This window comes from Neovison vison, chromosome 2, assembly GCF_020171115.1.
Source record: "Neovison vison isolate M4711 chromosome 2, ASM_NN_V1, whole genome shotgun sequence".
In the NCBI taxonomy this organism is placed as follows: Eukaryota; Metazoa; Chordata; class Mammalia; order Carnivora; family Mustelidae; genus Neogale; species Neogale vison.
In genome coordinates this window covers 84,543,498-84,687,676 of record NC_058092.1, presented here as the reverse complement: position 1 = coordinate 84,687,676, position 144,179 = coordinate 84,543,498, and the positions used below count along the sequence as shown (strand labels likewise).

The window sequence follows — 144,179 nt, the reverse complement described above, 5'->3', positions numbered from 1 at the left end:
AATGTAAAACGTAAACATGTTTGTGGTTGGATTAATAGTTTCCTTTAGGGAGTCATCGCCAATGAAATGCAGGCACATTATTACATAATTTAGAAGAATATCTTGTGGGTTGGTTTATAAACATCACTACAGAACTGGACCAAAAAACCCATCCAGACTAAACTGTATGAAATTCAAATTCCCTGTGACTGGAAAATGCCTGATGTAGCTGGAAGGTAAAATTCTGAACTCCTAGCCTTAATTGAAATTGTGATAAAAATCGAAGAAATAGTGAGCCATCCATATTTTTATTCTAATTTCAGTTCAACAAGTATTGGATATATTCTGTGTTCCTGGCAGAACATCAATGCCAGAAATACAAGGATGAAAGACACATGTCCTTTCCTCAGGACGCACACAGTCTAAAGGGACACATACATACAATTGAGTGTATTGTGACTCTAACAAAACAAAAACAAAAACAAAAACAAAACCTGCATATAATAAGGACTCCTAGGCTATAGGGAAAGGAATTTCACCTGTTATTGCATTAGCCACATTTTTAGAACTAGAGGCTAATTATCAACTTAACTCTCATTTTTGCATTTAATAACCCCACCATTTTATTGACAATGACCTTAACATGAACTATTTTATTTTACTCTTCACAACAGTTCTTCTATCAAATTAGCAGGTAATGAAAAAACAGAAACATCTCTGTACCTCAGTTTTGGAAGTCATGTTTAAGAGCTATAAAGTCCATCTGTTGATCCTGAACATACATGGTGTTAACATAAGAAGGATTGTGAGCTCATGTTGAAGCCTAATGGGAAAGAAAGCCACAACTAATTGAAAATGTCTGTCGGGGCACTCAGGATAGGAAGTGGTGGCACAAGTCTTAGGTTTGCTAATCCTTTCTGTCCTTTTCTCAGCTGCTTTAAAAGTAAGATATCATCTCACACCAGTCAGAATGGCTACAATCAAGAAGACAATAAATAACAAGTGTAAGTGAGGATGTGGAGAAAACCGGACCTGTGTGCGCTATTGGCGAGAATACAAACTGGTGGAACCACTGTGGAAAACAGTGTGGAGTTTCCTCAAAAAATTAAAACTAGAAATATCATATGATCCATTAATTCCACTACTGGGTATTTACCCAAAGAAAATGAAAACACTAATTTGAAAAAGATATATGCACCCCTATGTTAATTGCAGCATTATTTACAATAGCCAAGATGGAAGCAACCCAAGTGTCCATTGACAGGTGATATACACACAACGGGATATTACTCAGCCATAAAAAATAATGAGATCTTGCCATGTGGGACAATGTAGATGGACCTAGAGGATATTATGTTAAGTTAAATAAGTCTGAGAAAAAACAAATACCATATGATTTCACTTATATGTGAAATCTGAAAAACAAAACAACTGCATATACAAAAAAAAAAAATCAGACCCATAAATACAAAGAACAAACTGCTGGTTGCCAGAGGGAAGAGGCATGGGGAAGGCGCAAAATGGGTGAAGGGGGTTGGGAGATAGAGGCTTCCAGTTGTGAATGAGAAAGTCACAAGGATGAAAGGTACAGCACAGGGAATACAGTCAATGATACGGTGTTTCATGGTGACAGATGGTAGCTACACTTGTGATAAGCATAGGATAACATAGAGACTTGTTGAATCACTGTGTTGTACCTGAAACTAATGTAACATTATGTGCCAATATATAGAAGACTAATAGTATTAATGGCCTCTTACTATGTACCTTTCAGCTGCATTCTGAACACTGAATATTAAGTGGTTTTATGTTTCTCCCAGCCAGATTATTTCAAGCCTTTACTCTAGTCCAGTATAAGTTCCAGGATTTTTTCCTTAGCTCCATCCTATCCACAGTGTTAGCCATTCAAAGTGAATGATCCATCTTTTAAACATTTTTAAAACATTTCACAGTAGTGAACCAAAGAACGCTCAATTAAAGTTTTATTTGTCTTTTCACTGATATCAATATAACTTTATTACCCATAATGTGTTTGTTCAGTCAGGGTTTTAATTCGCCTCTGGCTACTCTTTTGCTCTCACTTTGATCTTTGATCTGCTAAGTGGTTCCTACTTCTTTACCCATCAACACTAATGATTTCTCAAATATTTCCAACAGCACATTTTCCTGTTAATTTTTCTTTTAAAAAATCTGAACTTCGTAGAAGAAAATTCCAAACACATTTTAAAAATAAAAAATACCGACACTATTTTTGTTTTATGACATTCTCCTATATATACAGAGAGTAAGACCGAGAGGGAAGGAGGGAGGGAGAGCCAGGGAGGGAGGCTTTCTTTGCACACTAAACAAACTCAAATGTTCCATTTGGTTTCATCTCAGAAACCATCATTAAAATCAGAGAGGGAGACATCCAGACATTTCAACACAAGCCATCCCAAAAGGTGGTTATTATTTAGCTCATGAATATCTGGTTCGAGTTTAACTGACTGTTTGACCACTACTGAGAAAACATGCAAACCCAGAGCATTTAAGAAGTCCTGCAGAAGAACACATATGACACAGACAAGTTAAGTGTCCAGGGAGTAAAAAGTTATACATGGATTTTTGACGCTGCAGGGCTGGCACCGCTAACTCCGGCATTGCTCAAGGCTCAAGCATAATTCCATTCCAGAAACAATTCTTCAAGAAAATGGTTTTATGTAAAAGGTGAATGCTGCAATACTATTTATAATAGTAAGCCACTTAAAAACTATGTAAATGTCTAACAACAGATGGATGATAAACAACGGTAAGTCTAAATGACTGAATTTATGATAGTCATTAAAATGAATGTTTAGTACAAAAAATGTCTTTTTTAATATCAAGTAGAAAAAAAACGGGATACATGATTTTATATAGTATTATTATAACATGTAAAAAGGATTTTTCATTAAACAATGCAGGTGGATTATGCCAAATATTTTTTTTTTTAAGATTTTATTTATTTATTTGAGAGAGAGAGACAGTGAGAGAGAGCACGAGCGAGGAGAAGGTCAGAGAGCGAAGCAGACTCCCCATGGAGCTGGGAGCCTGATGCGGGACTCGATCCCGGGACTCCAGGATCACGCCCTGAGCCGAAGGCAGTCGTCCAACCAACTGAGCCACCCAGGCGTCCCAGATTATGCCAAATATTAATAATAGTTGTAACTATATGCATACATAAGTGTTCATTTTTTGATATTTTCTAAAATTTTCTCTAGGAAGGATGGATTGCTTTTTTAATGACAAAAATCCTTTTCCATAAAAAGTTTCTTTTTTCTTGGTTTAAAGATTTTATTTATTTATTTTTTAAAATTTTTATTTATTTATCTGAGAGAGAGCCTGTGCACCCACGGTGCTGGGAGGTGCAGAGAGAGAGGAAGAAATAGATACCCTCTGAGCAGGGAGCCCAGTTCCAGGACCGTAGGATCATGACCTGAGCTAAAGGCAGCTACTTAACTGACCAAGCCACCCAGGTGCCCCTAAAGATTTTTATTTATTTAATTTAGAGAGATCACGCGCAGATGAGTGGGGGAAGGAACAGAGGGAGAAGTAGAGACCCTCAAGTGGACTGCCCACTGAGTGCAGAGATGGAGGAGGGGCTCCCTCTCATAACCCTGAGATGGCAACCTGAGCTGAAACCAAGAGTAGGGTGCTTAACTGGCTGCACCCCCAGGTGCCCCTCCACAAAAACTTAAACTTCCATAATTTAAGAATAATTTCTTTGGTAAGAGCATGGATTAAATGATTTCAGTGCTGGAGAGTTAGTTGCACAATGAAATGTCAGTTGGTGAGTCATCACAGGGTGGGTTTTTCTTATGCTGGTTTCTAGGACTGAGATGAGGAGGGACAACATATCTAGTTACTGGCAAAACAGCCCCCAAAGAAATATCCCATTAAAGAGGGTTTCCAATGTTGGCTAATGGAATTTAGATAAAGGTAAAAAAATAAATAAAGAGGGCATCCAAAATGATTAAAATATTTATATGCAAAGATATTTAGTTAATCATTTGTATCAAAGAATAAAATAACAGTAATGTCAATGGAAGATACATGTATTTTTTACATTTTGCCACTATGAGATGCACTTCACCTTTCAAGGCCGCCTCCTCCAAGTTAGAGTGTTAGCAGGGGTGGCAAGGGACAGAATAAGGTATGCTTTCCTAAGTATGCTTATTTTTTTAAGGCTGTTTTATTGATGTAAAATTAACACACAATAAACGCCACGTATTTAACATGTATAATTTGATGAGTTTTGACATATGTATACACCCATGCAAAATTAATACAATCAAGGTAATGAACATTTTCATCGCTCACAAAGGTTTCCTTGTACCTTTTTATAAATCCTCTCTCTGGCCTTTCCTGATTGCTCCCATACAGTCTACCTGAATTAGTTTGTCACTAAAGAGTACACATTAATCTGTCACTAGAGATTGGTTTATAGATCTTAGAATTTGACAAAATTATATCGAGTACTCTATTTTTACATGCTTCATTCATTCAGCAAAATAACTAGGAGATTAATTCATACTGTGGAATATATAGTTCATTTTTATTGCTAAACAGTATTCCATTATATAAATTTTGCATAGACTAGTTATACTATATACAGGTATCAAATATAACTGTTCGCTTATCTGTTCACCTGTTTATGGGCATTTGATGTGTTCAGATTCTGGCAGTTAATCTTAAAGCTACTTTGAACAGCCCTATACAGGTATTTTTATGGACACAGACTTTTAGTTCTCTTGAGTAAATATCTAGCTGCAGAATGACTGGATCATAGAGGTATGTGCAACTTTTTAAGAAACTGCCAAACTGTTTTCAAAGTGGCTGTGTTATATTCTTTTCATATATATATATGTGTTCATTCGGATCTTTTTTTTTCTTTTAATTTTTATTTATTTATTTTTATTATGTTAGTCACAATAGAGTATATCATTAATTTTTGATGTAGTGTTCCATGATTCATTGTTTGCCTATAACACCCAGTGCTCCACACAATCCGTGTCCTTCTTAATACCCATATCCTTGCTAACCCATCCCCACTCCCCCCTCCCCTCTGAAACCCTCAGTTTGTTTCCCGGAGTCCATAGTCGTTCAAGTTTTGTCTCTCCCTCTGACTGCCCCCCCTCCTTCAAAATACCAATGCCATTTTTCAAAGTGCTGGAACAATCATTTGGATCTTAAATGACAACCTGCTAGGCTCAGCATTCTGACAAGTGAATAAGCAATTATAATGTCCATACAATCATAAAAACTCAAATATTTCTGTGAAATAATTCATACAAAAAGGAAAAAAAAAAGATGGCTTTCACCAAAATTGCTATTGTCATTGAATGGGCATATATATTTTTTTAAATTTGTGTAGCTGTTTTAATAGTTGAGTTACAGTTTATTCAGAAGGTAAACAAATATATTTATTCAGATTTTTGAATATTACATCTCTCATGTATAACTTCTTTCTTTATTTTGGCTATTAACTCCTTATTGAATATATCATTTGCAAATATCTTCTCCCACTCAGAAGTTATGTTGATTGTTCCCTTGGCTGTGCAGAAGCTTTTTATCTTGAGAAACAGTAGTTCATTTTTGCTTTTCTTTCCCTTGCCTTAAGAGACCTGTGTTGCAGGAAGTTACTGTGGCTGAGGTTGAAGAGGTTGCTGCCTGGGGTTCTCCTCTAGGATTTTGAAGGATTCCTCTCTCCCATTGAGGTATTTCATCCATTTTGGATTTTTTGTTACATGTGGTATAAGAGAATGGACCAGTGTCAACTTTCTGCATGTGACTGTCCAATTTTCCCAGCATCATTTATCAAAGACATTGCCTTTTTTTCCATTGGATATTCTTTCCTGCTTTATTTTTTTTTTATTATTTTTTTTGGTGCATAGTTTTCGGTATATATTTTGTGCTCCATATTTGTCATACTGTTCCTGATTAGCTACAGTTTTTGTTAAAATGCCATGTGTTAACTTTATTTTTCACTGCCAACTTAAAGCTCTTCTCAATAGATTATAGAGATAAATCTAGAATTTATTCACTTTATACTTCTTTTTTTTAAAAATTCAGGATGTTTCCATGTAAACTTAATTTTAGAAGAATATACAGGTAAAGACATAGTAAAGCAATGGGAATATTTTATAATAAGGAAAACATAATTTTTGTGTGGATAAAACATACCCATTTATGGAACTTCATATCAATCACTTAGACTATACCTACAGGTAAAATCACTTTAATTGCTTTGCTCGAGTTGATTGCTTGGTTGTTTCAAACTCCCTGGCAATTCAGTTAAATTGGTTGGACTGTTACATAAGATGAAACTGACAGGTTGTTTCACTGCTGACTCACCACGTCAATCAAGAATAGTTGAGTTGGTTGTATTTGGAGCCATAAGACAATCTGGGAATAAGCTGTCTTATGTTGGGTACTGTGGGTTCCGGAGGGCACCAACAAAACTCATTTGAATTATTTCTTTTTTTGCAATATTTTTATCAAAGGACTTTCAAGTTACAACAGTATTAAAGCTCCTTACATGTAAGGTGTCTTTGTTATTTGAGGGAAAACAGTAGTGATTACAAATCATCTGGGACATGCACTGTTTGCACAAAAGTATAAAGTGAGAAATCACAGGTAGAACTAGAGTGACCCCTGTTTGCCTGATAGAATACTCATATTCACTAGGTTAAATATACAATACCAAGAAACCGGTCTAGTATTTACCCAATGACCACTGCAAAGCTGACATAGAAACCTCAAATGATACTTAAGAAATAGATTAGTACATTTATGCTGGATTTACAAAGTGTATCACAGCACTTCTTGTCATTAAAATGTGACTAAGCATTACAGTAACAATAGGCCTTGCTTAAAACTTCTTCCTAATAGCAAGGTTTTTGAGGTTTCTGCTTAGAATGTTATTTTGTGGATTAAGAGACCTCAACAAAGATCAAGTTGGAAGAACATCACAGTTTCTCTGAAGTATTTGAAGAATCTGAAAGTGACATTGACACTTGCATATTCGTTCTTCTAATTGGATCTAGAGTCTGAGTCTGCATGTTTTCATGAAGAAAGAAACAATATAGGCTGAACTGAGCATTAGAAGGGAAATAATATGGTCTAAGATGGAAATTGGGGTAAAGGTAAGGTGATCTACAGTCTGAATGCAATGTCTCAAAGACACATCTTTTTAGAGGTAGAAAATACTTTAATAGTCAGTTAATACATTTTTTAATTTTGCAGATGTTCTAGGGAGTGAAGTGAATTCACATAGGACAAAGGCCCATCCACACAGGTCAACTGTTAGTTCTCAAAGTCTTAACTGGTAGATCACCAAATCTGTCCTCTCTGCCACACAGCAGGTTTTTAAAGTGAGACACATTCGCTATAGCTGACATCTAACATAGTGAGGTTGACATTCTCTCCCTTTTGCAAGGGACTTTACTAGCAGAGCTCCACTGCTCCCACCCCATAGATCTAATGAGTCAGGGAAATACAAAGTGGTTTGTGCTTATTAAAAATAAGAGGGGCACCTGGGTGGTTCAGTGTGTTGAGTGTCAGACTCTTGACGTCAGCTCAAGTCATGGTCTCAGGGTCGTGGGATTGAGCCCCGTATTGGGCTTCACACTTAGCATGGAGTCTGATTCTGCCTCTCCCTCTGCCTATCCTCCTCCTCTCTCTCTCTCTCTCAAATAAATAAGTAAATAAAATCTTTAAAAAAAAAAATAAGCAAAAGCCTGGAGCTTTTAAACAGGGAAGACAGTTTAGGGTAGTAGTTAAGAGCACAGAGCTTTGGTGTGAATCCATGAATTATCATGTGAGCTTATATGAGCTATTCGACTTCTCCAAGCCTTACTTTCTTATCTGTACAAATGTAGTGATTATTGTGGTCTCATAATATCACGTAAAGACTAATCACATGTAAAGTGTTAGACACAGAATCTATCAAAAAATATTCATTGTTATTATATAGTCAAATAGGATTTTTCATCCCAAACTCTATGCTTCTTTTCCTGGAAGAGCACCATGATCTGGTAGCGTTTTGTTTTACTCAAGATTCACAATGGGGGGGGGAATTGGTATTTTTATAACTTGCAAATTTATTGAGGTAACCATGTTTTCATGTATCAAATATAAATTATTATAAATAGATCATCTCAGAATCAATACCAAATCCTGAACCCAAGTTCCCTTTCAGATTCACCTGGGGGCACAGTTTTCTTAAAGGCTTAGAAACACAGCAGCAATGGAGCTGCAAAGCCAGGGTGCCAATGAGTATTTGGAATTGGTAAGGTAGTTTTTTGTACCTCCTCAACCCCCTCTCCACCCTTTTTTCCTTTCAAGCCAAGCTGAATTTGAAGGACTGGGATCCATGTGCCCAGCTTGATAACAGCTTCTGAAAGCTCAAAGTAGTCGTTAAGTCGGGGAAAATGAGGTAGTAAGAGGAAAGTGAGAATCATGGAATCAATTTAATGTCAAGTGTCTCTTTGCTCTTTATACTAGAATCGGAGAAAGGTATGTTGAAATAATAGATAAATAAATTATTTTCCTCTTATTTATTTTAAAAAGTTCTTTTGGTGAATGAATTATTAAGTTGATGAATGAAGGCAAGGAAAGTGGAACAGATTTATTCTTTTCTATAAGTTTTGTTTGGACATGTTGCAAAATGAATGGCTCTCAGCCTTCAGAAAGAGTGTTCTTCCCACACAGTGTGCCTCTTTTACTGCTCTGCCACATGTGACACCAAACACAATTAGCCTTTCAGTTGGGCTTTGCATTTTTCTGATCTTCTAACAACTGGGTGTCAGATATCTCAATGTATAACCACCCACTCACAACAAGATTATACATTAGATTCTTTGTTATCTACTTTTATGAAAGATTTCTGAAAGCTAAAAGGAATAAATTAACTTTACCAAATCTGTGATAAAGTTTCTTTTTCTGATTGTTAATAGTATTTCCATGACTGTACAGTTAACCCCCATCAAAGGCAAGATAGTTACACTATCCTAAAAGAAGGACCCTGAAAGTTACATGGCATACATTTGAGGGGGGCTACATAGTCATATTTGTTCTAGACTAAATATTAACAATAAATAGCAAGCTGTTAAATAGCAATTAGAGCAAATATTTCTTAATGTAATGTAAACATCAATCAAGAATGCAAAACCAAATGTAACACTTCTATTTAAATTTCTCAGATTTTAATGATCTTACACCTAAGTGTTTCCCCAGGTGGAGAGTATAGCATTATTCCTATGTTCATACTTTGTAGAAATGCGTGGTCTGGTGAATGCTTGTGAACAGAGATGATGTTTGTCTTTTTCACCATTAACTTCACAAATTGATACTCAAAAGATACTTGTTTATTACTGAGTGAAACAGCACATAAACAAACACGAAACACTGACACTCAGAAAAAGTTAGTAGATATGTCCAAGGTCACACAGATAAAAAATGATTGATTCAAATCCATGTCTTAACTTCAGAGATCTCACTCTTAACCAGTAATTAAGAAAGATTTGGTTCTGTTATTTGCATACCTAGAGGGTGAGGACGCCTGAGGTTTTGATCATATGCAGCCCACCAGGTGATCAGTACCTAATAATTGGTGATAAATGTGTTGGTAAATCAACTTTACATCTAGGTAGTACCAGGCCTTAGAGAGAAATATTACTGTAAGTTCAAGGAGAAAAATGAGTATTGGCATTTTTTTCTTGAGTTATGTAAATATGTAAGAACATTTTTGAGAATTTCTTTTTTTTTAAAGATTTTATTTATTTATTTGACAGACAGAGATCACAAGTAGGCAGAGAGGCAGGCAGAGAGAGGGGAGGAGGAGAAGCAGGCTCCCCGCTGAGCAGAGAGCCTGACATGTGGCTTGATCCCAAGACCCCGGGACCACCACCCGAGCGGAAGGCAGAGGCTTTAACCCACGGAGCCACCCAGGTGCTCTGTGAATTTCTTTATTATAAGGAAAACCTTAAAAATTTCCAGGGACTTTGTAGTTCAAGCTGACCCATGTGTTGAGACTAAATTTTCCTGCAAGACAGCAATGTAAAAAGTGAACACAGACAGACGGATGGATGGATGGGTGGGTGGGTAGATAGCTAGATACATAGACAGACATGCAATGGAATAATATTCAGCCTTACAAAAGAAGGATATCCTGCCATTTGTGACAACATGGATGAACCTGACAGAGAAAGAAAACTACTGCATGTACTCCACACTTACATGTGGAATCTTGGGAGGGGGAAAAAAAAAAAGGCCAAACCTTCAGAAATAGTAGAAAGGTTGCCAGGGGTGGGAGGTGGGGGAAATAGGGAGAGGTTCGTAAAAAGATACAAACTTTCAGTTCTAAGATGAATAAGGTCTGAGAATATAATGTATACATGCTGGTTAGTTGATAACATTGTGTTGTATACTTGAAATTTGCTAAGACAGAACTTAGACTTTCTTCACCAACAGGAAAAGGAAGTAATAACTGTGAAAGGGGATTCATGTGCTGGTAATTAACTCAGTGAAGGGAATCTTTCACGATGGATACATACATCAAGTCATCACATTGTGCACTTCAAATATCTAATAGTTTTGTCAATTATACCTCAATAAGATTTTTTAAAATAAATAAATAAATAAATAAATAAACTCAGCTATAAACTGCCATGGAAGGATAAAGGGAAAAGTGACTTGGAGATAATAGAATAATCAAAGTTTGGGTAATATTAAGGTCAGTCTTAAAGGATGAGTAGAAGTTTGAGAGGCAGGAGGAAGGAGCAAAAAACATGAGCAAAACTGTGGAGGCATGAACACATACTAAGTGTTTGGAGAGCGCCAGTGTGATTGGAACTTCGAGTGGGCGGGGAGAACAGCATGATAGATTATACAGACCAGCAGTCTTCACAGCCCCAGGCTTAGCTCCACCCCTAAGCCTGTAGGGCTCCACCCTCAGTGACAAATTTGCAAGAGCTAATCTGGCATGGGTCATCGTTTTAGTAACCAATTTCTAGATATTTAATTCCTAAATATAATCCTTTCTAAAATTACATGAGAATGTCTCTGTTTTCTAGAAGTCATGCCTTATTTTCTTTCCCTTCTTCCCTTTTACAACAGACTTTTTTTCCCCCCATTTTCTGAAAGAGGTCTTTCTCTTATGCAACTTGAATTTTACTGCGCCTAATTGCCCAGGGGTAAAAGATACTGGTCACTAAACAAAGAGACACTGTGTGTGTGTGTGTGTGTGTGTGTGTGTGTAATTGAAAATTCTGCTGGGAATTTGGGCTAGGGTAAGATTACTTAATTTTTACTTAATGACTTCATATTATCCATCTCAGAAGAAAAGAATGCATTGCTCCAGTGAGCAATGAATGTCTTTCACGAGCAAAGCTAAGAGACCATATAAGAAAGGTTGGAGGTTGTGATGGTTTTTTATCCAAATGAAAAAGTAGCAGCAGGCCTGATCCATTTATTTATGTATGTACCCATCTTCCCATGTATCTTTTATCTCTCCATGTGACTATTTCAAGATTCTGAAGGGAAATGATTGTCATGAAAATATGAATTTATATGTTTCTTTGAATTGAAAAATAAAGACAGACTTTGGGCTATATACCACGCATTTTCCACAAACTGAATAATCTAAGTCTATAAATCCAAAGCTTTGACAAAAAATATTTAAAATACATACTGATAAGAAATATACTTAAAATACCTAAGATTAGGAGCCCCTGGATGGCTCAGTCTGTTAAGCATCTGACTCTTGATTTCGGCTCAGGTCATGTTTTCAGGGTTGTGAGACTGAGCCCCTAAGCCTGTAGGGCTCCACCCTCAGTGAACCATGAGAGACTATGGACTTTGAAAAAAAAAAAAATCAGTGAAGAGTCTCCTGAAGATTCTCTCTCTCCTCTCCCTTACCCTCTTCCCGCCCCACTCCTTCTAACATAAATAAATACATTTTAAAACATACCCAATAGTAAGGCACTTTATCAAAACTTATTGTAATGGCAACAGTTTACTAAAATTAGCAATATTAGAATTTTCCCAAATGCTTGTTCTGTAGAACGAGTTGCCTCTATGTAAAAGAATAAAAGCAGCAGCAATTGTCATTAAATAAGTTTTGGTAAAATCTTTCTATACTTCCCAGAAGCCAAAAAGCAAAGACTGTATGGCAAACACACACACAGCAGTTAACTATGTCACCTAGAAAGAGAAACCCTGCCGCGAGAAGTGTGGTCAGCAGGCAGCCTCCAGCCTCCACAGACTGGGATCCACTGTGAGGTTCAAGGGGAGGTCATGCTTTCCCCAGGCTGCTCACAGCCAGTGACTGGGCCTGGTAGAGAGATGATAGCCAGGCCATTTCTGCCAATGCAGGACTCTTTTAATAGTCATCTATAGCTCCCTCCTGGCCCCAGGTCTTTCTCAGGGCTGTGCTACCTCCTGAAGCCTTTCCAGCTGAGATCCAGTTTCCTTTCTTTGCACCTCTTCTTTCCCAGGTTCAGATCTGCAGTGCAGGTGGAAGCCTTTCCTTTCTCTGCTCCTCTCTCCTCTGTCGCTTACAGGTATATCCTACCTGAATCTTTGACATTTTTAATTTTGTCTCCGACTCTGCCTTCTTATCAGACACTCTCTAATACTAGGGTATGACATCCTATCTGATTCTTTGCTTTCAAAAAAATTGAGAAGGATCTTATCAAATGGTCCGGTGCTAACTAATAAAGAAAAACAAATTTTGATAATAAACCAAGGAGTGGGCTAAATGGAGTAAGATAATCTCATTCCCTTGGGGACACCTGGGTGGCTCATCTGGTTAAGCCTTTGTTTGCCTTTGGCTCAGGTCATCATCCCAGGATCCTGGGATTGAGCCCCGTGTTGGGGTCTCTGCTCACTGAGGGGTCTGCTTCTCCCTCCCCCTAAGTGCTCTCTTTCTCTCTCTCTCTCTAACAAAATAAATAAATTTTTTTTTAAAAGGTGTAATCTCATTCCCTTTGTTTAAGATTGGTTCAGGAATTCAGGCCTAGACAAAATGTCATACAATAAAATTGTACAGGGATTGGTTCAAGATGGGTATAAACTCCAGTTTGGAGAAATGAGACACAAGGAAAAGTTTACTGGTTATTCTGGTAAAGAGTTTTTCTGTTCTTTTTTTTTTTTTTTTTTTTTAAGATTTATTAATTTATTTGAGAGAAAGGGAATGAAAGGGAGAGATAGCAAGTGGGGGAAGGGGCAAAGGGAGAGAGTGAATCTCAAGCAGGCTCCCCGCTGAGCATGGAGCCAGACCTGGGGCTGGACCCCAGGACCCTGAGATCACAACCTGAGCCAAAATCAGGAGTCGGACACTCAACGGACTGAGCCATCCAGGTTCCCCCAGAGTTTTCATATTCTTAGAAACAGAACCATTGGAAGACAGTTTCTAGCTTCCTGTGAATATTGTGTATGTGAATGCGAATCAAAAGCTGTCGTTTTCATGCTGGGAGGAAAGCAGGCAGAGGACAGGCCAACAAGACAAAGTTACAAGAGTCTACAGAGAGGCAGACGTGGAGAAGCCTGGTTAAGCTGATCTGCAACCACTTTCTCCCTGACCTCCTAGTTAAGTGAGGATGTATTTCCTCCTTGCTTAAACCTAGTAGAGTCAGTTTCCTACTTTTTATAGCCAAATGGATCCTACTTCTTGGCCAGTGTTAGCTTTCCATTCTTCTGCTTACATCGGCACCTGTCTGGCATCCAACATGGGCCAGTCCTCTCCCACATAGAATGGATTCTGTCCTTCTTACCTCAGCTGCTCTGCTGGAACTGGCACGCAGTTGTTCCTCAGCATGAAGCCTCTAGCTTCTAATACTTCCTCTGTGGAATGGGACCAATTTGGATGTGAATACAGCCTGAATCAAGTCCACATTGCTGGATTTTCTGCTGCCGAGTTCATTTCCAGAGCGACATCTCTGTCTGCAGCCTCTTTAACTTCCCCATCAGCCAATGCTGAGACTGATGCATGCATTAATTGAGATTTATTCATTAGTTATGTATGATGCCTGTCTCCTCATTAGACTTTTAGCTTACTGAGGGCAGGTCCAGTGTATTTTATTTACCATTATTGCTTACTACAGCACAGATGATGGTGTCTGGCACCTATTAGCAGTGGAATATTTATGGAATTAGTGAATTGCTGCACGAATGGATGCATATATGATGATATTTGAATGCAAAGTGTTTCAAAAGATTTTAGAATCTCAGGTTGTTCAAATAAACCACTTAAAAGCAATAATAATTCAATTTTAACATCAGTAATCATAATACTTCAAGTAGGAAGAGAAAATCTTTTATGTGTAATTATCAAATGCCTCATTTAACTAGCTCTGATTAGCTATTTAAATTGCATGTTCTGGGATGATTTCTCTTAAAATGAGACAGCATTGTTCTTCTGATCTCACCAAAAGATCACTTTAACTATCATGTTTTAGAAAAAAATACAACTTCTTCAATCTCCATGATTTTACAATAAGAGAAATATCAACAGGAACTGTGGAAGTCCCCACTTTCCTTTTCCGACATATGCAATTATAGCCTTAAAGAATTACACATGCTAATATGGTAGCAAGCACACACAAACAGTTGTCCCATTTTAAAGGATCTCATTGTTCAATAACCTTAAGAACATCAACATAAACACAATTTCAAACCTTGGGGAATAGTAATACATGAAGAAAGGGAGGAAGATAAGCATAGTATGCATGCAATTGGCTTCTAGCTCCAGTGATTTTTAATTCATATGTCTCCACCAATTACTCTATATATTCACACAGCACACAAGCATACACACACACACACACACACTCACGTACATAAATATGAACTTAAATATGTATGTCTATATTCACACATAGGCATCACATTCTGAATCTTTTCTACGGTAATATACCTTAGCAACTATGACCATTAGCTTGCCTTATATCAGGATATTTTAAATTCATGGATGGACTATAAGTTTTAAGTATTTGGGGGTAACTAGGGGGAAGCTGATATAAAATTTAATACTTTCTTTTTTTAAGAAGGTAGTCAACGTCAGCTGTGTATAATTTATTCTTGTACTTCCCAGCAATGTAGATCTTGGCAGATTAATTCCCCCTTTCCACAGATGGGGAATTGGGGCCTAGAATACTTAACTAGCAAGCTCAGAATTTTAAATGCTAAAATGCCTTTTTTTTCTTTTTTACAGTATGCTCAGAATTTAATTCTACCTCTACCGATCTAAGAGTTTATCTAAAGCCATTATTAAAAACACAAGAACATTATTTCTACATTTATAAGCTAGATGTCAGAATTGGGTTGCCAAAAAGAATATTTCTAGATAACCTTTATTTCTCTCTGAATTTAGGCTGCTCAAGGATCACATTGCTATAACCCTACATCTGGTTAAAAAACAAAAAGCTTGAAGTGGGGAACCTTTTCTTGATTAGTATAATAACTGTGGGTCTGTCAGCACCTAATAGTTGCATGTTTCTATTTTAGATTATGTAGCAGTGAAATTGATTTTCCCATTTAGGAAGAAGCCTATGCTGTAAGATCGACCGTTCTGGGAAAACAGTTATATCCTCCTAAGACCCTTTTATTTTTTATGCTTAACCTGTGGCCTGAATATATACCGACCTTTCTTTACATACATTATTTTATGCAATGTGATATTAATTAGGTATCATTATTAGTCTTTCCATAGAACAGGTAAAGGAAATTAAGTAATTTTCCTAAGGTCACAGAACTGGCAGAGGCAGACCAAAGTGTGACTTTAAGGCTCAAGTAAACAGAGGCTCTTATCTACATCATGTAATACATTCTCATGGTGTGTACCTTTCCAGTAATGATAGAACCTTGACAATTAAAAATGTGATCTTTGGGCTGGTCGCATCAACATCCCCCCTGAGCTTGTTAGAAATACAGACCCCCAAACTCCACTCAGACCCACTGACTCAGAATCTGCATGTTGACAAGATCACCAGGGGATTCTAATATACATTAAAGTTTGAGAAGCAGTGGTATAGGACACAAAGATGTTGAGAGGAGACTGGGTTATCTTTGTTCCATTATGTCCTAACTTGATCATAATGGATAAATTAATTTTTCTAAGATCCAGTCTGCTCCTGAACAATAGAGATCATAGTACCTCTGGAACTGAATTGGTAGGAATGAGAAAATGCAAGGAAATCATAACCAAGCTTGCCTGACACATAAAAGGGACTTAATAACTGGTAACTATTATTAAATATCTCTTAAAATTGCACTTAATTTATGTTTCTGATAGGTTTGGAATACTTGAAAAGATCATAGCTCTTCTTTTAAAATAATTAATCATATAGTGGGACAATATATTGGAATACCAATCAAAATACTTCCTTCTATTGTACTATTTAGAACCTTCTCATCTTCGAGAGGCACTGATGGCCACAAGAATGAGATTATATAGTTGGCTAGCAGAGAAAACTCTGAGTGCACAAGGTTGGGCCCTGAGGGGCTTAAGGCAGAAACAATAGACTTAAAGGAAGAGAATCAGATTGACCAAGTAAGGTGGAACACAGCATAGATTCCGGGCTTTTGTACTTCACCAACTAGTGAAAAAATTTTTTAAAAGATTTTATTTATTTATTTGACAGACAGAGATCACAAGTAGGCAGAGAGGCAGGCAGGGAGAGAGGAGGAAGCAGGCTCTCCGTGGAGCAGAGAGTCCGACGCGGGGCTCGATCCCAGGACCCTGGGATCATGACCTGAGCCAAAGGCAGAGGCTTTAACCCACTGAGCCTCCCACGCGTCCCAACTAATAAAATTTTTTAATTAAAAATAAGACAAAATGATGGTGCATTAGTCAGGGTTCTCCAGAGAAACAGAACCAATAGCATGTGTGTCTGTGTGTGTGTGTCTGTGTGTGTGTAGAGAAAGAGAAAGAGAGACAGATAGAAAGAGTGCGTGTTATTATAAGGAACTGCCTCATAAATTATGGAAGCTGACAAGTCCCAATCTGCAGTTGGCAAGCTGGAGACCCAGGAAGACCCAATGTTTCAGTTTGAATACAAAGGAATGAAAAAAGCCAATATCCTCATTTGGAGACAGTCAGGCAGCAGGAGTTCTTCCCTTAGTTTTGTTGTTCTATCTAGGCAGTCAACTGATTGGATGAGGACCAAGTTTCTTTAAAGAGGACAATCTGCTTAACTGTCTATGGATTTAAACGTTAATCTCATCAAAAATGCTTTCATGGAAACATCTAGAATAATGTTGGATCAACTATCTGGGCACCCTATAGTCCAGTCCAGCTGACAAAGAAATAAATGATTACAGACAGTTAAACTTTATTTTACCAAGTTAAGGATATTGTATTACCAATAACCGCATAAAAGAAGAGGCACATTTATGACTTTAACGAAGACACTGTTTCTAAACAATTCATAAACTGAACTCAGTTTGGCTGTATATAGACTACAGTGCATTGTCCTTAATTTTCTGATTTTAATGTGACCCAAAGAAAACTCTGCCAGGATGAAATGAGTCAGAAAATTATGGTTTGGAGACTATGGGGAAAGAGCCTTCAAGGGAGTAAAATATTAAGGGGGGATGCTGCTAAAATCCAGGAATGATGTGACAAAGACCTGATTTTCTGTTAATGAGAGTATGGAAGGAGTGAGGAAAATGTTAACCTTAAAAGTAAAACTGCCAGTATTTTATCAGAATTTAAAAAAAAAAGATTTATTCAGGAATGGCACAAAATTACACTCTGGGACAAGCAAGTTACAACAAAACCATAGGACAGTCGGAGAACAAAGGAAAGGAAAACTCCTTTAGAGGAAAAGGGGGAAGTTGGCAAGGCTGTTAAAAAGGAAAAGGCCATTGAAGTAGACTGGGAGTGCCAAGGATAGTGGCTTTTCATTGGGTAAGTTATAGCAGTCTCATTGTCTGGGCTGTTGCCTGGTTGAGAAGGGAAATCTTTTCTTCCTCTTGCTGGAACAGTAACATTGTCGTAGCTAAAGCACTTTCTATTTGCAAGGTAAGCTGCTTCCTATTGCGTCTGCAGTAGGAAGTTCTAGCCTCCAGACTTAACCTTAAATGAGGTTTCCTTTTATTAATTTTTACAAAATACAGAGGGCAAGCAACGAGGAGTCATTATGCTCCTTGGAGATGTTCTTTTCTCATATAAGAAAGGTTGATGGAGATATTATTAAGATCTGGTTGTCAAATGTCATGATTCTAGATGTCCAATTGAAGTACATCTGCCAGATGACAGAAATAAAACAGTATGTCAAAAGCTTAAGCTTTGGGGACCTGATGAATGATGGTGTTATGGGCAGAAAACTGTAGTCATACCATACCTTACAGGTGACTCTAGTCATTCTGCAGTGGTAAGAAATCCACAATTTGTTCCTTTATTTTCAGAAGAGAAACAAAATAGGGCTCAATCTTATCTTTAAAAAAGGCAAAACGGAGGCGCCTGGGTGGCTCAGAGGGTTAAGCCACTGCCTTCGGCTCAGCTCATGATCTCAGGGTCCTGGGATCGAGTCCCGCATCGGGCTCTCTGCTCAGCAGGGAGCCTGCTTCCCTCTCTCTCTCTCTGCCTGCCTCTCCGTCTACTTGTGATTTCTCTCTGTCAAATAAATAAATAAAATCTTTTAAAAAAAAAGGCAAAATAAAATAAAACAGCAAATAAGTCCTCTGCAAAATGTCTGTAGAGAGGAAATAAATAGACACAATACTACTGCTTTAGCTGTGAAACTTTTTTTTCAGATACTGTGTATTTGTGCAAGTTCCATTGGAGACATAATGAAGAAATTAGTTGCTTTTAGAACGGACAATCATCCATTCTCTGCCACAGGTTGCCAGAATAAAGCACAACACTGCTAAAGGGGGTGAAAATAGAATATGGTGGTGGAGTCCAGGAACAGACTTAGTAAGTGCAAGATCAGTTATAGACATCATCCCTTACAGTTAAATTAAAGGTGCCTAGCTGCCATTTTTTAGGGGCTAACTCGGTTTAAAAGACCTCATTGTCTCCATATGGTAGATTAATTTCATTATTCTTAAATTTCAAATCTTTATGAAATAGTGAGAACACTTGTCTTTCGTGAAGTTGGGTGGAACAGTCCTTCAGTACTCCACTCATGTAAGATGCTCGTGTATTTGAACATATTTGTAAAAGAATCACAGCTCGATATATTCTTCACATCAGTGTACTTCGATGGAATCTCAATGCCTATTTCAGCCTAGGAATATACTTTACACACTGGGCTCAATAAAACCTAATCTAAAGGTTGTATTTTCAATGTAGACGAGTACACTAATGACTCCAATTTCACACTCTTGTGCTATTTCTTAACCAATAGAATTATGATTGACTTCCTATGTAATTATATGTTCTGGGCTAATGGTTTATTTACACTTGTAATCTCTAATTCATGTTCTTTAAAGAGGTATTTTTACTTTAGTCTTTTCCCATTGAAGAATTTTAGGCATAAGAACAGAATATTGTTAATTATATAAAAGTATAGAATTTGAAAAATCATTTCTTCATTTTAAAATGAGAGTGTGGATGTAAGGTATTGTTTTATCTTCCCTGATACTCTGCTTGTGGTCTGAGTGAAAGCTGCCATCTTCCTTTGGTCATAACCTCCCTGCCTGTTGTAGTTTGTATAAAAGTGAGAAACTGACCTAGGCTGTATTGATTGTAGTATTTCCACTCCTAGCCACAAAAATTGGCCTGGGACAGAGCTAAAGGGGTAGGGGGGCATTGGCTGTATCCCAACCCAAGTTTTCCCTAGGAATTTTCAATTTAATTAAAACTGGAAGGGAAGAGCTCTTCCCTTCCCCATAGATAGTTAGGAACTTATGATCCAGAAGCTACTAACAGACATTTAATCTAGTCCAGGATCTCTCAACATCAGGAGTCTTGACATTTTGGGTCAGAAAATTTGTTGTGGAAGCTGTCTTGTTCATTGTAGAATGTTTAGTAGCATCCCTGACTTCTGCCAACTAGATGCCAGTAGTACCCTTCTCCCACACTATGGCATCCAAAAATATCTCTAGATATTACATAATATTGCATATTATATTATACCATAGTATATTATTGGATTCTGCTAAATAACCCCCAGTTGGGAACCACAGAATGAGCCTCTTGTAAATGTAGCAACAGGAGTAAACGAAGTCGACCCTTTCAAGAGAAACAAGAAATAAAGACAGAAAGAGAAATACACCTGTTCAGGACCAGTTATATCCAAATATACCATTTTTCTTTTTGGCTATATAAGTGCATCAATTCCCTGTGATCTAAAGTAGTTTGATTTTTTTTCTTTTGTCAAGTAGGATGATAAAAATTCTGAAACAATAGCAGGAAAAGACAAATTGAGGAACAGAGCCAAAGCACAATAAAAAAAGAAATCAGTCCATAATAGGGCTTGATCAAGGCACAGATTCAACTGAGTTTTGAAAAAAAGAGAATAACTTACAAACCTGTTTAAAGAAAAGAGAAGATAAAGAAATTGATTATGAAACAGATGGTCAATAGTATAAGTAGACTTATCTTCACTTCAGAGCCTCCTATCTTCAAGGTAGTCTTGGCATGAGAAAAAGAAAAAAGAAAAAAAGAAGAAGGGAAGGGAAGGGAAAGGACCCAGATTTTCACTTGTATCTTCTTGGGATTATACACATGTCCAGTGATGATTTCCTACTTGAAGTATGTGTTTGTGTGTGTGTGTGTAGTTCTCTAAAAATGGAGCATATATGTTTCCTATCCAATCAACTGCCAGTAATACAAAAAGAAAAGGAAAAATACAAACTGTGAACCCAACAAGTGGTATCTCCAAATCAGATCTTACACATGAGCCCACTGACTCAAAAACTCACATGAGTCATCCTCTATGGTGATGACTTTCACCCAAATACAACCTCATTTCCTGTAAATGCAGGAAATAAGTTTCTTTCTCCCTACAATTTCAGGTCAAAATGATAGATACAGCATTGATGCTTGTGCTCTGAAGAGCCAGTTGAGGTAAGAAGACTTTTAATTTCCCCCTAGGTAACTGGAATAAAACGGGTAGAGGGAGTGGAATCCTTAGGTGGGGGCGGGGGGAGAAAAAGAAAAAACAGTAATACCTGGCTACAAGCAATATTACAAGATGGACTTAAATTATATTCAAGACATACTAAGTCTATTACCAATGCTATATAACAGCTACAGCACATCCACTTAAAATACTTCTTTGTCTTTTTTTGAAAGATTATACGACTCAGAGAAAATGAACTGAAAGCAGGAAATCTGTGTTTTGGAAAGCAGTTATTGAAAGAAGACATGTGTTGAATGAAAAATGTATGTAAACTTCAGGGGAAATCCTTCTTTTAAGTAAAAATCAAATGAGTTATTTTGTTGTTGTTAAGAAGCTTTTTATGATGAGGTATCCAATAATCATATTTCCATATTAATAACAACCATCATAGAACACATCACAACAACCAACTCAAAAGCTATACCAGGTGTCCCACCTCGAGGATGACGACATAGAGAGTCCCAGGGACTTGTTCTCCAGTCGGAAAATTATAAGACAGCCTCTTTAGCAAGTAGTGTTGGGACAACTGGATAGCTTTATATAAAAGGATGAAATTGGGTCTTTCCTTCACATTATATGCAAAAAATAACTCAAAATGAATACCCAACTTTTGTAGCAACATGGACGGGACTGGAAGAGATTATGCTGAGTGAAATAAGTCAAGCAGAGAGAGTCAATTATCATATGGTTTCACTTATTTGTGGAGCATAACAAAAAACATGGAGGACAAGGGGAGTTAGAGAGAAGGGGGTTGGGGTAAATTGGAAGGGGAGGTGAATCATGAGAGACTATGGACTCTGAAAAACAATCTGAGGGGTTTGAAGTGGCGGGAGGGTGGGAGGTTGGGGTACCAGGTGGTGGGTATTATAGAGGGCACAGATTGCATGGAGCACTGGGTGTGGTGAAAAAATAATGAATACTGTTTTTCTGAAAATAAATAAATGAAAAAAAAAACAAAAACAAACAAAAAATGAATAAAAGACCTAAATCTAAAATTAAAACTCTTAGATGAAAACATAGAGGAAAATCTGCATAACCTCAGATTTGAAAACGGATTCCTAAAAATGACACCGAAAGCATAAGCAGCAGCAGAAAAAAACAGAAATGATCTTCATCAAAATTGAAAACTTCTTTGCTTCAAAGTGCATTATCAAGAAGTGAAAAGAAGTATCTGCAAATCATAATCTGATAAAGGACTTTTATCTAGAATATATAAATAACTATTTAACTCAATAATAAAAAGACAACCTCACTTTAAAAATTGGCAAAAGACCTGAATGGACATATCTACAAAGAATATATGCAGATAGCCAAAAAACACATGAAAAGATGCAAAAGGAAATACAAATCAAAGGTACAATGAGATATTACTGCACCCAATAGGGTGGCTACAATACGACAAAAACAAGGAAACAAATAAAACCAGAAACCAATAAGCATTCATGAGGATATGGAGACATCAGAACCCTCATCCACTGCTGGATGAAATGTAAAATGGTGTAGCCAGTTTGGAAAACAATCTGGGAACTCCTTATATGGTTAAGTATAGTTGTGCTATGACCCAGAAATCTTACGCCTATGTAAAGGCCCAAGAGAAATGAAAATATATGTTCTCACAAAAAATGTATACACCAATTTTATAGCATCATTATTCATAACAGTCAAAATTGAAAATAACCTAAATGTCTATCAATGAAAGAATAAACAAATATAATGGATAAACAAAATGTGGTATATCCATACAATGGAATATCTTCGGCCGTTTTAAAAAAAGAATAAAATACTGACAAATGCTACAATATTTGCTGAAGACATGTTGAGTGAAATAAGCCAATCATTAAAGATCACATATTATAGGATTCCACTTTTTTTTTTTTTTAAGATTTATTAATTTATTTATTTGACAGAGAGAGAGAGAGAGATCACAAGTAGGCAGAAAGGCAGGCAGAGAGGCAGGGGAAGCAGGCTCCCCACTGAGCAGAAGGCCTGATGTGGGCCTGGATTCCAGGATCCTGAGATCATGATCTGAGCCAAAGGCAGAGGCTCAACCCACTGAGCCACCCAGGCACCCCTAGGATTCCACTCTTATGAAATAATGAGACTAGGCAAATTTCTAGAGACAGAAAATAGATCAGTGTTTCCTTAGGCCTGGAGATACAGGAGGGGGTGGTGGTTAGAGTGATAGCCAAAATGTATAGGGTTTATTTATTATCTAGATGATAATCTAGAAGCAAAAATAAATAACTATAAACAAGAAATGTCTGCATAAATTACTACATATTCACACCATGGTATATTATAGACCCATTTAAGAAATGTATTAGAGCTATTCTTGACTTTGAACATTTCCACAAGGCATTGTTGAGTGACGAAATGAGAGGCAAAATAGTATGTATAATAGGGCTTCGTTTTTATAAAGCAAATTTTAAAACCGTGGGAGTGTGTGTGTGTGTGTGTATGTATGTACATGTAAGTCTGTATCAAATACTGTAAGAAGATATAAGGAAAGATACATAGTACTTAACAAAAGTTAACTGTGTGGGTACACATAGTATGTGTGTGGGATGGCAGTCATATGGACAGAAAGGAGGAGGGGGGGAGGCAAGACATGTAAAACTAAAGAGGAAAAAGAAAGGTACTGTACCTAAATATAAAGCATTATTTTAAAAAAATAAAGCATTTTTATGTGATTCCCACTTAAATAATTAATGGTCTTAATGGTTACCATTTATCTGGCAGGTATTCTTTCTTTCCCGTTTTATTGAGATATAATTGACATTTAACATTTCTAAGTTTAAGTTGTATAATAATGATTTGATCCATGTATTTACTACAGAATGATTACCACAGGAAGATTAGTTAACACTCATCACATAAACAACTTTTTTCCTTTGTGAAGAGAACATTTACAATCTATTCCCTTAGTAACTGACAAGTATATAATACAGTATTGTTAACACACAGTCATCATGTAGCACACTACATCCCTAGGACTTAAGTAATAACTAGAAGTTTGTAGCTTTTGACCACTGCACCTAATTCTCTCACCCTCTACTTCTGTGGGTAGGTGATCTATGTTTACTGTATCATTTTAACAACCTGTGAGTTAGAGATTACTATCTCCATTGTCTCCGGATAGGGAAAACACAGCTTGGAGTAGTAAAATAGATTGCATAACAATATGGTTGGGGCCATCCTAATAAAAAGGAAGGATTCTCATCCCAAATTTGTGTTAGATGCCAAGTGTAGTGATGCCAAAAATACCCTGAGAGGGTATGAAAAGGTTTATTACTACATAATGAGTCTTTCTGGGGAGAGCTGGGCTGGTCTCTCAGGCTGTTCTGAAAACAGATTGAGAGAACTGAAGAAGAATGGCTTGGGGTTTTTATGGTGGGTCAGGGGGTGGGTTCCTGCAGGCAGAGAGGGGGTCAGATGGTTTGAACCTCATGTCAATGCCAAAGGAGGGAGCATTTGGGCTTTCTTACAGCTTGACCAGATGTGGTAGGAGAGGAAGAGAGAAAGTGTGCTTAAAAGCTACCAGCAGCCTAACATCAAAAAATGGAGTCAGATTATCACAAATGGTTTAAAAATTATACATGCCAAGATTTATGAAAAATATTTAGCTTTACATCTGCATTTGTGTATCTATTTGTTTTGATTAAAACAGATGTCTAGGTTGTTTTTGTGACACTTATTTAAGGCTAATACCCAAATGATACTTAATGTCCTGCATGTAATATAATGTGCCAAATACCTCAAACTTTAAAGTCTTGAGAAAGATCTATTTCAAAAAATTAGCAAATATTAAATAACCAACATATGTAGTTTCTAAGTATAGCCATAAGTTAAATATGAAATCACTTTGTATGGCCACTATTACTTGATTACTAGGTTGCATAGGATTACTAATAACTCAAAGATTAAGGTCAATGTATCTTGGTAATTTTTTTCAATTACAAAAAACAATTACTTTACTCTTATCAAACCAACTTGTGAACAGTTATCATTAATGTTTAATAACAGTAAATTACTTTTTATATATTTACTTCAAGATCCTAATGTCATAGTGAGTAGTATTTTAGAGAAAATTGTGATGAAATAAAGGTAAATTCATAGTATGCTTGGTAACATGCTGAATCCTCATCAGAATCTGCTTCAGAGGCTGGAGCTACTGGTACAAAAAGAACACACCACAGCCAGTCATTTCATATTAAACTTTTTATTAAAAGTTTATGAGTCTTCATAATATATTTAAAATGACATGTTCCACAAACAAACATTTGGGCAAAAAATTTCTGTATGTACTTATTGGCACACAAATTTAAAATAACAACTAAGCTAAATATATAGATAGATAGATACAGAGGTCTATCTATTTATCTATCTATCTATCTATATATATATCTCCAAATTCATATCAATTATCTGGAATACCTGAGCTTCAAGCTGTTGGTTTTCCAGATAGTGTGAAACATTTTTCATCCACTTCATAAAGGACAAAACCCATCCAGAAAGAGTAACTTTGGTTAATAGATGCTGTCTCCCAAAGATCACACGGAGGTCCTCAGTGGGCTTCAGGTTTATCTTCAGAGGTTTCTTCCATGTGGAGGTCAGTCTGTGATGCAAGGAAGGATTCCCATGTAGCAAGGCACTGAATAATGGAAATACATCATGAGGAGATCAACAGTAGTTAACTTTCAGCGGTGAAAGGATTAATAAATCCTTATGTATTTGTTCCTAGAGCAGTCTTCCCTGCTCCTCTCTCCCATCTACAAGAATCCTTGTTGTTTTCAATCTCCCACCAGAATCCTTGTTGTTTTCTGCATATTTTAATTTATAATGAGGGATACTATTGATAATAAGAGGAATACAAAAGGTTAAAAAAATGAGTATGAATTAGTTTGCTAAAATAATCCCGTATTACCCCACTGTCAGGAAAGGAAACTGCTAAATTATGGAGGAAAAGATGGACCATTTGGATCTGAGGAGGCAGGCGTTAAGCATCTAGACAGGGGAGAGGGGATATAAGCATGCATCTATCAGATTTGAATCCTACTACAAGTTTGAGTTTGGGCAAGCTGATGAATCATTATTACAGTTTCTCCAGCTATAAAATTACATTAATGACAATACTGAACCACGAGGGCAACTGTAAAAAATCAAAGTTCCATAATCTGTATAAATCTCTATGCAAAATGCTTAGCACAAAGTAAGTGTTCAAAAAATTAGCAGTTACTGTATTATGATGGTCTCTGGGGACTAGGTGGTGAAACTTGGTCATTCATGTGCCACAGGAGATGAAAAAGGATCAGACGAGACTGAAGGTGGTGGGGGACACGCCAACAGGAATGTGGCCACCTTTGTGATATTGCCTAGTGCTGACCTGCCTAGGCCTAGTCTCAGTTATCTGTATGAAGTTTATCCATCCACAGCATAATTTTAATAGTTTGCACATATTTAGGGTTCTTCTAAAACCTACTTTAACATATATTCAGCATGAGCTAATATTGATTAGGAAAGAAATCATGGGGTTTTTTTGCAAATGTGGATAGATTGCTATATACAAATACATATATATCTTTTTTATATATAATACACTGAAGTTGGACTGATTAACACTGGTTTACTTGTCTAAACTACTTTCATATCACTTCTTTATCCTCTAATCCTTTTATAGCTTTAATATGTCCATATCTGACAAGTACTAAGTGACAACCAGCAATTTCCCAAACACAGCACAAATTCAAAATTTTAAACCTCCCAGGGGTACCTGGGTGGCTCAGTTGGTTAAGCCACTGCCTTCGGCTCAGGTCAATATCTCAGGGTCCTGGGATCAAGTCCCGCATCGGGCTCTCTGCTCAGCAGGAAGCCTGCTTCCCTCTCTCTCTCTGCCTGCCTCTCTGCCTACTTGTGATCTCTCTCTGTCAAATAAATAAATAAATAAAATCTTTAAAAAGGATTTTTTTAAACCTCCCAAATTATAAATGTGCTGTGTTCCAGAAAGTATGGACTTTTGGACTTATGTGTGTGTGCGTGCGTGTATGTGTATGCACACACATATACATATATGTGTGTATATACAACAGTTTTTCAAACTGAAGATTTAGAATATGGGAAACATTTTTCCAAACAAGGTTTTTATAAAGGGTATATGCAGTGATTTGATTCTGAGATAGTTTGAAGAGGAAATGAATAATAAGGCTAGAAAATTACATATTTGCATGAGAACAGTAGAAAATACTGTGGAAGACTTAATTGCCAAATTTAAAAAAAAACTGACTAAATTACTGGGTAAAATGTTGAGTATTTATTTTGTGATATATGTATTTTGAAAGTCAGGCTTGGGATAATATAGGTTTCATAAGAATAATTAAGTCTATCAAGACTTTAAGGGATATTTTTGATTTAAAAATTTTAGCATACTGGAAGCCAAGTATAAGCCATGAAGCATAATATCAGCTACTGTGATGAATCAGTTCTGGGATTTACCTTTATTCTTTAGTAAGTTACAAACTCTCTGATTTTCTACTTTGTGTGTACAATAATAATATCTACCTCATTGGGATGAAGAAATAACAAACTAAAATAGGGGGAAGAAAGGAGAGGTCAGGGAATAGAGAGAAAGCCAGGCAGCTATGACAGGGGCCACCTGGCAGGCAGAGGGACATCCTCTGGCATGGTACCGGAGAAGGAGGAGATGTCTTTACATCTAAATGCTTATACCCATGAGAAGGCATTAAAGATAAATACCTCACATTTGATCTCTCTTTCAACTTTCAGATCTATGTGTTTTATAAACACCCAAACTATACATAATTTGAAACGTAGGGGTTGACATAAAATATCTATTCACTCAACAAATATTTTTGAGTTCTTACTAATATCAGGCACTACGGTAGGTTCTGGGGCACAATCCTTGATCTCATAAAAATTGTGATTTAGCAAAGGGACATAAGTAAGCAAATATAATCTACTTCAGGGTCTATGAAGTTACAGGGTATGATGAAAGTAAATATCAGTGGGATCTAAATCAGACTAGAATGAGTTAATGCATGTTTCCTAGTAGGAGTAAGCCCGTAAACCTCTGTTCATGTCTGTAGAAGGGCAATGTAAGGAGTCCACTGGTTAAGTGCTTGGGCTTAGGACTTCTGTTGCTAGCCAACATGGTGTAGTAAGGCCTAGATTTATTCTTCTGCTAAAAAAATATAGATGATAGATAGATAGATAAAGAAAAAATATATGAAATGACAGTTTTTAAGACCCTGAACATCAGGCAACAAAGGACAGCGGTCCCTGAGAGACATGATAAAAACAACCTGAGCTCTATGATTACCCTACTGTTATGGGCAGAACTGTGTCCCCAAAATTCATTTGTTGAAGCACATTCCAAGATACTTCAAAATTCATCTGTCGAAAACAGGATCATAGGGGAAGAGAGAAAAAATAAAACAAGATGAAACAAGAGAGGGAGGAAAAGCACAAGAGACCTTTAATCACAGGAAACAAACTGCAGGTTGCTGGAGAGGAGGGGAGTGGAGGGATGGGGTAACTGGGTGATGGACATTAAGGAGGGCATGGAAGTCATGAACACTGGGTGTTACATAAGAATGATGAATCACTGACCTTTACCTGTGAAACCAGTAATACACTGTATGTTAAAAACTGAAGTTAAATTAAAAAAAATAAAATTAATACAATAAACATTCATTTGTTGAAGTACTTAAGGAATGTGGAAGTATTTGGACATAAGGCCTTTGAAGAGGTGATTCAGTTGAAATGAGGCTGTTAAGATGGGCCCTAATCCAAATTGAGTAGTATTCTTTTAAGAGGAAACTGGTTATACAAGAAGACAAGAGCAACGACAGCAGAGAGAAAAGACAATGTGGGGACACTGGGAGAAGGCTGCCATCTGCAAAGTCAAGACGAAAAGCCTCCGAAGAAACCAAGTCTGCCAACATCTTGATCTTGCACATTTAAACTCCAGAACTGCAAGAAAATAATTTTTTGTTGTTTAAGCCACTTAGTATTTTAAGCCACTTAGTACTGGTATTTTGTTATGGCAGTCTTAGCACACCAATACACCTATTTATTGCCTTAAGAGCATTTCCAGGCCATGGTGGAAGAAGCTGAACTTAGATGTAACCAGGCAGTTGAAGAGATGGAGTTGAAGAGATGGAGCTAAGAGTCTATGGAAAAGTAATGCAGGAGAGTTCGGAGAGCAGAGTACCAGAGGAGGAGAGCAGAGAGAGCACTCCGGAGATCTGTGGTGGGTCTCCCTTGGGTATTCAGTAGAGTCCTGATCAGTACAAACTACTTGAGGCCTGGGAAAAAAAGCCACCAGTAAGGAGTAGAGTGAACAGTGTCCATGTTCTCCCAAGGCCTGGAATAGTACAGGATCCCACTAAAAGAGACTGGAAAATCCCATAATTCATGAGATATCGGGTAGAATATAAAGAAGGGCCTTGCCTCAATATTGGGAAATAATTTGCCCTATCCTAAAAGATGCTCAAGTACCACCTAACAAATCTTAAAAGTAGGACCCTAAAGGATCAAATTCTGTCTAAGCAACTTAAAATTAAGTGCTATAGGAATAGAAAAATATTCAACATGCAACAAAATTCTTATCTGGCATCTAACTAAAATTACTAGTATAAAAAGAAAGAAGGAAACACAACCCATAATGAGGAGAAAAATCAATCAATTGAAATTTATATACAATGGAATATTACTCAGCCATAAAAAGTGAAATCCTGCCATTCACAACAATGTGGATATAGCTGGACTGTATAATGTTAAGTGAAATAAGTCAATCAGAGAAAGACAAATACCATGTGATTTCACCCATATGTTGAATTTAAGGAACAAAACAAAGGAACATTGAGGGGAGGGGGAAGAGACACAAACTGGAAAAGAGACTCTCAACTATAGAGAACAAACTGAAGGTTCCTAGAATGGGAAGGTGGAGGGGGGATGGGCTAGATGGGTAATGGGGTCTCAGGAGGCCCTTGTCATGAGCACTGGGTGTTGTCTATAAGTGATGAATTACTAAATTCTACACCAGAAACCACTATTACACTGCATGTCAACTAACTGAAATTTCAATAAAAATTTGGAAAAAAAAAATTCTGATCCAGAATTGACAAAGATGTTAGATTTAGCAGACAAGGACATTAAATGAGTTATTATAAAAGTGTCCTAGCTGTTCAAAGAGTTAAGTAGAGGTATGGAATAAATGAAGAATAGACACAAACTAGCCTTCCAGAGATGAAAATTACTATGTGTGAGATGAGAAAATATAATGAATGGAATTAATAATGCGTAAGACCAATGCAGAAGACAAAAGTTAGTGTAGGTGAAGGCACAGAAATGGAAAGCATCTGAAAGCAGACCCACAAAGAAAAAAGATCAATGAGAAGAAAGGAAAAGAGCATCAGTGAGCCAGAGGACAGCTTGCAGTAGGATTATATATATGTAATTAGCATTGCTGAGAAGGTGAGGTGCGCAAACACTTTTGAAATATAAATGGCCATTTTTTCCAAATTTGATAAAGTCAATAAACATCCACAAATTCCAGAAACACAATAAACTCTAAACATGAGAAACATGGGGAAGAATGCATCAAGCCAATTTCTAACCAAATTGCTCAAAACCAGTGATAAAGACAATCTTTAAAGACAGAGAAAAATGATGTTACATACAAAAGAAGGAAAAATAGGGTAAGTATTTCTCACCCAAGATAATGTAAGTAAGAAGACAGCAGAGTAATATTTTGAAGGTACTGAAAGAAAATATATTTTAAAAGATATAGGATTCTATGCCTAGTAAAAGTATCCTTCAAAAACAAAGATGGAATAAAGATATTTTCTGACATATAAAAGCTAAGAATTTGTCACCAACAGACCATACTACAAGAAATGTTTAAAAAAAATTTTTTATCAGGAAAAAAGAAAATGAGACCAGATAGAAATATGAATCCATTCAAAGGAATGAAGAATACAGAATGACAATTATAGGGAATAAGAAAAATATATTTCTTAAATTTATTTAAAATATAATTGACTACTTGATTATTAATAATAGTAACAAGACCTTGTGAGGCTTATAATACATGTACAAATAAAATATATGACAAAAAGAGCATAAAGGTCAGGAGAAAGAATATGAGAAATATGATTATAGGTTCTTAAATGATAGGTGAAGTGGTATAATATTACTTGAATATACTTGATGATAAGATTAAGCTATAAACAATAAACCTGAAAATAAGCACCAAAATATAAAAAGCATATCTAAAACACCAACAAAAGAGCTAAGATGAAATCATACAAAACTGTCTACTATCCAAAAGGAGGCATAGAGAAGAATATGGGAGCAAAGAGATGAAGCAAATAAAAAACAAAGAGCACAATAACGGACTCAGATCTAGCCATATCAATAATCAATTTCAGTGTCAATAAGCTAAAATATTCTAGTAAGACACAGACTGTCCTACTAAATAAAAAACAAGACCCACCAATATTCCACTTAGAAGAAAAATATACAAATACATTTAAATTAAAAGGGCAATATATATATATATATATATATATATATATATACATACTATGAAACACATGTCAAAAGAAAGCTAGAGAGGCTATATCAGATAAAATAGATTTTAGAACAAAGACTATTATCAGAGATAAAGGTTATTTCAAAAATGATAAACATCAATTTATCTAGGCATAATTTAAAATATTTATATCTATATAATGGCAGAGTTTTAAAATACATGAAACAAAAAACTGATAGAAATGTAAAGAGAAAGACAAATCCACAATTATAATTGATTTTGATACACCTTTCTCACAAGAACTGATAGAACATGTGGACTGAAAATCAGAAGTGATACAGAAAACTGGAACACTATTATCAATCAAGCTGACCTAACTGATACCTATAGAAAGGAAAATGCATATTTATTCTTGTGCTCATATGACATTTACCAAAACAGACCATATTCTAGGCTACAAAAGAAGTCTCAGTAAATTTAAAGAGTCAAGTCACATGAAGTTTGTTCCCTGGACATAATGGACTTAAATTAGAAATCAGCAATAGAGAAGGATCTGAAACATATCCAAATATCTGAAATCTAAACAGGAAACTTACATATATAATAACCTCTTTCAAAGAAGAATTCAGAAGGAAATATAGACAGAAAGTATTTTGAACTGAATGAAAATAAAAACACAGCATATAAAAAATTCTGTATGTCACTAAAGCAGTACATAGAAATTTATAGCACAAAATATCTATTAGAAAAGAAAGGTTCACAATGAGCACTAGGTGATGCAGGGAAGTGTTGAATCACTATATTGTACACCAGAAACTAGTATTACACTGTATGTTAACCAACTGGAATTAAAATAGAAGCTAAAAAAAAATAAATAAATAAAAGAAGAAAGGTCTTAAAAATAAATGATTTATTTCCACACTAAAAACTAATCAATAAACAAATGAACAAGTAAAACAAATTAAACCCAAACTAGGGAGAAAGAAGAAGGAAAGAAAAAGAGAGAAAGAAAGAGAGAAGATCAGAGTGTGATTTAATGAAAAAGTAAAAATAAAGAAATATCAATGAAACCAAATGTTGGCTCTTAGAGAAGATTAATAAAAGTGATAATAATTAACTGGACCTAAAAGAAGAGAGATGACACAAATTTCCAGCTGTTGGAATGAGAAAGGTGACATCACTCCAGATTCTACTTTAGAAAATAAAAGAATATTATGAAAAACTTGATACATATACACTAACAACTTAAATGGAATGGACCGATTCCCTGAAAGACACAAACTACACAAACTCACACCAGAAAAATAGATAACCCAATGAATTTGAATTTGTTGTTAAATATCTTCCCACAAAGAAAACTCTAGGCCCAATGGCCATCACTAGTGAATTTTATCAAACATTTAAGGAAGGAATCATTAATTCTACACAAACTCTACCAGAAAATTGAATACATAAAATGCTTTCCAATTTATTAAAACCAAAGATACTGTAAGAGAAGAAAATTACAATATCTCTCATAAACATAGAAAAATTCTAAACAAAACTTTGGCAAATACAGCAATCTATAGAAAAGAAAATTTATAGAAAAAGATTACTTTCTATAGAAAATCTATAGAAACAATTATACATCAGACTGTATGGTGACTAACATAATGAAAGAAAGAAAGGAAGGAAGAAAGAGAAAAAGAGAGAGAGAGAGAAAGGAAGAAAGAAAGAAAAGGAAGAATTATACATCAGGACCAAAAGGAGTTTATCCCAGGATTATAGGACTGGACTAACATTCAAATATTGATCAATATAATTAACTATTAAATGTAATATCATCTCAATCGACACAGAAAAGGCACTTGTCAAATTATAATGTCCATTTCTGATTTTAAAATTCTGTCAGCAAATTAGGAATTGAGAAGAATGTCCACAACCTGAGGAAGAACACCTGCAAAAACCTTAAACATCACAGGCAGACATGGATTAATATTAGTTGTCATTAGTATTTCGTTTCTTTTCAATACCAAGGGAAAAAAGAAAGTAAAACTCAGCTTTACATATACTCAAAAATCTCCTTCACCAAATTCTATGTCTAAACAGAGCAGGAAAACAGAAAAATACCAAAATACAAATCACTTTAAGTCGCTAGCTACAATATATGTAAAACAAGGGAAGTTGTTAATGGGGACCGGTGGCACAATAGAGGGCAGACCATATGCTGCCTCTGGGAAAATCCCTGTTTCCCTTGTGAACGTCATTTCTACTAGAGCCCTCTGGCCTCCTCTGCAAATCCATACACAATTCCACTATCTGGTAACCCTGCGGGGCAGCCCAAAGCAATTACTGCTTTCAGGAGATACCACATCTTTCTGATAACTCCTGCCAAACTATCATTTGAATAAACTTCTTAAGTCCTCAAGGTAAAATTCAAAATGTAATTCTGAGCAGTCTGCTCTATTTAGAATTCCTGTCAAATAAGTGATCCAAATTACACCAAAGACGGCATTAATTCTCCCATGAAGAAACTTCTTTTGTCCTATTCTGCTTCAACTATCCCAGTTTAATAAAAGTCTGAGGAAGATATTCAGTAGATATCCGCACTGATTAGTGTTATGAATTAACATTTTCATTTCTCAACTAAGTCCTAAATGGGACAGGGAAACTTAGTAAAAAAGACAAGTTAGCTACGGAACTCTCTCTTTACCATCTACCATACCACAGGACGAAAAACAATTTATGTATTTTGAAATATGAGTTCTAGAATGTTACTACATGTAGAAATAACACGACACAGCAATATGTATCAATGTGAGTCCTTGCTCAGGCATTGCAATGGCTTCCTTATTGCACATTACTTTCATATTACCACCTTACAACGATTGCTACATATCTTATTTCACAGATGAGAAAGCTGAGGCACAAAAGGTTAAGTACATCTGTGATATTACAAATCTGGTAAGTAATACAGCCAATACTTACTCATCAACAAATGGAAAGTAACTAATCTCCTGAATGACCACCAGGATACATTCAACACGTCACTGGGCCATCAAGATGATAGACCTTTCTTTTACCTAGTGGAAAAAGGGCAATTCTGGAAGGAGAGATGATTAAGAAAATGCATGAATGCAGGGGGCATTAAGCCAAAAAAATTTTAGGGAAGTGTGTATATGCAGGTGGATTGTGTAGAAATTGATTCCTGCCATACCTCTTGGAAATTCTTTATGTATTTCTAGGAGCACACAAACGCTTTGAAGAGGACCTAGTTAATACATGATAGGGATACATTAAGTGCTCAGTAAATGCAGATGATTAGAGAGAATGAATGTATTTGTATATGTATAACTACATATACAAATATGCTGGTTGTCACAAAAACTGCAGTTTTCAACCTGAATATTAATTAATTGACATCCTGGCTTCTATTGCTCTCTAAACTTGAACTAGGTAGGTCCTGATGCTACCAGACCTCTTGGAATTTTGATAGATTTTTTTCCCCCTAAGTAAATATGTCAACTGTCCCCTCTGCCAATATTTAATATTTCCCTGTGACCTGATATTTGTACATTTATCCAATTAATGTATGTTAATCTATTTTAAAATAATAAAAGATAATCCCTAAAACTCTTTAAAAAATCTCTTTTCTCTTTCTTGTTTTAAGCATGAAAAACCAAGCAAAGTCTCAAGAAATGGATTGTTTGTATCATGTAGTTAAGCACTTTAGTTCAGTATCTACTATGTCCAGGACTGTGATCATTGGAGAAGATTAAGAGTCATCAAAATGACAGCAACATAGTATTCCTATACACACTCACACACACACACACACCCCGATATGAGGAATTTGAGAGTCACAGTAGGGGGTTTGGGGGATAGAGAAGGAAAAAATGAAACAAGATGGGATCGGGAGGGAGACAAACCATAAGAGACCCTTAATTTCACAAAATAAACCGAGGGTTGCTGCGAGGAGGGGGGTAGGGAGAGGTTGGTTGGGTTATAGATGTCGGGGGGGGGATATGTGATATGGAGAGTGGTGTGAAGTGAGTAAGCCTGATGATGATTCACAGACCTGTACCTCTTGGGCAAATAATACATTATATGTTAATAAAAATAATTTTAAAAAATACTGAAGTTCTACTGCAAAAAAACAAAACAAACAAAACAAAAGCAACATAATCTCAAAACCTAGCCTGAGACTTGCTTACAATTCTAAATTGTGTTTTCTTAAAAAGATAGTTCTGCTATTTGGATTCTTATTGCTTTCTAGCAAGGAATTGATTTTTTCCACTTTTAAATCATTACAATTAGTGAAGCAAGCTAATATCTATCAAAATTGGAGTAACAATCAAAAATACCCAGCATCACTGTCGGCCTGACCTTTTAGCTGGACCCAGCAGCTCATTCTAGTTTAAGATTCTCATGTTATCGTCAGAGAATCAACAATAGGAATTCCACTGTGAGTTGAGTAGTGTGTCCTAATCTTCCACACATTATCATTTTATTTGATACAACAATACTTTGACAAAATCAAGGAATTGCTTCTTACAGTTAAGAAAACTGTACCTATGGATTTCAGTGCTTTTCTTCCCACTGCCTCTTGTGCCTCGCTGCAGAAAAAGCAAGCCAATAAATATGCTGTACAGGCTACTGGGCAGGATGGTGGGTGACCACAAAGTAAAGGTATCACACATCCTCATTAACTGAGCATGTCTTCCCGAGGTGGCCCCAGTTTGTAGCCACAGGCCCCAAAACTGTAGCTTCTCTTTGAAGGGCAGGACTGGAAAATGAAGCTGTACAGTGAGGAAGGTGAGCCAGAGCTGGGGGAACAGACCCAATACGTAAACAAAAGCCTTTTTTTCCTATACACATGCTTAAAAACTTCTCAAACACATGGACAGAAATAAGGAAATAGGAAATAAGTTTTAATTTCCAACACGGGGGTGAAAGTAAATCTGTATGCTACTTCAGCAAAGGTGTTGATGAGAATCTGCCATTATAAAAGAGAAATGTGGGGCCTGGGTAGCTCAGTGGGTTAAAGCCTCTGCCTTCGGCTCAGGTCATGATCCCAGGACCCTGGGATCGAGCCCCATGCTGGGCTCTATGCTCAGCGAGGAGCCTGCTTCCTCCGCCTTTCTCTCTGCCTGCCTCTCTGCCTACTTGTGATCTCTGCCTGTCAAGTAAATTAATAAAATCTTAAAAAAAAAAAAAAAAAGAAAAAGAAAAGAGAAATGTCTCTTCAGTTCTTGTAAATGTGTAATCATCCTACAAGTAGATGTGACCAAGTTTTCCAGAGAATGAATGATGACAAGAATGGTGTTTCTATAGATACAAGGTAGCTTCCAACGAAAGCTGGCATGTTTAAGAATCCGTATTTTCTCAGGCTCATGATGTATGAAGGGGTTCTGTCCTGCCGTGTGACTTCAAGCAAGTATCTTCACTGCTCTGGGCCTGTTTACTCCTTCATAAAATAAGGGGCTTGGACTGTATAAGTCCATTAATTGTAAGCCCAGAACTGAAAGTGAATGTTTCCAGGGGCTAATCGGAAGAAGTTGGGAAACGATAGCGCACATAATTTATAAAACTGTCTTGCTCTCCTTGGCTTGACACAGTGTGGAAATGCATCGAACATAAAATTTTACCTCTTTCCTCGGTATCTGATATTTACAAGATGATTTTCATTATGTTATATATATTATTTGTATATTAGTTTTATATATTTATATATTATTTCATCATATTCATTATGAATAATTTCCAAAGAGATCATTCATAAACTAATGAGAAATATTTTCAATGACAACTATTGCTGCTCTATTGGTAATCTACATTTATTGAAATCTATTTTCAATAAGGCCAAGCCAAGGATATTATGTATGTTTTAATCTATCTATCTATCTATCATAATCTATCAGCTTTGAAACATTTCCTATATGACAATTTCAGGCTCAAGTAGAGTAAGTCGTGGCTTAAGGAATAAGCTGCAGGAGACTCCTAGAAGGATGTTTATGACCATAAAAGCATTAAAATAATTTATTTTTAGTCACTTATAGGGAATACTAAATTTTGCTTCTAGGAATGTTCTTTCATTTTTCCTATTCCATTCCATATATGCATGGACACATACATACAGATATATTTTGATGCCCAAACAAATCTGTGATGGATATACTATTATTTTTAGCATTTTATAGAGGAGGACACTGATGCTCACTAAGATAAAGTCTTTGAGCTCTCTCAGCTCCATTAATTGTGCCTGTCCACAGCCATGCTCTTGACCAACATGCAATGTCAATATAAAGTTTGATGTCTCCACCAGTAATGCTACCACCTTGTTTGTGGAACAGCTAATAAAAAATTTAGTTTCACCCAAATTATCACATAAGTCAGAATAGTAAAATACTACTTATATATCTCTAAAATACTACTTATATATCTCTATGATAATAAAGTAACTGTAAATCTGCATAAAACAGTAACAATGAAACCTCTCATTAAGAAACGTGATAAAAGCCAAACTTTAACCATTGAAGTTTCCACATTAAGCCAAAAGTTGTTGTGCTTCTAGTTTTTTCCCACTAATCTAAAAATATCTTTTAGGCAGTACTCTGCCTAATTGCATGTCTTTTAATAAAGTGACAATGAAAAATATGACTGAAAGTCCTCTAAGTATTTTAATGCTATCTCAAATAACCTGGGGCACAAATAATATCACCTATATTTGAGGAAACATTGAAGCTCAAATCGGTCATCTCTGTACTAGGCCAATTTCACTGCGAAATAAATTACATTATAAAAATTGTAGATCATGCCTAAAATGAGGGTAATGGGATGTGTAATATTTCAGTAATTGGTTTTTACCAGCTAAACCTAAGATTCAGAACAGTACTGAAAACTTACAGGAACTGCGTATTTTAAATTGTGAATGTAATCAATCCAGAAAGAAATTAGAGATGATATTGCTAGAGGAAAGCAACTTCTATTATTTTGTAATAGCTTAAAGTTGCTCATTATATTTCATTTTTGGAAAAGTCTAAATTCAGCCTCTAAGAATCATCTGCCAATTTATAATTTTAGAACTATCAACAACTTTGAAATAACAGAATTTGCATATTTTTTCTAAAAATTACTTTTATATATCTCTCAAGAATATAAGTAATAAGCTTGATTTATAAATCTGCAAATACTTACAGTTAATGCAAAAGGACTCATTAGCTACAAACGCCATCTTGTGGTCCAAGTTTTTATTATTTTGTCCTATTAGTCTGGCTTCTCTAACTCAAGATCTGCTAAAGAAAGAAAGAGCCTAACATAACATTAAAAAAAAAAAATTATGCTGATAAAAATAAAAGAAAGAAGCTTGGATATAATTTATTCCCTTTCTCTCATTTTTACACATGGGAAAAGTGGGCTGCAAAAGGTCTGATAAATCAGAAATCTTTAGCAAAAGAATTAATACAAGAGCCAAAATTTGAAATTTAAATATTTTCAATTCATACTTTCCTATTCCTTATCATCAGTTTTTGACCAATAATATGCATTATGTCCAGTTTAGTTCCAGACATTTCAAACACCAAGTTTATCAGCACTTGTTTAACCATACCTTGAAAGTACAGCAAACTAAAAAGGAGCACATTTACCTTTGAATTACTGAAAATTTATCAAGGCATAGCTAAGATGTTTCAGTGCATTGTTTAATAAAGCATTTCACACATGTGTTCTAATTTTATTCTCCTAAAGATTTATGAGTTCAGTGCGTGGATAGTGGTGGGGAAGGGAGGATTATTAACATCTCTCCTGACAGATTAGAAAACTGGGTTTAGAGAAGACACAATTAAGATTTTACTGATACCCAACTTTATCCTGATACCCAACTTTAATTTTTTTCAATCACCTTCTTTCTTCAAGATGTTATATCATGCAGTGTGTACATGTGCATGTGTGTGTGTCTTAAATCCTCTCCTTTTCTTTACAGGAATTACATATTATTGGTCTGTAGACTAGGGTCTATCATTTACAAAGCACAATAAGATGAAAGTCCTTGATTCAGAAACTAGATGTTTTTAGAAATTATAAATATGTAATCTTCTATTCAAATCCTTGATTAGCTTAACAAGAGAAAAACTCGTCTAATCTAAAGGATGGGAAAGAGGCACAGATGGTCTGTGCTCCAGCATAAATGTCCATTTCACACCTAAACTTAACTTCATTTGTATATATAATTGAGAAATAATATCACAATATAAGAGATTAATGAGAATATTTTTAAGATAAGTTTTTAAGAAAGCAGAAGCCTGAAATACACAAAAACCTTCAAAACTTAAAGAAACCTAACAAAAGATGTCTATGGTTAGGTGAAAACCTGAGCTGTAGCTATGGCTTTTGAATGTACAATTCAGAACAGAAATTCTCACTTAATAAAACAACAGAATACAGCTGATTCTTGAACAGTACAGGTTTTAACTATATGAGTCTACTTATCTGCAGGTTTTTTACAGGACAGTACTGTAAATGTGTTTTCTCTTCCTCATGATTTTAATAGTATTTTTTTCTTTAGCTTACTTTAGCGTAAGAATACAGAATATATATATTCTGTATATATATTTATAATATATAAATATATATTATATGTTATATATATTCTGTATATATTATTCAGAATAATATATATGACTTATGTAACATGTGTTAATTAGATATTTTACTGGTAAGGCTTCTGGCCAACAGTTGGCTATTAGCAATTAAGTTTTGGGGAAGACAAAAGTTGTACACAGATTTTCAGCTGCATTAAGGATTGGCACCCGTCACCTTCTGTGTTGTTCAAGGATCAACAGTAGTTAGTTACATAATTACTTTAGAATTCTAAAAATGACAATTGATTTTAAGGTTTCTTTAGAAGTAAGTAAAAATTACACCCTGTTGCATTTAAACTTAATTCTATAATTGACTGAGTTTTTTTAATTGACTGTGTTTTATTTATTTTATATAATACTTGAATATTAAATAAAGTATAAACTTTTAAATGAGAAAGGGCACTATGTTAAGCCTAAGAGATGAGAGGACTCTTAGAAAATAGATGGGACTTCAGAGCAGTGCTTTTCAGACTATCAGTGGTGAAGAACACAACTCTTTCTTTCAATCCCCAGGCTCCATTGAGTGATCCTACTAAGCATGATTAGTCTGCAGTGACCGCCACATGAGTCACCGTATAAGCCAAATGATATTGGCCAATACTTAATTGGCCAGTACTTAATCAACATAACAAGTCTACTAATCAACTACCTGGATGTCAGGGTGATGTCTAAATGCTGTAGAAGCTTTTAATTGATTAGTTTCAACTTCTGATTGATCTTGTTATGAATCTTTTAAATAAACAACTTATGGACTGTGCATCAGTCCACACATTAAGTAGCGTTACTTTAGAGATCAACATAATTATCCCAGGTTTCCCAGGCTGTGTTCCATGACATGCTAATCCCTCAAGAAGAAATGCTGATCTAGTCAAGGAAATTGTATCTTCAGATTCAATGTAACCATTGAATTAACAATGTAACAATGTAACCATGTAAGCACATAAAGTATGCTAAGAACTTCTTTAGGAAATAAACCTGTTTAACTTCATTTAACCCAAACTTCTTTGACTACAGAACTTTTTCTTTCAAAAGTATCACTCATTGGGGCACCTGGATGACTCAGTGGGTTAAAGCCTCTGCCTTTGGCTCAGGTTATGGTCCCAGGGTTGTGGGATGGAGCCCCACACCGGGCTCTCTGCTCGGCTGGGACCCTGCTTCCCCCCCCCCCCGCTCTGCCTGCTGCTCTGCCTACTTGTGATCTCTGTCTGTCAAATAAATAAATTAAATCTTTTTTTTAAAATTATCACTCATTAACATTACAAAACACTAATTTTTTGTAAAATGCATTGAGAGACTCGTATACACAGAATTACTGATTTACATTACTCAACAATTGCTTAAAAACTCCCAGTGGCGAGGAATTTATTTCTTTACAATATAATTTAATATAATTTAGAAAATTGTAACACATGGGAAATAGTTTTGTGTGTGAGTTCAAATTATACAATTTCTAAGAGTTGGTTTTAGATATATTATCTGAAGCAACAATAAAACATGTAATCCTTCTTCCATGACTGCCATCCAAATACCTTTTTTCTTTTCTATTTTTTTGAATGAAGATGCATTTCTAAGACCATTATCACCATAACCTTATTCTGATTACATCTTAGTTTGTCAATGTTACTTTCAAAATGCATCATTAGGACTGAATTCAGTATTTTGAATAGCTAGTGAAAGATGTAGATAATTAGTTAGCTCTATTTTTTTAAGTCAGAAGTGTCTTCTAGCATAACAAGACCTTAATATGGTTCTCATAAAACTTAAATTTGGAAGAGAGCAAATTTCAGTGTGAACACCAAGATAAAGACTTAGTGAATTAAATGAGTTGTCTTCCACAAAATATACTATTATTTCACATGTTGAAGATGATTTTACTGTAAAATAATTTTGGCTTGAGTAGAAAGACTTCTTTGGAAAAAAACTAGTTAGAGGTAGATTTACAACTTGGAATATGAAAACAGGACCCTGTCATCAATGTAGGGGATAATATTTTGCAATAGTAGGGGAACATTCACCTGTATCATAAAAAACCTGTATCAAATTATTGAGGTATAAGTTCAAAAGGTAGTTGGTAACAACAGAGTAGTCTTTTAAGCCAAATAGAACTGACATTTACTCTAAGAGCTTACAGTTCAGACGGTTTTACCAGTAAAAGTTCTAATGAGCATTAAAAGTTTCACATTTCTGGGGTGCCTGGGTGGCTCAGTGGGTTAAGCCGCTGCCTTCGGCTCAGGTCATGATCTCAGGGTCATGGGATCGAGTCCCGCATCGGACTCTCTGCTCAGCAGGGAGCCTGCTTCCCGCTCTCTCTCTCTCTGCCTGCCTCTCCATCTACTTGTGATTTCTCTCTGTCAAATAAAAAAATAAAATCTTTAAAAAAAATAAAAGTTTCACATTTCTGTTAGTTCCCTAAGTCTTTTCTGAAGAATATCTGTTTATTCCATAAATGCTTCTGTGAGCAAATAATCTGAAACATTCAACAAAGGTGAACAGGTTTTTTTTACCAAAGAGTTTCTTGGAAATGTAAATGTGCTAAGGGGCATTGCCAACCTCCCCATAAAGTGACCCTGTATAACCTAGATGGAAGGCGCTCTGCTATTGATCTGTCATACTCAAAGATAGCCAAAGTAAAATCAATGGAAATCAATGACTGTTGATCAATTATCCCCCAAATATACAACAGTTAGAGACCCAAAGAACTATACACAGGGACTTCCTCTATTTGCAACGGTTGATTTAAAAAAGTTATTTACACACCGTCTTTAATGTAGTTTCCCCTCAGTTCAGATTCTCACCTCTTCACTTACCCAAGAATCCCAGTATAAACTGAGAAGGCAGCTTCTTGGCATCTGTGGAAGCTCATCTCCAGATATCCTTCCCCACAGACAACTAACAGACAACTGTAATAGCCTTCCATGAACATTCTAAGAGGTTTTCACAGATGATTTTAGTTCTGTAATCAGTGGTGAAGCCTCTCATCAAACAGGGAGAATACAAAGTTTTAAAATCTTAGGATAACATTGTTAATCATTTCTGTTCTCCTTGCTCTGATCATTTTTACTGTACACCTTTAGATTCCATTTAAAACAGGAACCGAGTGCTCACGAAAAAGTATTTTTTCCATGGCCTAGAGAGTAAAGATGAAGACAAGATGACTCATTAAATAATCAGTAGTGTTGGTCTCTACACTAAAAACACAAAGGGAAAGCTCCTAGGTATTCAATGGGTTGCCATTTAATGGCAGTAAGATGAAAACTTGGTGATTTTTTTTTTTTTTTGGTGTTTTCTTTTTGGTGAAGACGACCACCCCTAAATGAATTGGATGGTCCATAGAAAAGTGGTGTGATGTAGCCTGAATTAGCTAATCCAGAAATTCAGGCCTCCAGTGAGTGACTTTCAGTAAGTAAGAAAGTAGTTAATGTGGACACAAGAATGTAATGTATTGAAAATTTCAACTGGTATAAAAATGGTTAGGCTAATTAGAAATCTAAGCATCTTAGCCTCTCAAGCTGGTGTATTTGCTTTCCAGGACATCTAGTCTATGCACAGTGGGAATCTACTTAATCCTGGGGTCTATATAATGTAATTCTGAAACATTCTTCAAAGAGTTTCAAAGATGTAGACTCGTCTGAAGGGCTGCTTTAGCACCATCAAGAAATCTGTCTTCTTGGGTCCTAGGGATCAGGTCAGGTACCAACTTTAGTAAATGGTATGAGGCATGAATATATTTTTTTTAAAAATCCCCTGACATGGATTAAAAAATCTCTGTCTGAGATAACTGAATTATTCCCAGCTGTAGCCACCTTCTTTGTTCTTATGATTAGGGAGCTGAGATGAGACACATTAACTTTATTATTATTATTTTTTAAAGATTTTATGTTTATTTATTTGTCAGAGAGAGAGAGAGAGGGAGCATGCACAGGCAGGCAGAGAGGCAAGCAGAAGCAGAGGGAGAAGCAGGCTCCCTGACGAGCAAGGAGCCAAATGCGGGACTCGATCCCAGGACACTGGGATCATGACCCGAGCCGAAGGCAGCCGCTTAACTGACTGTGCCACTCAGGCGTCCCAAGACACAGTAACTTTAAAGAAAGTATCTGTTTACTTGGTTTCATCCTAAGAGACTGCCAATATAAAAAATAATTTTTAAATGGTTCAATATAGGCCACTTATTATGCCTCTGTCCCAACATGTCAAAGGAAATTTCAAAAACTACCTGTCATTCCTGGGGGTCAAAATGATATTAAATAACTCTATGGGAAGAGTCTCTGGCACTCCTACCCTTCTCTCTACAAGAAAGGCTATTCATGGGATGCTTGGGTGGCTCAGTTGGTTAAGCAGCTGCTTTCGGCTCAGGTCATGATCCCAGCGTCCTGGGATGGAATCCCACATCGGGCTCCTTGCTCCTCAGGGAGCCTGCTTCTTCCTCTGAATCTGCCTGCCACTCTGTCTGCTTGTGCTCTCTCACTCTCTCTCTCTGAAAAATAAATAAATAAAATCTTTAAAAAAAAAAAAGAAAGAAAGGCTATTCACAAAGACTTGAGCAGTTATTATGTGATTGTATATGGTATATATCAGAAATTACAGAGGTTAACTACCTTTAAAAGAGGTGTCATTGTTCCAGTATTCCCCAAAACTTTCTCTGAAACTAATTTTAGTATTTACCTAGGAAAGAAAAGCAGTCTGCATTTCTCCTGGGTGAGCAGAAGTCTGTTGATCTTCCTGACTAAGGCTTGGTAAGCACTGCTTTTGGGGCTGGTAAAGGAAGGGCTTTTGCATCTCTCACTGGAAAAGAGAATATACCCAGACTTCTCTTTTTGTGGAAATGGAGAGTTGTTGCTTTATTATCTCTTCAAATATACTGGATTTTTGTTAGCTTTTATTTATATTTGCTTTATAAATCTTTCAACTTATACTTTCATCCTCCTTGATGGAGAAAACAGGAATGAAATAGAATTGAAGTAGTTCTGTTTTTTCAGCTTCCATAACATGGTTTCCATTAAAGATTCACTTTACTAATTTTATTACAGCTTACTAATTCCTAGCTTTTTTGCATCCAAAGAGGCTCCTCAACACCTACTTCCACGTGACTTTGATACTCTTTGGAAGTCATTCACTTTTTTCCCCCAACCCTCACTTCTTCCTGAAATGTGCTTCCTGACACTGTTTCCTCTGTCTTCATCTTTGACTACATCCCTTTGTGTCTTTGTCTTTTATAGCCCATGGTCCACGGTATAATCATATCTGATCTTTTAACTGCTTCACTTTTACTTTTTAGAATTGTTCATTCCTCTTACATTCTCTTTTCCAGTCTGTGGCTTCATAATTACAACTAAACTTTCTATAACTTTTTAAAACCACCTTACTAAATCCTAGGGAATAGCCTGGGTTTCTTTCCTTTGCTCTTGCCTCCCAGAGTTTGAAAAGGGTACTTTCCCCCAGGTTTCTGTCCTGTTATAGAACAGTTCCTCTTTTCTGGATGAAATTAAGTCTAGGGAAGCTAATCCCCCTTAAGGCTTCTTTTAATTCATATAAATGAGCACAGAGGCCATCACTTATCTGATTCCCAATTCTTTTAAAAGAAGAATGAAATTTTGGACAAAAATCTAAATGCCACGCAGAATCCTCCTTATCTGGGCAGTTTTATAATCATTATCAAGACTAACCTCCTTGAGTCACAATGCTTGGGAGCTCTCTTTTCCTGGGCCAAGGTGTTTTAAATTTATAAAACTTACAACACATTCCAAGCTATGTAGTGAATTTAAAACAAACAGCTCTTTTACTAGAATTTATTTTACCATTCCCCAACAAAACAAGGAATACATTTTTAAATAACTACAACTATACTTGAACTTTTAGGATGTTCAATGCTCATTATTACTTTGTAGGACTACTATAACATACCTGTGTGTGTGCGCACGTGTGCACGTGTCTTTTTAAAATTTCTCTAATTCTTAAGTGGCCCATAAATAACTGGACTTGGATTTTAGGAAAACATTAGTTGTATCATTCATCGGGCTAGATGGTATACTCTTGCAATGATGTTTTTCTTCGTTTATTTTCCAGAAAATGTCCTATGCTATAATCATTTTTATTTCTAACACTTCCATGTTGACACATACATTTATATTATTCCATAGGGATAGAACCCTTTGATTAAATCTGTTCATTACAATTCAAGTAAATAAAACTAACTTAAATACTCTGCCATTAAAACAAAGTCATAATAAAAAACAAAAACAAAAACAAAAAAAAACCAAAACCAAAGTCATAGTAATCAAGTGAAAAATACATATACTTATTATTCTACCCCAGTAAACTCTAAGGTACTAATAGCAAGATTTAAAGTTTGAAGGTGGATGCTCTGAGTGCTTAGTACAGGATTTTGATGTTAACACAATCTTAAATGAATGATTTCACATGAGACACCTGACACTCTTAAATAAAACTGATAGAATTGAAATGATATGTCCTTTGACCTGGTTATTTCTTGAAATTCTTATTCAGAGAGTTTTAAAGTCTAATGTTCATAATTATTTGTAATAGTATTATCTGTGAGAGCAAAAAAATAACCTAAAGTTTCAACTATTAGTTGTTACCTTTGCTAACAGAAGTATACCATATCAATGTGATTGTATTATGTTAAGAGTCTATGTTACATAGAAAGTAAACAAATAAGAAATATGGATCCCAAAATAACACATATCCACTGTAATCATCGTGACATAAAATAAGTCATCATGTTTTTATGCTGACACATTCAGAAAGAGTCATGTTGAAATCTTAAAATATTTTGACCTGAAAAACAGCAAATTATTTTTCTATGTATTTAGACATGCCACTCTCTCCAGAAGAAAAGGTTACCGGTAGTCTTTATTTTTAATTTATATATCAGTTTACCTAGTTTTGTTGTCGTTCTGTTTGTTTTTAGTGTACATATATATTAATTTTATAACCACAAAAATAAGACTATGGAACAAGGACTTCCATACATTAATATTATAAAGTAAACTGTGCAAAGGAGTAAGTTGTATTACATTCACTTAAGTTTTATATTCACTTCACCATAAACTGCTTTATTTGGCAAATGTATGGTCCTTTCATTATGATATTAAACTTGAACTTTCAAAGAGTGTATTCTTTCAGTTTGCAATACCTACCAAGGACCACTCTCCACCACCACCACCATCATCATCATCATCATCATCATTACCATCAGCATAAACAACCACAGAAATAAACACTTCTGTGCCAACCAGAGAACAATTAGAAAGTGTCCATGCACTTAATCCAGCAGGTCATGTTTTATGGTTTTAGCATACCTCAGTATTTTATCAGGAAGTAACTTTCCTTGTTTTTTTGGTAACAATATACTTTGAAATTACCCATGTTCAACTGAGTTTTTTTTTTTTTTTTTAAAGATTTTATTTATTTATTTGAGAGAGAGACACAGTGAGAGAGAGCATGAGCGAGGAGAAGGTCAGAGAGCGAAGCAGACTCCCCATGGAGCTGGGAGCCTGATGTGGGACTCGATCCCGGGACTCCAGGATCACGCCCTGAGCCGAAGGCAGTCGTCCAACCAACTGAGCCACCCAGGCGTCCCCTGAGTTTTTTTTTTTTTTGCTTCATTTTTTAATTATGTTCAGGTGGCCAACACAGAGTACATCATTAGTTTTTGATGTAGTGTTCAACTGGAATTTTGTTATAAGGTTTTGTTAATTCTTGTTTTTAGAAATAAGAAATTTATTCTTAATTATTGTTCGTATAGGACAGAATGGAATGTCATTTTACTTATTTAGAGTTCACTTGGAGATACCTGTTTTATATTTGGTGTCAACCATCTCCAAGTAAATTCACACATCTAAGTACTACATTTCAATATGACAATAGCTGGCTTCTGATACAGACCCATGCCTCACATCTATAAGCTGATTTTCCTCTGTCACTTTGATATTTAAATTTTAAGTTAGAAACAAGCTGTGACCATTTCACTTCATAAAACAAGTCCAAAGGCAAATGTTTATACCCCAATTCATCTATCATACTAGAAACAAACCCCTTTGGGGATTTATATTTGCAAACGTTGATGGAAAAAAAAAAAAAGTGTTTCCATGAGAATGTGATTAAATTAAAAGAGGAAATGGAAAGATTCTGGAACAGTTCACTTCTCTGTATATCTAAGATATTCTGAAGTTAACAGATAACAGCAGACGGTTACTGTTTCAGGCCACACAGTCTATGTGCTAATTAGGAAGCCTTGATTATTTAAGGGCTCCAACTTCCTGATTATGCTTGGACTGATATGGCTAATCAGTTAAAAGTTATTCACTCAGAGGAAAAAAAAAAACAAATAATTGAAACTGTAGGGTTCTTTTGAATTTAAAGAAAAAGAATGATCCTTCAAAGTTACATGTGTAAGATGTAGTTCACTTGACACATTTTAGTAGCACTTAGAAATATAATTCATTTGGGGGAAAGAATTAAAAACATACTGATATAAACTTCTGTGAAGAACAAGAATGGCAATATGGCACAATGATGCTAATTTAACTGTTTCTAAGAAAACAGTATTTTATATAAACTGAATTCAGTCTATGAGAATGACAAAAATATGAATTTATATGACAGGTATAGTCAAAACCCAAATATTTCAGTTGGAGTTCAGTGGAATGGCTATGAACATTTTCCCTTAAAAAAAAATAAAGTCCAAACTTAGAAAAAAACTTTTGCAGATTCTATCATTTAAAGGAAAATACAGTCAGTACATTTGTCCTGTGATTTTTATAACCTAATATGCTTACATTTTATAATCATAATCACTTAGAGTATATTGCATTATTTTAATTTTCAAGGCATTTTCTTATAAATTATTTTGGTTGGTTGTCATAACAATTCTGTAACATCAGAATGGACAGTCCTAATGTAAAGAAAAGAGAAGGCTGTTTTTGTGGATTTAAATAGTTAAATGGTAAGAAAGTCTATGGTGGTCAATGTGCTTTATTCAACAAAATATTTTAAACCATTTCAAAATCTAAGACTTATGTGAGATCCCTTTGAGATACTTGAATTTACTTAAAGTTGTTAAAGTAGAATAAGAAGAAATTAAGGAGAAAGAGAAAATGGTCTTTTCAATCACTTGAGGCTCTAGGCCTCTGCCATGAAATCCCCGTGTCAGGTCCCATCTCTGTCTGGTGCGGCAACAGTTCCCTAACAATTAGGTCTCATCACGTCCAGTTGTGTTGCACTCTGACCCATAAAAGCCAGAGTGACCTTTCTAAAAGGCAAGTCTGATAGATCCTGTCATTTCTCCGCTGAAAAGTCTTCAGTGGCCTTACCTATTTTCCTCAGGATGAAAAATTAAAGACTTATATCATAAGGCCCTCTTCAGCCCAGTGGGGTTCAGGACACATGGCAGCAAAATATCGTACCTGACTGTATTGAATCCTTTAAGCTGAAGGAGCTGGAGAACTATGGCAGAGGCAGGAAAGTCACTTGGACCTTTCACAACCCTCACCCTGCGACACAGGTGATAAAACCCTCACATGAAAGGTGCTTTCCTTATATCCAGAGGAAAGAAACGTCCTTATTAAAGGGAAGGAACACAAAGAAGACACCTAACAAACAGGCCTTGTTAAGTTTTCCCTGGTTTATTATACATACCTCATAATCCTTAATCTACCATATTTCTACATGACTCTCCACCTTTCAACAAACCTCGCCTAAAATACTCAGGTCTGTTTCTTCCAGACTCTGTGTCCTTAGGAAGGCTTCCGTGTCTTAGGGAACTTACATTAAATCAATTTGTATTCTCTTCTCCTGTAAATTTATCTTTCTCCTTATAATTTTCAGACCTAGTCAGGAACCCTAAGAGGGTTCAGGAAAACTTTTTCCTTCCGTACAAAAACCTCGTTCTTCAACTGAACATAAAGCCTGCGCTTCACCAACCTCCAAAAAAAAAAAGAACCTCAGTTATCTGAACATGTTCTAGGATTTTCTGCATGTATCTTCTCTGACTGGAACCCTTTCTCACATCTTTGTCTGCCTACCTTGTTCATCATTCAGGTCTCAGCTTAAAAACGTCCTCTGCAGAACTTCCCGCATTCCTTCTAGATCAGGTTAGATGCCTTTGCGCTGCCTTTCTATGCTAGAATGTCTTATACTTTATTATAATCTTTTGTATTAATTGTCTGTTCCCTTGGTGACTGTGTCTCCATGAGAAAGGCACTGTGTCTGTCTTGCATACTGTCCCTCTAGGGCCCAGCACACTGTCTGCTGGAAGTAGGGGCTTAAGAAACTTGTGTTAAATGAAAATATCATTATTAGTTAGTTCATCTTTCAAAATATACAATATTTTATAGTATTAAACTGACACACACTATAGATGCTAAAGCATAAAATATTCTTAATGTACCAATTTCATATAGCTATTAATCCAGCCAGAGATAAGGTTAAAGATGTATGTTCAAAATGAACCTTCCAGGAAGAGTATGTTAGATTTTTTTTTTTTTTTTAATTAACAAGACAGGAAACAACATGTGTTGGAGGGGATGTGGAGAAAGGGAAACGCTCTTCCACTGTTGGTGGGAATGCAAGTTGGTGCAGCCTCTTTGGAGAACAGTGTGGAGATTCCTCAAGAAATTAAAAATAGAACTTCCCTATGACCCTGCCATTGCACTCCTGGGTATTTATCCCAAAGATACAGATATAGTGAAAAGAAGGGCCACCTGTACCCCAATGTTTATAGCAGCAATGGCCACGGTCGCCAAACTATGGAAAGAACCAAGATGCCCTTCAACGGATGAATGGATAAGGAAAATGTGGTCCATATACACTATGGAGTATTATGCCTCCATCAGAAAGGATGAATACCCAACTTTTGTAGCAACATGGACAGGACTGGAAGAGATTATGCTGAGTGAAATAAGTCAAGCAGAGAGAGTCAATTATACGGTTTCACTTATTTGTGGAGCATAACAAATAGCATGGAGGACATGGGGAGTTAGAGAGGAGAAGGGAGTTGGGGGAAATTGGAAGGGGAGGTGAATCATGAGAGACTATGGACTCTGAAAAACAATCTGAGGGGTTTGAAGTGGCGGGGGGGTGGGAGGTTGGGGTACCAGGTGGTGGGTATTATAGAGGGCACGGCTTGCATGGAGCACTGGGTGTGGTGAAAAAATAATGAATACTGTTATGCTGAAAATAAATAAATTTAATTTTAAAAAAGTGATAGTATAAATCATTTAAAATAAACTACCTTAGAGAACTGTTAGTTGTAAAAAAATAATTTTAAAAGAGTCACTTGAAAAGCAAAATGGTGCCTAGTTCCTATCTTGAAGTAAAAAAGAGACAGAAAGAGAGAGAGAGAGAGAGAAAAGCTGAACTAAACTAAACTGAACTAAAAAAAAAAAAAATAGAAGCACATGCTCTTTTGTTGAGGTGTTAAACAGCTACAGAGGTGAGATGGTATCAGCAGGGATACAAGATTTGATTTTCTGTTCCTTCAAACCTCTGGTCCCTTTCTCATGCTGCAAACCCTTCCTACCATAAAAGAGGGAGAAGAAGAGGAAATAAAATAGGAGAATCAGAAGGAAGCATCACCAAGTGGTTCTGAGAAACCCAAATCCTTCTCAAACAAGCAAATGTGGAGAAAACAAATAAAGCAAAGGGTATCTTATTTCTTTCCCACATCAAGGCTCCAATTAGGCACTCGGGGCATGCCGTGTAAGAAGGAAGACTTTCATCCTTCCTCCACATACACACATTTGTTTCAGTGGGTGGGTTCAGCATTACTCTGTTGGTACCGAGTCACCAAGGAGTCTTTTGCATGTGACCCTTGGTCCCTTAATAGACTCTGTCCACAAAGGACAGATCGAGAGTTAAAGAGAGGGTAACTTTCATAAAAGGAAGCAATATCATATATCCCTAATTACCTGTTCATAATAGTGGATATTCTCCTCAGCCGCCTCTGTAAACGCTGACTTGATATCATTTTGCATATTGTGTTTCCATCTTTCCCAGTCTGCTTTCAGAGCATTATTAGCGCATTCCACTTTATCTTCAAGTTTTCCGATCTCTTCTGTAAGCTGAATTAGATCACCACGAAAGATGCATCAGTCTACGGATTCTTGTTACTGAAATGAATTCATCAGATCCAAGCCAAAATCATTCTATCAAGACAGCTTAAGAATAATTCTTTGTTTGGAAAGTCACCGGCATTCACCCTCTGTACTAACCAGTTACAGAAGAAGAAGACTGAATTCAGCCAGCGATGCTGGGTAGAGTTCTAAGGTCTGCCACCAATTAGCATTTGACCTTGGCTAAGTCCCTCAAGCCTTGGGCTTGTTTTCACTATTTATAAAACAGAGGAAATTGAACATGTTACCTCAAAATTCTTTTGCACTAAGTCTCATTACCACTATTGTGTGTGGTGATCATATTTATGTTAAGAAGTATGGTGTCATTCGCCAGCTTCCCATTCCTGGTCCTCATTTTTCAGTTGTTTTTAGAAGGCTCAATTAACTGACATGGTATAACATCCACGAGGATTATGCAGTCCCACCTGGAGACCCAGGGGATTAAGCTGCCAAATATCATGGAGCTGGTAACAGAAGCAGGTTTGTATTCTCAAGATGCCTGCTAGTCCATGTACCATCAGACAGGCTTAGTGTGATATTTACCTCTCATCCACCAACTTCTGAGCATGTAATCCATCAATTTATTGTTTTATATTTGGTGTATTTACATATTAATACATATACTTATACATACTTTATTTTTTTTTTTTAAAGATTTTATTTATTTATTTGAGAGAGAGAGACAGTGAGGGAGAGCATGAGCGAGGAGAAGGTCAGAGAGCGAAGCAGACTCCCCATGGAGCTGGGAGCCCGATGTGGGACTCGATCCCGGGACTCCAGGATCACGCCCTGCGCCGAAGGCAGTCGTCCAACCAACTGCGCCACCCAGGCGTCCCACTTATACATACTTTATTTATGTGCCCTATTTATTTATATATTCAGCACATGTTAAGCGCCTTCTCTGTGCCAGGCATTCTTCTAGGACTTGGAGATTCAGCAGTGAAGGCAACAGACAAAAATCCCTGCTTGTACCAGAACTTATACTCAACCGCAGAGACAAACCAAAAGCAAGATAAATGAAACAGGAACTATCAATTGAGAATTAATGCTAAGCAGAAAGGTAGATACGAAATGGAGGAGCTCACATAAGATGACAGGGCAAGCCTCAGTGGGGGTGTGTCATTTGATTAAATATCTGGAGTCCGCGTGACGGGGAACCATGAGACTCTCAGGAGGAAAATCATTCCTGGCAGAGGAAACCCCAGGGCAATGGACTGGAAGTGGAAGCAGGCCTGGAAGGCCCAAGAAGAACACGGAGACTAGCATGGCTGTGGCATGTAGTGGAGTGAACAACAAAGGAAGGTTCTAGCCGATGAAGTCACAGAAGGAACGGGTGACCAGATCCTACGGAGCCACGCACTTGGTGGTAAAGTCGATGGATTTTATGCGGTTTGATCCCAAGGCCAGGAAACGTCAAGCAGAACTGATAACATCTCTCTCATATTTTCAAAGGGGCATCATACCTTACCACTGTGGTGTACTGAAAAGTATTTGAAAGAGGCCGTTACTTAAGAAGATCCCCATTTCGGAGACATTAAAATGTGAAAATGAGTCTTAGAATCAAAATACGTTATTTTGCTTCAAATGCTCATGTGAGTTATTACTCTTATTCTTTTCATTATCATCATTATTATTTTTGCTATGGAATTTTGCTTTTCTCTCCTTGTTTCATTGCAGCTATATTTGCTTTTATTTCCTAAGAATAGACATTTGGTATTATATAAAATCTTCCATTACCAATGGGAGATCTATGTTAATAGTAAGGTTAACTTACCTGTTTTTTGCGGGGGCAGGAGAAGGAGATATTTTTTTACTCGTTTTGTTTGTGAACTATCTCAGTGAGGCCACTTATTACTTTAGAGTATGTGTATTCTTTGGGGTGATTATTCTATTAAATCTTAGAGAATCTGTCTAAAGAGGTGTTAATGGGCTATATTAAAAGGATGTTCGATGGTGGGCTGTGGAAGCTAGGGGATAAGAGAAGAGTAAAATGGCTGAAAGTCCAAATATTTCAAACAGGATCTGGATCTGCTGGAAAAAGCTCAGGGGCAGGTTAGAGAACTTCACTCCTCTGGGTTGTTGGGTGAAATTGTGCTATTTTTCATAACCAGATGGAAATTACCAGCAAAATGCCTCTCCTATGTAGTAGAACCAGGAGGCGCCTACACCAGCGGTAAGCTCGCTATTACTCTCCTCTCCATAGCTTCTGCAGTCTAAAATTGCTATGCACTAGAATGAGATCACTGGCAGACCCTCTCCTAAAATAGGCTTTAGGAAATAGAGTATCTAAGTCATATATATTTTATCTTTCTCCCCTTCCTGACAGTTTAACATGACGTCCCTGCCATAAGGGGTTAACAGGAGTTTTCCCTTCATCAATCCACAACTCCCCTCACAGAAGCCCTTGGAACTGGTGGTCTGGCTGGTTGGCGCTTCTGCTCCAGCTGAGAGTTACAGGAGAGTCCTGTCCTGTTCTCTGACCTCACTCTCACCTACAGAAAGAAGGGGTATAGACTTATCACCATGGCACTGTGATTAAGGAGACTGATGCCGGGTTAGACTGACTTCAGTTTGAGTCCCACTTCTGTCTTTATAAACTATGTGGCATTGGGTAACACTAGCTGTTGAAGCCCTAGTTTCTTCAACTGTAAAATGGATATAAAAATAATAATACCTACACATAGGGATTTTATTTTATATTTTTTAAAGATTTTATTTATTTATTTGACAGAGAGAGAGAGAGATCACAAGTAGGCAGAGAGGCAGGCAGAGAGAGGGGGGAAGCAGGCTCCCTGCTTAGCAGAGAGCCCGATGCCAGGCTCGATCCCAGGACCCTGAGATCATGACCTAAGCCGAAGGCAGAGACTTAACCCACTGAGCCACCAGGTGCCCTGGGGACTTTAAATGCATAAAATAATAAACACTAATTCTTTCACAGTGCCTGGCAATTTGCCTATTAAATGTTATGTATTACCAGCACCACCTCCACCACTATGACCACTACCATCACCATCATAATCATCATCAACATCATCAACAGTGGGTGAAACTGAAATCGATTCCCTCTCCTTTTCCAGAATTTTGCTCTCTGGGAGTATTGCATTCCTGTGCCAGGGTCTTGGTCTTAAGTCAATTTCTAGTGCTATTTCTTTATCTGTTCTCACCAGGGTGGAAGATGATGCATATGCTTTAAATCTATATGATCAACTCTTGTCATTTTTTTGTAGCTCTACATGAGTAATTTTTCTTTCTTGGATGATTTCATGATGACTTCAGTTGGAAAAGGAGAAAAGAGACATTAGGTATTTCTCCACACTAAATCATCTTCCCATCATTTCAATTCTAGGAATCTCAAATTGATAATAAGCACAAAGCATCTGGTTCAAATGAAGAACGAGCTGGACTCTGTCTTTCCTAATAATTAACAAAAGCATAGTATGTCCTTTCCCTTAATTGACTTCAATTTTGGCAAGTTCTTTGGTATAAGGAACTGTGCATTTGGATGGTGCCATCCGGGCTTAGAACATATACACTCAACAAAAGATAACCAAAGTGGGAGAGTAAGATGTGCCAGAACCTGGCAGGCCAAGGAAGCCCTTCCAGCCACACAGCAGGTTTCAATAATTCTAAAAGCAGGAAATTCAATTCATATTCACTACTATATAATAGCACAGAAAAGACTGAATTAAAAAGGATTAAAGCTTGAATAATTGTTTTCACAAATCCTGGAAGTGATTTGGCCCTCTGTTAGTGGAAAAACAGAAGAAGCAAGCAACCCTTTTTGCCAGGAAAATGTTATAATACCAGAATAAACAGTACAAGATTGTAAGATAGTGGGAAAAAAATAAGATTTATATTTAACAGCAAAGCTAATGGGTAATTTCTAGCTTCAGTTATATTCAGCTAGAAATTAGCCACACAATTAAATGAAAACCATTAATAGCAGAGCTCAGGCAAACAAAACAAAGTCTTTGTCCAATAGTGACTCCCTACTATAGTACCAGTAACAGCAACTAGAATAATAACCATTTATTGCACTTCTGCCATGGGCCATTGCATTAAGCTATATACTTTACATATATTATTTCATTTAATCTGCATAATAATGTTGCAAATTTGGTATTATTATCTTCTTTTTACACGTTAGGAAACTGGGAGAAAAAAATGAAAGAGATCATACAGTTTTTTATAGCATTATGGAGATTCAAACTACAGTCTGCCTAAGTCAAAGCCCCTGTTTTTTTTTTGTTTTTTTTTTTTTCATATTAACAGCACCAAGCTAGCTTGCCTATGGCTTTCAATGTTGAAATGATTCAGCTTTAACTCATGGAGCTTGTAATCTATTAGAATATATGAAGGCAAAAATGCAATAAAAACCAAAGACTATAATACAAAGCAGAATGTGATATATATACCACAATTGAGGAAAAAATTAAGAGTGATCTAGGACAACACAGAACGGAGGATTGATTCTGAATGGAGCAGGGGACATTTTAACTGTCAATTCAGTAGGCAGAGACTGAAGAAGAAACACCTGAATGAAGGTAAGGTATCAACAAAACCACAAAGATGGCATGCTACCATGATAATGGAATGGATAAGAGGTAGGTTTGGAGTCTGGAGGTAGACAAGAAGAAACCAGAAACACTGCTGGATAGGCTAATTAAAGTTTCACTGCTTGAGGGTATAAATTATATTGAGCATGAAATGGATTCTTTGGGAAATGGCAAATCACTGAAAGTTTTTGACCAGGACAGAGCTGTATTTCTTAAGTAAGTGATGTACAGGGATGGTTAAAGGAAAAGGGAGGAGAGGAAAAAAGGAAACCAATTAACTGCATTGGCATCATGAAGAAACAATGGTAAGGAGGACCGGCTTCATCCTAGGCACTCACTCATCCAGTAGTACTCACTCAGCATCCATCTAGTCTGTATTAGGAACTAAGATAAAGGGCATCCCAGACTGCAGTGTAGGAAGACCCGGAGCTCACCTCCTCCATGGGCACACCAAATCTATATATATATACAGAGCAATTTTTCCTGAAGAACTGAGGGCTGATTGAACAGCCAGACAAAAATGCCACAAAAATAGAAAATTAGAGGCCAATATCCCTGATGAATATAGATGTAAAAAATCTCAACAAAGTGTTAGTAAAACAAATTCAAAAGTGCATTAAAAGGATCATATACCATGATACAGTGGGATTTATTTCAGGGATGCAAGAATGGTTCAATATCTACAAATCAATGTGGTACACCACATTAAAGAGACAAAAGATAAAAATCATATGATGATGATCTCAATAGATGCAGAAAAAGCACTTGACAGAAGTTGGCATCCACTTATAATAAAAACTCTCAACAAAGTATATATAGAAGTAGTGTACCTCAACATAATAAAGGCCGTATGTGACAAACCCACAGTTAATATAGTTAACACTATATTCAATGATGAAAAGCTGAAAGTTTTTACTTTAAGATCAGGAATAAGACAAAGCTTCCCACTATACAATTTTTATTCAGAATAGTAGTGGAAGTCTTAGCCACTGTAATTAGGATAGAAAAAGTAATAAAAACTATCTAAATTGGACATAAGTAAAACTCACTATTTGCAGATGACATGATACAATATATAGAAAATTCTAAGGATTCCACCAAAAAACTATTAGAACTAATAAATTCAGTAAAGTGTTAGGATACAAAATTAATATACAGAAATCAACTGTGTTTCTATATGCTAATAACAAACTATCAGAAAGGGAAATTTTTAAAATAATCCCATTTATAATTACATCAAAAGAATAAAATACCTAGGAATAAATTTAATTGAGGTGAAAGACCTGGACACTGAAAACTGTAAGTCACTTATAAAAGAAATAAACAAATAAATATAGGGATATTCCATGCTCATGGACTGGAAGAATTAATATTTATTAAAATGTCCATACCACCCAAGTCCATAAAATCCCCATCAAAATGCCAATGGCATTTTTCAAAGAACTAGAACAAATAGTCCTAAAATTTGTATTGAACCACAAAAGTCCCCAAATAGTCAAAGCAATCTTGAAGGAAAACAAACAAAGCCAGGGGTGTCATGCTCCCTGATATCAAACTATTCTACAAAACTACAGCAATCAAAACAGTATGATACTGGCAAAAAAAGAGACATAGATCAATGGAATAGAATCGAGAGCCCAGAAATAAACCTACACCTTAGATGGCCAATTAATATACAACAAAGGAGGCAAGAATATACAATGGGGAAAAGACAGTTTCTTTAATAAACAGTATGGAGGAAACTGGACAGCCACATGCAAAAGAATGACACTGGATGAATATCTTACACCACATACAAAAATAAATTCGAAATAGATTAAAGACTTGAATATAAACTTGAAACTATAAAAAACTCCTAGCATAAAATAGTAGGCAGCAAACTCTTTAACACTGATCTTAAAGATACTTTTTGAACCCGTTTCTTCAGGCAAGAGCAACAAATGCTAAAATGAACACATGGAACTCCATCAGACCAGAAGCTTCTGTACAGTGAAGGAAACAATCAATGAAACAAAAAGGCAACCTACTGAATGGGAGAAGGTATATGCAAATCATAGACCTATCAAGGGTTTAATACTCAAAATATATAAAGAGCATACACAATTTATCTTAAAAAAAACTGATTAAAAAATGGACAGAGGACTTGGATAGGTATTTTCCAAAAGAAGACGTATAGATGGCAACAGGCCCATGAGAAGATGCTCAACATTAGTGGTTACCAGGGAAATTCAAATTAAAACAAGAGGTATGACCTCTCTCATCTGTCAGAATAGCTATCACCAAAAAGATAAGAAATAACAAGTGCTGGCCAGGATGTGGAGGAAAGGGAACCCCTGAACACTGTTGGTGGGAATGTAAATTAGTGCACCCACTATGGATCCCTCAAAAAATTTTTAATTCCTCAAAAAATTAAGAATAGAACTACTGTATAATTCAGCAACTCCACCTCTGGGTATTTATCTGAAGAAAATGAAAATAATTCAAAGAGATATATGCACCCCTATGTTCAATTAATTACAGTAGCCAATAAATGGATGCAACCCAAGTGTCCACATATAGATGAATGGATAGAGAAGATGTGGTGTAGATATACAATGGACTATTATTCACCCACAAAAAAGAATGAAATCATGACATCTGTGACAAAATAGATGGACCTAGAAAGTGTTATGCTAAGTGAGATAAGTCAGAGAATGACAAATACTGATATGTGGAATCTGTAAAACAAGACAAAAAAACAGAAACAGATTGATAGAAATAGGAAACAAACTGTTGGTTGCCATGGGTGGAGGGGTGGAGGAGATGAGGGTTGGGTAAAATAGTGAAGATGAGCAGAATGTACAAACTTGCAGCTATAAAATAAATAAGTCATAAGGAATATTGTCAATAATATTGTGATAACTCTGTGTGGTAACAGATGGTACGTAACTAGATCTATCATGGGGCTTGCTTTGTGGTATATAAAAATACTGAATCACTATGATATACACCTGAAATAAAGAGGATATTGTATGAAGAGTCAAGAAACTGACCCTGCCCTGAGGGACTCATACCCAAAGGGAGGGATTAAACAATCAACCAGATAAAGAAATGCCAGATAAAGGCATTTCACGTAAAGCAAATAGCTGTTTACAGCCCTAGAAGCACGTTTACTTGGGAGCATCTGAAAAATTATAGGTGGTTTGTGAAAGTTGGTACCTAGAACGTGAGGAGGGGAATTTGAAAAGATGAGGAAAGGAGAGGCTGGCAGTTTTCAGGTCCTGATGGGTTTCCTTAATAGAAGACAAGTAAAATCACTGAAGGAGGCTGAGGAACCGAAAGGACCCAGGGACAGTAGTAACGATCAGATTCCTGATGCAGGGTCACTGAGAGGAGAAAACTTCAATGCTGGGAGACAGAATCAGTAGGGTTTACCAACTGACAATATGTGGGCATTGGGAGAAAAGTCCATTTTGCTGTGAAGATTAACTGGAAGAACAGGTGGGATAGGGGGAGATAGGAAATGAAAGCCTGAAAGTGACAGGTACAGTCTTATATAAAGAGAGGAACGTACACTTCTATGTAAACATTGAAAACCACTCCGTCGTATGTAGGGCGACAAGCAAATTTTAGATCACACTCAAGCTCTGAAACTCTGAAAGTGACTTTGCTGTAGTAATTTGGGTGGTTTGGGCAACCAGGGAGGTGATAGGGAAATGCTAATTATATGCAAACACAGATGAATCTTTTAAATAACAAAAAATGAGAGCTGTATGTTTCTGGAAAACACCCAAAGAAGTGCTCTGCATCTCAGTGCAGCTGATGCACATTGCCTAGCTTCTGGACAAGACAAGACTTCTCTTTATTACCAAGGTTTTTAGTGTGATATGTTAATGATGCTTAATTTGCCTTAGAATTCTTCTAGAACAGAAAACAGTGATGCGGTTCATTTGAAAACTATTAAAACACTTGTTCCAATAAAATGAGTGCCTAATCCTCCTCATTAAAATATATGAATATATAAGTCTGGTTCCATTCTTTGGCCATATCTCTTGATTCGATCAATTATTTTGTAGCACTATGCTTTCAAGGTCCTCACAAAACTGTAAAACATTTTACAAGTAATTCAAATGTCATTTACACTGAATATCCTCATTTCCAGAACATTTCTGTATGTCCAGGGATCTGCTGCAAGTGGGAAGCAGGACATGTACCTGGAGTGTGCCTGCCTCGGTGACAAGTTCTCCACATCCTAAGGACAAGATGCTTTTGTGACCCAGATTCCACATGTCCCGTCCACTGAGGCAGCTCCACTCTGCAGAAGTAACATTTACTTTTCTTCGTTGCCTTAGGGCATTAATACATTGGTTTGGGCTCCTCCTGTTTTCCCGAGTTTTAAAAATTTCACAATCACACACATGTAGAATAGGCCCCTTAATAGTCACGTTTCCTCCTCTGTAATATGAGGAGAAAGTCCCTACTTAATAGGATTCTTTGAATAATATGTTGGTAAAAACCCTGGAACTAAGCACTTAGTGCACGTTAGGGTTAGAGCGGCACCCCAAAGTGACCACGGAAGGACTGGTGTGTCAGAAATGTCCTGAGTCTGCCAGCTCACTCATCTGTACTATCTTAGAGAATCCTTCCTGAGAACCTGCATAAAAAAGGAAACAGCAGTCATAAAAGAAACAAAGAGACACTCTATCAATAGCTCAGAAAGCTTCCCCACAAGCCCCAATATACCCGAGAGTGTTGGTATCCAGACTGCACAATGCGGTCACGCCCAGACGTCTATGTAAAGCCATTCCATCAGGAACCCCTCCAAATCAGAAAAAGTCCAGGCATCACCTCCATTTTAAAGAATTAGGTTGCCATGTCATCTTAATAAAGTATCCCACTTTAACCAAGGAACGTTCATATCTTGTTAATCACGGGATGATAAAATCCTAAAGCAAAAAATGCAAATGGACCTTTTGCTCCCCTGACTCTGAAGGCACTTTAGAGTCTCCTCCTAGTAACTAACAACACCTGATCAGCAACTTAAGAAAACCGCCATATTTCCAAACATTTTCTTCCGCCTTTATTTTTTCTTATTTATCAGAAATTAGTTATTCCTAGAAAATACATTAGTTCAGTCAACAGCTACTTGTTGAATTCTAACTGTGCCAAGTGACATGCTAGCACTGGTGCCCCCATGTGAAATACTTTCCTTCTTTTCTCACTCACTTTTTGGCATACTGATTTCATAGAGACAGTTCTTTACCTAATGTCAGAAAACGCTCTCCATTCAGATACAATTTCATGATGAGATCAATATGGAATGTCTTATTCTATGTCTCTGAAATTGGGATTCTTATATACACATTAATACTCAGGGATGGCCTGAGTATTAAATATTTATAATTAATTAGTACTAATTATTGCCAATGTCATGAATAAATGTGGCATAATCTTTTATGATATTTTATGTGGATAGATATTTTATGGAGATCATATACAAATAGTTTTAAATTAATACAAACTTAAATCTATTATGGAGTAGTGATACTCAAATAAAACTTTAAAATGTCAGAGCTTAAAAAAATGTTCAGCTTCCACTGGCAATTAATGGGTCCTTCTCAGACGACTGGGGTATACTTTTCCAACTTTTCTATATCGAAGAAAGTAAACTCTTAGGGTAAAAATGTTTGAATTACACACTACATTAAAATATGTGTTAGAAGCAAATCTGCTTGACTGCTGAACTATATATTTAATAAATAATTAATATACTTTGGCATGGTAATTCTAGAGGAGTTAATTGCCATGATTACCAACAATTTTGTCAAAGTATCATTTATAAAAATTACAGACTGAGAAAGCAGTTCCTCACAGTCTATTTCTCTAGGAATAGCTGCCAGGCTGATGGGAGAAAATACCAGTCAAACTTTTTTCAATCACTGTGGTCTATCCCTGCTAAACAGCAGTCTAGGGGGCATTTCACTGACCTCTCCAAAAATTACCCTAGCTGACTAGTCAATCATCCATCTTTCATTGCTTATCTCTTACATTATAATCTAGAACTAGTGGCAAGTAAACGCACCTTTCCCTCACCCTGTCTTGTCTCCATTTGCAAGCACAGTAGTAAGACCATACAGGCAGCACAATTAAAATCGAAGAGTCTCTCCAGTATCATGACTAAGTCCCTAACCTAACACTGAAACAGCTTCTTGGGGTCTGCTCCAAAAGCATTATTGGAAGAATTTTTTCTTCATTAACACGTAAGGGCAATATCACAAAACTCAGTCCAAAGTGGAACAATTTTTGAGGTTAGAAAGACTTGATACGGGGCACCTGGGTGGCTCAGTGGGTTAAGCCTCTGCTTTCGCTCAGGTCATGATCTCAGGGTCCTGGGATAGAGCCCCGCATCGGGCTCTCTGCTCAGCGGGGAGCCTGCTTCCCCCTCTCTCTCTGCCTACTTGTGATCTTTCTCTCTGTCAAATAAATAAAAATAAAATCTTTAAAAAAAAAAAGACTTGATACAAAAACTGATACTCCCTCCATAAGCAATAGTAATGACAAGTCATTCTTTTTCTTTCCCCAGTTTCACTGAGATGTAATTGACAAATGAAATTGTATATGTTTGAAGTGTACAAGATAATGACGAATCATTCTTACTTAGAAATAGAGATATAAAAGTCCTAAAACACTGACCAAACCAAACCCCCACCGATGGTAAAGTTGAATTTACCTGGGATCCAATGATGGTTAAAGTGAGAAAACCTCTTAGTGTAAATTACCACATTAAGTGCATAATGGAGAAAAATCATACACTTACACGAGTAGATGCAGACAACTATTTAATAAAATTCACCACCCACTTATGAATCAACTTCCTATCGCAGAGAATAGGAACTGTCTAAATCTGATTAAAAATGGGGGGGTAGCAATCATCAGTACTAACAAAAAAAAATCTTAAAAGCATTTATGGCAGAATCAGGAATAATAGAATAATTTCCCATCAGTAATAACATTATAATGCATTTTTTAGCCAGCTCAGTAAGAAATGAAATAAAAAAAGAAATATAAAGTATAATGGTTGGATAAATATTAAATACCAAGAAAATAAACAAAACTATCAATATGCACCCATGATAGGAAGGATATTCTACCTAGTAAATCTCAAAGAGTCTACAAAGTATTAAAATTAAAACTAATTTAGAAGATTGCTGGATATAAATATGCTCAAGTGAATTATATTTCTTTACTCGAGCCAAATACAAAGTTGTAAAATAAAAATTTTTTAGATTTATGATTTAAGATACACACAAAAAATAAGGTTCTTAGGAATAAATTTATCACAAAATGTAGAAGAACTTTTTGGAAAAGACATTTTTGAACTTTATTGAGAGATACACAAAAAGACTTAAAATGAATGGGGAGTATCTGACAAATCATTCTATTTTACATCTTCTAGCTAGTTCTCTTTTCTCTAATTTCAGCTTAAATATGTTTCTCAGATAATCTTTTCCAGAAGAATATTTATGTACAAAGTGGCTTCTTTTGCTGAAATAAACAGTTGACCACTGTTCATTACCTTAACATTGATTAACAATAGTTAATCTTTTTAAAAAAATTTCCTATGTTGAAATGTAAGTTTGTACCATGAGGACCGTGTGTCTATTTTTTTACCATTTTACATCCCCCCATGTTTACACTAGGTGGGAATTTGATAATTATTTTTAGAATGGAGGGATGATTTTAGAAAAGTGAAATATTAGTAATGAATCTAGGCCTTTTTCCCTACTGCCTTTCCAATGATTATTTCTTTACTCTTCTAAATACCACACAAAATTAAAATGAGCCTGTACCCTAACCCTAAAGTAATAACATCCCCAAAATTTTGAACAAAACAATTTGAGAATAATAGCTATTCTTTCTTAAAAATATCTTCATTGTTTTCTTTTTAAAAATGGCTTCTCTATTATTTCCTTTTATGGAAAAAAAATCAACCATTCAATCTATTTATTCAAATGCTAAAAATTTCTCTTCATCATCAGAAAAGCTGGGAAATTATCATTTCGAAAAGTTCTTGAAAATAATATACCTAAATAAAAAGATTTAGATTGCCACTCCATCAGAAGACAATAGAAAATTCAAAAATCCAATTCTAATCTGACAGCTATGTCTTCTTAACAAGTATTAATTAAATTGCAGGGGAGAGATAAGAGGGCTCTTAACAATAAAATTATATTATTTTCTGATTCGTGAGAGAGGTAAGATGTGTCTGGAGAAATCAGATGCCTGATTATACAATGCTGCTCAGGCATACATATGATTACTAAGTAGTACCTTTTTTATGTACTTTACAATACACACATTTCTTAAAAAGTAGAAACCTTTCTCCCTGAAACCCATTGGTAATTTTATTATCCAAATGGAACATGTTCAGGAAAACATAATGCATTTTTTAAAATGTCAATTTGAATCATAAACACCCACAAATGTAGTTGACACATCACCTTTCAATTCAGCATCTCCAGCACCACTAACATCTCTCAAATAAAGAATATGATTTCCTGTAACACTGGAGGCAACAAAGCCAATTATTTAAAGGGTCCTATTTTTTAAAAAGTAGTGATCTCCTTTGAATCTTCTGTACAACAGAAGCATAGTAAATATATATTGGACTAAAGAGGATTTATCACTTTCTAGGTGTTTCCATGAGTCTTGTTCATAATAAACCTTCTAAAAAGAAATTGTGTATCTCCTTAAATATTAAAAAGAAAGTCAAGGGGATACCTGAGTGGCTCAGTGGGTTAAGCCTCTGCCTTTAGCACAGGTCATGATCTCAGTGTCCTGGGATCAAGCCCCGCATCGGGCTCCCTGCTCAGCGGGGAGCCTGCTTTCCCCTCTCTCTTTTCCTATTTGTGATCTCTCTGTCAAGTAGATAAATAAAAATCTTAAAAAAAAAAAATCAAGGTCTTTGACCGATGTAATAATTTCCTATGTTTGTTTCTGAAAAGCATAATCTAAGCTTAGTAAAGCAATATGCTTTATTATCATTAGGTTGTACTGAGGTTAAAAGTTACTTCAACGCAAAATCTAAACATGTCTTTTACAAGCCTTTATAGGCTCTACAATTTTCTGTCAAAAGAGACTTTTATTTCATTCATTGCTTAACCAAACAATACCTCACATATTATCTCATTTAATTCTCACTGATAAGGCAAACGTTATTTTTCCCATTTTACCAACAAGAAAAAAGTAAGGCTTTTGAGGTCTCAGTGACTTTTTTTGTAACTTCTTTCTGAAACCTGGGTTCTCTAACTTGTGATCCAACCCTCAAAACACTACTCAACTCCAAAATGGGCCAGTGAACTTCAGTGCGCAAGAAAACAGCTCTCAGAGCTACACAAAGGAACTTCCATCTGCATGTAAATCTTTTTTTTTTTAACTGACATATAACATTATATTAGTTTCAGGTATACAACATAACAACTCAGTATCTGTACATATGTCAAAGTGATAACCACAATAAGTCTGGTTAACATCCATCACCACTCAGAGTTACACATTTTTTTTTCTTGTGATGAGAACTTTTAAGATCTACTCTCTCAGCACCTTTCAAATATATAATATAGTGTCGTTAACTATAGTTACCATACTGAACATTACATCACCATGACTTTTTTATTTTATACTGGAAATATGTATCTCTTGACAACCTTATATTTAACTCTTATTCAATGTTTTTGTTTGCAGAGTTTATAATACAAAAAAATACATGAGTCTAGTAGTATGACTTGATAATTTGTGAATTTAAAATGTACATATAATAGGTGATGTGCTCAGAAATATTTAAGTGATGAAGCATGTGATCAAAAAGTCTAGTGACTACATGTTATCTTGCTAAGTATTGTTACATTACACATTTAGTCAAGTGAATTCTCTTGATGTTTCCTTCAGACATTCATCTCTTTTCCATCTGAATTTCTACCAAACCTAAAACCTACATTAGATATGACCTTCCCTCTTTGACCAAATCAACCAAATTACTATACATAAAAAACAGCTCTTGTAACATATTCTGAAACAGAGTTAGCCAATAGAACTTTCTGTGATGACAGAAATGTTCTATTCTGGAGTGCCCAGAAGAGTAGCAATGGCTGTACATGATTCCTGAAATACAGTTAGTTCAATCGAAGAACTGAGTTTTAAATTGTATTTAATTTTAACTAATCCAAATATAATTGTGAATAGTCCCATGTGACTAGTGGGTACTATCTTGTTCAGCCCAGCTTTGGAAAGCTCTGACTAATATAACTGGAATAACAGATATGCTCAAGTCTATAAGTTAGTTGTTCTCTCCTACACAGGTATCCTTTAGTAATGCTCCTGTTTTCCTAAAAAGCCTCTCATATTATTGAATATTTCTGAATTAGTTCATTTTTAATAAAAAAAATGAAAAAAACTGGAAGAAATATTAGCCTGAAACAAACTCAGTTAATGGTACTTTTGGAAATGTATCCATCCACTAATAGACCACTAATGGGATTAGGGTTTTTTTTAATATGACAACACATTAATTATCTCTAGGAAATGACTCATAATTCAAGTGTTTGATCATTGATCATTACAAATAGTATTTTTAAGGTCTACTTTTAAAAACACTGAAAATAGACAAAAAAGAGCAACAAGTGGAGATAGACTAATCCCATCACACATAAAATACGTTCTAAAACCTTCAATATTGAAACAGTACGGTTGTAGCGCTTAACCAACAGGTGGAAAAAAGGAATTTATTTTACATAAATTAAAGGTAAATTTAATACAATTAAACATATAAAAATTCTTAATCCCACTCATCATAAGAGAAACACAAATTAAAACTACCACTCTTCACTTACCAGATGGGAGCATTCTAGTTTAACACTGATAAGCCTAGGGTGGAGGGTACAGGAGTAAACAGGCAATCAAAAACATCCTGGTGAGAATGTAAACAATTCTCCCCAGGGAAAGCAATTTGGTGGTAATAATAATAACAACAACAACAATAACAGCAATAGTTAATTCTTTTGAACCTTCCTCTGGACCAGACACTATTCTAAGCACCTTGTATATATTAACACATTTGGCCCTGTAAACTAGGTACTGTTATTTCTATTCTACAAACTAATAAACTCAATCAAGGACAAGAAGTTAGCTCCTTTGTCCTTTGTCCAAGATTCCACATTTAGTAAGGAAATTTCAAAATTGAATAGCCTCTGATTCAGCAATTTAACCTCTAGGTATTTATTCTATAGCTCTACCGGTGCATTTATAAAACATTTGTATGAGGTTATTCATGGAAAGGTGGTTTATAGCAGCAAAAGATTAGAAGTAAACAGGCGTGAGCAGGAGTTAAGTTAATTTTGATACGTTCATACAATGGAATACCATGTAGCTATAAAAGTCCAGTGACTATAATGCTGTCTAAGACAGTGTATTATATTAATAAAGCAAAGTGCCAAAACTTTATAGCATATTACCACATTAAGAAAAAGGAAATTAGGATGTATATTTGTATTTGTTGTACATCCATGAAGAAACACGGGAGGCCAGAAAAGTAACTAACGACAGCATGCACTTGTAATGTGGGTGGTGGGAACTGACAGACCAAGGATACAGGGATGGAAAGAAGACTTACTAAATGTGAGTTTTAAAATTTATATATTTTGAACCATGTGAAGCTATTACCTATTCAAATCATTTTAGTTTAGTTTAGTTTTTTTTTTTTTTTTTAAACAACATGCTAAGTTCTTACATTAGAGATCAAAAGTATACATGTTTGGGGAGAAATGAAATGTTGAAGTTTGTTAAGTCATCTAAATGAGTACTGATGGTGGAAATAATATCTGTAGGGACATATCATGTAAGGATTCAAAAGTAAGGCACAGAAATAAAGAATCTGGACTCCTTTTCCTGATTATTGAACTGTATGAATATATAACCTTCTCCAATGAAAAGAGACTCATGACTCAAAAGAAATGTTGAAGATGCAAGTGAGTGGAAAAGGGTGATACTTCTACATTAATATATTATTTAATTCATTTAATTATTACTAATTCTAATATTACTTAATATTAGAAAACCCCACCTTCATATATACATGCGATCTTAAATGTGTATAACTAAGTTAATCTAAATGTTATAACTAAAAATTTGACATTGGGGGCGCCTGGGTGGCTCAGTGAGTTAAGCCTCTGCTTTCGGCTCAGGTCATGATCCCAGGGTCCTGGGATCGAGCCCCACATCGGGCTCTCTGCTCAGCAGGGAGCCTGCTTCCTCCTCTCTCTCTGCCTCTCTGCCTACTTGTGATCTCTGTCTGTCAAGTAAATAAATAAAATCTTTTAAAAATAAATAAATAAATAAATAAAAATAAAAAAATAAAAATAATAAAAATTTGACATTGGACAAAAACCTTGTCTGTGAGTGATCATCATTGGGAAACGTGAGTCCTGGGGGGCTCACATTTGCATCTCTCCACGTGATCATGATGACCGTATCTGGTATGTGTCCACGCCCTTTCCACAGCCTCATTTATGGACTCTCCATAAGGTGTCCAGCATTTTCCTGGTGTAAGCTCTGCGCCAGCTCTTTTAATACATGAAAGATTTGTTTTGAACACATTTCTCTTTCTTCTTTCTTACTCATTTTAAATTAAAAGCTTCTAGATCAGAGAATCTCCTGGCAGGGCAGAACATCTGCATGTTTGTATATTTTGAAAAATGCCCTATTGATCCTGAACTCATACCCCTTCTCAGGCCACATGGCTACTGAGAACCACTGACACACATCAGGGAAGAAATTGTGCCTCTTTAATTCATTTCACACCTTCTTTTTAGTGAGAGATAAGCAAAGCAGGTCAATTTACTCCAAAATTAATGCTGTGAAAACTGCCAGTTCACTGTGACAGAAGATTTCAAAATCACCACTAATGTTCTGCAGCAGAAATGGCAAATAGAATTTATCACACATGCAAACTCTGATTGAGATTAGTTACTTGAAGCAATGTTGATAAGCATCTTTTCACGTGTTGCCCTAGAATACAGTTTTATATCTAACCTAATCTAATTGGAATACAGTTTATAGCACACTTTCTGGAGTCCTGCTTCGATAACTCCCAATACGTACAACACTGTGTCAGGAACTTTATGCCTTGGTTTTCACATTTGTAAAATGAGGATGTAAGAGTACCTCCCTCACTGTACGGTGTGAGACATGAGATAATACATAGACAGCACTTAGAAGCACAGAAAGTACTCAAGAAATACTAAGTATTACCATCATCATCATCATCAGTTAGTTTTAGCATAACATACTGACCTGGTAAAATAAAATTCTACATCTTAATTCCTTAAAAGAAGACAAAAAGAATTTCAAGTTTCTGAGATCATCAACAACTCTATATGTTCCAAAGTGTTTTCAAGTTGGCAATTTCCAATGTATCATGATTTCTATATATGATTTTTAGGAGGGGATAAAAGGAGAAAGCACTGAATTCCTAAAATTCCTTACTGTTTTGATTTTAGTAGAAAATAACTGTTATTTGTCTTCAGATTCTCTTGGCTTCTGGCCCACCCATCAGGAAAAAAAAATGGTATTTACAAGAGACCTGGGTGTGTAGAGCCAGTTTATAGGTCTGGTCTGCTGGTGAACCAGCTGCATTAACTGTGCACAAATCGCTTAACCTTTCATATAAAAATCTCCATAACAACTGCGTTAGTTTATGCCATCATCATCATCCTATTGTACTGGACTCAGCAGGTCTTTTTGTTTCCCAGACAGGAAACAGAGTGGGTATCTGAAAGCAACTGCAAGTTCTTCCATTTCCCTTTCTCTTCCTGAACAATTCAGTCCCGAAACTTACTTGGTGGGGCAGAGCAAAGCGACTGTCCATGCTGGTGGAGGAAGAGAGGCAAGGGTGGCCCAAAGCAAGATACCAAAGCATTTGCAAGATGATGAAGTAATCCCTGCAAAAAGTGGTCTGGAATGGAAAATTAAAACCCAGCCTTATTGTGGGGGGCTGGCATGGGGAAACAGAATTCTAGAGTGTAAAGATGCTCTTGGATGGGTGTGGCCAAGCTTAGGATACAAAATCCCATGTGGAGTGAGGTAGGTAAGAAGGTAGGTAGGTAGGAAAGAAGAAGGTAGGTAGGAAAGAAGATTACGAGATCCACGTAAGACTGGTTACAAACAAAGGATTGATCAAACAGGATTTATGAAGGATAATGGGCACTGGTTCTCATTGTCAGAAAGAGAACTACAAATAAGCAAAGAAAAAAACGGAGCAAGCCCTTGTGACACTGAATCTGAACTAGAGACATTGGTATGAATTCTATTTTTAATATATATAATTGGACAAATTAATACAGATATAAATACGTGTGTGTGTGGTTACACACAGATACATTCCCTATCTCTATCCACTCAGGCCTCGGATTTAGTGACACCTCACTAGCAACAAACATACCTAATGCCATGATACTGTATTCTTTTTTTTTTTTTTTTTAAGATTTTATTTATTTATTTGAGAAAGTGAAAGTGAGAGAGATCACAGAGGGAGAGGGAGAAGCAGACTCCCTGCTGAACAGAGAGCCTGAAGCAGGGCTTAATCCCAGGACCCCAAAATCATGAACTGAGCCCAAGGCAGATGCTTAACTGACTGAGCCACCCAAGTGCCCATATGCCAAGATACTGTATTCTAAATATAGTTTTTTCTACTAAAAGTAACCAGGGCTTATTAGAAAAAGGACTGAGGGCAAGAAAAGTACAATAGCCTGGACCATTTTGTTGTATGAGAAACAATGATGGGAGCATGTCAAAAAGGAAAAAAAAAAAGCTTGAAAACTGCCTTATTAGGTAAATTGGGGGCAATTTGCATATCAAAATACATAGGGATAGTAATAGAGCTACTGACTAACAGAAAACCACAACCACATACACAACACACACATATACACATGAATCAATTGGAAGTTTAGAGTATGATTAGTAATGGTGTAATTATATAGTCTCAAAGTAGTTCTGCACAAAGTGTTTTTTACCTACAAAGGGAAATGAGTGATTTTTATAGCAGAGAAGCTGGGCAGACAACACCTTCGTCAGCTGATCCAAGAGGACAATGTCATTAACTGGCCAAATAAAAATCCTGTGCTACCTGACAGAGATCAATGAGAAGATCACAGCATCACTTGAGCAATATTCCTGTCAAAGATTGATAATTTAAATCTAATCATAAGGAACAAATCAAACAAGCTGGTATTGGAGGTATTCTGAACAATCACTAGCCTCTACAGTGAAAGGGTCATGAGAGTCAAAGATGAAAGACCTGTTGCAGACTGAAGAAGACATGTAACTCAATGCTGTCAATAACATTGCAGAACCCTGGCAAAATCCGAATTGGGTCTGAGCATTAGATAAAGTCATGTTCCAATGATAATTTATTCATACTGCTATTTGTATTATGGCTATGTAGGAGAGTATCCTTGTGTGTAAGAAACATGCACCATCAAGGAGTCCTAAGTATAGGGATTGTAATTGACTTCCCAGTGGTTCAAGGGAGTAAAAAAAAGATCTTTGGACTGTACTTACAATTTTCTATAAGTCAATTAAGATTTAAAAAATACCAAACTTCAAAGCACCCAACATACCACACTGTAAGTCTTCCCTTCTTGGAACTTGTTAGTAGCTCCCCACAGCGATTAGAATAAAACCCAAGACCTACGTGTTCTTATCCTGCTTGCTCGGTCCTCGTCCCCAACCTCTGCCCCTTCGTCTTCTGTACTCCAGCTACACTCGCTGTAGCTGAGCTCCCAGAACATGCAGAGCCCATATCCATTTCAGAGCTTTGCATGGATTCTTCTTAGAACACTTGGGTCCAGATCTTTGGAAGGAATGCCCCTTATCAGCCTTCACCTGTCCTCAATGTTACCTTTTCAGAAAGGCCTTCTCTTCCCTTCCTAGCATTCTCTATCACATCACCCAGTTTTAGTCTCTTCATTATTTATTAAATTATTTAATTTAATTTAAGTTTACTATTATTGAATTTATTTAATCTGTTTATCAAATTATCAGTCATTTGTTGCTTTTTCCTTTATTTTCAGTATCCCCTAAGTAGACTATAATCACCTTTTAGGAGAGGGGCTTTTTCGGTCCCCATCCCTGCAACTTCCCCATAGCCAAGTGCTTGGACAAGGAGGAAGAAGATAATAACTTTTGGCTGACTGACAAGCTAGGCCTCGATTTTCTCATCTACAAAATGGGAATAAACTACTACTGACCTCACAGTATTATACATTCAATAATTCATGCAAATGATCAGCACAGTGCCTGGCACACAACAGGTACTAAACAGATGCAAAATATGCATATACAATGGAAAGCACTAGTTTGGGTCTAGAACCTCTTTGAAAGTTGAATGGTGGGGCGCCTGGGTGGCTCAGTGGGTTGAGCCGCTGCCTTCGGCTCAGGTCATGATCTCGGGGTCCTGGGATCGAGTCCGGCATCGGGCTCTCTGCTCAGCGGGGAGCCTGCTTCCTCCTCTCTCTCTTCCTGCCTCTCTGCCTACTTGTGACCTCTCTGTCAAATAAATAAATAAAATCTTTAAAAAAAAAAAAAAAAAAGAAAGTTGAATGGTGCTTTGACAGGTTATCTCCCCCTAAACTTACTGCCCTATTGACTATGATTTAATAGAGGAAAAAATGTTTCCTTTCCAAAACCTAGAAATTTAACAAATCAAAATGCACTTAATTTAGTGATCCAGCACTGTTCTAGAAGAAAAACTACTGAATTTCTTTGTGGCAATACAGTGTTTTTTTTTTTAGAAGTCCTATTTAAATGATTCATACTTTAAATAACATGTTTCATGGTACCATTATATCTTCCCTAGCATATTATTCTTTTATACTTTCTTCCTCTAACTTAACCAAAATTTTTACTGACACAAGCTCTAGATTTATAAACATTAATTCATCTTCAAAAAAATTTTCTTCAAAGTAAGTATTATTTCTGCATGTTCATGGCTAAAGAATAATTAATGTCTGATTAAGGTCACAAGTTAAGTAAAAGTGAATCAAAGCTCTCTCCAGGCTTCAGACTCTCAGTGTGTTATTGCTCTAAGCATAATCAAATATTTATTGAGTGCCCAGGCAGGGCCGGGAGTGAAAGAGATATGTAAGATAGACCCTTAGGACATATTTCTTATTAACAAAAAGTCCAAATTAAAAAGAAATTGAATCTATTTTGAGTTTCTATATGGGACAGCTATTTCAAACTATTATATCTACGGTGCGCAGAACTCCACAGACCAAACCACAAATCCACAAGGGCACGGTAAGTAGAATTTCTTAAATCCCGAGAAGAAATGGCTAGAATGTTAAACCACTTCTTTCACTTATCCATTTGTTACTTTTTCTGTTGCAGTTAAAACAGTGGGGGGGGAAAATGTTCCTAGAGAAAGACAGGGAGCTAACAATCTTCCTTTAGAAAATCATCTACCACAATGTTACACTGCCTCTGTTTTTTTACAGTCTTCCATTGTCTCCTCCTTCCTTCTACCCTCACCCACCACAAATATACACAAGCCTTATTCATCAAGACTGTAGGTTTATGTGTTCTTTTTTTCAAAACAGTAAACATTAAAATGTAATACATTCCCTAAGAAAATTCCATAGGTAAAAATTTCTGGAAGTAATTCAAGTTTTTCACTTCACCTTCAAATATCTCCTGACTAAATTTCTTGTAAAAGTTAACATGAGCCAACAAGCGTTCAATAGACATGCTAGTGTTCGTCGGTTCCCAAAAAAAATTGACTAAAACATGCTTCTTGTCACAAATATATTATAAAAAATGTGTTGATTTGAAATACTTTAATTCTTTTTATTGCTGTTTCTCACTTGTTCCATATTAGATTTGAGATGGCCTCAAAAGTTATAATCTACAACTAGCTTAAACTCCATAAGTTGATAAAGGCACTAGTGCAAAGGGAAAATAAGAGTAGGGAAAAAACACGGTTAAAGCCAGGGGTAAGGGTGACACACAAAAGACACACTTATTTGCCACATAGAACTGGATCTGAATTGGGATTCTTAATAGCCTAGTAAGTGATGTAAAGGGTGTGATAGGATCAGGCATAAAACCTGATGTGTATATACAGAAAAAAAAAAAGCTAATGGATCAGGAGAAATTAGATCGTATTGCTGATGCTGAGACATAAATGAAACTTTTCTCAAGAGTCCTCATAAATGAAAAATAAAATGTAGTCAGTGATGTTGATGCTTCTCATAAAGGGATTTATGGCTCTCTTTCTTAAAATGTCCTTCATTATAAGTCAATGGCACAATACCAAGTACAGTTTAGTTACAATAACCCTATGCAGTCCAAAACACAATTTTTTGATTGTACTAATTCAGATACATTTTAAAGTATCTAGTCAATTACCTAGAGTGATTAGATGAGGTCACTGGGAACGGTCACTTTTCAGCCAAGCTAACTGCTGCCTCTTTTTAAAAAATACATATTTTTTGACACTGTGAAGGTTCAAGAAGTGAAACTATAGCCATACTTGAACTCTGCTCCAGAATAATGAAACATCCAATACATACTTCAAAGAAAGTTCTTCTAATATTGCTCATAAACATATTTACAGTCTAACACCATTTAGGCACTGGACTAAGAGTTTTTGGATGTTGATTTAACAACACTCTGGGGAAGATACTCCCCACAACTGTTACAGTTGAGGAAATTAAAGGAGGAGGATATAAGTAACTTGCCTAAAATTACAAAGGATCACAGTACTGTGCTTGAAATTACACGCAGCTGTGCAATTGGGTTTGAGACCCTGCGTGAAATACTTTGCAGGGACGGCTCTACTTAGAAGTGCCAGGAACATAAAAATAAATGTTAGAGGGGGAAAGTAATATGGTATAATTTCAGATGGAGATCCCCGACTCAACAGACTCTTACTCATAAGGTAGACATGACATTTACCATTGACTTAAATAGCCACTAGCCTCCTTTATAGGATTATATAAATAGGAGCACAGGTTCCCCCCTCCCCCACTCAAATCAATGATGCCCTAAATGAGAGGCCTGCTAGTGAAGGTATAGAGGGAGAGGAATTCTGAGGGGACTCTGTTCTGGGAGGGGAAGCTGCTGAAGGTCATTTTGATTGTAGCCTCCCCCATTCTGCCGTCCCTAACTCCCCCCCCAGCTGTGGTATACTACTCCAATACGTGCTACACTGTGTATTTGTGGCACATTTTCTATTAGTTGTTCACCCAGAATCCATTATCCCCTCCCCTTCTTACTACCGGAAAGAGCACTGGTTTTCTTCGGGCATGTGTATCACGGAGCATACTGTTGGCTTATCTGAGTCAATTCTGAAGGCCACATTCCCACTCTAAGTAACTGTCTCAATCACGGACTTTTCACAACTCTGGCTTATGAAAAACAAGGAAAAGTCTGCTGGATGCCTTCTAGAATAAATGGATAAAAGGAAATATGCAAGAAAAAAGTCCCTTTTCCTTCCACTGGCCAGTGTCACATCCTTCACCACTGGATGAATGTGGTACATGTACATGCGTGTACCTGTGTGTATGTGAGAGAGACACACAAAGGTGCAAACGGACAAAAAAGCAGAGAGAGGAAAACCAATACTAAGAAATGAGGCATACAGGAATATAGGAATGAGGCATACAGGTATAAATTTGTAAAAAGGTCAGGGGAGAGAGGGAAGGCAATAAATATCCAAGAAAAGGTAGAAGGGACCTCTGCCCCCTCCTCATCACACACATACACAAAAAGAAGTTATGTCAATACTATCATTTCCTAGAAGCTTAGAAGAAAGCCAGTCTTGCTTTGTGCAGCATTTAGTACACTTTTAAGAACACTTGAAGATTAATAGCCACTCTTTGAGGACAAGAGTAAAATACTGGTTCAAAAATAGCAAGTCATACAGAGCAAAGACCAGCTTGAATAAATTTGGTATCTGTTTGCATCTACTGAATGTGGCTATATGCAAATCCAGATCATAATGATCTTATGAAAATGCATTTTTTTTTTTTGCTCACATAAATACACAGCTCAACAGCTATGGCATTATATCTAGATCCAACTCTCAGACTCTATGCACATATTGCTAAATGTCAAATGTATTCATATTCATTTATATTTGAATGCTGCTTTGAGTGGAAAACTATAAATCATCCATTCAAAAATAAAAACAAAAATAAAATGGATATGCAGCATTATTTAGCACAACAGATGAACCTGACTTATCTTGCAGTTAAGCAGCGAAGTGAATAAGCATTCTCCAACAGAAGCTCTGACTCTGAAAACTTAATAACGAAACTGCAAAAACCACAATTCCCTCAAATATCTGAATTTTCCTCATAATCTCAGTTACTATTATACTTTTATCTCCATAGTCAGAAATTCTCTTACTTGGAGCAGTATCTATTTCACTGAGTATCTTCTTTATTGGGGCACATAATACAACCCTCGATTTTTCTCGAAGTACTTTATTATCTCATTTAACTATTCTGTATCAAGCTGTTTTTATAAATGCCTCGTAATGGAGAAGTGGCTAAAAAGTTGAATGACCCTTAATAAATCTGTTGAGTTCATAGTGTTGGTCCAATCATTTACCAGCAGCCAAAGCGTATAAATTTCCTTTCTTTCTCCTCACCGGCTAATCCTTCTTTTTTTTTTTTTTTTTTAAGATTTTATTTATTTATTCAATAGACAAAGATCACGAGTAGGCAGAGAGGCAGGCAGAGAGAGGAGGAAGCAGGCTCCCTGCGGAGCAGTGAGCCTGATGCAGGGCTCGATCCCAGGACCTGATCATGACCTGAGCCGAAGGCAGAGGCTTTAACCCACTGAGCCACTCAGGAGCACCCTTCTCTGCTTTTTAATATGGGGATATGCCATGGCTCAGTCCCATTCAGTCCTGGGACCTCTCTTTTTCTCATCTATTAGTGACCTCAGCAAATCTCATAGCTTTATATACTATCTGATAATTCAATTCAGGCCAATTCCACTTGCTCAGGCCCAAAACCTCGGGGTCATCCTTGCCCACTCACAATCCATAGATGTCCAAATACCAAACAGCTCTACCTTCGCAAAAATCTGGAATCTGACCACTTCACACCACTTTCACCATGGCCCAAGCTTTGATGTCTCAGTGGGACTGTAAGAGCTAGTCTTCAGAACTGGTGTTTTCCTATCCCATGCACCCAGCACATACGCACCACGTCTTGTCTTCCCCAGGCACAGTAATTGTTTCATAACTTACGTCTCATGGGTGTTACTCCTCTTTCAACTGTTCTCTTTTACGCAGACCAGAGTGCATGATCTGACCCTCTGACCTTATTTCCTATAACTCTTCCACTTGCTCATTCCATGCCAGCAACCCTAGTCTCCAGGCTTTTTCTGAACCGCACAGGCATATTTACCCTTTTGTACTTACTGACTCTACTTGAAATGCTCTTCTCCCAGATATTCATGTAGCTCAAGACCTCACCCCTTTCAGGTTTTACTTGATCACCTTCTTGGGAAGACCTTCCCTGACCCCCGATTTTAAACTTCACTGCTCTTCTCCACACTCCCTCTTCCCCACACTTATCATTATAGGACAATCAACTTGAATTTTAATTCATTAATGTTTATTCTTGTCTCCATCCACTAGAATGAGGGTCTGCTTTTCTTGACTGCCATCTCCCCACTGCTTGCAAGTGTTTCTCTTATGGTAGGTCCTCAACAACATTTGTCAGCAGGTTTCACCGAATATCTCGACCTTAAAGGTCATCTTATCAGGACATAAAGTTGCACATCTCTCATTTTCTCCTCCATTTTATATGCTATAGTTCAGTCTCTAAAGCCATTCATTATCTGCCCTCCCTGCAAACCAGAGATGCAAAGAGTCACTAACAACTTGAAAACTGGCTTCCCTTCATTCTTTAACTGCTATAGATTCTATCTTCCACTTTACAACTCTCTCAGATTTATCTTCCTCTTTCCCCTACTACTTCTTCAGTTCAGGCTCCCACTCGATCCATGCTGCCCAAAGGATCAAGTCCATGTCCTCATCCTGCCAGACAACAAGGCTCCCTTCCTATCTGACTGTGGCTTATCCTTACAGACGCATCTCTTCAGCTCCCCTATACCTGCTCTCTATACAGCAACCTAGTTTTCTAAGTTTAGCATGCTTTTTGAGCTTTTACTTCTTTTCATAATCCTGGCTGTGCATGTAACACGCTCCCTCTCCCTGCTCTTCAAGGAACGATTCTGAAGTCATTTTACATGAGCCACCTCAAATCTTACTTCTATAAAGTCATCAAAAAACCAGCTGCTAACAACTACTGAGTGCTTACTAGGAGTCAAATAACTTACTTCCATTGTATCATTTAACCCTTAAACAAATCTATTAGAAAGATTTTAATAATTTTCCCCCAAATTATACATGATAAAACAAGGCTAAAAGAAGTGAGGAAACATGCCCTAGGTCACAGACTTAATGAGATGAGCTGGGATTGGATCCTATGTCTCCCTAATTTCAAAGCCTAACTGTCAAAACTCTAAATAGACACTCAGCTGAACTGACCTTCAAATGGTATTCTGAAAGTCTTTGCTGAGGTTAGGTCATTTTAAAACGACTGACTTTATTGTTATGAGATAAGAACTACAAACCACAAGCTCTAAGAAGCTGCCATTTTACAACCACCCAGAAAATAAATCAAAGAATTCACTCTAAAGCACTGTTTTAGTTTGCAGGAAAACACATAATTTTTGTAGGCATATTTGTGTGATGAAAGAAAGTAAAAATAATACTATTGTCCATTTACAGAGTTTACAAAATTACAGGCAAGGTAGAAGTCCAGAACCTTGTTTTCGTTTGCCACAAAGCCCACATAACGATCACCTCATACGCCCAAAAGAACCTCTGAAATGTTACAACTCTGCTAATTTCTACCCAATAATTATAACTCTCCAAGTTTTTGCCCTTCTTGGAAAGGCTTCATTTCACAGACCTTTTCATTATGAGTTGCTTTGCTGGGTTTGCATATAGCATCCCACCCAAAGGTGACTTTGATGGGGCCTCTAAAGGCAGCCCCAGCAGGTCTCCATAGAAATGGCCCCAGGGTTGTCTCCAAAGTGGACCTGCTTGAGTTGCCATGGTAAACAACCAGGCTAGATTGCTATATTCAGTTCTCTGCCAGGGTCGCCATGGTGACTGCAAAGGATGGCTCCTTAGAAGGACCTCACAAGGGCGCGTTTCCATGGTGACCCTATCCTGCATATTTCTAAGCAACTTCCCTCCGGTTGTTCTGTGACCAATCGTGGCGGGTTCATTTTGAGAGTCACCCTGGAAGGTTTCTCCCAAACCGTCATAACACATAGCGATTTGGAAGTGAGGTCTGTAAACAAATAAGCTGCGTGAAAATGTAAACGGTACCATTCATAAATCATTAAATTAGTCCCCATACATTTTAGGAAGGATCTGTTTTGATGGGTAACCAAAAAAAACCCACCACCACATTTGCAATGTCTGTTAAATGTGTCTGTTTCAAATCTTAATTTAAAATATCTTACAGAGTATAATGCAGATAATTAAAGTTTCAAATTTCTCCAATCTTACAACATAGCAGATAACTAGGTAAAAAATACTTTATAGTAGATATGACACACACACATAAAATGAAATCATAAATACAGATGGATCATTAGGTTATAATGAGATATCAAGGAAATTTTTATAGAGCAAAAGACAAAATATTTGCAAGTCAAATGAAAAAAAAATGTGTTTTTTTAGTTGAGTTGGGAAAGCCTAGCCATATTTGGGCCCAAACTATTTTTTCCTATATCTTTGTGGTTGGAACAATCTCAATTACTCTTCCTTTCACTTTAAAATATGAATATAAACCATTCTGAACAGATGCTTGGTTTTTAAGCCATTTAACTATTCTCCTGAAACTTTAAAATACTGTACTTTATCTAGTATTTAGTCAAGGGCAAATTTTATCTAATTGCTAATTTCTGTATCTTTAAAAATTACTTAACAAATAAAAAGAATCCACAGTTCAAAAGATACAATTATAATTTCTGTACATGTGCTCCCTCTTTTGTTTTTTCCAAGTGACTCTTTAAATCTACACACACGCACGCACACACACACACACTCCTTGCTGTGAAGAAAAGGTTAACCTTGGGTTTCCTCTTTTTTCTCATCTTGAGGTAATGGCAAAATGATTCCCCATTGAGCATTAGTTCCACTGGCTTTACATTTCCCATTACTTTCTCTCTCAGATGCCATTCTCCTATTCTGTCCACTGCAGTCCACCACTGCCCATTCGCTCTCCATCCAGGAGAAAGAACTCAAGTTTGAAAAACAAAAACAGTTTAAGGGAGATGAGAGTAATTCCTAGTCACTTCTTGGTGAAGTCTCAATGTTCTACACAAAGTCTGAATTTATCGAGACTTCTTGCTTTAAATCTTCAGTATGTTTTTGTGAATCAGAGCTATCACTGCAATTTTCATTCATTCATTTACTCACTAAATAGTTATTGAGTGGCTACCACATTTCCAGCACTGTTTTAGGGGCTGAGAACACTTCAGGAACCAAATAAAAGAATTCCTGCCTTTCAGGTGCTTAGATGACAGGTGGGGAGGGAGAGAAGTATTACAAAGAAAACCAGTAAGTATGAAATCCTATCTCTTGTTAGATGATTAAAGTTAGGGAGGACATTAAAGCTGAGAAGAGAGAGGCTGACCCCAAACCAGGATGGGATGGGGGCTACGATACTAGTATTAATGGGGGGTTTCAAGAGCTCCCGACACATCTGCCATAAGCATACTCAATATTGTACTCAATACTAAACAAAATCCTTACGTTAAAAAAGGATCATGGAGAATTCAGTAGAAGCTAACCAAAGCAATTCACAATTTTTCCCACTTTTATACTTGCTCTCTGGGAGGCAGCACAGTCTGAGGAAGACAAGTGATACCAACACCTCTGAGTCTACTTCTGCTCTGAGAATTATATGAACTTGGGAGAGTCACTCCACCTTCAAAGCCTCTTCTTCAATTTTATTTTATTTTATTTTATTTTTTTCCAAGATTCTATTCATTTGTCAGAGAGAGAGAGGGAGAGTGAGCGAGCACAGGCAGACAGAGTGGCAGGCAGAGGCAGAGGGAGAAGCAGGTTCCCTGCTGAGCAAGGAGCCCGATGTGGGACTTGATCCCAGGATGCTGGGATCATGACCTGAGCCGAAGGCAGCTGCTTAACCAACTAAGCCACCCAGGCGTCCCTCTTCTTCAATTTTAAAATGAGAATAATAATTCCAGGCTCAAAATGATACTCTGAAGATATGCAAAGACAATAAAATATAAATAGTAAAATACTGGGGGTGATACTATAATGTCAAATCAGCATGAGAACACTTCAGAAAAAAGGAGGCGAGGAAAGAGACAGATGAAGAAAGGCAGACAAAATGTTGGAAATTAATGAAGTCCAGTGATGGGTGTACGAGTTTGTTATATCACTTGTTTTTTTAAGATTTTACTTATTTATTGGACAGATGGAGATCACAGGCAGAGAGAGAGGAGGAAGCAGGCTCCCTGCTGAGCAGAGAGCCCGATGCGGGGCTCGATCCCAGGACACTGGGATTATGACCTGAGCCAAAGGCAGAGGCTTTAACCCACTGAGCCACCCAGGCACCCCTGTTATATCACTTTTTATGTTTGAAATTTTCCATAAAAATCTTCTGCAAGGAAAGGATGAAACTTGAAACTAAAGACACTTCCTCTCTAAAGTTTTTTACAAGAACTAGGGAAAAGTATATAGGAACACTGACTTATTTTGTACTAACACCTTATAAAACGTGCAAAAAATGGATTTGTCAACCAACCTTCTGGAACAATGCTAGGTACTTTCCATACCTTCCTGTAACACTCTAATTAAAAAAAAAAATTAACTTCATACTTTACTCATCATAAGAGACAATATAAGATAGAAAAGCAGAAAAGCATCACTGTTTAGCTTGCCAACTCAATGGGTACTCAACGTAGAATAGATTTTTAGAAGAAAGTTTAGTATCATTTGCTGAATCCTTAGAAACAAGCATGCAATGGAATTCCACACTGCTAATAAAAATTTCAGCCAATGAATTCTATATGACTAGAAAGAAGAAACTTCGAAACTTACCAGATCAGCATCTGCCTTTTTATACATCAAAGCTTCCACTTTGGAATCCAGTTCTGCTTGGATTTGGTCTCTCCTTTTCATAACACCCTTCATATTAAAACACAAGGATGGAACAGGTTGCACTTAGGTTTAATAATATTTGTATGATAAAAAATATATACTTTAGAATATAAATAGCATCTATTCCCCAAATCATCAGTCATTTGGGGATACAATGACTTAAAGAAAGCTTTTTTAATCTCTAAAAGCTAAACTGAAAGCAAGCATTTAAGAGGGTGTTTTTTTTCCCATAAATCTTTTATTCGTCTCTCCCAATACCCATCTTACTGGGTTAGGTATTTTAGGAACACTCTAGACATACCCAGTTCTTCAAAAAGCAAAAACAAACAAACAAACAAAAAAACCCAAATAATCAAACTAAAAAATCTGTAAGAGCACTGAGTGTATATGCTATGGTGTGAAGTGGCTGGGACCATCACCTAAAATGTCTATAATAATTGGCAGCCCACTTAACCAATTCCAAAGGCATGGTTAAATCAAATAGGTAATTATAGTGGGGAATCAGAAAACTGAAGCGTACACTCACATTTTGAGACTTTGCTTTAGCATAAAATATATCAATGAGCCAAGCTTTTGATGAGAAATCAGTCTCTTCTCTGACGGAGAAGAGTTCCACCTTGTTTTCTTGAATAACCATGACGTCATGTTTCTGTGTCCTTACACTTTAAAACACCTTTGTGAAGGAATCTGAGTGCAGAATTCACCTTTAATGCTTGCCAGTCTTTTACAATGTCTTTCCCTGAATGACTCACTTTTCTTTCAAGACATGCTACTTAGGCATTATGGACCCAAGGACACATTTTATTTGTGTTCATCTTTCACTGGTTTTCACAATATTAGTTTAAGTAATAAAATTGTGATAATAAACACAACTGGCCTAAACAGATTAAGGAAAAAATAAAAACAAGCTCCAGGTAAGGAAATAACTCAAACAGAAAGAGCAGAAACACAGGACATACAAGAAAAGAGTTTTAATGAGGCACAGGTCTTTCAGGGGTTTTCAGAAGAAGGGAAGAGCCTACCTACAATGCAGTTAAATGGAGGCCAGACAAGATGACTATTGTATTTGGGAACTGAGAGGCATTAAGGATAAAAAGCATCCTGAAAATTACTCAGTCTAATTTTGTGCCTGGTGGAATCACACTACTTAAAACACTCAAAAGAGATGAACGTTTCTCCTATTTTCAAAGAAATCAATAGAAAATTCAGCTAATTATCACATACCTTTTGTATTTATTTCAATGTTTCATTGCTATTACTATCAGGAACCCTTTCCTTTCTTTAACCCAAATGACATGTACTGCAATTTAGTCTTATTTAGGTAAGGTCTGTTTCCATAAATGTGAAGTACTGGGCTTCACATAGGTAGAAATAGTTTGCTTCAGAAGATAAATAGTAAATTTACACAAATTTAATCATTTTGTCAAGGCACGTACTTCATTATTTTAGCTCACACTGAAGAAAAACTTCCAGTATAAAACAGACCAGTACTGTAATGTAAGTGCTACTGATTATACCCTTGGAGTCTGCAAAATAATATAATCAAATGAGAACCCATAAAATAATTCTTTCTGGTTACTATTATAATTTTTCCACACCTACACTGATACATGACTTAAATTACATAATTTTCATCTTGACATAATAAAGAGAAAACCACATCTAATTAATGGAGAAGAATATACTATTTTTAATTATACAAATCAGATCTCTTTGAAGAGCCCCACAAGGGGGATATCCATAATGAAGCAAAACAATGAAATGTAGCCAAGGAGATTGATGGAGACAAGGAGGAAACTCCTTCACAGTGAAACATTAGAGGCTTTTGGGAAGCAAGAAGGGTTTGTTGATAGAAGACCCCTTTTTAAAAAGGCAAGTAACAGCAGCAACTTGAAATATCTACAGAATATTTAATACTCTGAAAGAAAAACTTAAACGTGATAAACACGAACGGGGCAGACCTTATGCTGAAAGGCTAAGAGACCTTTTCTTACTAAGACAGAGGTGAAACTAAAAACAACCACCACCACCACCACCAAACCAAGGATACATGAAAACATGGCTCCAATAAGAAATGGCAGAAGAAATGAATATATCTGAATGTAAGCAGACTCCCTTCCCCCATGGCCACACTGAAACACCAGAACCCTGAGGTCACCAGTTTGTGCAAGGTACTGGGAGCAGAGGATAATACAGGATGAAAAACATTAGCTCTGCAGATAGCATTGCTAAATCCCAGATATCTGGAGACCTTAACTGGAATTGAGGAGGTTAAATGCAAAACTCTGATATAAGAGGAAGAAAAGCCTTTGCAACTGGTGAAAGAAAATCATTTTAACTTGAACGATTTCTTTTAGAAGCATCCAGAAAACAGAACAAACACCAAGATCCACTCAAGTACTTTGTACATAATGATAAATAAATTGCTAAATCAAACGTACCTGTACGGGGGTAAGCAACTCTTTCATGAAAAGATATTTCTAAAACACTAAAAATTTCAAGGTAAAAATTTAAAAGCTTGGAAAAGCTAATCATATTCTCCATGTAAATCTTGACTGAGGATGTTTCAAATCTATGTGTAATCTTACACATCATTGTTGCTTTTGAGTATTCTGCCTTTTATTAACATACTCTACTCATCAAATCACTCACATAGTGAACAAATATTTATGGGGTATCTGTATATGCAAAGCATTCTGCTAAGACAGAAGGATAGTGGTGAAAAAACAGAAAGAGAAACTGCCTTTGTAAGGCTTATAATCAGGTCAGGGACCAAGGTAAAATTACAACGAGGCCTTCTTACCATTAACATTTCACTATAAAGCACATACTCATGTACGACAGGAAGCAGGGCCTCTGAGAGTCCAGACATCCGTTTCTCAGTGGCCTTACAGCATTTGTCAATGCAGCTGGCAACCCCTTTCAGAGTATCAGCCAGATCTTCTTCTGATGCTGACCACAGAAGATGAATCGGGCCATATTCTCTCATTTCATCAGAATATTCTAAAAACAAAAAGTAAGTTCTTCAATGGATAGAAGTTTTAAAAACCCCTGTATTAAAGACAGTAAGCAAGTCCTTTTTCTCATTGTGCCTATGTTCTTCTAAATGAAGAGAAAAAGATGGATATCATCTTTCACTGAGTGGAGAGGTCATTCCCATCTACTCAAGCCAGTTCTTGAATGACTACTGTCCAAGAGTAATCAGTAACAACATCCTTCTTCATTCCCCAAAGTATCCTGGCTTGGAATATAAATTACATGATCACCATTCCCTATCATGGACCTCTGTCCACCAAAACAACTACACCTCAGTGTCTCATAGGCAACATTACCTAAACCAATTGGTCTTTTCTACCCTTCTCCTGAATACATGTCCTACTTAAAGTTACTGTTTCCAGTGAGCTAAACAAAAAATCCAGGTATCATCCTGTACATATACCTGCACAGAGCTACTCAATCACCAATTCCAATATTTCTTAATATCTATCCATCCATCCATTCACCCATCCACCCAGCCATCCATCTACCCATCTATTCTTGCTTCCACTGTCATCAGCTCCTCAGCATCTGTAACTACACAACTACAAAGGGACTTCTAAATATTCTCCCTCTTTTAATTTTTGTCATCACATATAAACACTGAGGCTTCTTGACTGAATTGGAAAAGTTCTTTATGATCAGTCCCTGTGTGGCCTCCCCACGTCCAGCTATTATAATTCAGGTCAAAATAACTGCTCATTCTTGAATAGCTCATGATTTCTCCTCATTCAGTCATTACACATATCCCTTTGCCTTGCCCTTTGCCATTCCTACCTTCTGAAAAACTACTTCTAATCCTTTAAATCCTAGCACAAATAAATTCCTTCTGATTCTGTTCCAAAAGATTTGTAGATGCTTTGTCCTCAATGAGCCAATCATAATTTTATACTTCTATTAACGCCTATCATAATTTTATGCTTGTATAATCCCATTCTATTGTAATTGCTTGCATAAATCATATGGTCCTAGGCCATATGCTCCTTAAAACAGGGGCTGAGTCTCATTATTTTCTTTTATCTCAAAGCCTAAAACACAGTATATCCAATAAATATTTTCATATTAGTGAGAGAACGAATGAACAACAAAAGATTATTTGGTACTTGACAAGCCATTAACTCAAAAATTTGGAGTTCATTTTAAATTCTGAATATTTTTACATTTTTGCTTTTATACTATCATCTTTCAATGATAGATTTTTATGGTAGAGAATGTATAAGCAGTGAGCAATTTTTTGTCTAATATCTATTACATATGATGAAATTCTCTATATTTTATCATTTTATTACTCATTATAGTTGAAATATGTTATTACATTAAATTAAACTAAACTTAAAGTATCAAGTTTTAATAAAATATCAAAAGTTTTTATGATCAAAAAACTGAAAAAAAATTTTTTTTAATTTAAAAACAGTGGAAATGTTAGCTGTCACTGAATAAACGTATTAGTTTCATGACCACTAAGACTTTGCAAATTGCACCCTCCTGATCTAGGCCTACGCTTTGTTTTAAGTAACGGTCAAACTAAACTAATATTTCTAGCAAAGAAAAATGTTCTCCTTTATCTCTTTTTTTCAATTTTTGTATCCATCAGTGTGTATCATTAAATCTTGCAATATTTATGTTTATATAGAGAGCTTTCCTAAAATTCTACACTGTGCTTACACAGCCCTCAGATCACATTTGTAAGCAAACACTTAAAGAGTTGCACTGCAATATCTATTAGTATATCTGCTTCCCCAACTAGACTCTCAGCTCAAGGACAGGTACCATCCTATTCCACCTTCAGCCTCCAGCACAGAGAAACAGCAGGGCATGTGGTCAATACAAAATGGCAAATAAACTGGGGAACACAAAAGAAAATAAGAACAAAGAAAAAACTTGTGAATAAAATTTTTTTTTTAAGATTTTACTGATTTCTTCGAGAGAGGGCACGAGCAGGGTGGGGCAAAGGGCGAGGGAGAAGCAAACTCCCCACTGAGTAGGGAGACTGACCAGGCTCTATCCCAGGACCCTTAGCCAAAAGGAGACACTTAACAGACTGAACCATCCAGGCATCCCAAAACTTGAATTAAAAAAAAAATTTAAAAAGAGAAACCACTAGTTATGATCACAAATTTTCATGATCTGAATATGAATGAAATGCCCTACATAGCTTAGGCTCCCAAGGCTACAAATGAAAACAATCCATCACTTTGAATAAAATCTGACAAGTGGGCTTCACATGGGAAAGACTAAGAAATCCCTCAAGTTTGGGCCAGTGGCAATTACTCCCTGTAAATGAGAACTGATATTTATGAAGTTCACCATAAAATCCAGCTTTTCTGAGCATCTCAGAAAAGAAAAAGAAAAAGACAAATGGTAAATAACAAGGGCAGAGCAAAAAGTCTCAAATTATTAAACTACAGTTAGTTACCATAATGACATCATCAAGTACCAATGCATAGAGAAAAAAAAATGATAAAGTGAAATGTACATTCAGCTATAACAATTTTTTCTATGTTTCTTTTAATAGCCAATCGATTCTTGATGAAGCAAGTTCTCTTACCACCAAATGATACATTAATTCATTTATTTTTCCAATCATTGAACAGGTTTTAGTTGAGCACCTATTATGTGTTAAGTACTGTCTAGATACTAGAAATAAAATAAATCTTTCCCCTTTTTGATCCTGATGGAATCTACTATTTAATGGGGGACCCAGAAAATAAAAAAACATAAGCCATCAATCCAGAGATTCTCAAACCAACTGACTAGGTCCCCATAGCAGATACTGAGTAAAAACTACTCCTGCTCCTTGTAGAGGAAAATGAACCGTTTTTGAAATAGCCAGAGCACTCCATTCTTCTCAACAAAGGCCTGCCCTCAGAGGAAATGTGTTAACCAGAAAAAGGGAAATACTCAACTCCAGCCCATTCTGACCATTCTGTCCCAGCTAAGCAGGGAGGGAAAAACTGAAAAACTCTTGTGAAATTCACAGTTCAGAGGCGTAGGCTCTGTAAGACTGAGACCTGATCACAAAACTATAGAACCATTTTTCTATAGTGAGAACTACAGAACTCTTCTGTATTTAAAACTACAGGAGCTTTCTCCTCCCCCATGCCTTAGTGCATTACTAAAGGCCTATTTATTGCAATTCCTTTTACCCAGTGTCATATCTGGCTATTAAGGAAAAAAAAAAAAAATGGGGCGCCTGGGTGGCTCAGTGGGTTGGGCCTCTGCCTTCAGCTCGGGTCGTGGTCTTGGCATCCTGGGGTCGAGTCCCGCGTCGGGCTCTCTGCTCAGCAGGAAGCCTGCTTCCCTTTCTCTCTCTGCCTGCCTCTCTGCCTGCTTGTGACTTCTCTGTCAAATAAATAAAATTTAAAAAAAAGAAAAAAGAAAAAAAATGGCAAGGCATAGTAAAAGGTGAAAAAGATAATTTAAAGAGAAAGAACAAGCATCAGAATCAGACATGGCAGGGACCTTGAAAAGATCAGACCAGAAATTTAATGAACAATGATTAGTATGTGAAAGACCCTAATGGAGAAAACAAAGGACATGCAAGAAGAGATGAGGGCTGTAAGCAGAGAGATGGAAATCTCAAGAGAGAACCAAAAAGAAATGCTAACATCATGTAGCTTTACTACACGAGCAAATGGGAAAATCCACTGGAAATTAAACAACTTTGTGATCACATCCCAGGGATGCTACATACCCCTTTCTTCCTTGTAAATTCTCTGAGATATTTTATCTATCAAATTTATTTTCTGGCTAAATATTTCAATAAAGTTATTCATTTCCATGAATTCCTCCGGGCGGCTTTTCACTCCCCTCATCGACAGCGCAACGGCTCTGACCGTCTGCCCCATTCTGCTGAGTAATCCAGGCCCTTGCTTCTTATGAGAAGAGAGTTCCTAGAAACAGACAGACAGACAAACAAATGAAATATTCCAATATTCCCAACCAAAGGAAATCTCATTGGAAGAATAGAGAATAAAAATGTTTCATATACTTTTTTTTTATGTAGTTTGAAGCAGCTGAGTTTTATTGGGGTACACTTCTTCCTCTAAGTCTATTCTTCTTGATAATATTCCTTTTCAAAGTATGCAAGTAAAACATGTGTACATGCTTCCTCTCAGCATGGATCTTTAAAAGAACAAGGTTTAACAGAGGGAACTGTGCTTAAAGAGATACTGAAGAAGATAAGGGGACAATAGGAGATGCAATCTATATTTTATAACAGGAATTTAATGGAAAAATGATTGAGAGAAGATTTCTTAGGGTCTCAACTACTCCCTGAAAAAAAAAAAATGGAAATTTCATTAATTCTTTGGTTATAATCATAGCTTACATGTATTGAGAGCTTGGGATGTTTTAGGCACTATATTCACATTTTTAAATCTATAACTCACAATAATATGATGAGGTAGGCTCTATTATTATCCTCATTTTACAGAAGAATATACAAGCACAGGAAGGTTAAGGAGCTTGCTTTAAGTCCAAGTTAAGTGCTGGACAAGGCTCAGTCTGATTCCAGAGTCTTCACTGCTAAGCACTGACTAGCTTTGTCTTTGTAATGTAATGTTACAAACAGTAGTTTGTAAATAGATACTCTGACCATAGCTCTTCAATCAACTGAAGTTGGGTAAACTGTGACACTGGCAGGCTGTAGAGAAAGATTTTTAAGAATATATGTAGCTAGCTGCTTCTCAGTTAATCTGGGAGAGAGGGCTACAGACTTGCGAAAAGAAGAAATGCAATAAAAGGAGACACCACACAAAAGTAACCCTTTAGAAATACAGCATATTAAAAAAGAACACCAGGAAGAAGACGAAGGGATTCTCGTGATGGTTATACCACTTGTAAATGCAGATTTGGGATCAAATAAAAGGTTACCCACAAGAAAAAAAAATCTATAAATAATAATGCTGACCAGCAAATCCACAGATAAAAATACTGCTATTTATCCAAATGTTGAATAATATATTATCTTTATCCAGATTTTCCTTCCTGAAGGTCTTACACAGAAGAATACATAAAAAGTAAAACTGTTTTCTTCCAAGTCAATGTGATTTTCCATGCATATGACGACAGATGCCACCCTTGACCAGATAACACATCTCTCAGGAGTGCTACAGCATCACTCGATAGAGTCAACATTATCAGAGATGGCGCAAGTCACAACTGGCAAACTATTACTGTGAATGGTGACTACAGAGACTGTTTCCAGCAGCTTCTAAGGTTCTGGAGTCAGGCCACAAATTCATTTCACAGAAGTCTCAAAGGGCTTCCAAATAAGTACTATCTGTCAAAACTGAGACGAACCACCCTTCTAGCCTCTATCACTTTGGCAACAACTGAGAGATATAAGACTCAATATTGGTCAGCAATCATTTAATACTGACCAATTTCCCTAGCCATTATTCTTATTTGTGAGTTATATTTCCATAGGTGAAAAGAAAAAAGAGGATGAATATACAAATTTCTGCATTAGAAATAGATACAGTACCCTTCATTAGGTAATTGAAAGAAAAATAAGAAAATCATATTTTCTATATGGCTATCCATCCAACCATCTATCCACTTAATAAAGACTTTTAGCCTAAGTTGAAAAGTCCTAACCAGTTACAAAGGAAACATATGTAATGTGTTCAGTATTAGCTATATATGCAAGGAGTACCCTGACATTAAAAAAATCAGCTACCAAGAGAAATATGAATATGTATATGTGAGGAAGATAGAAGACGTCTGTGATGTTTACATGTAAATTTGACACAGGGTTAAATCTGAAGGATATCTCTCTAATGTCTGATAGTCCATCTCAATTCAAGGATGCTGCTGCCTGATTTATAAAAGTAAACAAAAGGAAGCGTACAACCTACTATACACAAAGACACAAAAGGATTATATGAGTTTAAATCAAAATTCTTTACCCAAGCTTGTGCAGTAAGAAACACTTTGAAGTCTTCATTAAATGTTAAAGTTGGATGATCAGCAATTCGGTTCAGGAATTTCTGCAGTGCCTTCCTGCGTGTCTCGATGAAGTCATCATTAAAGCGTTCCACCATTCCTTTCACGATAAACTTCTCAGGCAATGGCTGAGGCAAAAAAATTTTTAAGATGTATCTAAGCATTATGTGGCCTGAAACTATAAGGAATTCTATACTCTTCCTTTCTGGAAGACTATTCGAGCATGTGATGATTCCAAGATTCACAATGCCAGAACCCAAACCTGCAAAATCTTAACATATTTAGAACAGTTTAGAAAAACAAATCTGTACATAGATTGAATGTTTAAGAGCAAACGTTTCTAAGATCAATGATTTTCAGTGAAGTCAGAGGTCTGACATTAGCCTTTCGGCATTCTAATGATTCACAAGACAAAATGGTAGCCACCATATGGGGGAAAAAATGCAGACTTACAGGAATAATCAGAGTTGGGTGTGCTTCTTCAAGTTTTCCTTTCAACCAAAGGAAATCTTGATAACGTCTCCTAACTTCAAATTCACTGGAGTCAAATTCCCCACGAGATGTCTGAACAAAGAAGGAGAAAATAACAGCACACGCAATATAAGACAGGAGACATTTGCCCAATGTTATTTTAGACATTCAGAAATAAATGGGTCTCGAAGAAAAATTAACAAATTCTAATTATTCAGTGTTTGTCAGCCTGTACTTTTTTTGTAATCATCAATTCATGTAGCAGATGAAACAAAGCAAACTTTCCAGTATTTTCAGAAAGAAAGCAAACATCATGCTCAAATTTAAAATCCAAACTGAAAAATCTGTCTTACAGCAGCCATCTGCCTTCCACAAGATTTTAACTATGATTATATTTGGCATGACTTTCTTGCTAACAAGAAAGTGTGTTCTGAATTTAGGTTTCAAATATATTTTTCTCAAGATGATTAGAATTCAGAATTTGAGGAAAGTTCTATTTTTGTAATTTGGAAAATAATAACTGAGAAAAAAATGTTTTCCTGGAATTTTCTCAAATGAATTGCTTTGGTAAAATTTGCTTTTAGTATATGAAAATTCTAACATTTTACAGAGTGATTTTACCACTGTTTAAAAAATGTTATTAATGAGGATTTGATGTGAAAAGAAAATCTTCCTGTCATTTCTCAAGGGATTTTGAGTTATTTGCCTAAAATCCTGAAAATTAAGCAAATAAAATATCTGTTCTCAACAAACCAAAAAACTATGCCAACATATATGACAAGAAGAACGTGGGTACAATATCAACCTCATTTCCACTGCATGAATCCCAAGCCAAATAAAAAATGATTATCTAATGCACACTCACTCATACAATATTGTATTAACTAAACTTTTTGCATATTAAAAATTATATATATTATTGTTAAGGTTGAAATTTTCCTGGAGGAGTGGTGATGGAAATAACACATTTCATGCATACTTCGCACTCACCAGAAATATCAGTCACCCACAGATGAATGCGATGGTAGGATTAAGTAGTTCAAGTCATAGATGCGGTCTTAATTGTCATGAAATAAGGTTCACAAAAGTTAAACTTTCCAAAGTTTACTCCTTTAAAATGAATGTTTAGAATATCATACAATATATTTTATCAAAACATTTCCTTGGAAAAAAATGGAGGTAAATGAGATGCAGAAGTCTAAGGAACTAAATGTTCACAAAGCACTATAAAATCTTAACTATGGGTACAAGTTATGGAAATGGTAAAAATAGGAAAACTAAATCTAGTAGAAACACAGTTTAACAACATATATACGAGTTGGTATGTGTACATATATATGCAAATACACACATATGCATACATATATACACACACAAAACATGGTTTATAGTCACTCATTAAAAAATACTTATTGAACACCTTCTTGTGCGTGGCACATATGTATAGGTTCACTACCAATTTCCAAAAATATAAATTGGCAAAACCAACACTAAAATACTAAAAAATTGGGCAGTTAAGAGCTTTATATGTCCTCAAGAATTTTCAACACTTTAAGTAAACGTAGAACAATCTGACATAAATTCTGGCAAGAGGAAGATGCAAAATCAAGTCAAATAATTGGTTGATTCTGTCCCCATCACTCAGTCATTGACTTAGAAGAGTTTTCTAACATACTGCAAAAGCAGAAGAAAACAGAAGATAAGTACAGTGTGTTCTTTCATGCTACTTTAAGAATTTATTCTATTCCCAAAGAATTATAAGAATAAGATATGGAAGGGAAAACAAGTATTCTCAGCTGGGCTCAGATCATGGTTTATTTCCCAACAGCAGGGACAAAATCGTTGTTCTATCTAAAGTGGTCAATTTTGGCCACTAGAAGATAGAAAGAAGCTTCCTAACTGTAGGAATAACAGGGTTTGATGACAGATCTCCAATTCAGAAAGAACATGTGTTCCAAAAAGTTAATCTGAAGTACAAATAATGCTTCTAATATAGGATACAGTTTTCCACGGAAGCTATATCGTAAATGGTGTTTAATTTTTTATATCTGACCTTAAAAGCTTAGGTACTTGAAGATTAGGACTAATGGACTCATGTGATGTATACCCCAAAACGCACTCATTCAACAAACACTGACCTTTGGTCAAGAGCAGTTACTCTAGGCTCTGAGGATACAGAAAATTGTTTTTGTGAGAAAATGAGTCTTGGGATCAGGGATATACTTCAACACCTACTCCACACTGGTGGGACATTTAGGAGTCTGTCTTCATGATGAGGATGTGAGGGAGAAGACCCTTGTTAAATATCTTTGCTCTTGTTTCTATATGTATTAAAGGAAGGCACGTCTCTTGATCTCCAAAAGAAAAAGTACGTTACAGCAGTCACTTTAGATAGTCTAATCTGGAGAATAAAGGGTAATTTCCCACAAGGAGAACAGATGCCAGGAACATGGGCTTCCTAAGACTCATCATTATTTATAGCCAGATCATTCTTAAGTACTCCTAAGTGGATATTGTCAGTGTACACAGGTGCCCATGTATATATGTTTCACCCTTATAATCTTAATGTCATAAATATAAATTTTCATAAAACTAAAACTTTCTCAGGGAAGCCACCTCTGAACCTCCAAACTAGACAGGGTCCCTGTGCTCAAAAAATCCTCTATTTTTCTCTCACAGCATTTATGACTATATTAATTAAGCATTTAACTGTTAAATATCCATCACCCCCCTAGGTTGAAAGCTCCATGAAGCCAAGGGGTATGTCTGCCTTGATTGCTGGTGTTATCTCAATACACAAGCACAGTACCTGGGACATAACTGGCACTCCATAAAACTTCACTGAATATATGAGAAAGTGAATAAATGATAATAAGTGAATAACATAGAAAAGACTATATTTGATAACATGATATTCATCTACTAAATGTTTAGGTATTTTTATCTATAAGGCATATTTTAGCATATATAGATTTAGTCTAAATACTAGGATATAGTAAAAACAATCAGAAGTAGAACAAAGGGACGTATTGTATAAATGTCTATTTCATAAAAGTGAAATGAAAGATAGTTTGCCATAACAGTGCAGAGATGCACAAAAACAGAACAGAAAACCCATATAGCGTGAAAGTAAATGGTCTGGAATTAAAATCCCAGCTCAAGTAATCATTATGGTGTGTAACCTTTGGCAAGTTACTGAGTTTCAGTGTCCTCACGCACAAAATGGGGGTAGCGCACAACATCTAGGTCCTAGGATCGTTGTTAAGCTTTAAATAAGTTAATATGTATAAAGTGGTTAAAACATTGCCCAGCACAAAGTAATCACACAATAAATGTTAGTTAACCGCACAGTGATATTATCAGTATTACTACTACTATAAGAGCAGTACATTTAAAGTACGATGTAATTTTGGATAACTCATCAGAATTATATGTCTCTGATTAGAGTAAAATTTACAGGATGGCTTATAAAAAAGTGTCTAAGAGAAACCAATAATGATGGGAAAATAATTCAGCTGCACAAATTCTTTGCTAGGAAGGAGGATAACAATGGGTGCTTATAATTAAAATAGTAATACCAGTAGAAATCTGGTTCTATACTTAGCAGTATGTCTGTATAAACACATTAAATATTCACAAAGACCCTACAAGGTTAGTACCGTGATCTTATTTACAACTGAGGACACTAAGCATAGAGAGGTTAATTAAATAGCCCAAGACACATAGCAAGAAAGGGGAGTCATCAAGATTCAATTCCATGCTGTCTTGCTCTGTAGCCTCTTGATACAAGTATGATACCATAAATTTCTTCACTCATCCATGCACCAAAAAGTTAAATTGCTTAGTTACTATATCCGAAGGACTGTGTTTGGAAATATGGAGAACTTAAGATACAATTACCTTCTTTAGAAGCTCACAGACTTGCCTGGAATAAATGCAAGTAACACATAGTGATCTACCCACATACAGATAGGAGAGTAATGAACATTTATTATGTGTCAGGCATTTTGCTAAGTGTTTTACATTGATTACCAATCCTAAGTCAATTCTTACAGCAACTCTACAGAACCAGGTTCGATTATCATTTCTGTTTTATAGACTTAACAAAAACCTGAGGCTTAGCAGGATTAAATATAGACCTTTAATTTCTTTGCTATAATGACTCCAATGTTTTACATTCTTTAAGAATTCAATTAGAACAACATGGGAAAACAGGATAAAGAAAGAGGCCTTCTTGCCTGCAGGTGCAGGGGGTGGGGGAGTGCAGCAGGCATCATTTTGAGTTGCTGAAAAATAAACAGTTGTTCATTCTTCCTCTAGAAGAGGAAGGACATAGCAAACAAGGAAAAGCATATACAAAGTCATGAGAGTAAGAAATACCCTAGAAGGGTGCCTGGGAGGCTCAGTCAGTTAAGCATCTGCCTTAGGTCATAATCCCAGGATCCTAGGATTGAGTCCCCAGTAGGGCTTCTTGTTTAGTGTGGAGTCATCTTCTGCCTCTGCTCCTCCACTCCACTCCTGCTCTCTCTCTCAAAGAAATAAATAAAATCTTAAAAAAGAAAATACCCTATAGTATTCAGATAACAAAAATAGCTCTAGATGAGTAGAGAGCAGAGTATTAAACATGGGGAGTTAGGAGATGAGTCTTTATATAGTAAGCTGGCATCGGACTTTTTAAAAAGCTCTTTATATGTCATTCAAGGGAATTTGCACTTTGTTGTACAGGAGATGAGGAACCAAGGAAGGATTTTAAGAATCTGAGTGAAGAGATCAAATATATACACTTTTACGAAATACTAACTGGCAGCAAGGTGGAGTTTGCATTGGAAGAAGTGATTACAGGAAGATGGTCCAAACCCTTTTCAGCTACAAAAGAGATTAGGGTGAGGTTTCATAAAGAAAATATTATAGAGGCACCTGGGTGGCTCAGTTGGTGAGTTGGTGAGTTGTCTGCGTTGGGCTCAGGTCATGATCCCAGGGTGCTGGGATCGAGCCCCGCATCAGGCTCCCTACTTGGCAGGAAGCCTGCTTCTGACTCTTTCTCTGTCCCCCACCTCCGGCTCTCTCTCTCTCTCTCTCGAAAATAAATAAAATCTTTAAAAAGAAAGATTTAAAAAAATCTTAAAAGATTTTAAAAAAAAAGAAAAGAAAATGTTACAACCTATGAATATAATTCTCAAAGGCTGCTATTACATAAAAAATTTTTTTTAATTCAACTGTTTGGTTGTTTAATTCTGTCAGAAGTAAACTGTCTTTTCCACAGCCTTCTCTTGGGATTAAGGAGATTTGGGTTCTAGATTTACTCTGCCTTTTAATTACTGGACAACTTAACAGGATCTTATAAAGCAGACACTTGCTCTTATTTGGAAAACAAATGAAGCTGTATTTTGTAATCCTCAAAAGAAATGCTAAAACAAAATACTGTATCATTTTTTCAAAATGTTGTTTATTAGCCAACTGAGGCTCTTCTTTTCTAAAGATATTTCTTTACAAAGATATTTCTTTATTATTTTTGAAACTAAAAACTAAATGTTCTTATTTCAAGATGCTCAACTGCTAAAAAGATGAGTGACTGCTGTAATTTGAATTCCACCAATTTCATACAGAACAAGTGAAGGATAGATTAGATGCAATATCTTACCTAAAATGGTTGAAAAAAAATAATTCAGCTAAGATTCTGTACTGTTGAGAGTCATAGTGAACAAAAATCACTTCCAAAGTTCAGAGAGCAACTCTATTCAAAAAAGTGTTCATTAAAAGTTTACCTTCGTAATAATCCTGTAAGTAATGAAAGTTTCAATCGTAGTAACATGGCTTTCAGGTTCATCAACTGTTATGAAGAGATCTTTCAAATCTGGCTCATCTTCAAACTTGACTTGGTTTATCATCGACAGAGGGGATGTTGGCATCATAGGGCTGAAGGAATTCATGTCCATCAGTGAGGCATCCTGAGGAATAAAACACATTCAAAAATTAACATCTACAGAAGAAATAGATTAAAATCCTCTTTTTCTTAGAAGCCATAAATACTAATGAAATATATCAAGAACAAAAAGGATGACTGGACTCCTGGTTAGATCTGCTATATTGAACATGTATTTTTATCTCTTGTTTCCTATTAAAATCCCACTTCAAGTTTACTTCCTGGGGTGTCTCTGAACTCAAGGTTGCCAAGCAGAATCAAGGAAGAGATAGCCAAGGAAAGTCCTGTAGACTAGATGGGAAGATGGCCAGCCCTCTTCCCTCAGCTGGCCGCCAGGATGCTGGCAGCAATGTGCAAAATTCCACACAGCGATTGAAGGGTTCCTCTCCCTTCACCATTCCGAGAGAAGACTAACTGTTGCAGTCCCTGATGCATTAGCCAGGTCTCTGCCTAATCACCCTGCAGTGAAGCTCCTACCGTACATGCTGAGTATCTCCTCCACTTTTTATTACCTGATGTAGAGACTACAAAATATCTAAGTATGCAGAAAGCCTCTGATGTGGAAGACTCACAAACAAACAAAACAAAACAAAACAAAACAAAAAATGCTTACAAAAAATAGATGAAATCATCAGAGATAAGAATGATATCTAATTCATGAATAAAAACAGGAGCTATATTCTTAAAAAATTCAGAGAACAGCAGCAAGACAATAAAAAAGGAGGCTCATGAAAATTGAAATATGATAATAAGATAACAACTCAACAGGAAGTTTGAAAGCTAGGAGTCAAGAACTACGCTGAATTACAAGAACAAGAGATGGAAAAGGAGAAGGAAGTGTTTTTAAAAATTAAAGGATCCAGGCAGGCAGTGCCTTAATAAAACTAACTCCATAAAATGAAGAAGGAAAAATGGGCTTTGAACTGAAGTGTTTCCAGGCTGACAGGGCCTCTCATACCTCCTCAAAATGAATGGGGCCTTGGTGGGGTAGGAAGTGTTGTGCAACCATCTACTACATGACATTTCATAGTAGATCTTAGCTTCCAGAGGGAATATAAATAGGTAAAATACAACAGGACTCTCAGGATTGAGAATGGCTCCAGATTTCTCAATGGTACACAGGAAACTAAATGACAATAAAACATCTTCCTAATTCTGAGAGAATATCTTCTACCTAGAACTCTATATAGCCAGGCAAATTGTCATTCAAGTATACATAGATTAAAACCATCTCAGATATAAAGGATACCCAAAACTGACTTCCCGTGCACCCATTCTTTGGAAGCTTCTTTAACTTTCTAAAATAAGGGCACAGAGCCAGAAGAAACAGGATCTAGGGGGTGCCTGGGTGGCTCAGTCAGTTGAGCATCCGACTCTTGGTTTTGGCTCAGGTCATGATGTCAGGGTTGTGGGATCAAGCCCAGCATAGGGCTCTGTGCTCAGCAGAGAGTCTGCTTGAGATTCTCTCTCTCCCTCTCCCTTTGCTCCTCCCCTATCCTTAAAATAAATAAATAAATCTTAAAAAAAAAGAAGAAGAAGAGAAGAAGAAGAAGAAGAAACAATCTAAAAACAGCAGACTCAACAGAAAAGAGAACCAGAAAAAATTCTTCAAATGAGTGTGAAGGAATGTTCCAGATTGATAGCTTTGCAGCAGAACTAGAGAAATTGTATACAGACCTGGTCAGAAAGACAGTCACCAGGGAGGCAAGGAGAAGAAGAATGGAAAAAGAATGAAGCAAGAGAGGGAAGAAGGAAGGAGGGACAGAAGGAAAGACCAGAGGAGTGAGCAAAGGAAGGAAGGAAAAAAAAAAAAGATGGAAGGAAGAAAAAGGAAGGGAGGGGGGAGGGAGGGGAAAAAAAGAAAAGAGAAAGAGAGGGAGGGAGGAGGAAGGAGAGAGGGAGGTGACAGAATATGTGATATGTTTAAACATAATGAGAGGAAGCATGTCATGTTAGATTCTATAGATGAACTGGCTTGACTGTGAACACCCACAAATTGTTCTTAATCCTGAATTTAACTAAAAATGGTGATATAATTATACTAATCAGAAGAAAAATACAGGTACTGTGTATGTTTGAGAGGAAGAGACATTGCTTATAAAATAGCTTCAAAAATTCAACTCCTCTGATGGAAAAAAGGAAGATGAGCAACTGTTCCAGACTGAAGAAGACCAAAGAAACATAATAGCTAACTACAGCATGTGATCTTGAATTGGATTCCATACCAAAAAAGGAGAACCTTTGCTTTTTCTCTCTGATCATGTTAATGGGACAAATGGAGAAATATGAAAGGGTCTGTGGATTAGAATGTAGTATTGTGTCATTATCAGTTTCCTGATTTGTGTATGTATACTGTACTTTGGTAGGAGAGTGTCCCTGTTTTCAAAAAATATGCAGGCCAATTCAGGAGTAATAAAATATCATGTCTTCAATGTATTCAACTAACTCAGAGGGAGAGAGAAAGGAAAATTGTGCAATGGCAGTCATTGGGAAATCTAGGTTCTTTGTGGTATTCTTGCAACTTTTCTCCCAGTTTGAAATTATTTCAAAATAAAAAGTATATGTATAGTTTTAAAAAGTCAAATAATTCTACAAAGCTTAAAATAAGACAAAGCAAATTAAAATTTAAAAGCAGCTTCCCATGCTCCAGAATTGCTATTCCCAGTTCACACTCTTCAGAAGCAAATTCAGAACTCTATTAGCTGTTTTTGTTCCTTGTTACATTCCTTATTTCAAAATAACACATGTATTCCTTTTTTTTTTTTTTTCAATTTTGACATTATCACTAGGTTTCCTCCTAAGGAGAATAAAGAGTATTTATTTATTTACTCAATTAACTATATAAGTATAGACTCAGATTCCTATGTTATTCAATAGGTTATAGTCCATTAATGTCATAATTTATTTTGATGTTAAGTGTCCATGACCTGCCTAGTGGAACCCCCTAGGGGTATCTGTGTGTTTTTGATTTGTCTTCATTATTCCTTGAGCACTGTATATAATGTAACTTCGCAGAACAAGATGTTTCAGGTTTATCTTCTATTTTCCCTGACCCAGCTATGGAATCAGACATTTCTCTAAGAAACTATGGTTCCTTCTAGAGGAAACTGGAATTTGGAAACCAAGATGTGAATGATAGGAAATATATGTACAATACACACACACACACACACACACACGCAATACACATCTGGATCTAGAGATATACAGATAGAAAGTAAATACTATGAGTTCACACCAATACCTCCAGTTACAATTTGACACCATTTGACTGTTCCGGCTTTACCTCTTTCCATGTTTGTAACTCTTTTCTCCAGCAGAGAGAAGCCTGGCTCCCAGTATCTGGAAGATATTTATTAATGCTCAATCCCCCTACATGTAACCAATCTTCCATCCAGGCCAACTGTCTTCTCAGCCCTGACTCCATGAACCAAAGCAGTCTTGTTCTCATTCACAACCACACTGGTTCCCTCCTCAGCCTCAAAGCCACTGGCTACTTCCTTGGACATACTGTCTCCTCAGGCACTATCAATAGTTTGTTTTTAAAGAAAGGGCTGCATGTTATTTTTTAATAAAAAATTTTAAATGAAACAAAAGGATAACATGCAGTAAATTCTACCAGTAATGTTTTATTCATATGCAAACATAAAACTAACAGTATCAATATGACATTTGAGTTATTTCTTCAGTAGTAAAAATGACAGGTTTCCAACTCTGCTTTCTCTTTTAGATACTACTATTTTCCTCCAAAATTAAGAATATGTATAGATGTTAGAATAAAAAACTTTGTCTGTTGTTATGAACAGATTAAATTTAACCAACACACTTAAAGATGAATTCAGCAACAAAGTCTATCGTAACTTAGCAACAGAGTTAGCCAGTCCTAAATGGAAAAAAAAAAAAAATCATTACAGAGGAGGCTCAAACATGGGTTCTAGTCCTTTCTCTACCACTGACTAAGCAAATAACTTCGAACAATTAATTCAGCCTTTCAAGGTTAAATTGAGGACCTGGAGTTGAAAATTTGCAAAATCTCTCCCACCTCACAGGCTAAAACAGTACAACTTCTAAATTTATTAGTATATAAAAATGTAGCAAAACCCCAATATTTTAAGAGAAGGAATGCTTTTGTAGTACTAGGAATGAAAAAAAGGCTGAAATCATAATACTGACTTATTTTACCCCTGAAAACAAATCAACATAAATCCTTTTGAAGCATCAGTAATATCCACAGCACTATTCTTAAGGCACTTCCCACACAAAAAGTTAGTTCTGTGAACTATAATGCAGCATTTGGGTAACCCCTCAATGCAATAACACAAGAGATATTATGGTAAGACACACCAAGTGAAGAGGTAAGAGCAATAAGGTTTGTTTAAATTTAGAAGGTTCAGGTTGCTGTGATTACAAAATGATTTGTGAAAGGAAAAACACTTAGGCATGATTTAAACCAAGGAATAGACACATAACAGTTGTACTAATGAGACACAAAATAAGAGATAATAAATATCTTGCCATAAAGTTTAGCAAATTAATTATGGTATTTCCCTATTAATAGGCTAGAATAAAGTCTATCCATGTGATAGAACACAATAAAGTGATTAAAATTATTATTCTAGAAGTAACAGAATACAGTATGTTGGGAAAAGGGTCACAGTATATTATTAAAAGAAAATAACAGGATATAAAATTTGTGTACAATTAGATTCTTGGGTGTGTATGTGTGTTTATGTGCATTTAAGACGGAGAGGGTAAGAGAGAAAAAGTGTGAGTGACAGAGGATACAACCTTATAATCTATACCAAAAAAGTTAACAGAAGTTATTTCAGGTGTTGGGATGCTTATTGAGTTTAATATTTTTCTATGAGTTTCTGCATTTCCAGGTTCTAAAATAAACATTTACTGAGAAAAATATTAAAATTGTTAATGTCAACACTGTGTATATGTTCAAAGGCAGTAAGAATTACTGTAATAAGTTAAAATAATTGTCTAGGGCCATTTGGGCAAATGACCCTGGATGACATTTGATTTTTTTTCTTAATTGATCAAAGTTGCTTAATTAAATAGGAAATTTTAAAATGCCTGGGATCACATGGAAATTGGATTGTCAAGATAAATTATGGAATGCTAACACAATGGAACACTAAGGAGTCATTAAAAATGTAATTTAGAGGTTCCAAATAAATATGCAGTCAGCAGGTATAAAAATATCTCTGTATAGTATATATTGTATATAGCACAGCCACTTCACTACATTAAGTATCTGTTTTTGCAATCCAAAGATTTTCATTCTTCTGGAAAATGGTGAAAAGCAAAAATAGTGCTCAGCGAAGGCTCTGCCGCCAACCCTGAGAAAGGGGGGGTACACCCCACGCAGTAAGAGTGGCGCCACCAAGCTCCTTCCCCAGGAACTACACTCAGCATCACGGCATCAAACTCCACAGCTTGAACTGTGTCTGTGAACATCTGTGCTTTATCTCCATTTATTTTGTGCATCCATTAGCAAAATGCATCTTAAGGTGCCAGAAAAGCCTAGGAGAAGTTGTGTTTTGGGTCTGGGAAGGCTTAAAAATTTTTTCCATATAGATTAACGGTAACTGCTTCTTCACTTTAATCCATTTCAGCTTACAAAAGATTTCGTAGGAATGCTCTACTTTCAGATGGGGGAGGGGTCCTGTAGTAGTTTTTTAAGCTGACAAATTTTAATTTGACAGGCACACGTACTTTAAATTTCCCTGACACTGCACACAACCATGTGCTTTGGTATTCTTTGTAGTCACCCTCTTAACTCACCACAGCCCACTTCTTATACCTACTACATAATGTAGCATTCTATTTCTTCTGCTTAAAATGCATCCTTTTGTAGAGCGGGAAAGATCTGCATGAATTTACAAAGGCTCACAATTCCAATGAGCATAGTGTGGTGTCAAAAATATGCTTCGATATCGAGCAAAGGAAGAAAATTACAGGCTGAAATTTAGCAACATCCAAGATTCAGTAGAAGGATTTAAATTACTATGAATCACTCAAAAACATTCTTAAAACTTCAATAAAACTGACTATCCAAAGACTTTTATATTCACTTCAAAAAAAGGAGGAAAGAAAATATAATGACAATGTTTAAAAGATTTACATTTGGACATGAATAAGAGAAGAAAATAAGTGTTTGAGAAGATCCAAAGAAGCAATTAACCAAAAAAGCCCTCCATTTAACCTTTTGTGGTGGATGCTTTTCAGGAGAAATGGATCATTAAAATTTGTTCTTTCCAAACAAAGGTCTCACCTCCACAATAATGTGTGCTTCTTTCTCTCATTAGTTCTCTCTCTCTTTTTTCTCTCCCTGCCCCCCTCCCTGATCTTTATTTATATGTCCATTCATTCTTAGCATTTGGATAGATGTCCATTATCTACTGGTCTTCTAGACAATGAAAAGACACCATTTTATTTTCTTTCTTCAAGAGATTAAAGCAGAAGGGAAATGATCTGGGTGGTAGATCTCTACTTCTTAAATAACATTGAATACCCTTCCTTATAGCTAGCATAGTGAAGACACACAGGCACACACACCAAAATCCTGGGATGGTTTCAAGCCCAGATGTGAACATAATATATAATGTGTAACAGTGAAGCCAGATTACTGTAAGAAGTCTTTGTCCTCTACCCTTATTCCAAACCAACACACCCATCATGAGAGAAACCACTTAAATGACTTTACTTAGTTAAATGGACGTTAGAATTGTGTTAGCATGACACTGAAATTTATTGACACAACCAATTACAAATTAAGTGTAAGTTTTCCTTGTTGCTACATTTGGTTTAGAATAAGCATTTGTTATGGATTAAATTCTGTCCTTCCAAAATTCATATGTTGAAGAGACCTAACACCTCATACTTCAGAGTGTGACCTTATTTGGAGATAGGGTCTTTACAGAGGTTTATTAAGCCAAAATGTGGCCACTGGGGTGGGCTCTTATGCAACATGACCCACCAGTGTCTTTATCAAAAGAACAAAGTTAGACACAGAGACATGTATAGAAGAAAGACAATGTTGAGAAACATGAGGAGAAGACAGCCATCTACAAGCCAGGGGGAGGGGTCTGGAACAGATTCCTTCCTCACTGCTCTCGGAAAGAACCAACTCCACTGACACATGCACTTCAGACTTCTAGCTTCCAGAGCTGTGAAAAAGATAAATTAATGTCTCTTGTTTCAGACCGCTTATCTACGGTCCAGAGTTACAGTAGCCCTGGCAAACTGACAGCATTTTTTTTTTTAAATTTATTTGACAGATAGAAATCACAAGTAAGCAGAGAGACAGGAGAGAAGAGGAAGCAGGCCCCCCGCTGAGCAGAGCCCAATGCAGGGGGGGCTCGATCCCAAGACGCTGGGATCGGGAACTGAGCTGAAGGCAGAGGCTTTAACCCACTGAGCCACCCAGACGCCCACGGACAGCATTTCTATACACAGAGTTGCACACAATAAAAATTTAAGGAAGGAAGCAAGGGTGGAATGGTAGGAAGGGGGGAATGATATGATTACTGCATTTCATCCTTGCTCCATTCCTTCATTTTCTTACAGGTTAACAATCAGCTCCAGTAATTTCTGAGAAATGCTTTTGCCTCCCTCCTTTAATGATCTTGGATGGTTCCAAGGCTCTACTATGGATATAAATAAAAAACATCCCTGAATTTTAAAACAAACAATGGCCTGCCAATATTTGAGTACTCAGGAGATAAACACCAAAAGAAACAGGTTAAAAGGTGAGAGACGACCTTTCTAAAAGGTGTCCTTCCTGAATATCTCCCACTAAAAGGCTACTTGGAAACATCTCATAAATATAACATGAATTACTCTTATAATACTAAATCATACCCACCATCTGTGCACAAACAGCTATTTTCTTTTTACAAGTAGAGGGGAAAAAAATCAATGTGAGAAGTGTGATAAATCAGAAGAGTGGCATGAAAAGGCCACGCAAATAAAATTTGCTGATGCGCAAGAAACACACACACCAAGAGACATCTGGTAAAAAAGCAACTTAAAGTGGAAGGAGTTTGAGAAACTGTGTTATGAGGGACACTCATCCTGATGGGCCTAAATTTAGACTTACCAGCTGTGTTTTGGTTTACAGCTCCTTCCAATCTGCCTGCTTATAATAATAATAAAAAATCAGAAAGGCCTTCTGCGGAACACTGTTGAAAATGTGATTGGGGGAAAAGCCAGCCCATGGCATGTTCTATAAAGGGGCATACAACACTCTAATCTTATTTGACATAATTTCCAGGGCTACGTAGGATATATCCCCTTGTATGCATATATGATAATTGATTCATCCATTTTTCTGTTTCTAGCATTTCTATTTTCTAACATTGTTGCCTTGAATGTACTTGGACTACCTCAGGTTTTGTGAAATATAAAGCTATATACTAATCATGTAATTTTTCACATCATTCTATCTGACAGAACATTTCCCTCTGTACACCTCCCCCCAAAACATGGTATATTAAAAGAAAAAGTCTCTGTAGTCAGGCAGAAAGGTCATATCTCACCTTGGATCACAGAGGATTAAGGAGAGCATTAAAAAAAAAAAAAAAAGAGGAATAAATGTGATACATACATCATCTGCTTGAAGACTTTGTATGAATATCTTAGGTAAACCTTAAACCTTACCACAACCCTGTTGAGTATGTTCTAATCCCCCCTCCACCTTTTTTTTTAAACCAGATAGCAATACTCATGATTTTTGACTTCACAATAGTGAGAAAGTGACACACTTTCAGTAGAAACCATACTTTGATTTTGAATTTTGATCCTTTCTTGGGTCAGCGATACACACGCAACGTAATACTCTTTCATACTGCTGGACAGCAGTGTTCCAGTTAGCCACGAGATCATGAGGGTAAACAGCCAAGACACTTAACACTTAACACATGCTCTACACATAAAATCAATCTGTTTTTCACTTTCAGGACAATATTCAGCAAATTCAGTATCTCAGGTGAATGAGATATTCATCACTGTATTATAAAATGGGCTTTGTGTTAGATGATTTTGCCCAACTGTAGGCTAATGTAAATATTCTGATCATGTTTAAGGTAGGCTAGGCTAGTTACGATGTTTGGTAGGTTAGTTGTATTCAATGTATTTCAACTCACAATATTTTCAATTTACCCCATCATATGATGTAACCTCATCATAAGTGAAGGAAGATCTGTATATTTTTTTGTACGTATGAAAATACTCTAGAGTAAAAAATCACTTAAAAACTTATGGAGGGGAAGCACCTGGGTGGCTCAGTCTGTTAAGTGTTTCTCCTCAGCTCTGGTCATGATCCCAGGGTCCTGGAATGGAGCCTTGTGTCGGGCTCCCTGCTCAGCAAGAAGTATGCTTCTCCCACTCGCCCATGCCTCCCCCCTTCACTTGTGCTAGCTTCCTCGCCTCACTCTCTCAAATAAATAAATAAAATCTTAACAAAAAAAAATTATAAAAGGTGTGCTCATATAGGATAAGGTTATATTTTTGGATTACTGAAAACTATCCAGTAATTTTCTTTTAAAGTCTTCTCATAAAACTTAGAAATAAAAATAAAGTTCCATTGACAGTTTGTAGGTAGGCAAAAAGTAAGTAAGTTCTAGATTTTTTTTTTAAAGATTTTATTATTTATTTGACAGAGAGAGATCACAAGTAGGCAGAGAGGCAGGCAGAGAGAGAGGAGGAAGCAGGCTCCCCGCTGAGCAGAGAGCCCGATACGGGACTCGATCCCAGGACCCTGAGATCATTACCTGAGTCGAAGGCAGCGGCTTAACCCACTGAGCCACCCAGGCGCCCCAAGTTCTAGATTTTTAGCATTTGTGTTCTTTCAAGGGCTTTTTAATACTCAGACACACACACACACACACACACATTAATGTTTTTATTCACCTCAGTAAATATCACTGCATATGTAAGCTACGACAGGGAAATAAAAAGTAAAATGTTAAGGCTAAAAGACAGGCAGCGCTCCCACATGGTGTGTCCTCCAAACCACTGGTACAGTTCTATGTATGCTTCACGAATATGTCATGTTACTGCATGCCAAAGATATTTGAAGCCCTCAATGTTAAATCCACAAATGACAAGTCTATTAAACTTGCCTCAAAATGAGTTTGGGGTACTGGATACACATATTAAACACAGTATCAGCCAGTTCGAATCAGACCAGAATAGGTAGAATATCAACCAGAATAGGTATAATAACTACCTATTCTAGATTCAGTGACGATTAAGTAGGAGAGGGCAAACCAGGAAAAAGAATTACTCTGACCAGAATTGAAGAAGTTGAAAATAAGTTCTATGGGCAGACAACACTGCAGACCCAACTTAGGAATGTAAAAAAATTTAAAATAAATAAATAAATAAATAAAAATGGTCCCTCAGGAGCACAGCCAACTGACTGTACACTTTAACGGGCACGACTAAAATGGATTCTGACACACAATAAATTTCAACTACCCTCCTTAACCAAAGTTTCATCTTTGTAGATGGTTTCTAGGGAAAAGGTTGAGTTGTCCTGATATCAGCCACACCAACAACATTAAAAGCATTCCTAAGAGCCTTAATATATACTTACAATATATCAAGAAAACTAGTAGATAGTTAAAACAGCTGTACCAGGAATATTCTTTTCCTCTAGCACTTTCAAATAACATGACAAATACTACATATCATGAGTCATTCAACTGGGGAGCTATATCCACACACAAGGCACACTGTAGAGCTATTGAGGGTTTGGTTCCAGACAACCCAAAGAAAGGGAATATTGCAATAAAGTGACTCAAATGAATTTTTTGGTTTCCCAATACATAGAAAAGTTATGTTTACACCAAACAGTAGTCTACTGAGTGTGCAATAGCATTATGTCTAGAAAATGTACAGTCCATGTAGTTTAATTACCAAATACTTCCTTGCTAAAAAATGCTGACCATCACCAGAGCTTTTAGTGAGTTGTAATGTTTTTGCTGGCAGAGGGTTTTGCCTCCATGTTGATGGCTGCTGACTGACCAGCGTGGTGGCTGCTGGAGGCTGGAATGTCTGTGACAATTTCTTAAAATAAGACAACACTGAAATTTACTGCAAATATTGACTCTTCCTTTAACAAACCATTTTTCTGCGGAGTGTGATGCTGTTTGAAGCATTTTACCCACAGCAGAACTTCCTTCACAATGGGAGTCAGTCCTCTCAAGCCCGCTGCTGCTTTTATCAACTAAGTGTGTGTCATATTCTAAATCCTCTGTTGTCATTTCAACTATCTTCACAGCATCTTCACCAGGAGTAGAGTCCAGCTCAGGAAACCACTGTCTTTGCTCATCCATAAGAAGCAGCCCCTCAGCTATGAACATTCGATCAGGAGATCATAGTCATCCAGTCACATGTTCAGGCACTCCTGCTGCTTCCAGTCCTCTTGCTGTTTCCACCACATCTGCTGTTCTGCCTCCACTGGAGCCCTGAGCCCACCAAGTCATCCATGAGGGCTGGGATCAACTTCTTCCAGACTCCTGTTCATGTTGACATTGTGACCTCTTCCCATGGATCATGAATGTTCTTAATGGCATTCCTTCCCAGAAGGTTTTTGACTTACTTGGCCCCCAGATCCATCAGATACATCACCATGGCAGCTACAGCCTTATGAAATGTATTTCCTAAATAATAAGGCTTAAGGAGTAGAAATCACTCGTTGATCCACAGGCTGCAAGATGGATGTTGTGTTAGCGGGCATGAGAACAACAGTAATCCCATTATCCATCTCCATCAGAGCTCCTGGGTGACCAGGTACATTGCCAGTGAGCAGTCATATTTTGAAAAGAATATTTTTTCTGAGAAGGAGGTCTCAATAGTGGGTTTAAAATATTGGGTAAAACATGTTGTAAACAGATGTCTCGTCATTCGGGCTCTGTTGTTCCATTTATGGGGCACAGGCAGAGTAGATTTGTAATTCTTATGGGTTCTAGGATTTTCAGAATGGTAAATGAGCATTGGCTTCGACTTATAAAGTCACCAGCTGCACGAGCCCCTAACAGCAGAGTCAGCCCGTCCTTTGGATCTTTGAAGCCAGGTGTTGACTTCGGTCTAGCTATGAAAGTCGTAGTAGGATCTTCTTCCAATAGAAAACTGTTTCTTCTGGGGTGCCTGGGTGGCTCAGTTGGTTAAGCGACTGCCTTCAGCTCAGGTCATGATCCTGGAGTCCTGGGATTGAGTCCCACATGGGGCTCCCAGCTCCATGGGGAGTCTGCTTCTCCCTCTGACCTTCTCCTCTCTCATGCTCTCTCTCAAATAAATAAATAAAATCTTAAAAAAAAAAACCAACAACCTGTTTCTTCTACATTGAAAATAGTTGTTCAGTGTAGCCACCTTTATTAATGAGCTGAGCTAGACCCTGCAGATACCTTGTTGTGGCGTCTCCATTAGCATCTGTGGCTTCACCTTGCACGTTAGTATGATGGAGATGGTTTCTTTCTTTAAACCTCACTAACCAACCTCTGCTAGGTTCTAGCTTTTCTCCTGCAGCTTCCTCTTCCTCACATCTCTCAGCCTTCACAGAACTGAAGAGTTAGGGCCTGGCTCTGGCTTAGGCTTGGGGTTAAGGGAATATTGTGGCTGGTTTGATCTCCTCTTTAGACCACTAAAATTCTCTCCATATCAGTAATAAGACTGTTTCATTTTTTATCATTCATGTGTTTACTGGAGTAGGACTTTAAATTTCCTTTAAGAAATTCTCCTTTGCATTCAGAGGTTGGCTGTTTGGTGCAAGAGGCATAGGTTTTGGAATATCTTGACTTTTGACATGCTTCTTTGTTAAGCTTAATCATTTCTAGCTTTTCATTTAAAGTGAGAGACATATGCCTCTTCCTTTCACTTTAACACTTAGAGGCTACTGTAGGGTTATTCATTGGCCTAATTTCGATATTGATGCGTCTCAGAAATAGGGGGGCTCAAGGAAAAGGAGAGTGATGGGGGAATGACCAGTCAGTGGAGCAGCCAGAACATGCACAACATTTATGTATTAAATTCCCCATCTCATATGAGTGCTGTTCCTGGAACCCAAAACAAATTACAATAATAACATCAAAAATCACTGATGACAGGTTAGTAACAAATATAATAATGCTTAAAACGTTTGAAATATTGCAAGGATTTTCAAAATGTGACACAGAGGCACAAAGTAAGCAAATACTGTTGGGAAAATGGTGCCAAGAGAGTTGCTTGACACAGGGCTACTACAAATTTTCAATTGGTAAAAAATAAAGTATTGGCAAAGCCTGCAATAGAGGAAAGAACAATAAAATGAGCAAGCCTATAATATAGCATTTAAGAGACAATACCCCAATTCTGGTAATTCTGGTAGCACTCTCTATAATAACTAAAAACCATATAGTAACAAATATATTTGTGAGTCTCTGACCACCTCATTACAAATTGCAAAATGGATGAGCCTACAACTTAAGAACATTAATCTTAATAATGGCAAATACTGAAATTTTCTAAGGGACAGGGCCTGTGCCTTAACACCATACACTTACATTACTTCATTTAATCCTGCCAACAACATGATGGGAAATAAGTGCAATTATCATCATCTGTATCTTATAGATAAACCTGTAGCATGGGGATCATAATAATTCTCCCGAAATCACTTATCTCAACTGGTAGAGCCAAGACCCAATCACCACTACCATCACCACCAGCCAATGCACACACAAAAAGCACCCAGTGTAGAAGATTTACTTCATTTTCCAAATGTTCACTGAATGTCAACCATGTGTCAGGCACTGGTTGGGGCTAAACAGCAGCCAAGATGGCATGCTTCCTGGCTCTTATGAAGCTTATACTTTAGTTAAGTGGGAGGGTTGGAGATAATAAACAAGTAAACATAGAGAATGAAGCAGGAAAATCCCAGATATGAGTAAGTATTAATAAACAAGTTTATAAATTCCAAAATAAAAGTGTGTGTGTTGGGGGGATTCCTGGAATTAAAGGTTAAGGAAGGGAGAAAGAATTGATAAAGCTGTCAGGGAACGTGTCTTTCAGGAGGTAATACTGAAAAGGAGGCAGGAGCACCTGAGTGGCTCAGTGGTTAAGCCTCTGCCTTCGGCTCAGGTCATGATGTTAAGGTCCTAGGATTGAGTCCCACATTGGGCTCACTGCTTAACAGGAAGCCTGCTTCTCCATCTCCCACTCCCCCTGCTTGTGTTCCCTTTCTTGTTGTGCCTCTCTCTGTTAAATAAATTTTTTAAAATCTTACCAAAAAAAAAAAAAAAAAAAAAAAGAGGAGCCAGTGATGAAAAGACAGGCGGGGAAAGGAATCCAGTCTGGAGAATCAATGAGGCCTATGACAGGAAAGGACTCAGAAAGTTGGGAGTGACCAGAAAGGTGGTAAGTGGTGGGAACAAACACAGGCTTTGGTGAAGGTATAAACAACAAAATACTCACACTTTACCATTTACTGTGTCAGAATTTGTCTTAGTTATGCTCCTTACCTAGTGAAAACTTTTCTTTTTTGTATTCAATACCCTATGGGGAAGAAAAAACGTGTTTTTCGTTATTCAGAGAGGTCCACCCTGTCATTTGCCTCTAGCTTTGCCACAAGACCACTGTGGGAGATGGTATGATTATTCCCAGTGGCCCTCTGTCTCCCTAGGAGAGGATTATATCTCCTGGTTAAATGCCAGGTAACTTTCAGTGCCTCCTTCTGGAAGGAAAATAGTTTCCCACCGCAATGTATTTGCTCAGTGACTTAGTTTGGATAATGGCATGTATCTGGGCAGATTTGGGAGCCATTACCTGTTTTCACCAGTGCTCCTATTTTTTTTCCCTCTGCCAGAGGAATCACACGTCCCAGTTAGGCGTCTTTCCTTCTGTCTTGATGCCAGAATGAAGAAGAAATGTGAAAGAGACTCAAAACATGGAACACACTCATAGCTCAGTTACAGTTGACAGATTCATGAAAAAGAAATAAGCCTTTATTGTAGGTAAGTCACTGAGATCTTGTTGCTTATATTACAGCATAATTAGTGAAAGCTGATGAAAATATTATTCGATGTTCAATTAGATTAAATATATATTTATATATGTGTGTACTAACACTAACACACACACACACACCTTTCTCAAAGTTAGTGCAGAAGAACAAATTAGGGATTTTTTCCCCCAATTTTGAAGATTCTTATCCAAAGAGTTTACCATTTGTTTTTTTTTTTTTTTAAGATTTTATTTATTTATTTGACAGACAGAGATCACAAGTAGGTAGAGAGGCAGGCAGAGAGAGAGAGAGGAGGAAACAGGCTCCCTGCAGAGCAGAGAGCCCGATGTGGGGCTCGATCCCAGGACCCTGGGATCATGACCTGAGCAGAAGGCAGAGGCTTTAACCCACTGAGCCACCCAGGCGCCCCTACCATTTGTTTTTGATCACATGTAATAAGGTTTTCATTTCAATATTAAACAGGATTTCTATTCCTAACATTTCATTTCAAATGATTAAGCTCTGTTTTCCATTTCAAAATAAAAACTATTTCTTATACCAAAAAATTAGAGCCATGACTAAAAAATAATAAAATTACAGGAAAAATGAACCTAAAAATATTATGTTAATTAAATGAAAGAAACCAGACACAAAAGACCACATATTGTCTGATTCCATTTATATGAAATTTCCTGAAAAGGCAAATTTGTAGAGACAGAAATAACAGATTAGAGGTTGTCCATGGCTGAGAGTGAAAACAGAGACTAATTATAAATGACGTGATGGATTTTGGGGGGGGATATAAAAATGTTCCCAAACTTGTTTACAGGGATGGTTATGCCACTCAGTAAATTTAATTAAAAAAAAATCACTTCTGGGTGAAGTTTATAGTATATAAATTATACCTCAGTGAAGTTACTTTAAAAAGTAAAAGAGTATTCCATACCATAGCATTTTCAAAATAAAAAACATATATATAAGCATACATATTATTTCAGTTTTAATTTTAAAAACTATTGGTTTAACCCTCTGTTCTGTGCATTTTACTGATTTTTATGTCAGTATTTGTTACTAAATTTGATTTCCTGACTATCCTTTTTTATTAATATTATAGGTAACAACACTGTGTTATCTAGCATGATTGGTATATACAGTGTCAGTTAATAAAATATTCCATTTAAAACAGAAAATCCTTCAAGTATATAAATTTTTACTTGTTTACTGAGAAAACTTTAATATACATTCCTAAAATGAGTAACTATGAAAGTTTACTTTAGCTTTTAGTCTTATGCCCTGTTTGGAAAGTGTGGGATACAAATAAATATTAAAATAAAATAAATTTTGAACACTACAACCACACAGCTATTGAATCTGTGTTTCTTTTTGATCACACTAGCCATTTGTAAAAATGTAGGAGGTTACCAGTTAAGAGTTAATACTAGAGCATTCTATCAGAGCCTCAAGGATGCAGAAATAAAATTGCACCTTTAAAACTCAATAAAACATTTTTTAGAGTATATTATGTTCAAATCTGGTGCCCTTTGACATCATTTTCCCAAAACATTTTAATAATATTCTCCATTGTCACAGATCAATAAATAAATACCATTGCCTGCATAAAAAACTTTCGTAAAGGTTCTCATGGATTTTATTTTTCTTTTCACTATACAACATCCAATCCCGTTTCCAAATATAACATTGGCTATAGTTTCTGCTAATGTTTATCCCTTTCTGCCCCTGCCATGTCCAGCCTGCACATCTACTCTACGAGTACCTAATATGCACCATTTCATTCCTTTCCTGCTGTAATTAGTTTCCATTGCTTGCAACCAAGCTTTTTGATTGAGATAGGTGCTATTAGCTCTAAAAGTTATTTTTTCCTAGTAAAAAAGGTTCTTAAGTGATTCCCTTGGGGCTTCGAGGGGGTTTTGTTGTTGTTTTGTTCTTGCTTTGTTTTGTTTGCTTTGCATTTATTTCTTCTAATAAAATTCAAAAAGGAGATTTTTTTTCAGGGTTGACATTCAACATAGCCCTGTGTCATCTAGCAATAACATTTACTCACCATTTATTAAGACCAATTTGTTTTAATTCTATTTAGTTTAGTATCCTGATAGGAAGGACCAACACAATACAAATTGAATTTACTGAAAACAGATCATTAGCAAATTACCGTAATAATTGGGTCTATACACAAGAAAAAAATCATAGGCCATATCACTCAGTAACACATTTATCCTATAAATATTTAAAGTTCCTACTCCCCTACCATCAAGAAGTTTACTCTATTGGAGAGAGACAAGCAATCAAGATTTTACAGATGAGAAATAAACACCTATTCATAAGGTAATGTAGTAAGTATTACAAGATTCAGAACAGCATTATGGGAAGCACAGAGTGGAGAAATTAATTCTAGCTGAAGAATGAAGACGCTCTTAGGTAAGAGGTAGTTTTACATTAGGCTATAAGGAATAGAAAGGAATTTGCTTTGTCAACCGAACAATTACTACACAGAGGTAGAAAAATTTGAAGCAAGCTCACGTAGTGGCAAGTGAACCAACCTAGATCAGTACTTCTAGAACGGTACTTCCAAACTGTAAGGTACAAACAAATCAATGCAGACTCCTGGTAACATACAATACAGATTGATTTATTTGGTCTGGGAAGTGGGTTCTGAGACTGCGTTGCTAGTGAGCTCCAGGGTGATACAACAGACTCACAGACTCGGACTCAGTCGACCAAGGTTGCGGACGGCAGAGTGGTGAGGCAGGAGAGCGGCAGGCAGCCTGATCATGCGTCTTGAATGCAAAATGCGACCGTATGATTAGAACTGTGTGCTCTGGAAACGTCAGTGTGGTTGTGAGCATATGGGGTAGACTAGAGGCAGAAGATAAGAAGACTGAGGCTTTATGAGACTATTATGAGACTATTTTAATGGTTCTCAGAAGTAACTGTGTAACAACTTTCTGTTCTGGGAACAGAAAGAAGGCATGGATACTGAAGATACCAAGAAGGTAAACTGATGGGGACTTCTTAGGTATGTCGGACACATGGGGAGTGAGTGGAAGGAATAAACAGAAAGTAACACTAAGCATTTTATTCCTGGTATTCTAAGGAGTTGTCACATCATCAGCAGAGATGTAAACAGAAACCATAACCAATGTGGGAAGAGAAGTATAAAAACTAGGGAATGGCAGAAGATAATGTGATTTGGGAATTAAGTTGAAGAGACAAGTAGAACCATCTAATTAAGACTTCCCACTACTGGGGCGCCTGGGTGGCTCAGTGGGTTAAGCCGCTGCCTTCGGCTCAGGTCATGATCTCAGGGTCCTGGGATTGAGTCCCGCATCGGGCTCTCTGCTCAGCAGGGAGCCTGCTTCCTCCTCTCTCTCTCTGCCTTGCCTCTCTGTCTACTGTGATCTCTCTCTGTCAAATAAATAAATAAAATCTTTAAAAAAAAAAACAAAAAACAAATTCCCACTACTATTGTAGTTAAATTTAGCGTAAGTTAAAATTCTGCTTGTAACAGCCTCTTCATAGTGCAAAGGGACAGTCCGATCGCCACACCCTTCTCTCCTCTGGGACAGTCAGTCATCCAGCTCGTGCTCAAACATTTTTAGTGACAGAATTCATGACCATGCTGAGTAATCCTTTCCCTTTTGGAACCTTCACTTAGAAAATTCTTCCATAAACTGACCCAAAACTTGTCTCCTCATTTTTTTGACCTAGCAATTCTAGTTCCATCCATCAAAACTGCAACCTAGATCATAACAGCTCTTCATAAAGAATTAACCCAAGTCTTTTCTGAGCCAAACTACTTTTTACGTTTCCCCAGGTTTTCTTCATAGGCCATGGTTGCCAAAACATATCATCAGTGAAACCCCTTTGTTTATTCTCCCTCACAAGGGCAAATGTGTGGCAAGACTGTTTCCAGGGCAGTGTAGATGGATCCAAGCCCTCTTTTTGCTGAGCTCAGACAAGATCTCAGGCTCAATCTCAACACAGCATTCCAAAGAATCGATAACAAGGGACTAGCATTGGCAAATGAGACATCCCTTTGACATCTTCTGATGTAATTGATTCCCCTTTAAAATACAGAGGACGCAGGGCACCTGGGTGGCACAGTGGGTTGGGTTCTAACTCTTGGTTTTGGCTCAGGTCATGGTCTCGGGGGTCATGGGATTGAGCCCCACATCTGGCTCTTTGTTCCCCTCTCCCTCTGCCCCTCCTGCTTGTGCATATACGCTCGCTCTTTCTCTCTCTCTAAAATAAATAAACACATTTTTAAAATAAAATAAAATACAGAGAGTTTCATACAGGGATGTAACTTTGGGAATGGCATGGACAATTCAGAGTACAGTACAATTAATATTTCACATGACCTTGAAAATATGATGCTTATTTAGATTCAGTATCACGTCATTTGTGTACATTGATCTTTCAGTCCCTGAAAACCGTTAGGAATGTTTATGCATATAATGGTACCATACAAAGTCTCCCTAAACTTACTTTGAAATTTCATTATTTATTTAAATTCTATTGTCGACCATCTATGCTCTCTCATTAGGAGAACTTGAGGATTTTTTATTTTCTTTCTACTTCACTCCACCTCCTCCTCTGGAAGGAATGTAAGAGTACTTAACATATAAGAGGGCTATGATGGTAGATGGTGGAACCTCTAGTGGAAAGAATATCAACGTCCTAGATCAGGCCTACTTTACTTTGCTTTATGGGTTCCACTTTTTTTAACCATCAAAACAAAACCCACTGAGGCAGAATCAGGATATGGATGGGGAAAGGAGAACACATGACCTGACTGCTGGAATCCCACATTCTAGATTTTAAGTGAGTTGGACAGTTGGGCATATACACACAAATATTCACATCCATTCATAGATGCTTGCATACTATATACTCACACACAACATATACATACATACATATTCACACATGCACACATTAGACACATATGTATACACATGTGTGTGCCTAAGTCACACTCAAAAGCTACATGTGGCTAGTGGCTGCTGCAGTAGGCACCTGTGTACAGCTATCAACAGTCAAGAATGTTTGCTAAAGGCCACCAAGTATTCACAAGCTCTTTACATACAGTAACTCATTTAATTCTCATATTTATTATCTGCCCTCATTTTACAGATGAAGAATCTGAGGCATTGAGAGGTTAAGTAATTTGCCCAAGGAAACAAAGCCACGAAGCGGCGGAGCCAGGATTTCAAACAGACATTTCTTACCTATCAGCTCGGAACAGTACAGTGTCCCACTGGGCAAAGCACAACCTGCTCGGTGGCCTTTGATCATCCGGCCCTGGAAGCTGCACTTCCACCAGACTTACTGGTTAGGCAGTCACAACCCCAGCCAGATTCAAGAAGGAGGCAGAGATCCCACCTCTTGTTAGAAAGGCGGCAGGTCACTGTATAGAAGAGCATATGCGACAGGAGATAGAGATGTGGCTATCTTTACCCAAAGCTACTTGCCACACTTTTGTACTATGTATTGTGCTAGTTAGTCTTTCTATCCCCTATCTCCCAGCTCCCGCCATCTCCTCTCACTTTGGATGACATCACCTGAGCCGCTTTGAGTGGGTGGGTGAGTGGGTGGGTGGGTGGGTGGGAGGGGCTAACAAGCAGGAGATCCAAGAGCAGCAGAAGAGAAGCTCAGGGAATATACGATTTCTTTCTTGCTCTGGCGCCACGTTTCTGGCAGGGGTACTCCTCTACACACACCTCTCTGTATGTACCGCTCCCGTGGAAGTGCTGGCCCCTTCTCTACAGGTCCAGTTCTCCCTGGATTCCAGCAACACTGTAATACAGTTACACTCTCTTCCCACTAAACTCTGGGTGCCAATGGCTTTTTTGCCTCTGCAAGTTTCTCAGTAGTTCGGTATACCTTGTTTGTTCCTGAACCCTGTCCCAAATCCTGTTAAGAAGTTCTTCATTAAATACTCTTCATTTAAGTCATCAGAGAGAATTCTGATTCTTAACAGGGCCATGACTGATACAGACACAAAAGGAACTCAACAGAGACCGTGAAGGGAACAAAATATGAAAAATTAATAACTAAACTTCCAGTATCTTCTACTAAGTATCTGACATAATTGTTGAATAGTACAATTATGTCCCTCTATCATAATGTCAAGATTGACAGAGATCAATATATATAAAGAGCTGGCTGTCTCAAGAACTAAATTCTATTATTCTTTTGAAAATAACCTTTTTCACAAAAATGATTCAAAAGCATTGTTCAAATAAACATACTTATTGTTATATTTCTGACTGATCACCATATCATTTTCTATCATTGTTACAAAACCAGATTACCTCTTTCTTTTCATAGTGTTTATAAACAAAATACTAAATAGTTTATAGGTTTGATAGTTTTGCTGAAGATTGAAATTAAGCCTTCCTATACCTTCCAGAACTTTTTTGTCCCTTATATTAAAAAAAGAATTCTTTTTCTTAGTTTTGTTGCACCATGCCTACAATCCCTATCCCTTCAAACATGACTAGTGGTGAGGAGGTTAATTATATCTGTAAATCACTTATTTATACTAGATGATACAGATCTCGTTTTATGGTCTTGAATACCTTTTAAAAAGACCAATAACAGGATCTGTCATTTACCCAGTACCAGATAGGTACTGTACTGCTTGACTGTGACCTAGTTACCTTTGCTACGTTTCAGTTGCTACTCCTTCTACACATTACAGTATTTAATAAAAATAAAGACTAGGATGCCTGGGTGGCTCAGTGGGTTAAGCCTCTGCCTTCGGCTCAGGTCATGATCTCAGAGTCGTGGGATCGACCCCCACATTGGGCTCTCTGCTCAGCGGGGAGCCTGCTTCCCCCTCTCTCTCTGCCTGCCTCTCTGCCTACTTGTGATCTCTGTCTATCAAATAAATAAATAAAATCTTTTAAAAAAAATAAATAAAGACTATTTATTTTATTTTAACATATTATTTTCAAAAAAGAACTTTTTTCCTTTTTTTTTTTAATAGAAACCAGACTCTCTTCTCTAAATTTTTTGCAAGCCACACATCATTTTGGCCCAGTCCTAACACTATTCTTACACTACTGTTATAATTTTTTTCCTTTTTCTTTTTTCTGTTTTTGAATCATTGGTCATGTTCTCCTACCTTCCAACATCTATATTTACTCTTTTAAGTCAATATCCTCTGCATTCCCTACAGTCTCCTGAGATTTGGTATCATTTTCCTCCTACAGGATTACCTGAAAACTCCAAACAATACTTTGTTTTGTTTTGCATCTCTCCTGATTTATATTGCCATTTAGAGTTTCTGTCACATCTTCCACCTGGACTCCAAGATTGACAGCAAGAACTGAATCATGTCTTTTTTTTTTTCCAGACACTCAGCACAATATCTTACATAAAAGTATTTCACATGTATTTGCCATGCACTTATAAGATACTGTAGGAAGAAAAGAATTAATAATAAGTCAAAGATTCTACTCTTTAAAAAGCTTCTGGAGGGGATTATGATGATAGACATTCAGAAATAATCTAAGGCAATAAGACAAATGTAGCCAGAATATTAAAGTAGTTGATCTGAAAGTATTAGAGGGTAGCAATAGTATCCTTTAGAAGTAATTGTTTCAGGTACCCCTGGGTAAACTGTGGGTCCGTGGGAGAGTTCTACAGAGCAGCAGGCTAGAAAGGGCGTGGTAGAGAGAGCAGGCCAAATGGAGAGGACTTTCTTACATCTGCTTGTCTAACTAACTGTGGTTAATAGTTGTAAAATTCAACTTATAAGCAGGCAGCTAACTTAAAATTTTTCCAAGTACTCTTTTCAGTCTTAATCAACATTACATATATACCTTAATCTACATGGCCAGTCTCTATAAACGTGGTTCTTAACTTTTTTCCAAGTGTCCAACACAGGTAGGTATAAAGCACGAACAGGTTAGGTAGATCCAGGTGTATGGTGTATGGAGCTGAAGTTGACATACTTTTAAAAAGAATCCAAACTTACAAAACAAAATCAAATAGAAAAACAAATGCCAATTTAGAATGAGAAAAGAAATCTCAACAACAACTCTTCTAAGCCTTGGAGATCTAGATGCCTTTCTTCTGAGATAGCTTTAGGCAATTTACAAGAAATGCTAACTTAGAAATGCTTCTGGTTGCAATCTGCCATTCCCTTCCCACCTAGAACATCCACAATTCCCAGTAACTCTCAACATTTCCAGAGGCCTAAGCCCAAAACCATCTGAAGCTCCCATTCCACAAGCTTCATCTTAGATCTGCCTCTGGGCAGGAGCTCATTAAGACAATGATTCTTAAGAGGGGACTGGGACTTAGAATCTGGGGAAAGACAAAGAGCGGGACTGGGTTGAAACAATCCTAGATGATTCTGATACACAACTGCCACTCCCAACCAACCATCTCCCTCCCCCATGCTGGAAGTTTCACAACACAGAACCCTACACTAATATGCAAAGACTAATGGTATCTTAGAAGGCAACGTGAAGGATAGGCCAATTGTCCCGGATCTGAACATAAAGTATGTGTGGAATATAAAACGGCAGTGTTAATTTTTTTTACAAGTGAACATAAAATAATTCCATTGTTTAACAATTTAAACACATTGAAAGGTCAAATAACTTTCTCAAGAGCACAAAACTGTTATTCTGTCTGAACATCGAGAATCTGATTGCGCCTACCATTTCATTTAACCCTAAAGGGAGGAAGGAGGTTTACACATTCCTCTCCGGGGTCACTGTATGCTTGTTCACTTTGTAACTTCAGTTTACTCTTCCAGAAAATAGCACTAGTTAGGAAGGTCGCTTTCCCTAACACCTCAAGGTAACATTTAACTACTGCACAGGCTTCTTAGTAATTAATACATTGTTCTCATCTGGAGTGTTTTACCAGCAGCAATGTTAAAAAACTGGGTTGACATTTTAACAGCCCTCTAAGAAAGGTATTTTTCTTTTCCAAAAAGAAATCACAACCACCAGTCTACAGGCACCACAAGTCTACCACTAAACCCGAGTGAATTTCTCTCCAACTCTACTGCAAGTTAGGAGGGCCCTTTGGTCCCGGATTTTCCCGGGGAAAGGAAAATGAAAGCGGCTGGCGGTGGGCTGAGGGGCAACAGATCACTGAAAAAATCCTCAACTCCGCGGCCGAGGAGCTTCCTGCCAGACACAGGACCCGTTTGCTCTTGAAGAGGGGACTCCCTTGCCACCTGGTCTCATTGGGCGCAAGGCTCACCTCCGGTGTCAATCAGTTCAGTCTTAAACCCACAATCAGTACCACTAAATCAGGAGTAATTTCTCTAGACTAGGGTGATCTCTCTCCCCGAATTCTGGGCTGGCTGCGTTCGGAAAGAAGCGGCTAGGGAGGGGCACTCTCGGGCCACCGCCTCCCGCGCTTGGAAACTGTCCGGATGAGGTGTCCGCGTCAGACAAGAAAGGAGAAACAGAAAAAAGCGGACAAAATCACAACTTTGCCGACTCCACAAAGCCACGGCCGTGCGGAATGGAAGGTCAAAGTGCAGAAGAGGGCGCGCCTGCGGTTCGCGGCCCGGTCGGGACGCAGCCCGGAGTGCGGCGAGCTGCCTGCCCGGGTTGGGTGACCGGGAAGACCCCACCCACCTCCAGCTCGGAGCCTCCGCCGGGGCCGGCCGAGCGCGCTGGGGGCGGCCGCCGCACCACGGTGCCAACTCCCGGAGTTGACTTGGAACTTTCCCGGGACGCGCCGCCGCCGCCGCCGCCCTCACCTTACTGAACACCTCCAGGTCGTCCTCGTCCTCGTCCAGATCCAGCACTTCGGCCTGCAGCAGGGCGGAAGAGCCGCTGCCGCCCAGGAGGGGGGCGTCGACCCCCGGGCTCTCCCCCGTGGCGCCCCCAGCCGGGAGGCCGGAGGAGCGCGCCTGAGATGCCAGGCGGTCGCCCTCCATCCCGACAGTGCGCGCCCGGCCCGCCGCGGCTGCCAGCCCGGCTCCCCCGAGCGTGCCCATTGGCTCCCGCGCATCCTGCACCTCCCCGGCCGGCCCCGCTCCAGCCCCTCGCCCGCTGCGCAGACGCGGAACTGGCGGGGCCAGCGCGGGGCCGCCTCGTCCCCACCTGGCTCGCGGCCTGCTAGAGACGCGGGGAGTGGGGCTCGTGGGCCCTGGCGAGGGTGGGGAAAGGGCCGCTGTCCGGGGGAGGAAAGCCGAGCGCGCGAAGGTAGGAGGAGGGCGTCCTCTCCTGCCCTGTCTCGGGGACGGCCGAGCGTGGGTTTCCGCGGGGGCGGGGGGTCTGGGCAGAAGCGACAGAGCGAACCGTCAGCTTCGGGGGATCCACAAGGAGGCTGGAAGGCAGCCGACCCATCCCGCCGAGAGAAAAAGCCAGTACTGTATTTCCCATATTTTAAATGGTTGTCTTTCTTCTTGATTGTGGTTTTGGAGTCCGTCTTTTACCAAGGCTAATGCAAAAAAAAAAAAAAAAAAAAAAAAAAAGACTTGAAAAGCTCCCTTCTGTTTTTGTAATTGATTTTTGACCCAGTGACCGGACTGTGTGGTCATCTCACTGTCAAGCCAAGGAAGTTGTATTTAAAAACTATTTTCAGCCACTTTCAAATGTGCCTTTACTTCTGGACGTCTTCCTCAAGTTAATGAGCAGAAATGTGTCTAAGAGTCGAGGACAGCGAGCAGGACGGGACCTGGCCACCAAGAAATAATCTTCAAACTTTGCACTGCCAATGCCAAGCTATAATTAGTTTTTCACCGCTTTTTTTTTTTTTTCAAAAAATAAGTTTTTAAAAAAAAGTAAAATTGAACCCAAATTGATATATTTTGGGACTATCTTCATGTTTTATTATTTAACTCCTCTAAGTCCCAGCCAGCTCATTTCTCCATCGGTCCTGGAAAGAATGTCTAGTAAGTTTCCCCGTAGGCAGGGAGGAGGCTAAGTCAGACTTGACCCCTGGCAAAATATTTAACCCAATGTTTAGAGTTCTAATAAAATTGAAAGATAGATTTAATATTTGGGGAAATAGAGCTTTTCTCTACTTCTGATTAGAGGACATGGCCTTAATACTATGTTACCTCTTAACCATTCAGATGTACCTCCCATTGCTTTCAGTTTACATATGCACTTCATAAGTCAGGCTGGTCAGCTGCCCTGTGAATATAGTCTTCCTATACTTTTTGGTTCCCAGAATACCATCTCCTACTCATCCTTCAGGAATTAACAAATAAAGAGTCCCATCTCTTTCTAGAAGACTTTCCAAGTTAACACTGCCTGTTCCCAATTTAGCATTTTAATTTTATGTCGTTTTATAGATTGTATTTATTGCATGTAAATGCCTTATATTTCTTAGCAAACTCTCACATTTTAAGGTTGGGGATCACATTATTTATTAATAAGCCACAGTATCAGATATACTTGCTTAAAAAGGCTCTGTGCTAATGTCTAAAAGGAATACAAGTTATTAAAAGGCTATTTCCTCTCTAAGCTCATTCTGGCCAGTGAGAGATTCAAGGTTTTCTAACTGCAGTCTGAACCAGGAAATGCTTAAGGATACCATGACTCACACAATTGCCAGAAAGCATAAAGACAGGCTCAGAAAATGGGCAGAACAAACTGGGTCTACACAGGTTGGATCACAGCCAAAACTATGCCGCAGAACTCATGTGCAGACCCTGCTGCCACCGTTGCTGATCCCTGGATGCCACAGAGAAGCACCTCTGCTATTACTTCCACAAAAATGCCCCACAGTCCTCTCTCCAGTGTTAATAGTTCTAGTATCAAAAGCCCGGAGGAAAGATCTGCTTGGTGCACCTGGCCAAATCCCACAGAGATTTCTAAGGCAAAGAATTTTCTAAACATAGAAAGGCCATGTTGATGCTGGTCAGAAGGAAAAAAAGAACAAAACAAAAAAAAATCCCTACCACCAGAATTCACTCCTTTGACTGCCTAACAGTAATATCATATTTCTTCGCGTACTTTCTCCCCCCACCCATGTCCATTCCTGCAGAATATAGTTCAGCTATGCCTCAAGCACTTGGGAGAATAGTCCTTAACTCCCCAAAGGAAGAAAACCCAAACCTATCCATGACTGGTACAGCTCCAAGTCTAATATGTCTATTCCTCCTCCAGTTCTACAATCCTGTTGATATTTTGCAACTTACGGACTAAAGTTTTGAATTTAATTACCAGCATGCCATGCCTGCTTATTCAATGACATGAAAAATCCCAAACTGCCACACAACAGTCTACACTTCCCATTAAATGGGATCATCACTGTGTTCTTTAGTGGGAGAATTCTTATTTGGGTACCAAAGCCTATAAACCAACATGCTTCAGAATTTTAAGTACAGGTGTAATATTAAGAGGAAGCCTACCCAGTCCTGTCCCTTGGTTCCTAGACTCTTTTTCTGATTATAGGATAAATAGTATCATATATTAAATTTTGTTTCTTAGAACATACATCTTGTCAAAAACCTTCCTCTCTCTTATCCTTTCCAGTTGGGATCTCCTGAGGCCATAATCAAGTCTTTAATATTACATTCAGCCATCCATAAAGTTAGCTGTTTCTGGTAATGGGATTCATGATACGACAGGTCACCCCTTGGATATTACCCAGTGGCTTTGCTTTTTTTGCTGGAAGATAATTTAATTGACTAGAAAAAAATGTTATGTGTAAAATCTGAGGGGAAAGCAACCAGTTAGTGAGTTCATGGATGATCTTGTTGGGAAAAACTGAGCAGGAAAAGCAAACCCAATGTATCTTTGTCATTAAGGACAAATCATGGCATCCTCCAGATGGGCGGCAGGTGGACCAGAAGTATTTGCAGCTGTGGTGAGATGAACACTTAGCCATGGAAGTAGCCAGTTGTCCTTTAGTGTGTGGGAAAACCATGTTGTTAAGCTGGTGCATAGCATACATCATCCCCACCGTACTGGCCGTGGAAGAAGCATAGGAGTGCCTGGGAACAAAATAGTATTAGCATTGACAGAGCAAGAACTCTTATCAAACATACATCTGATCAGATAAATACATCAAATGGAGTTTTGGGAAAACACTGCCAGGGCTACAAATATGCTTTTATTCTGGGACCATTCCAAGAAGCCACATACACCTTGACTTCTAGAGTCTACCTGTTACCCTCTAAGTCCCATCCAACAACCTTTGGTCTCTGTCCTTGGAGCAATAGAGAATCTTAATCCCAGCCTCCCTCCTTTGTGGCATAGTGGGCATTGTTATATACCATGGGGGAGGATGTCTCCATTCCATTGCCCTTTTTCACAGAAGTACACTGATTCCAGAATATGATAAAGGACCATCTGTAACCCAGATTTGAAATTTTTACCCCTAGTTAACTGCTCAAATAGAACTCCCTGTGCAATCCCAACAGTGTGCCTATTGTTGGTAGCAAGAGCCAAATGCTCATGCAATGTATGCTTTTGAGACTAATTTTTATATGTACCATTTTTACATGAGTATGGTTTGCTGAAGGCTTACCTAATTTTATGATTTTTTTGTTAATATTTTATAGTGCTTATTTCATGATGAGCTGCTCAGGTCACATACTCACATGATGTCCCATGCTTAGGTATTTAGTATTTGTCAAAACCCCATAGCAAGCCAAGGGCTCATTTCCTAAGTGAAAAAAAGGACAACATGTTTTGCCTTAAAACTTGATGGTTTTGATTCTCTTTCAAAGCTTTTCACAGGTTCCAGAGCATCCCGTTTTCACAAGTTCGTTGATAATAGTATCAATAGTAGCTAATTCTTACCTCCTTTGAGTCAGACAATGTTACCTCTGTAACATTACCTCTCTGTAAATAGAGAGCTTTAGTGACTTATCCAAGGTAAGTAGAAAGTGGTAAATAATTTGTAGTTCACTGAAAGACAGTGTTGTGTATGTTGCCTTAAAAAAAATTAGAAAAGAGGGGGCACCTGGGTGGCTCAGTCAGTTGAGCATCTGCCTTTGGCTCAGGTCATGATCCCAGAGTCCTGGGATTGAGCCCCGCATCCGGCTCTCTGTTCTGGAAGGAAGCCAACTTCTCCCTCTCCCACTACCCCTGCTTGTGTTCCTTCTCTCGCTGTGTCTCTCTCTGTCAAGTAAATTTAAAAAATCTTTAAAAAAAAAAAAAAAAAAACGGAAAAGAGGAATTATAAGGACATTTGGGGATTCTTGGTTCTTGAGAGAATGAGACTGAAATCAGCTGATGCTCTGTCTGTCCCCGGGAGGACTGGCCTCTATAATCTGAAAGTTTGCATAATCATGAAAGAATAAAGGAAGTGAAACTTTGTAAAATATGCACTCAATAACAAAACTTGGGCCTCCTGTGGGAAAGCTATCTCCCCCTCCCCCAAAATTCTAACCAAGGTCCAGGAAGTCACACTTCAGAAAATTCCTAGTGTCTCTGAGTTAATGATATATCTCTGAAAATTCTGGCACAACTGAACACAAACTCTCTCTTCAAAACACTTCTGACAGAGTTTCTACAGATAAAACTCTACTGCAGAGGAGATCACAATGCAAGTTAAAAACGTTCAAGAAAGCCACCTATCCTGTGCCAGAATCACTATATAAAACTATTAAGAGGATTACAGCCTAAAGAACCTTAAGCAGTACACAAAAATATGAATTATTTAATAAATAAAGGGTGAAAATAACTACAAGATGCTATAAAAATAACTAAAAATTGAGAAATGAAAAATAAAGTTATTGTGCTGATGGGCTAATATTTTGCCTCTTCACTCCAGATCAACTCTTGTTGCTTGCTCTAGAATGACGGTATTAGGCCTTGTCAGTATTTCTGTTTTGCCACCTAGCATGATGTCAAGCCTCGTCAGTAGAGGGCCTGGAGGGGCACTGGAGGAGGAAGGCTTCTCCTCTTCCTGCTTCTGGTATGCTGTCTTACCAGTGTCCTGTGGAGAGCTGATTTTCCTTCACTCAGACCCTACACAGTTTCTCTAGTGTAAGGTTCCTGCAGGGCATAGCTTTGATGGTGTTTTTCCACTATCAAACTCATACAGCTGTGGTGGCATGGTCTAGAAACCCAGATATTGTGAGCCTGGCCCCAGCCTAAGTTGCCTCTCCTCAGTCCCAGGCATGGACATACACCAGGGGCACTAGAGGTCTGCCATCGCCTGACCTTTGTCCTGTACCCAGCCCAGAGCTGACCCAGTCTGAACTAAATATGGAAATGCACTAGCCTCCTAAAGAGGGGAATCTCTCAAGTTCCTGACTCCAACAGTATTCAGCAGCCTTTCTTGGTGCCTAACAAGTTCTTAGTACTTAGTACTTAGTACTTCCCAGAGCATGGATTTCCAGCAGGTTCCATTGATGAAGCACTTTGCTGACTTCACTATTCAGGAAGCCATTGTGGTATTCTTTCCATTGATATCTGAATCTTAGCCCTAACAGTGAAGAACATTTTCTTGGGTACTTACCACAACCCTAAGGGTAGCCGTCACATCTTTATCTGCCATTCTTACTTTAGAATTCTTTGAAACACTCCTTACACCAATCTCTTTCTAATAAAGCTTTATATTAAACTTTCCCTTTTTAAATGATCATGGGATCCTGTCTCCTGACTAGACCTTGAACAATACAGAATTTGTACTTGGAATGGTTCTAGGAGATAGACCTACAAAAATGGCATTCTGGGAATCTCCTTACAACCAGTTGACTGAGGAAAAAACAATCCTGAGTCTGGTCTACAGATGAATCTTTGTGATGTGCTAGTATCTAGTAGTACCTCAAAGTAGCAGCTACAAAACTATAGCCCCACTCAAGGGTGACCCAAAGAGCACTGGTAAAGGAAAATCCTCCTAGGGATCAGAACTTCAGGTATGAAATGTGGTCATCTGTCATCTACTACATCTGGAATGAGAAATGTCCAGAAATACAAGTCTGTATTAATTCATGGGTAGTTGTAAATGGTTTGGTCAGATGGTTAAGGACTTGGAAAGAATATTGGAAAACTGATATAAAGGGAGCTTAGGAAAGTCCATGGACTTTCCAAAGGGGCACAGACTATAACAATATTGGTGAATGTGAAATGTGTACTAAAGGACCTCTATTGCAGAGGAGGTTCTTAATGATCAGGTAGAAAAACTATAGACCTTAGGAATGTCAGTCATCCTTTCTCCCTAGCCATCTTACTTAATGGGCCTCTGAACTTAAGTGGCAATGGTGGCAGGAATGGAATCTATGCATAGTTTGATAACATGGATATAACTTTACCAAAGCTGACCTGACTAGTGTTGCTGATCTGACTAGTGTCTAATCTGCCAAAAGCACAAACCAACATCCAATCCTCAATATGGTACCATTTTGGGGATATGCAACGGCAAGCCAGTCATCTGGTGGTAAGCTGATTACACTGGCTATATGACTTCACAGAGTAGGTGGAGATTCATTCTCACTGAAACAGAAATTCTGGATGAGTTTTCTTTTCCACCATTGTTTTTGCCAATACCATCATTGAGGAGTTCACAAAGTATCTTATTCACCATCATGGCATTCCATATAGCATTTCATCTGATCAAAATGAAAAAACTTATTTTCACAACAAAGGAAATTATAAGCTCATGCACATGGAATCAACTATTCTTACCATGTACCTGTATGCTTTCCATCCCATCTCTTCTGGTGCAAAAGTGACTTGTATTTCTTTCATTCACAACAAATTGGTCAGAACTGGTCACATGGTTTCATCTAACCCCAAGGGGGTCATGAAGTACAATCATGTGTTCAAGAGGCAGAGGTCAAAAATACTTGATGAATAGCACAAATGACAGTTACAACCTATATGTGGTTAATTCTGGGTAATTAACATGAGGCAAGGACAAGATGATGGAAAGCAATAACCTAAGTCTGTGATTAATACCCATTTATTCTGCAAGTGTACAGTTCTTTAAAGAGAATTCCTTACTGGCTTAAAAAATTCAAGCAAGTATTTTAAATTATTAGCTTCAATTTTCTCATCTACAAAGTGGGGATAATTAGTATATACTTCAAAGGCTACGAGGATCAAAGAAACTAATATATGTGAAATAATTTGTGAAATAAAGACATATACAAATTTTAATTGTTTCATTACTATTAATGTTATTAATGTAAGCAGTAGCATATGATTGCCGTATTTTCTTCATAATTTCACTTAGGCATCCAAGTAGTAATGTGTGGATTAGTTCCCATAATGTAACATAATGCTTTGCGGTTTGATTAGAATATATGGGTTTGGTTTTTGATTTTAAGGTTTCCCTTACTTTTAAGGAACACTGGCAATTTCAAGTCCTCTATCATTTACTGTGGCAAAGAAACGAATAAATATGTTAGAATAGTAAGGCATCATGATATTAAACATCTTTAACTCATCAAAACCTAAAGGACATGGAATATGCATATAATTCCATGACTGATAATGGCCTGCTTTTCTGTTGAATGTAAAGCAATGATCTTCCTATCAGGAAAGGTAGGAATTATTTACATTAAAAACAAGAAGCAAATTTATTAACTAACATAACTAGAATACAGAGGTAAGAGGCATAAGAAGTCAGGCATTGTGAGATAATTGTTCAGTAATTATTACCTAATTAATTGGATGAATGAACTGATTTAGAAAGTAAACTATTGCCAAACTTTTTTTTTTTTTTTTTTTTAATTTTGGTGTTTTGAGGAGGCTGGGGGACTCAGTTGGTTAAGTGTCTGACTTTGGCTCAGGTCATGATCTCAAGATCTAGGATTGAGCCCCATGTGGGGCTCCCTGCTCCATCTCTCTCACCATCTCCATCTGCACCCCATCCCTGTCACCACTCCTGCTCATCTCTCTCTCTCTCAAATAACTATATAAAATCTTAAAAATAAATAAATAAATAAAATGTGGATGTTTTAACAAATGTTCAGTTCTCAGATCTACCATACTCCTTTTCTATGGATAGACCCATTAGATAGATCATTACTATCTTGGAATTTCATTTAAGGGGTACCTAGCATAATGGGAATTTATCTTCAGTTCATTTCAATTCTAGAAGAAAAGTTCACTTGAAGATTTTCTTTAAGGAAACTTTAGAAAAAATTTTCCAATAGGTCATATGTCCTTGGTAATATATTTTTTTAATTTTTCAATTTTTTAAAAAATTTTTTTCTTTATTAACACATAATGTATTATTTGCCCCAGGGGTACAGGTCTGGGAATCATCAGGCAGTAATATTTTTTAAAAAAGACTTATTTATTTATTCTAGAAAGAGAGAGAAAGAGATCTTCCTGATAGGAAGATAGGAAGGGAGAGAAAAAGAGAGGAAGGTTAAGTTGGGGGAGAGGCAGAGGGAGAATCTCAAGCAGATTCCCACTGTGTGCACAGCCCGAGGCAGGGCTTAATCTCAGGGCTCTGAGATCATGACCTCAGTCAAAATCAAGAATAAGATGCTTAACTGACTGAGCCACCCAGGTGCTCCATGTGCTTGGTAACTCTTAAATGAAGGCGTTATGGAACACAGAGATGCCATATCGTACAAGTGAGACTCACATATTTTTTCTTTTTAAAAAATTAATAGCTTTATTGAGATAAAATTCATATACCATATAACATATCCATCTAAATTATAAAAATCAATGGCTTTTATATATTCACATTTTGACCATTTCCATCACCCCCAAAAAGATATCCGTACACCCATTAGCAAGCACTTCCATTTATCTCCAGCCCCCAGCCCATGACAACTATTGTACTTTTTTGTCTCTATAAATTTTCCTAGTTCTGTGCATTTCATATAAGTGGAATCATATAATAGTATTAAATCTATTCATGAACATAGAGTATCCTTCCACTTATTTATTTATTTATTTATTTTAAATGTATTTATTTGACAGAGATCACAAGTAGGCAGAGAGGCGGACAGAGAGAAGGGGGGGAAGTAGGCTCCCCGCTGAGCAGAGAGCCCGATGTGGGGGTCAATCCCAGGACCATGGGATCATGACCTGAGATGAAGGCAGAGGCTTTAACCCACTGAGCCACCGAGGTGCCCCTCTTTCCATTTATTTAAGCCTTCTTTAATTTCTTTGAAAATAATTAATAGTTTTTAGCAGTAAGTTTTGCATTTCTCTTATTAAATTTACTCGTAGACATTTTATTCTTTATTATACTATAAATGGAATTATGTTCTTAATTTGATTTGCATATTTTTCATTGCTATTGTATAGAATAATGATTGAGTTTTTAAATTTATTTATTTTGATTTTCATTTATTTACTTAACTTATTTTGGGAGGAAGAGAGAAAATCTTAAGCAGGTTCCATGCTCAGAACAGAACCTGATGCAGGGCTTGATCTCACAACTTTGAGATCATGACCTGAGCCAAAATCAAGAGTCAGATGCTTAACTGAACTACCCAGGCATCCTGAGTTTTTTTTTTTTAAGCTTGTGCCTTGTAACCTTGATTGACTTGATTATTCAGTTTAATATTTTTTAGTGAATTCTTCAAGATCTCCAATATGCACAATCAAGTAGTCTTCAAATTGAGAGAGTTTTACCTTTGTTTCCAATATAGTTCCTTTTATTTCATTTGCTTACTATATTAGTCAGGGTTCTCCAGAGAAACAGAACCAATGATATAATTAATAATTGCCTCACACAGTTATGGAAGCTGACAAGTCTTGAGATCTGTTATCAGCATGGTGGAGTTTCAGAAGAGCCCATGGTATAGTTCTAGTCTGAGGATCAGCAGGCTCAAGACACAGAAAGAACCAGTGTTCCAGTTCAAGTTCAAAAGCAGGAAAAATCCAGTGTCCCAGCTTGAAGGTGGTCAGGCAGGAGTTCCAGCTGACTCAACTTTTTTTTCTTTAAGTCCTTCAACTGATTGGGTAAGACCCACTCACATTAGGGAGAGCAATGTGCTTTACTCAGTATATAAATTCAAATGTAATCTCATCCAGGAACACCCTCACAGAAACATCCAGAATAATGTTAAAGTTCATATCTGAATACCCCATAGCCCAGTCAATAGGACACATAAAATTAACCATCACACGTTCATTCCTTGCCAATTTAACACCCATTCACATCTGTCTCTTTTTTTTTTTAAGATTTTATTTATTTGTTTATTTGAGAAAGAGGGAGAGAGCATGCACAAGTTGGGGGAGAGGGAGAAAAGGAGAGGGAGAAGCAGGCCCACTCAGCAGGGAGCTCAATATGGGCTCAATCCCAGAACCCTGGGATCATGACCAAGCCAAAGGCAGATGCTTCACTAACTGAGCCACCCAGACACGACCCCATTCACATCTCTTTAAGGCATACTTCATATCCAAATCAAGAAATAACAAGGTCATAATTCCACCCACCATTTTACAACTGTCTTACATACAACCAAAAATGTCCCTCTCCCAGAAAAAGAGGTAAAATCTTTGGGTGATGTTTACTCTTTTCTGTGATATTCCATGATGTAAATACTATGATGTAAAATTAATAATGCTTAACTACTATGATATAAAGTCAATACATCTTGTGTTATATAATAAGGAAATAAGAGAGGAAAGAAATGGCAAACATCTTTATTCTTTTATATATGTATATACATGCACACACATACACACATATACACATATATATCCAAAACAGAACAAGGAATAAGGATGAAATACTCATGTCAATTAGAATCTTCATTTCTGTAACAGATCGTGTGAGCATAGCTGATATTTATAACTACTATCTTCTGTAACTCATTCTATATTCCTTTTGCCTTCAACAAGCACCCCAGCTGATCATAGTTCTTTACATGATGGAGTGACCCAAATCTTCATTTCTGAAGAGTTTGGGCCATTACTAGTCCTGCCTCATTTAGGTTGCTGCAGTTGGCCATTGGTCTTAACCACAGAGCATGGCAATGCTGAGAAGTCCTAAGGGATCTCCTGTATTCCACTTACATTCTTCCTTACCTCCATTGTCAGTCCAATTTCTCCTTGGTGACAAGGGTGACTAAAGAAAGAGGCTGACTGGTAACTACAGAATGGTCATTCTTGTCCATTTGATTGTTAAAACGTCCTCTGCTAAGTCACCATTTGGTGAGCATTTAGATGGGACACAAATATCTTTACCTACTTTGCCCATTCAGAGAGGTCTGGCAATGTATCTTCTCTCCAAATTTCTTTGTCATCAATATTCTAATCAACTTCATTCTAAGTCTCTGACCATTTAAACCACTAGCCAGAGGCAACAAATTGGAATATAATCACATCCCTGGCCATTGCTCCTTCCAGGCAAAATGAATGACCACCTGCACTGCTTGAAGTTCTGCCCACTGGGAGGATTTCCCTCTTACTTAGTCCTTTGTTCTATTCAAGCCTTCAACTGATCAGATGAGGCCCATCCACATTACAGAGGGCAATCTACTTTACTCAGTCTACCAATTTGAATGTAATATCATCCATAAACAACCTCACAGACACACAGAATAATTTTTGACCAAATAACTGGACACTTCATGGCCCAGCAAGCTGACACATAAAATCATCCATCACACCTAACTGACTTGGCTAGAAACTGTAGTGTGTTGACTAGACGCAAGACAGCAGACATCCTTGTTGTGTTTCTGATTTTAGAGAGAAGGAATTAAAAATTTACCAGTAAGTGTGATGTTAGCTGTGTGGTCTTAATACATGTCCTTTATCAGGCTAAGGTAATACCCTTCTATTTCTAGTTGGTTGACTTTTTTTTTTAAATCATGAATGTGTTTTGGATTTTCTGAAATGCTGTTTCTTATGGATTGAAAGAATAATGAGGCCTTTGTCTTCTGGGGGTGAAACTTCTGTCCTATGTCTAAGTCACAGGAGGATTATCACTGTCCAATATTACTGACCAGCAGAGCCTCCACTCTATGTGTGGGAGCTGGGTGGAAGGAAGGACCCCCATACACTGACTGTACTCACCTCAGATTTAACCTCTGGGACATGAGCAAGGGGAGGGGAGAAATGGAAATGCTGGTGGCCTGTCCTTCACAGGGAGATACTCAAGATCTTAACTGTAGCTGGGGGAAGAGGGATCCTTGTCTTCTGAGGTACACACTCATGTAGAATAGAGCTTCCAACACCATGAGGTGGGAGGGAGAAAAGAGAGAGAGGAGGTTGTGTCCCAAGTGCAACAGACTCTCAGTGTTCTGACAGATTTTAGATTTTCTTGAATAAATGTTTCTGCATTTCCTACATGCCCTTAGGTGAGTTACGATTTAAAGTTGTCTCTCAGGAATGGGGGAGCAGGTCTGCAGAGCTCATGCAGCTATTCTGGAAGTTGTCTCAAGTGCTCACTTTCTGTGAATAACAAAAAGTAAAAAAAAAAACCTGCTCAGAGCAAGAGTAGTTTTCACCCCTTTTCATTATGATGCAGACTTTGGAAGATATGAGTTTTGTACTGTGGCATGATCCCAGGGTAAGCTTCTATTTCTTTGATTTTTCTTAATTAAAGTTGTGTTTTTATTTCAAAAAGGAACTTGTCAAGCAATTTCCTGAGTATCGGAAGTTAGGATCAACACTTTGGCCTAGAGAAATATTTTAAAAGATCTACATTAGATACTTTAAAATTTTTGAAGTGTTCTTATTTAAAAAAATCAACTCTTTAAAATTCCTACTGGGTTGTAAATAATGATGATGCAAAATAAATATATAAAAGAAAAGAAGTACATTTAAACTCCCATATTTAATATCTTCAGGAAAAAGAAAATGTGCAGTTAGTATTTAATATACTTTGAGAACAGAGGCAACAGTTTTCAAGGTTCTTAAACCTCAGTTAAAACCTCAGCCATCTCCTCTTGAAAACACTGCAGTTGTCATTACAAGACAGAATATTGCTTCCAACATGTTTTATAGAAGTTTGAGCTTACAGAGTAAAACTGTCTTGTTTTGTTTTGTTTTAAAAAGATAATGAGAATTTTATATGTAGAAATCTAAAGTGAAAATGTTTCTCTCTCTTTCAAATGGCTACATCCAAAGAATGACAATATCGGTGAACCACCTGACCATGCAGTCTTTGAAGGTAGAAACCCTGGCATACCATCTTTCCTAAGAATCTCAAGAGTATTTGTTCACTATGTGATCTTGCATATCAAACTATTGAGGTGTTTGCCATTTGGATACAGCATACTCTCCCCCATTCTTGGTAACACCATCTACTTACTTCTCTATTGCTCCTTTTACTATATAACATTAATATATAATTTAATAATAATAATATATATAATATTTTAATATATAACATTTTTGGCACCAGGTCCCCTGCCTTTCTTTATACTCAGAATCCTACACTCATCCTGAGTAAATCTATTTCACATGATGACCTATAAGCTCTTTTTCTTCTTCAACTTTAAATGTTTTCTTGGCCATTTTGACTTAGTCATTTCTAGTGTCACACACACACAAATATATATATGTATACATATATATATTTACACACACATATACACACATATATATAACTTGATTTACATATATAATATATAATATATATAAAACTTGATTTCAAGCCTATAAAAAGATACTCAAATGCAAAGATAAAAGATATAGATAAAATTTACAGTAAGTTCCAGTTTTCTATTTATATGATTGTGCAGGATCTCAAAGTTTACTTTTTCAAATTTTATTGCTTGGAGAATTTGATAAATTTGGTAGAAACTTCTTTGGAGAGAAATTTGGTGATATTTCTCAAATAACAATTGTACATAGATGTTATGGCTGAAGTGTGTCCCCACCACCATCCCCTCACCACATGACTATATTTGAAGACAGGGTCTATCAAGGCGCCTGGGTGGCTCAGTGGATTAAGCCGCTGCCTTCGGCTCGGGTCATGATCCCAGGGTTCTGGGATCGAGCCCCGCATCCGGCTCTCTGCTCTGTGGGAAGCCTGCTTCCTCCTCTCTCTCTGCCTGCCTCTCGCCAACTTCTGATCTCTGTCTGTCAAATAAATAAATAAAATAAATCTTTAAAAAAAAAAAAAGATGTAATAAAGGTTAAATGAGGTGACAAGTGTGGGGCCCTAATCTGATAAGACTATTGTCCTTATAACAGGAGGAAAACATCCCAGAGCATTCTCTGTCTCCACATGGGTACAGAGAAAAAGCCACTCAGAAATGAGAAAGATGCACTTTACAAGCCAGGACGAAAAGTCTCACAAGAAACCAAAACCCTGACACTACCTTAATCTTGGACTCTTGGCCTCAGAACTGTGAGAAAATACACTTCTGTTAGGTCACTCAGTCTGCAGTATCATTTTGGCTGCCTGAGCTAACTAACATGATACATTTGACTCTTTGACTCAGAAATTCCAGTTATAAGTCTTTTCTTTAGATAGAGACATGGGGACACAATCAGGAATGCTCATTATAGCATTTTTGCAATTGCAAAGAATTGGAAATAATCCCAGTGCCCTTCTTCTGTGTTAGAAACTGTGAATTTGCTCATTCTGGTTTCACTTTACCTCCTCTTCTTCAAGTTTGGAACACTAAGAACTTTCTTTTCCAGACTCTCTTGCAGCTAGGGCTCTGGGTACAAATTGAGTCAGCCACTTAGATTCACTTGTGTGGCATTGGCATGTGAGGTGGATGCCACCTTCTCGCTTTTACTTGGTAATTTCCAAAGGTTGACAAGGTGGCAGAAATGCAATCTTGTTGCTCTAGCTCTGGTTGGTTGGTTGACCTTTCACAGAGCAGCAGCATTCTTGGATCCATTCCGCAGTTTCCTGGGCATCAACAGGAGGTTGTGGGCAGAAGCAGCAGAAGCAGGGGTGGCATCCTGATTTTGGTACAACTTCAGAGGAGGTCTCAGAGGTAATAGCTACATTAGTTGGTCAATTTTTTCTTTTAAGATTTTATTTATTTATTTGAGAGAGAGAGCACAAGGAAGCACAAGCGGAAGGGGATACAGAGAGAGAAGGAGAAGCAGGCTCCACACTGAGCAGGGAGCCTGATGCAGAACTCGTTCCTCAGACCTGGGATCATGACCTGAGATGAAGGCAGATGCTTAAATGACTAAGCCACCCAGACATCCCTAGTCGGTCAATTCTGTACTGTTTTGGAAGGTATTCCTGAAGCATCCACTGAGAACCCTTTCATTTTAGTCTTTCTAATGATTTTTGTAAGCCCCAATTCCCTATATGTCATCTCTACTTGCTTAATTTACATACAGCTATTTTTTTCCCAAACTGAACCCTGACCCATGTACCTCCAATAAGGAAATGACAAAATTAAGTCTAATATATGCATATATATGACATGCATATAATGAAATGATATATGCATACAATGAAATGATCTACGTTAGTTAGAGGAATGAACAGCAGCTCCATGTATCAATAAGCCAGATGTGGTTGTTAAATAAAACATCATTACCTGAAAAAAAGGGAAGCAGCAGAATGATGTGTATATACAACAAATACATAGCCACACAGCTCTATACATACACACAAACGAAAAACATACATTCTTTGTGGCTAGGTATGTTTGTACATAAAATAGACATCAAAATGTTATTGCAGTTTACCTTTGCATAAAGGGAGAGAGGATGTGGGTAGCCAAAATGCTTTAGGTTTTACTCAGATGCATCAAAGAACTTTGGTTTTTCTCTAACATTTAAAGGGGAATGCATTCATGTTTTCATGCTTTATAAAGAATTAATTTTTAAAAAGGCCCTCTGCCACCAAAACACTAACTCAAGCATTGTGTTTCCTGAGCACAATCTTTTATTATTCTAGCTTATTCTTTCCACTGCTCCCTCTGTGATCATTCTTGTGTCTCAGTGGGCCCTCCGGTCATTGCTCTCACTACTTCTATCTAAGACATAACTGTTCAGCTCAGATTTCCTGCTCCTTCATTTCACTCATTCTAGTACTCAGTCCCCTCACCCTTTTTCCTCCTTTGCACTTGCCTCTAATACCCTCAATCTGGATAATTACAACTATTCATTTTCTCAATATTCACACATGAATAGTTGAGTGAGAATTACTGAAGGTGACAGATTGTTCTCAGTGTAACTTCATAATCACCTACCTCAACTAGGTCCTCACCGAGACCCAGTTATTTTACTGTTTCTTTGTTCAACTCCTATTCTTACTCCCCGTGATGACTATTTCAAAAATTGGATAAAATTCAAAAGTTCACAGAAGACTCTGAACCTTGCTTGCATAACCTTCCTCCTTACTCTCAGCAGGTAATGTTATCTCCTGCTTTAGAAAGAAAATAGAAGTGTGAAACATACAGACTCACTCTCTTCTGCCTACATGCAATCCTCCTTCCCTCTCCGTTGGAACACTTGCTCCACTTCTGAAGACCTGGAAGTTGTTGATTCTGGATTTGACATCTGGAAATGCTGAGCCCATTTGGGGACTACAGGAGGATTTATTTATCCTGAAAACAAAACCAACACTAAACAGTTAACAGGCAGAAAGGAGAAAATATTTGGATCCGTAAAGACAGTATTAAGTATTTATCAAGCAAATCCAGCAGTGTCCTTATCAAAGATTCCATGGTTATGCTTGCAGATTGAAATGATAGATGTCTTAATTGTTGAAGTTATTAGAGTCACTCTTTTTCTCTACATTCTGAAAAAATACCAACTGTATTTCGAGTTGACTTGAAAATGGCTATGTGGGGATTCCACTTGGGGTCTACTCTTACCCACACAATTATTACAGAATGTGAGAGGAGTGAGATGGGGGCTCTTGTTAAACCTGCCGTATTATATAAGATGTGACATTTCTTATCTACTCCTATGAGACTAGAAAGACTAAAATTCTATACTTCTGGATTGCCAAATGTCTTCAAGACAAAAAAGCCCATTTCACGTTTTGAATATTTACTTCAGTACTTTTTTCTGGTAGAGAACCTGAAATACCTAATCTAGTATTACTGGATAATACATGCTACCACAGCTTTTAAAATTTGGATCAGTTTTACTGAGGTACAATTTATAGTCATCAAATTTCACAAAATTTAAATGTACAACTTGATAAAAATTGACAATTATATATAATAACAGTGTAACCACAACCATAATCATGATATGGAATAGTTCCATCTATTAAAAGAGTTTGTTGGTCGGGGTGCCTGGGTGACTCTGTGGGTTAAGCCTCTGCCTTTGGCTCAGGTCATGATCCCAGGGTCCTGGGATCGAGCTCTGCAACGGTCTCTCTGCTCAGGGGGTAGCCTGTTTCCCCCTCTCTCTCTCTGCCTGCCTCTCTGCCTACTTGTGATCTCTGTCTGTCAAATAAATAAATAAAATCATATGTATATATATGTGTATTTTTTTATTAATTTTTTTTTTCAATTTATTTATTTTCAGAAAAACATTATTCATTATTTTTTCACCACACCCAGTGCTCCATGCAAGCCGTGCCCTCTATAATACCCACCACCTGGTACCCCAACCTCCCACCCCCCCCGCCACTTCAAACCCCTCAGATTGTGTGTATTTTTTTAAAAAGAGTTTGTTGGTAGCCATTTGTCATATATAAAACCTAGATCCACCAAGTTTGACTTAAAACCATAATACATTCTTCATATGTACCTATTCTTTAAATTTATCATGTTTGTGAATAATTGTAAACAAATAATAGATAATAGAAGATTAGACAGGAACCCAGGTGACACTGAAAGCGATATGGGTGTACTGTACCTGACTTAACATCCAAAGAAAGCAAGTTTTCAGGACTTGGGGAAAAGTAACTTAATTTCCACTTCATAAACATTTGGGAATTAAAGGACCCAAGGATCTGTGACAGAAAATGTGTGGACTGAGGAACGGTCAGATATGCAGATCCCTTTCCTCTGCCCTGGAGCCAAGTGACCACAAAAGAAGACTGGAAATTAATCAGACCTAGTGCTGCTGCAGGCACAGGTAGAAACTACTCTTTTAAATACCAATGTATAGGTAAATTATTGCACCATTTTGTGAAAGCAATCTCATGATATATCTAAAAATATAAAACATATCTATTGACATGTGTATTAAAATTTAAAAACTGACTTCGGGTCCTCAAAAGCAAGGGAACCAGTCTTCAATAACTTTTAATTTTAGCAGTTTATATAGTGGCTGAAACTAGAAAGGATTTGAATACCTATCTATAAATGATTAGATAAATAAGTTGTGAAATGTATTCTGGAATATTATGCAACCAGTAGAAATGAATTCCAGCCACACATGTTGACTTGGCAGGGTTTTCCAAAGTACTGTTGTGCCTATACTTAAAAATATGACTACAGACAAAATTATACTTTATTTTATAAAATAATGATTTTTAAATCTATATTTGTACAGCATATGTATTTATATTTAATATTATTGTTTGGATTTGATCATGTGATCTTCAAATGTTTGAAACTGAATTTAGGGAACTAAAGGAACAAAGTGCTCTGCAGAGAAGCGATTGGGAGTTGGTGGAAACAGCTTTGCAGATATGAATAGAGATTTTAAGTGTGTTAGTTACAGGGCTTAGAGTGTCATTCCAAATATTCCGTCAAGATAGAATATGAAGGAAAGAAAAAGCAAGACTTAGTACGCAGGAAATGAAGTGGATAGCTGGAGGCTGAGGGAGCTCCTACAGTCCTGGGAGAGTTGGCCAAATGAGACATCTCTGGGACCCCAACAAAAAAAAATCCAGCGAGACAGCCCAGCTGTGCTGCAGGAGTTTTGGTAGGAAACTGCCTGACTTAGTGCTTAAGCTTTAGACTTTAGATCAGAAAGAGTGATGACAATTTCCAAACTTTGCTATTATTAAGCCGAACAGCTACATTGTCACTGTCCTTAGAAGAAGAAAAGGTAGCTGAAAGTCACTTGATATGGTTTGATTTAAAGGTCAACATCCTGGACAGATAAAGTGAGCTAATTTTATTCTCATGCCCTTTAAAACCAATTTTAAAGTTTTTCATATCAACATATTCTAAATATGACAGTTTACATTATGACTATTAAAAATCATTATCAAAAACATTTTCATGACTTACATTGTTATTTAATGCAATTATTGGGCATTTGCTTAGATTTCAAAAAGAAATTTTATATAAATGTTTTATTCGTTTTTTAAAAAAATCAATTTAGACTACAAAAGCAGTGACATATTTTATCTTGATTTTATATGCCAGTTCAGTTGACAACTGAATAGCTTTTAAAAAGTAATTAATGTTAGTTCTTTAGGAATTGAAATATTGTGGACAGATCATGTGAAAGAAAGTGGAGTGGCTTTTTCCTTTCAATAGTATCTATAAATGGGGGGAAAAGCAGAATACGAGAGTGGTATAAACTAAATTATAAATATATAACAATATAGATGCCTGAAAAACAGTAGCAGTCTTTTAAACAAAATTACTTTTGACTATTTTAAATTCACAAAAGAAAGAAGTTATTTAGATAATTATGAAAGTTTATGAATCTATCAGTTATTAATATGTAGGCAATTTCAATTTTCCAGTGTAAGTTTGATAATACTTCAGTAAAAGTAGTTTCAGTCTAGTGTTAGAATCCAATTGTTACCTCCAAATGTATAATGCTCTAACAAACTCACTTTGCTTCAAACTTACAGTGACATGCAAATTACTTCATTCTCTCCATTTTAACTTGTAATGTAAAAATGTTATTTATTCATTCAGACATTTAGGATGAAAATATCCTTCCCCACAAGATAGTTTAAGAATACCTTTTGTTTTCTTTTTTAATGTTTCAAATTTTTATTTAAATTCTAGTTAGTTAACGTATAATGTTATATTAGTTTCAAGAGTAGAATTTAGTGATTCATCATGTACTTATAACACCCAGCACTCATCAGAACAAGCGCTCTCCTTCATACCCATCACCCATTCAGACTATGCACCAACCCATCTCTCCTCCAGCAACGCTCAGTTTGTTTTCCACAGTTAGGAGTCTGTTTTACGGCTTGCCTTGCTCTCTTTCTTTTCTCTTCTTTCCCCTGCGTTCACTCATATGTTCCCCTATGTTCACTCAATTTAAGAAACAAGAATATTTTTTTACAGGAGACACCAGAGTATAGTGATTAAGCACGTGGACTCTGGATTCAGAATGCCTGCTATGAAATTCTGACTTTGTCCTGTACCAACTATGCAATAATTATTTAACACCTTCAAGCCATAGTTTTCTCATCTCTAAAGTGGAGGGATAGTTGTGACAACTGAATGGCATTACCCGTAAGAAAAACTTTGTAAAATGCCTTGCAAATTGTAAGTGCGAAGTATTATTTCTTATGCCATGCCCATGTTTAGAGGGCCCTTGGGAGCATGCTATGATCTGACTAGGCTATAAACTCTTTTTGCCCCCCAACAGCTTTTGTCTGCAATTAAAGGCCACATGGTGCATGAAGAATACATTGGATTTTACATTAGAATTCAGATCCTAATGGAATCTGTCTCTTATAAGCTATATGACTTTGGGAAACCTATTTAAAATATCTACACAGGTAAATTTACAATGTTATTAAAAAGATTAAAGAGGATCATATATGAAAATCACAATGGATTTTATTATTAATAGGACTGAATATAATGGTCACAGACATATTCCCAATCAGGTTCATTCAGATCTTCAGATTAGGGCATTACTTCTCGAACTTTATTTTTTTAGGATGAAGAATTCCTAGTTCCAATGAAG

General features: G+C 37.0%; 1 protein-coding gene across 2 annotated transcripts; it reads right to left on the bottom strand.

Annotated features, from left to right (window-relative positions):
* Nucleotides 1-25,274: 25,274 nt before the first annotated feature.
* On the bottom strand, nt 25,275-123,529 carry SNX7 (sorting nexin 7). 2 transcript variants are annotated; one of them, XM_044238741.1, is made up of 9 exons: nt 123,323-123,517; nt 98,413-98,595; nt 92,630-92,740; nt 92,140-92,304; nt 89,922-90,120; nt 85,995-86,194; nt 83,132-83,218; nt 52,169-52,321; nt 25,275-25,722 (listed from the first exon to the last, which is right to left on the bottom strand). In XM_044238741.1, exons 1-9 carry the CDS (start codon nt 123,500-123,502, stop codon nt 25,636-25,638), a joined length of 1,365 nt encoding a protein of 454 aa, XP_044094676.1. In that variant the 5' UTR covers nt 123,503-123,517; the 3' UTR covers nt 25,275-25,635. The 2 variants fall into 2 exon arrangements, with proteins under 2 accessions (XP_044094676.1, XP_044094677.1); XM_044238742.1 differs by lacking the exon at nt 52,169-52,321 and having other exon boundaries at nt 123,323-123,529.
* Between the last annotated feature and the right edge of the window lie 20,650 nt (nt 123,530-144,179).

Excerpts from the sequence above, each read along its gene's own strand:
- SNX7 (XM_044238741.1), bottom strand. The coding sequence starts at position 123,502 with ATGGAGGGCGACCGCCTGGCATCTCAGGCGCGCTCCTCCGGCCTCCCG. Across the intron at positions 92,741-98,412 it reads CTTACAGGATTATTACGAAG|ACATCTCGTGGGGAATTTGA; the intron begins GTAAACTTTTAA and ends TTCTTTGTTCAG. Across the intron at positions 52,322-83,131 it reads AAAAGGCAGATGCTGATCTG|CTTACAGAAGAGATCGGAAA; the intron begins GTAAGTTTCGAA and ends GATCTAATTCAG.